At 38.1% G+C, this 139,840-nt stretch overlaps 15 protein-coding genes and 1 non-coding gene across 16 annotated transcripts; 8 read left to right on the top strand and 8 right to left on the bottom strand.

Moving 5' to 3' along the window:
* Nucleotides 1-83,450: 83,450 nt before the first annotated feature.
* Nucleotides 83,451-85,812, bottom strand: K441DRAFT_583766 (uncharacterized protein; the record flags this gene model as incomplete). The annotated part of the gene is made up of 4 exons (XM_067644511.1): nucleotides 83,451-84,713; nucleotides 84,759-85,238; nucleotides 85,287-85,314; nucleotides 85,361-85,812. The coding sequence occupies 4 exons, from the start codon at nucleotides 85,810-85,812 to the stop codon at nucleotides 83,451-83,453; spliced, it is 2,223 nt and encodes a 740-aa protein (XP_067498995.1).
* Nucleotides 85,813-86,104: 292 nt separating this feature from the next.
* On the top strand, nucleotides 86,105-88,271 carry K441DRAFT_699830 (azole resistance protein). The gene is made up of 3 exons (XM_067653198.1): nucleotides 86,105-86,247; nucleotides 86,344-86,914; nucleotides 86,962-88,271. The coding sequence occupies exons 2-3, from the start codon at nucleotides 86,469-86,471 to the stop codon at nucleotides 88,046-88,048; spliced, it is 1,533 nt and encodes a 510-aa protein (XP_067498994.1). The 5' UTR covers nucleotides 86,105-86,247; nucleotides 86,344-86,468; the 3' UTR covers nucleotides 88,049-88,271.
* On the bottom strand, nucleotides 88,266-89,661 carry K441DRAFT_278698 (uncharacterized protein). Its single transcript, XM_067640918.1, has 3 exons — nucleotides 89,069-89,661; nucleotides 88,707-88,998; nucleotides 88,266-88,640 (listed from the first exon to the last, which is right to left on the bottom strand). Exons 1-3 carry the CDS (start codon nucleotides 89,538-89,540, stop codon nucleotides 88,484-88,486), a joined length of 921 nt encoding a protein of 306 aa, XP_067498993.1. The 5' UTR covers nucleotides 89,541-89,661; the 3' UTR covers nucleotides 88,266-88,483.
* Nucleotides 89,662-89,764: 103 nt separating this feature from the next.
* On the bottom strand, nucleotides 89,765-91,107 carry K441DRAFT_644941 (uncharacterized protein). Its single transcript, XM_067646776.1, has 3 exons — nucleotides 90,764-91,107; nucleotides 90,399-90,712; nucleotides 89,765-90,338 (listed from the first exon to the last, which is right to left on the bottom strand). Exons 1-3 carry the CDS (start codon nucleotides 90,969-90,971, stop codon nucleotides 90,123-90,125), a joined length of 738 nt encoding a protein of 245 aa, XP_067498992.1. The 5' UTR covers nucleotides 90,972-91,107; the 3' UTR covers nucleotides 89,765-90,122.
* A 1,454-nt stretch (nucleotides 91,108-92,561) lies between these two features.
* K441DRAFT_699827 (uncharacterized protein) lies at nucleotides 92,562-95,637 on the bottom strand. The gene is made up of 3 exons (XM_067653197.1): nucleotides 95,257-95,637; nucleotides 94,180-95,202; nucleotides 92,562-94,126 (listed from the first exon to the last, which is right to left on the bottom strand). The coding sequence occupies exons 1-3, from the start codon at nucleotides 95,557-95,559 to the stop codon at nucleotides 92,834-92,836; spliced, it is 2,619 nt and encodes an 872-aa protein (XP_067498991.1). The 5' UTR covers nucleotides 95,560-95,637; the 3' UTR covers nucleotides 92,562-92,833.
* Nucleotides 95,638-95,747: 110 nt separating this feature from the next.
* K441DRAFT_699826 (nuclear cap-binding protein subunit 2) lies at nucleotides 95,748-96,532 on the top strand (the record flags this gene model as incomplete). Its single annotated transcript, XM_067653196.1, has 5 exons — nucleotides 95,748-95,838; nucleotides 95,911-96,023; nucleotides 96,078-96,122; nucleotides 96,171-96,362; nucleotides 96,415-96,532. The coding sequence occupies exons 1-5, from the start codon at nucleotides 95,773-95,775 to the stop codon at nucleotides 96,530-96,532; spliced, it is 534 nt and encodes a 177-aa protein (XP_067498990.1). The 5' UTR covers nucleotides 95,748-95,772.
* On the bottom strand, nucleotides 96,414-97,733 carry K441DRAFT_644937 (SNO glutamine amidotransferase). Its single transcript, XM_067646775.1, has 2 exons — nucleotides 97,427-97,733; nucleotides 96,414-97,373 (listed from the first exon to the last, which is right to left on the bottom strand). The coding sequence occupies exons 1-2, from the start codon at nucleotides 97,687-97,689 to the stop codon at nucleotides 96,782-96,784; spliced, it is 855 nt and encodes a 284-aa protein (XP_067498989.1). The 5' UTR covers nucleotides 97,690-97,733; the 3' UTR covers nucleotides 96,414-96,781.
* Nucleotides 97,734-97,865: 132 nt separating this feature from the next.
* Nucleotides 97,866-99,168, top strand: K441DRAFT_699824 (uncharacterized protein). The gene has a single exon (XM_067653195.1). It carries the CDS (start codon nucleotides 98,066-98,068, stop codon nucleotides 98,921-98,923), a length of 858 nt encoding a protein of 285 aa, XP_067498988.1. The 5' UTR covers nucleotides 97,866-98,065; the 3' UTR covers nucleotides 98,924-99,168.
* Nucleotides 99,169-100,104: 936 nt separating this feature from the next.
* K441DRAFT_699823 (glycoside hydrolase family 17 protein) lies at nucleotides 100,105-101,995 on the top strand. Its single transcript, XM_067653194.1, has 5 exons — nucleotides 100,105-100,149; nucleotides 100,212-101,035; nucleotides 101,259-101,277; nucleotides 101,327-101,620; nucleotides 101,671-101,995. The coding sequence occupies exons 2-5, from the start codon at nucleotides 100,558-100,560 to the stop codon at nucleotides 101,753-101,755; spliced, it is 876 nt and encodes a 291-aa protein (XP_067498987.1). The 5' UTR covers nucleotides 100,105-100,149; nucleotides 100,212-100,557; the 3' UTR covers nucleotides 101,756-101,995.
* A 2,168-nt stretch (nucleotides 101,996-104,163) lies between these two features.
* K441DRAFT_667598 (FAD dependent oxidoreductase-like protein) lies at nucleotides 104,164-105,894 on the top strand. The gene is made up of 2 exons (XM_067649869.1): nucleotides 104,164-104,460; nucleotides 104,627-105,894. The coding sequence occupies exons 1-2, from the start codon at nucleotides 104,191-104,193 to the stop codon at nucleotides 105,830-105,832; spliced, it is 1,476 nt and encodes a 491-aa protein (XP_067498986.1). The 5' UTR covers nucleotides 104,164-104,190; the 3' UTR covers nucleotides 105,833-105,894.
* A 278-nt stretch (nucleotides 105,895-106,172) lies between these two features.
* K441DRAFT_619540 (ThiJ/PfpI family protein) lies at nucleotides 106,173-107,112 on the top strand. Its single transcript, XM_067645878.1, has 2 exons — nucleotides 106,173-106,797; nucleotides 106,868-107,112. Exons 1-2 carry the CDS (start codon nucleotides 106,363-106,365, stop codon nucleotides 107,096-107,098), a joined length of 666 nt encoding a protein of 221 aa, XP_067498985.1. The 5' UTR covers nucleotides 106,173-106,362; the 3' UTR covers nucleotides 107,099-107,112.
* On the bottom strand, nucleotides 106,918-110,125 carry K441DRAFT_667597 (uncharacterized protein). The gene is made up of 4 exons (XM_067649868.1): nucleotides 109,497-110,125; nucleotides 108,966-109,445; nucleotides 107,917-108,906; nucleotides 106,918-107,788 (listed from the first exon to the last, which is right to left on the bottom strand). The coding sequence occupies exons 1-4, from the start codon at nucleotides 110,112-110,114 to the stop codon at nucleotides 107,204-107,206; spliced, it is 2,673 nt and encodes an 890-aa protein (XP_067498984.1). The 5' UTR covers nucleotides 110,115-110,125; the 3' UTR covers nucleotides 106,918-107,203.
* A 477-nt stretch (nucleotides 110,126-110,602) lies between these two features.
* On the top strand, nucleotides 110,603-113,163 carry K441DRAFT_583804 (uncharacterized protein; the record flags this gene model as incomplete). The annotated part of the gene is made up of 11 exons (XM_067644514.1): nucleotides 110,603-110,855; nucleotides 110,909-111,105; nucleotides 111,159-111,362; nucleotides 111,413-111,503; nucleotides 111,557-111,589; nucleotides 111,644-111,776; nucleotides 111,829-111,862; nucleotides 111,915-112,201; nucleotides 112,256-112,528; nucleotides 112,577-112,820; nucleotides 112,873-113,163. 11 exons carry the CDS (start codon nucleotides 110,603-110,605, stop codon nucleotides 113,161-113,163), a joined length of 2,040 nt encoding a protein of 679 aa, XP_067498983.1.
* Nucleotides 113,164-113,399: 236 nt separating this feature from the next.
* Nucleotides 113,400-114,969, bottom strand: K441DRAFT_708273 (uncharacterized protein). The gene is made up of 4 exons (XM_067653766.1): nucleotides 114,883-114,969; nucleotides 114,812-114,837; nucleotides 113,860-114,744; nucleotides 113,400-113,829 (listed from the first exon to the last, which is right to left on the bottom strand). The coding sequence occupies exons 1-4, from the start codon at nucleotides 114,888-114,890 to the stop codon at nucleotides 113,456-113,458; spliced, it is 1,293 nt and encodes a 430-aa protein (XP_067498982.1). The 5' UTR covers nucleotides 114,891-114,969; the 3' UTR covers nucleotides 113,400-113,455.
* A 547-nt stretch (nucleotides 114,970-115,516) lies between these two features.
* On the bottom strand, nucleotides 115,517-115,587 carry K441DRAFT_t30. Its single transcript has one exon. It is a non-coding gene; the product is annotated as a tRNA-Gly (tRNA).
* A 14,943-nt stretch (nucleotides 115,588-130,530) lies between these two features.
* Nucleotides 130,531-131,956, top strand: K441DRAFT_667591 (uncharacterized protein). The gene has a single exon (XM_067649867.1). It carries the CDS (start codon nucleotides 130,824-130,826, stop codon nucleotides 131,901-131,903), a length of 1,080 nt encoding a protein of 359 aa, XP_067498981.1. The 5' UTR covers nucleotides 130,531-130,823; the 3' UTR covers nucleotides 131,904-131,956.
* Nucleotides 131,957-139,840: the final 7,884 nt, after the last annotated feature.

Here is a 139,840-nt window from a genome sequence, read left to right as displayed (position 1 = left end):
ACTATCTATCTATAGGTGGAATGTAGTACTAAGTTTATATTAAATGCGGAGATAGTAGTATATGGTGCTTTAGTACTCGCTTATAAATACACTACCCTTATTAGAGATAATATTATCTAGAGGCCCTATTTNTNCAAAGACTCTAAATAAGAGTTCTGCGAGTTGTATAGTATTAATTATCTTATATACTAAATAGTAGCGTACTAGCTTTATAAAATAGTCTATAAGGATAAGGACGGAGTTATACTCTATACTATTAGGAGTCTTAGACTCTAGGAAATCCGTAATAAAGTTAAGTAAATAATGCCGCTAGGCTTAGGTGGGGGCCTAAAGAGGCTATAGCTTACTATAGGGTTTATAGCGGCGCGATTTAGAGCCTTAGTAGGTATTATAATTATCTAGGTATTTGCGGAGGTCCTAGGTAAGGCCATTCTAAGTATACTTTTGCGTAATTACCTTAAAAGTACGGTTAAAACCATAGTGGCCGCCTATAGGATTGTTATGATTCCGCTTAAGGATCTCCTATTATAGTAGTATACAATTTAGCACCTAGACTTTATTATTTTACCTTAGGAGTCCTTAATTATTAAGGGTATAGTTCTTATTACTAGTAGGAACTTATTCCTAGGTTAACTAATTATATATAGAGCGTATAAAGGCGTCCCTTTTTTATACTCTATAAATGAAATTAACTAGTAACTTAGGGGGTTATTCCGTAAACGCTATTTTAGCTAAAGTAGCTACTACTACTTTTTGCTATGGCATGAGACTCTGCGTAAAGTTAGTGCTAGTAAAGTAATATATAATACGTAGGTAACTTACTAGGTTATTATGGGGGACCGTAGCCTAGGCTAAGGGGTCTTCTCTAGGGTTAAGCGCTATTAAGTTAGTTGGAGTAGTTTTAAAGAGAATAGTAGGACGCTCTGGTCCGCTAGCGCTAAGTTTATAAGGGTCGCTCGCATACTATATATATGCTACTCGCTAGTTTAGTGTAGTAGCACTAGGGCCGCCCATAAGGCCTATAACCTATAACTTTTGCTATAATATAGGTAGTATAGTATTAAGGATTGTTTTCTTACTACTATCTTTAAAGCCTTTGGTATAATCTAGGCGCTAGGATAGTGTATTAGCGGGATTTACTTTACTTAGCTTATATTTAATTTTAAATTAAACTTAGCTAGTTCTTTAGTATACTAGGCCTAGCGAGTAGATAAGCTCTTAGTGGTTATAAAGTACCTAAGATTATTATAATTGTAGAGCACGCGCGTTATATGCGCGGCGTATTTAAGGTAATAGCGCCACGTCTTAAAGTATTGTACTATAGCGAGTAGTTCTTTATTATATGTATTATACTATACTTCTAGGCTAGTAAGCTTCTGACTATAATAAGCGATTAGGTGCTAGTAGAGTTAATCTCCCTGCCCTAAAGGCTGTAGAAGTATACCGCTATAGGTATAGTCGGAAGCGTTAGTAATCACTATTAGGGGTAGATTAGGGTTAAAGTGGCGAAGTAGAGGAGCCTATATAAACGCAGCGCGTAGCTTATAGAACGCCTACTGCGCGTTATTAGGCTAGGACTAGGGTTAATACTATTTAGTAGGCCCTTTTAACTTACGCTTCTTCTTCTTCTCCCTATTTAACATTGGGTCGCAATATGCCTATATAAGATATATATGTAGGGGGTATGCGGTATCTAAGTAGTTCCAGATAAATCGCCTATAGAAGTTAGCAAAGCTAAGGAAGACCTAGATATCTCTATAGGACTTAGGCTTAGGCTATTCCTTAATAGCTTTTACGCGGTTAGGGTCCATTATAATACCCCTAGGGGTAATAATAAAGCCTAGGAACTTAATGTTCTTAGTATAAAAGATATATTTTAATAGTTTGGCGTATAGGCCCTAAGTGCGGAGCTGTTGTAGTATCTGCTTAACGTGCTTAACGTGCTTGTCCTTATTATTTAAGTAAATAAGAATATTATCTAGGTAAACTACGTAGATAGTATTTACTAGGGTTTCTAGAGCTTTATAAATATAGCTCTAGAAAGTTATAGGGGCATTAGTAAGACTAAAGGGTATTACTAGGTACTTAAAGTGACCGTAGCGTATTTTAAATGCGGTCTTCTATTTATCTCCCTTTTTAATACAAATCCTATAGTACGCATTATAAAGATCTAGCTTTATAAATATCTTCGTATAGCTAAGCCTATTAAAGAGCTTGCCGACTAGCGGTAGGGGGTACCGATTTTTAATTGTAATTTTGTTTAGGCGTCTATAGTTAATATATAGCCGCATTATACTATCTGCTTTTGGCATAAAGAGAATAGGCGCTCTAGTAGGCGACTTACTAGGCCTAATTTAGCCCTTTTTAAGAGCACTGTCTAGGTACTCTTATAAGATCTATAACTCTTTTTATAAGAGGTTATAGAGGGGCATTTATAGTGGCGTCTTGCCTTCTTCTAAGTTGATTATATAGTTATACTTAGAGTTCTACGGTAGTATGCTTACTAGCTTATTAAAGAAGACATTAATTTCCTCCTTATATACCTCTAGTAGGCTAGGGGCTATAAAGGTTAAAGCGACTATTATATAGTAGTGTGCTTTTAGGAGCTAGTGGAGAGAAGGGTGCAGCCAATATGCGTTTTATAGGTATATTTATATAGAGAGTGTATATAGCTCTGCTGTAGTATACTTAATAGTTTTAGGGTTTTAATTACCTCCCCCTTGCGTATAGGTAATCTGTGCCAGCACTAGAGGGTCTCTATAGGTACTCGCTGCTAGTGACGGCAGGTCCTCTACTATATCTATAACTGGTGTTTTTATATCCGGAGGGTCTATATGGGTACTTACTGCTAGTAATAATAGGTCCTCTATTATATTTATAACTGGCGTAGAGAAGGAGTCTTCTGGATATAGCGAATAGACTATTTTACCAGCCTTAATGTCTGCTAGAAGAGCGTTAAGAGTGACTATTTAGAGGCGTTTAGGGTCTAAAGTACCCTAGATAAACTGTTTAGAACAGAAGCTAATTAATAGATCTGCTTCCGCGAGCTAATCCCATTTAAAAACTATATTATAACTATTAAATAAGCCGCCCTAAAAGGTCTGCGGGCTAATAGTGCGAGAGGTACCCTAAGAGTTGCTAGTGGTAACCGTTAGATTATAAGTATTCTAGATTGTTATCTAGTTACTATTAAGGAAACGTGTAATAAGTTTATATAAATATAACGCGTTATATATAGGTAGGTTAAACTTACGGATAATATCTTAATTAATAAGGTTAACTTAGTATTTATTGTCGTATAAAGTATATAGGCGGACTTCGCCCTAGGGCGTATCTATTGCGACATATACTATAATGCGTTTCTTCTCTCCCTTTATATTAGGCCCTAGTTATAGTTAAAAGAGATACGCTACTAGGGCTTTGGGTTTTCCGAAGCCTAAGCTAATTTCTCTTTATTGGCCTACTTTTAGTATTCCTTACGGTAGCTGCCTGCGGTCCTTTAACTTACCTATATAGCACTAGCATCTAGGGGGTCCCCTAAGCTATCTGGCTTTTAAGTAGTCTCCCTAAAAGCTTGCTTAGAAAAGCGTTACCCTTTTTAGGTTCTATTCCCTAAGCCTAACTCTATAGAGCTTATGCTGCGGCCGCGCTTTATATATAATAATTTGCCGCTACTACTTACGCGATCTTTTATAAGCTTTATAGTATTAAGCAATTACTCTATATAGCGGATTTTATTAAAGAGGTCTTTAGCGGTTTTTACCTATTAGGCAAAGTTCTAGCGAAAGAGCTCTACTTATAGGTGGGCTGGGAGATATAAGAACTAAAAGTCTACCTATTGTTTAGGATTAATAAAAGGGGTATATAAAAAGAGGTCCTTTAAGCTATATATACGGGCTAGGAAGACGTTAAACCTTTAGTTCTCCTTTATAAAAGCTATATAGTATATTATAGCGTTATTAAAGCGTTTTACTATAGGGTTCCTAATCTAGTCTTAGACTATAGTCTTAAATTCGTCCTATAGTAAAGGACCCTTATCTTTAGTGCCTAACCAGTAATAAACTAGTTAGGTAATTATCTTCTCTTTTATAAAACCTTTAATAGCTTAGCGCGTACGTCGCTTATAGTTATAGTTAGCGTTATTGACCTTGAATTAGTTCTTAACTGCGGCAATCTACCGGTTAAAATGCTGTTAAGTAGTACCGCTAATATTAGGTAGTAACTTCTTAACTAGGGCGTTAAGATTTATTTGGCGTATGCGTTCGCTCTATAACTTGTACTCTTTACTAAAGAGGTAACAAAAGGGCTTTGTTAAATTAATAATACTCTATAAGTTAGCTATTTTCTTAGCTAGCTTATCTAGCTCCTTTATATTAGCGGTATTAGGTAGAACACTAGTAACCTTACTAAGCTCCTATTAAGTTTAGGTATATAAGTTAAACTAGTCTCTAGCGTTTATAGATGTCTAATCGTTTTAAGATTTAGAAAATAGCTTAAATGCTACTGGTATACTTCTAGCGGTTTTATCTATACTAAATCCTAAGGTGTTCTGCGGTCGCATTACTAGCATATTACTATTAGGTGTAGGCGTTGGTTTTCTTTTTAGAGGCATTATAGAAAAATTAAACCGGCTATCCTCCTAAGGGAATTAGTAAGGATTTAAATATAAGGTAAAGATATGGATAGAGAGTCTAATAATAGAATAATAGGTATATTGTATAGACAGAGACAAATCCTTAAGGGAAAAGGAGGAGTCTGTATGCGAGGTAGGAAGGGGTTTCCCTAGGTATATATAGAGCACGTACCTTACGGGCGAGTCACCCCTAGGTTGCCCTAGGGTCGCCCATACCTTATAGCTATATAACTATCTACTTAGGTTTTACCTAATACTAGTAAAGAGAGCGTCTGCCTATTTATAGTACCCCCTTATATATAACTGGGTTCTCTATATACTAAGACCTACGCTATAACTAAGCCGTATATCCTACTAGGGGTAAAATAGTTTTAGCGTATTTATAAGCGTAAGGTGTTATCTAAAGCTCTTAAGTAATTTACTAGCGCTAGTAGGGAGGGCGGCTAACCCGCTTTGGCTATAGGGTTATTTAAGAGACGTTTAATTTTTAATATAAATAAAGAGAGAAGCTAGTGTTTAAACGCGCTTTTGCTATAGGATAGCATGTTAGAAGTAAAGGTTAGTAGGTAAATACTAAAAGTTTCTAATAGTAGGATCTCTATAAGAGGGAACTTAGTAAAAAAATCATTTCGTAGCTAATTTACTAATTAACCCTAATAACTAGTTAGCCTATTTACTAGTTAAATCTATTAACTAGTTAACCTAATTAACTAAGCCCTATTAACAGCCCTATTTACCAGTTAACCCTATTTAAATGATTAAACTTCACTTAACCTAATTGTAGAATTATAGATTAAAAATATCCTATATATAGTATTTGCTAGTTATTATAGTACTATAAATATAGAATTTTATTATAATTTTATGGGAAGAGGTTACTTTAATAATTTATAGTCTTATACTTAGCTCTATAGAACGCACGCCCTTTTAATATATAGGTAAATATATATTTAAAATTCAGCTACCCTTTCTCTTTTTTATATATATATTCTAATAAATTTGCGTTATATAGCTTTAGTATAATTTAAATATACGGCATACTTATATTATTAAGGGGTATATAGATATATATAAGCGACCTTAAATCCAAATATATACTAGGATATTGTCTTATCCGCTATAAATAATAGGGCATAGTGCTAAGCAGGCTATTCTACTATAGGTTTAGTTAGTAAGCATTTTAAGAAAATATTTCCCCTCTAAATTCCCTAGCCAAGAGCTTAAATGCTATTAAATATTTTACTAAAAATAATAGGGCTATATAAGAGGAAAGGCCACTAGAAATAAATTACTCTTAGGGTAATACTCTTAGGCTATAAGTTGCTCCCAGGCGCTACGGCTATATACTTTTTATAGGTAGCATATTTCTTTAGCCGCATAATTTTTATAGGCTGCTATTGCTAGTGCTTAGCTCTTAGTTATCTAGGTAAAGCTTTTAGGAGGGCTTAATATCTAAAAGATATTATAATTAGCTAGTAATATTTATTCTTTCTCTTAGTAAAGTTATGCCGTCCTATTCTTATTATGCGGAGAAAAAGCTAGTATATATTGTAATCGCAGCTCTATTTAGTCGCTAACCTTCTTTTTACGTTAAGTGTATGCAAGTAAATATATAATTGTTCTGTAATATTTAATCTATCTTTAATACTAAGTATACGCGTCTTATAATTTTATAAAGTTGTCTTATTCCATATTTAATCTATCTTAGGGTTTTATATATTAGTAGCGGCCGAAAGACTAGAGAGTAAGCTGGCTAAGGCCCTAGCTAATATTTAGCGTTGTTTTAATAAGGCGTCTTAGGCTCTAAAAGCTTAACTAAATACCTACGCTTAACTAAGCCGTCTTACAAAGGTTTATAAAAAGGTACGCTTAAAAGAGCTATATCTTATAGAGTAAGGTCTCTCTAAACTTAAAGCTAAGGAGGCTAAAAAGGATTCTAGTTAAGCTAAGGCGGAAACAACTAATACGCTAGTAGTAGACCCTCTAAATAATCCGGCTCGTTTATTACCTTTAACTAATCCCTTTATTTTTAGCTCCTTTTTAATATTACTTAACCCGTTTTTCTCTAATACTCCTATACCTTTTTTATAGCGTTTCTTAAGTTCTATAGTAGCTCCTAGGTAGTCTTATTATAGCCTATTTACTTAACCTTATACTATATTTTATTATTAACGTCCTTATAACTAACAATCTTTAAAATTTACTATATATCTTCCTTTTACCCTCTATACGTGTCTACTTCGTAAATTAATGGCTTAATATTCCCGTATACTAGCTCTAGTATTATAATATACTATATAGGGTATATCTTTATTTTGGCTAGTAGGTTTAACTTAAATATAACTAGTAAAATTCTCTATAATTTTAAAAGGTCCTAGTCTAATATAGTTTAACTTCTTACTTAGCCGTTAACTCTTAAAATTTTTATATAGTAGCTATACTTTATCCCCCTCCTTAAGATCTAGTCCCTTAGATCTCTTAGCGTTATAGTACCTTTTTATTCTTTTTTATACTATTTTTACTAATTCTATAAGGTTTATATAAAGATTTATTAGTATCTTTATTTATTCTTTAACTGTACTACTTATTTTCTTTACTTACTATAGTAATAACAATATTCTTAGCTTATATCCGTAATTTACCTTAAATAGTAATATACTTATTCCTTCTTATAGTGTTATATTATAAACTATATAACTAGTAATAATAGTACGTAATCATTCTATGCGTAATTAATATAATATCTTAAATACTATTCTAGCGTTTAATTTAATCTTTCTATTTATCCGTCTGTCTGTAGATAATATACTATTAATATTACTACACGAACTCCTTATTTGGCTAAAAATACCTTTTAAAATACTGCTACAAATCTTAGATCTCTATTTAATATAATCTTACTTAGTGCTTTATATCTCGCGAATACTTTTTTTAATATAGATTCTAGTAATATCCTTCGCTAAGATTTCTTCTGTACACGCTATAAAGTAGCCTTATTTAGTTAACTTATCCACTATTATAAGGATTATGTTATACTTCTATTCAGTAATAGGATCTCTTAACTTTAGTAACTTAATAATAAAGTCCCATAATATAACCTCCTATAGTCTTATTAGTATTTTAATAGGTTATAGTCCTTTATACAGCTTATACCTTATTAGTTTATTTTTTTTTAATAATTTAGACACTCTTTTATTACTTTTTAGTAATACCCTAGATTCTATTAATAATATACTCTTCCTAAAGTCTTAATACTAAGCCTATTGCTCTATTATGTTCTTAAGTTATTCCCTTATAGAAATCTTCCATAAAATACTCTGCAATACTTTTTAGGATATACTTTATTTCTTAGTTTTTATATATATCTATCTATAGGTCTTCTAGCTATACTTCTAAAATCCTTTATACCTAAAAGCTCTTTAGTATTTCGTAGACTCTTTTTAGTTTATTACTCTCTTAGGTTACTACTAGCTTAGAGTAATTATATCTAATTAATCTATCCTTATTTCTATGTAGTATTGCTCCTAATAGCTTCTTATTATTTTATAGTTTAGCCTTTCTACTTAATATATCTGCCTTTATATTCTTAGTTCCTTTAATATACTAAATTTTAAAATAGTATTCTATAAGTATCTCTGCATATCTAACCTATTTTTAATTAAGTTCTTTTGTTGTTAGGAACCCCGTTAAGTTTTTATAATCCATTTTAATTATAAATAGTTTCTCTATGCCTTATAAGAATACTCTCTATTTCTTTAGTGCTATAACTATACCTAATAACTCCTTATTATATATGTCATAGTTTAGTTCCAGTAGTGTTATCTTTTAACTATAGTATGCTACTAAATACTATATATTTTTATACTTTTATAGTAAATACGCTCCTAGTATAAAGTCTAATACGTTTATTTTTATAACTATATCTAGTCCTAGTTAATAGATTTTAAGGATTGGCTCCTAGGTAAACAACTCTTTAAGTTTCTTAAATAGTTTCCTCTGCTTATCTCCCTATACCTATAGTTCCTCTTTTTTATAAGCCTAGTAAACGGTTTAATATTCTTTAACTATTATACTATAAATCTTCTGTAGTAGTTGCAAACCCATAAAAATAACCTTAACTGCGTTATATTCTCTAATTCTTACTAATTTACTATAGCTTTAATCTTCTTTAGGTCCATATTAATATAACCTAGTTTAATAATAAATTTAATAAAATTGGTCTTCTTAGTAAAGAACTCGCATTTTTTAATTACTACTAGCATTTGTTTTTTAAATAGTTTCTTTAAAACCTATTTAACGTATTCTCCGTGTTCTTCCTTAGTTATTAAGTAGATAATAACGTCGTTAAGGTATATTGTGGTAGACTTATTAAGGTGTTCTCTTAATACACTATTAATTCGCTTCTAAAACGTTACTAGTGCGTTTATAAGTCTAAATTGTATAACTAATAGTTTATATAGTCCTTCCTTTAACCTAAAGGCTGCCTTTTATTTATTGCCTTCCTTAATTCTAATCTAGCAATATGCCTATCTTAGATCGATCTTAATAAAGATTTATATATTACCTATCCAATTCTAAATTTCGCCAATTAAGGGTAAAAGATACCTATTCTTCCTAGTAATGCTATTTAACTATCTATAGTTAATATATAGTCTAAGCCTTTTCTTTTTCTTTAGTACGAATAGTACTAAATAACCTGCTAATAACTGTAATAGTTTGATATATCCCTTTTATAAGTTCTTTTAGATAAATTCTTTAAGTGCTTTTAACCCCTCTTAAGTAAGCTTATAGATTAAAAAGAACCTTAGACTTATTCCTAGTTATAACTCTATCTTATAGTCCTATACTATATAATCTACTAGCTTTTTACTTTCTAGGCTTTATAGTTGCTTACTACACTTATAGTATTTCTTTAGTATATAACTTAAGCCTCGTTTAGTCTCCTTATATATTACTCTAACCTAGTACTATACTATCTTAGTTTGCTATTATATTTTACAGCGTTAAGTATTTTTAATTTTAACTTAACCTATAATATAATTACTCTTTAGATTGTATTTCTATAACTAAGGTATTTCTAATACTACTTTATCCCGTCCTAATAGTAGGATATTAAAAGATATCTTAATTCGTCCCCCTTTAATAGTTATTTAAATAGGTCTTATTTTAAGGTTAATAATCCCTCCTCTATAGGTTATTGGATATCCTAAAATTATAACTAATAGGTAAGATTACTCCTTTTATCTATAAGGTAGTCCTATTCTTTTAACTGCTGTTAGTAAAATATAGTTCTTTATTACTCTACTATCTATTAGCGCTTTAAGCTATTAATCTTACTAATTAACTTATAAATTTAGGTGTTGTCTTTAAATTCCCCTAAGGGTCTAAGGCTCTACTACTAGCTCCCTTTAGTCCTATAGGCCTCTACTTTTCCTAACTATTAGCTGCTTTATCCTATTATACTTAGCTTATTCCTTAGCTAATACCTAATTTACTTTTTGTCTTTAATATACTATAGACACATATTCTCTAAGTATTCCCACTACTATTATCTATTAAGGCATTCTTCTATAGGGAATCTTTTTAGTTAAAGTATTAAGTCTCCTAACTCCTAAACTTCCGTTAAATGCTATCTGTATATATACTTAGCATTCCTATACTATTGCTTATCTAGCGCCTAATATATCCTTATAGGGTACTTCTAATTCTTTTCTTTTAGGTTCTTATACATTTTATATATATTGTCTATATATATAATCTATACTAACGTATAATATGCCAGGTGCTTTAGGTTAACTCTTAACTTATCTTTATCCTTAAGTTTAAACCTTTATTACATTAACCTAAACGTTATAACCTTATTTATAGGTACTAAGATTTACCTTTCGCTTCTTTAGTCCTCTAATTGTTCCTTTAGATCCTTTAATATTATAATTAAGGCTCCTTTAATATAACTTATAGCCTTTTCTATAATTGGGTAGTCTTAGATAACTCGCTTATCTAACTATATATAAAAATCTTCTCACTTATTATTATATCGCTGCCTATACTACTTTTAATATAGCTATTAGAGTATATACGACTTGTCCGTAAGGAAGTATCTTCTTATTACTATATTATAATAGCTCTTTATATATTATTCTTTAAATCTAATAGGGATTTCTAGACCCTCCTCTTATTCTAGTTTAGTAAGCTATTTTACTCTTAGTGTGCCTGTCTTAGGCCTATTAGTTATTCTTTATATAGGTACTCTATCCCTTATACAACCTAGTATACTAAATTTTTAGTCTAGTTTCTGTTCTTACTATATAAGAATTCTATCTAAATTCCTTTATAGTTTTTTTTATTTTTCGCCTTATAAATAGATCCTTAAAGTCTTCTTACTTCTTAATTTTAATGTCGATTTTCTTAATGGTCCTTATTTATATGTTAAAATCTTAGTTCTATAGAATTCTTAATCCTAAGCTTGCTTCTTTCTTAAGCCTTACTCTAGCCTTAGTCTAACTAGGCTTTTATAGTATTCTTATCTCGTCCTAAAAGTCTTAAATCTTACTTATCTTATCTTAAGAATCTTATACCTTTAGGAAACTTCATCCTAAGCTTATTTGTATATTACTAAACTAAGCCGTTACTCTACTCTATCGGTTTTTGTCTATTATAGGTCCTTAAGCTTATCTTATCCCGTCTTAGAAATCTTAATTATCTCTTATCTCTTTATAAAAATCTTAAGCATATAGCTTTCTACCTTTATTAAGTAGTAAGCTAGCACTAGTAGTTATCTGCTTACTTAATCCTTTTTATTAAACATTTCTCCTTTTATCTTATAAAGTAATAGATACTATATTTAATAGTGTTATAATTTCCATTACTAACCCTTATTTTATAAAGGTTTTAGTTTTTACCTCTATTATAACTATTCTAAGGTCTATACGCTCCTAGTAAGCTGCCTTTATTGCCTTATTATTGTTAAATATTTTACCTATATTAAATTTATCGTCCTTAATATCCGATCTACGAGATAGTTTATTGGTTTCTCTAAACTTTAATAATTTATCGTTTATGGCTAATAGCTTATACTATACTTAGCGTCCTTATAAATTTGGTATACGTTATTATAATAAAACGCGAAACTCTTAATTAAATATTCTTTTATTCCTTATAGTATACTATTATCCCTCTATATATATATATATCTTCTACTAGTCTAATTCCCTTTACTATATAGTTATGTTAACTATCTTTACAGTTTCTAGTAAAATAATCCTATTTTCCGTAATTTATATAAGCTTCTTCTTTAAACTATTTTTCTTGCTATTAAGTCCGCCTAAACGTCTTCTACTACTAAGATCCCTAGTTCAACCTCTGCTCCTTAGTCCTATAATTACTTAATCCCTAACCTCTAGGTTTCTATAGTCTCTTATTCCACTTCCTAGATTTTTTAGTACTACTTAGGTCTATTAGCTCTACGCTATACTATAGTTTCTAACTTTAACTTTATTATTGCGTACTTTGCGCCTTATATAACTATGGAACTCTATTTTAACCCCCCCCCAGTCTATTCCCCCCAATAGATTTTATTATTAATTTTAATCGCTTAATTAATTAGATTTTATAGGGTTTTCGCATCTTCTATTAGAATAATTACGTCTTAGACTTTTGCTTTAAGTTTTTATTTATACTATACTATAAGCGCCTTATTATTCTATTCAACCTATATAGCTAATATTTAAAACTATATTATATACTTAATTACTAAGGTTTATTATACTAGGTTTTAAAGCTTTTGTTTTACTATAGTAGTTACTTCAAGGTCTTTAAATATTTATATTAATTATTCCGCGAACCCGCTCTAAGTAGTAAATATATATTAGACTTCCTAATTAGTAGTTGTTATGCTATATTCCTATATCTCTATAAAATAGGGTTTAAACTACTTAAGTGCCCTTCCTATTAGGAACAATCCTATATAGGCTACTTAGTCTACAGATATTGCTAGCCTTATTCCTTCCTGTGTAACCTTAAAGTATATTTATATAAGAAATCCTTTAAGTTTTAACTTCTTCCCTAAAAATCGCTAAATTAATAGTAACTTAACCTTAGCTGCTCTAATTCTATTAATTCTTTCTTTAAGTATCCTATTATTATCTATTAATTAATTAACTATTTCCTATAACTGTTTAACCGTAACTAGTTATAAGTTAGTATTTACTATACTAGTATTATTACCTAATCTTAAAGTAGTTGCTACTATTAACGGCGTCGTAGCTAGTGCTTTTAATAGTATATTATTCGACTTTATTAATACTATAATTATAGTAGTAAATATATAACAAAGCCTTATAGCAGGAACTACGGTAGACTTATTAATAGGCTAGGTATATAGGTAAATAAGAAGTTAACAATAAATAATAACTAGTAGAGTAGTTGCCTAATAGATTAACTCTAATTATATTCTAAAATTCACTACAAAAAAGAAAACTATCTAGGTAGGGACTGTAATCCTTTAAATATATAATACTACGCCTAAGAAATATACTAAGTACGTTGGTACGTTTCTACGTTCCAAACTTATAATGTAATTTACCACGTAACTTGGCTACCCCTTATCCTATAGTGCGACTAGTTCTAGTACCTCCCGTACTTCCACCACTAGTCCGTTTATATCTCTCCTTAATAGCTCTACTACTGCCGATGTAAGGTCCATAATACTTAGCGGGCTAGCAGCTGCTAATATTAATATTAAGATATTAACTGTAAGCTTTGCAGTGTGTGGAATTGAACGAGCAACTTAATTGTAAATCTATGGAAATCAAGTGGTATAAATACATGAAAGTAGACCCCGAACTCCGAAGCCTATGACTCATTTCCAACGTATCCGAGATATACGAGGGTAGTGCTGACGTAGGTGAAACAGGGTAATATGCAAGGTCCGGTAGTCGGTTACACACCCCCCTAGATTTGACGGTGTAGTTAAAGCTGTAGAAAGAAAAATGAAGGCAGGAACTATACTCCCTAGCTTTATATCTCTGGACATAGAGCTGTATTTAAAGAGATGTCCTCTATAGCCTCTTAGGAGACTATATTCGAAAAGGTGTCCAGCCTTTTAGGAGACTAGGTTTAAAGATATGTCCTCTCTAGCCTCTTAGGAGACTGTATTCAAAGAGGTGTACTGATTTGATCTGCATTCGAGGCAGTCAATTAATCTGTGCTCGCGGTAGATCTTTTTGATCCATAGTTGAGGTAGATGTTTGATCTGTGTTCGAGGTAGTTATTTGAGCTGTATTCGAGGTAGTTACCTAAGCTGTAGTCGCGGTAGAACTTGAGGTAGTCATTTGATCTGTAATCGAGGTAGATCTTGAGGTAGTCACTTGGTGACTCTGGTGACGTTAAGACGTCGTATTTAGTGACGTTGCGGTCGTCGCAACTGGTGCCGATGAGGCTGGTGCCGATGAGGCTGGTGTTTTGGAAGGGCGTCTATAGCGTGATAGCTGCGACTGGTTGTAACGGAATCAAAATTAATTGTTCCGGTGTAGTATTGGTGCCTCCCTAGGAGACCTTGATTTGATTTGGCGACAGGCCTATATCGAGGCTCTGGTTTGGTTTAATTCGATATTCGATCCAGTCGAATTGATCTGGTGTTCGCTAGCTGGTCGTTCGAACGGTTGTCTGGTTTTGGCGACGGTTCTCTACTGGCTGCTGTCGGTCTGGTGCCTTCCTTGTCTTCCTAATATCCTTGTCTCTCACCATTAGTATATCCAAGCTAGCTTCTGCTCTGGCTCCGTGCTCTGGCATCTCGCTCTGGCTCTGTGCTCTGGCATCTTGCTCTGGCTCTGTGCTCGGGCTATCGCGCTGGCTAGGCTCTCACTTGGACGCTATATGAGGTTGTTACGCTGTGGTGGATAGGTTGACTCTATTGAATGGTTGTGTATCTGGGTTAAAGGAGGTTGGGGTTCGTACGGTCGGGTTCGTACGGTTAGGTTCGGTTTGATCGATGTTCGATATTCGATGGTTCGATATTCGATCGTCTGTTTGGTAAATAAAGGTAATTATGAGTATAAGAGCGGTACCCGGAAGAAGCTCGAAACACTTGCAAAGGTAGAAGAAGTAGTGACTTCTTAAACGAGGTAGCAATTGATTGCTTAGTAAGCGCTGAACGTACAGATTAGATGCAGTACGGTAGGCAGGCCGGGCTCATAACTGTAAGCTTTGCAGTGTGTGGAATTGAACGAGCAACTTAATTGTAAATCTATGGAAATTAAGTGGTATAAATACATGAAAGTAGACCCCGAACTCCGAAGCCCATGACTCATTTCCAACGTATCTGAGACATACGAGGGTAGTGCTGACGCAGGTGAAACAGGGTAATATGCAAGGTCCGGTAGTCGGTTACATTAACCCTACTCCCTAATAAGAGAATAATAGGTAGGTGGATACTAGAAGATACTTTAAATATAGGCAGTTACGGAAGAGTATTTTTTACCTTAAATTAGTTAACCAATATAGCTACTATTAAAGTAGTAGAGCAGACTTCCTAAAATTGTTATAGTGTGGATAAAGAGATTAAAACACTTTAGGAAGTAACTAATCTCGCACAAAAGTTAGACGATAGTAAGTAAATTCTGCGTATAGTAGAGGTAATCTACTCTAATAGTAAGAAGTTCTCCTTTAAGACGGCCTTTAATAATATTGCTATTATCCTAAAGCTAATAACGCCCCAGACCTTTAGTAACTTAGTAGGGACTTAAAGTAAGGGGTAAGCCTCTTATATTCTTAAAATTATAGTTTAAGAGAATATAGCTAATATATAAGCTTAATAGAGGGTATAAGGATATAATAATAGAGGTGGCGACTACATTCCGTGCTGTACTACTAGGTATTAAAGTTATATATAACGGACGCTAGCTGCACTATAACCTAAAGCCGACTAATATTGGCCTTATTAGCAAGCCGCTCTATTCTATTTTACTAGATATTTGTAAGGGTACTTTTGGTCCCTTACTCGGCGGGAGCTCTTAGGGGCTGCCAAGGCTAGCCTTCGGCTAGGCCTTGGCCACCCCTTATAAGCTCCTCGGGCTTGCAGCCTCCTTCCTCCCCCATCGGTTCGTCTCAGTACGAGGCTATTGCCTACCCTCATTACCATATCGTCCTCTTCCATCGACTCCCTATGTGACTCATGCTCGGCTTGCCTGCTCCCTACCGTACACCCTGGCAATACTGCCTTACAATATTACCATATCTAGGTATATTTAGGTAAGTAGGTTATTACGGCCTAAGCTAGGCACAGTTAGTATAATTAGCTATTTCGCTCCTAAGCTTAAGCTAAAGGACTATAACCACTCTATTAATATTTACTCTATAGGTATTATCTTATTCGAGCTAATATATAACTACTACTTATAGAAGTTCTCTATTAACCTATAGCGCGATAGTAAGAATAATAAAAAGCTACGCCCTTCCTTCCGGAAGAGTTATTAGAATACTATTAATAAAATAGCTAGGGATTATAAAAGTATGTATACGTCGCCGACTAGAGGCTATATATATTATAAATATCCTACGTTATAGAGCTTTAATAGCTTCTAGTAGTAGACGGGCTAATCTAAACTTACAGTTAGTAGTTTCTTTATTAAGATAGTAAGATACTAGTAGGTAGCGAATAACTATATATAGCGCCCTAATATTAATAAGGTTCTCTAATACCTAGCTTAAGGCCTACTACTACCTAAATCTCTATAGGCGAAGAGATAACGGTTAGAGTATAGCCTTAAAAATAGAAAGGTATAAGTAAGCATTATTTAGAAGGCTGCCTAGCTAGCATATTATAGTTATATAAGAAAGAGACTGGTAGCACTAGTATATATACTATATCCAGTACTTATAGCAATTAAATTCCTATTTTTCTTAACGATAATACCGCTGCCCTATATTCTATTGCTTCTAACTATAATTAGGCCTAGGGTTTATACCACCCCCTTATTATGCCCTATATATTAAATTACGTAATAACGCCTCTTTACCGTGCCCGTGCTAACTTATAGGTTATTTAAAGCCTTACCTCCTTACCTTTCTAACCTCTACCTAAAACAGCCCAATTTATAACGTCCCTATATATAGCCATCACTAGCTATAATATCGCGGCTAAATAGCCGACCTACTACTATAGCTAGCTAAGATCTGCTTATCATAAGCCTATATCCTTTTAATTTAGTTTTGCATTACGGCTTATTAAACTAATAGTAGCGCGAACCTGCAGGACTGCCTTAATATTATTACTACTTAAAGTGCCTACCTTATTCCTTATATGGGTACACCGGTATCCTAAAAGGCCTATAATAACTAATTCGCTACCGCACTTAAATAGCACCTTAATATGGTTATTACCAAACAGATATATAGAAGTATTATATATTATAGCGCCGCTAATAAATAGCCTATAGGGTATACGCCACTAAAGGTTAAAGAGAAGCGTAAGGCCGAATTAAAGGCGTATCCGCCCCACGGACTATTCGCTTACGCTTATAGTCCTACGCAGCTTAACGGAACACCGAGCTTAACGGAACACGAGCCCCACCACATGATTTTAAAGCCGTAGATTTCTACGTAGGCTACATATATACAGAAATCCTTGGTGGAGCACCTTAAGCAATAGCCTAGCTATAATCCTGCCAAATATTGCGAGTCTAAGGCCTCTGCACGTTGTGTAGCGTCCTTTTTTACCTACTTCTTCACCGTATATGCAGCCACCCTACCTACCTTCTCTGCTTCCTTTTGAACTTATTATAATACTTTAAGCCATCCATCTACTGTAGATATTAAGCCTCCCTTTTAAATAACCCGTTAATTAGTCCTTTAACGCTTTACGTGGGCGCGTACCGCTACCTATATTAAATATAGGTCCTCCTCTACTAATAAGTAAAGCATGGTATTCTTCCTAGCGCTTTTATAAAGTATTAATAAAGGATTCCTTACCCTATTAGGCTGCTTAATAATAAAGCTGTAAACCCAGTTTATCGTTATCTGCAAGCTGCGCGGTGTATTAGGTTTATAGTACTGCAGGTTATAGCCGCGGTAGTTATAGTATTATCGGTAGTGGCGTAGATAGACGCACTATAGCTATTTAACGTCGCAATCTAGTTAGTATAACCTTAGGATTGCATGGAATAAGGCTAGTCTTTGCCTATCCTAATAGGATAGATAAGGATTTAAATATAGTTGTGTTTTGTTTAAGGAATCTCTTAGTCTAGTCGCGTCTAAGAGTAGGTGGTTTAGTATCGTTAGGCGTATGGAGCTTAAGGATACGCTGCGCGTAATTATGGACTTAGTGGAATAGCGCGCCGACTCTAAGGTGGTCTATTTAATCAATATAGGATAGGAGTATGGCCTCCTAGTGTTAATTAAGCATCTTATTACTACCAGGCCTCTACATCTTACTCTTAATACCGTTAACGCGGTTATAGACACGTTTAAACGGCGCATTATATAGGTAGGCTGCCGGTTAAATATTGGGTGTTTTTATGCGTAATAACTTACGAAGTGCATCTTACACGAGTATCCTAATAATTTCGGATTCTATAGGCATAGTTGTGGTGATTCAATTATATAAGGAAATAGGTAAGGCTTAATCTTAGGTACACGTTCCGTTAAGCTTAGTGTTCCGTTAAGCTGTATAGGACTATAAGCGTAAGCGAATAGTCCGTAGGGCGGATAGGAAAAGTTTAAGGGGGCTACCTTTAATAATAGTAGCGATAATAATAATAACAATAAAGGTAAAAACGGTAATAATATTAACGCTAGAGTTGGTTTAGGGAAACTAGTAGTAGTACTAGACTAGCCCTAAAGGCTGTAGAGGCTATACTAAGTAAACTAGCTCCTAATACTACCGCTATCCGCTAAAAGCCCTCCGGCTATACTATATAAGAGGAAACAGAGGAAAATATCTAGGGAAGATAAGGAGGAGAAAGAGCGCCCTACTAAAAAGCACGTTAAATTTGCTTAAGAAGTCTCTACTACTATAGAAGATACTATACCTAATATAGCACGGTAGAAGGGCTAGAAGCGGTAATAGACTTTTAGTATAGGTAATAAAGAGAAGGGGGATAAGAAGCGGCTAAGTAAGGTATAAGTTACTGCTACTTACCCTAGCAGTATATAGCTGTAGAGATTATAACTATAGCTAAGATAACCAGCTAGTTAATAAAAAGGCATTACTCCTACTATAAGGACTATTTACTTAACTTAAGGACTTAAAACTAAGACTTATTTAAACTCTTAGGGCTAAAACTAGAAGTATTTTAGAGTAGCTAGTACTAGTAAGGTTACGGAGTATCTTTATAAAAAAGTAAGGAGGGCTTTCCTTAAAGGATATTGTACTTAATATAGGTCTGGTTAAAGGATATAAAGGCCTTTTATATCCTACTCCTCTCTACTACTTAGCTAATAGGAGAGCTAATAGTAGGCTCCGCTTTAACTATGCCTTAATAGTCGAGCTAATTTACTATCTTAGGGATACTAGTATAGTATTATAAATATACTATAATACAGCCATAATAGGAGTATAATCCTTCCCTATCTATACCCTACTTTGCTATACCTCTATAAAAAGGGTTATATTAAACGGTAAGGGCTAATATTAACCCCTTTCTTCTAATTATTCTAAGACGGCGATATAAAGGCAACTAGTTAAGCGTTACTTTATATAGCAATGCCTATCTAGTTACATGGCTTTACTTAAGCCCTATTACACGCCTTAACGTAACTTCCTATTGCCTTAATAAATTAATAGCTAATGAGCCTGGCCTAGAGTTAAGATAAGGTAAATAGGTAACTTAGCTTTTAGACAGCCCTAATAGTATAGGGTTTAGAGGCGTTTATATAATGTTATAAACTAGAACCAGAAGCTAATAATAACCCCCTAATAACGTCTTACCTAGTAGGAATAGTATTATATAATCCACTCCTAATACCTACCCTTTACGGATATTACGGACGCTTTAAGTACGATGTTACGACTACTTGGAGAAGAGTCGGAAGAAGCTAGTTGGTTGATTTAGGCACGGTCCAGAATGGAGCCAATAGAACCATGTGACGAGGAATGGTAAGCAGAGTCACGTGACGTGATCTGTATGATCTATATAATCTATAAGATCTGTTATAGAGCGAGTAGAGCGAGCAGAGCAGATAGAGCAACAACTTTCTTAGGAGTACGGTTGTGTATTTAAGGACCCTTAGTCCCTACCTAGATAGTTCCTTCCTTATAGTAATTCTTAGAATATAATTAGAGTTAATCTATTAGGCAACCACTCCACTAGTTATTATTATGTTGTTGACTTTTATACTTATATTTCCTATACACCTAGCCTATTAACAAACCTATCGTAGTTCTTACTATAAGGTTCCGTTATATAATTACTACCTAGTTACGGTATTAATATAAGAAGTTAAACAACATGCCACTAAAAGCAGCCACTACGACGCCATCGACGGCAGCAACTACTTTAAGGACAGGAGGTAACACTAGTATAGCGGATACTAACTTATAGCAACCTGTGACGGTCGGACAGCTATAGGAAATAGTTAACTAGCTAATAGCTAATAATACAGTATTAGAAGAAAGACTTAACGGAATAGGAGCAGTAAAGATTAAGCTACTATTAATTAAGAGATTTATAGGAGAGAGGTTAAAGCTTAAAGGATTCCTTATATAAATATACTTTAAGGTCTTATAGGAGGGAGTAAAGTTACCTATACTTATGGATTGGATAGCCTACGCAGGACTATTCTTGTTAGGAAAAGCACTTAAGTAGTTTAAATTTTACCTTACGGAGATATAGGCAAATGGAATGACGACCACTAACTAAGACGTGCGATTTATGTTCTTAAGTTAGGAAGGATTTATAGAACGACTTACGCAGATATTTAGAAACCTAGAAGAAAAAACTATAGCGGAAAGAAAACTCCAGAACCTTATATAATAAACTTTAGTAATTAAGTATATAATATAGTTTTAGATACTAGTAATATAAGTAGAGTGGAATAATAGGGCGCTTATGGCATAGTATAAATAGGGACTTAAGGCTAAAGTCTAGGATGTGATTATCCTAATAGAAGATATGGAAACCCTAAGGGAACTAATAGATTAGGCGATTAAGATTAACAATTAGATCTACTAAAGGGAACAGGCTAAGAAAGGCTAGGATAGAGTTCTACAGTTATATAAGGCGCAAAGTACGCAATAACAAAAGCTAAGTTAGAAATTATGGTATGGTGTAGAGCTAATGGACCTAAGTGGTACTAAAGAAGCCTATAAGAGATGGAGCAAACTATAGAAACCTAGAGGATAAGGATTAAGTAATTAAAGGTCTAAGAAGCAGAGGCTAAATCAGAAATCTTAATAGCAGAAGATATTTAGGCGGACTCTATAGCAAGAGAAATAGTTTAAAGAAGGAGCTTATATAAATTGCGGAAAATAGGGTTATTATATTAGAGACTATAGAAGTAGGTAGAGTTACTATATAGTAAAAGGCACGAGACTAGCAGACGATATATATATATAAAGGGACGATAATATGCTATAAGGAACAAAAGAATGTTTAATTAGAAGTTTTGCGTTTTGTTATAATAACGTATACTAAATTTATAAGGACGCTAAGTATGGCGTAAGCTATTAGCTATAAGAGCTAGCACCTATAGGATATAGAGGAACTAATAAACCAGTTCGCAGATTAGATATTAAGGATAATAAATTTAACCTAGGTAAAACATTCTGTGACGATAAGGTAACAAGGGCCGCTTACTAGAAGTAAGTAGACCTTAAAAATGTTATACCAGAGGTAGAGGATAATTCTATTATAGAATAAGGAACATTAGTAGGGATTAAAACCCCACTAGATATAATGTCTATCGCTTTGCGAGACGTAAGAGAAGTAGGATAGTAAACTACTTCGGCACTTAATAAAGGCAAAAGGCTAAAGGCTTAAGATTCTTAAGATAAGATAAAAGATAACTAAGATTCTTAAGATAAGATAAGGTAAGCTTAAGGACCTATAATAGATAGAAACCGATAGAGCAGAGCAGTGGCTTAGTTTAAAGACATATAAATAAGCTTAGGATAAGAATTCCTAATGGTATAAGATTTTTAAGATAAGATAAGTGAGATCTAGGACTCTTAAGACAAGATAAGGACACTAGTTAAGCCTAGTTAAACTAAGGCAGAGGCTAAACTTAAGTTAGAAGCAAGCTTAGGATTAAAGAACCTAAGGGGTTAAGAATTTGGAGTATAAATTAAAACACCTATAAATAAGAGGTAAGGAGCTTCTCTATAGATCAGAGAATCTATAACATAAATAGCAATTAGACTGGGAGACAGATATATAGACCTAGAGGACTTACTAGGGGAGCATAGTATTTAGCCTAAAGATTAAAAAGTTAATACTAAGATTAAGAAGCAAGATGACTTTAAGGATCTACTTATAAGACGCGACGTAAAGGAAACCATAGAGGAATTTAGGTAAAGAATTACCTTATAGCAAGAATAGAAACTAGACAAAAGATCTAGTATATTAGGATGTATAAAGGATAGAGCACTAGTATAAAGAATTATTAATAGGCTAAGAGTAGGCACACTAAGAGCCAAGTAGCTTACTAAACTGGAATAAAAAGAGGATCTAGGGATTCCTACTAGGTTTAAGGAATAATATACTAAAGGCTGTTACAATATAGTAATAAAGAGATATTTTCTTACAAACAGACTATATATACTTTAGTAGCTATATTAAAAGTAGTATAGGCAATGACATAGTGATAAGTAGGAAGATTTCTATATGTGGTTGGATAAAAAAGTTATCTAAAACTACCCGATTATAGAGAAGGCTATAACGTATATTAAAGGAGCCTTAATTATAACGTTAAAGGATTTAGAGGAACGTTTAGAGGACTAGAGAAGTAAAAGACGTATCTTAGTACCTACGAATAAAGTTATAACATTTAGATTAGTATAATAAAGGTTTAAACTTAGGGATAAAGACAAGCCAAGAGTTAACCTAAAGCACCTAGCATACTATATAATATTATGGATTGCGTATATAGATGATATATACGAAATATATAAGAATCTAAAAGAAAAGAATTGGAAATACTCTATAAGGATATACTAGATAATAGACGAGTAATAGTATAGGAATGCTAAATATATATATAGATGGCATCTAATAGAAATCCAAGAGGAAGGAAGTTTAGTACTTTAACTAGGAAGATTTCTTATGGAAGAATACTTAGACGGACAATAGTGGTGGGAATGCTTAAAAAATATATGTCTATAGTATATTAAAGATAAAAAGCGAACTAGGTATTAGCTAAAGAGCGAGCTAAGTGTACTAGGATTAAGTAGCTAATAGTTAAGAAAAGTAAAGGCCCACAGGACTAAAGGGAGCTAGTGGTAGAGCCTTAAACCCTTAAAGGAATTTAAGGACAACACCTAAATTTATGAATTAATTGGTAAAATCAGCAGTTTAAAGCGCTAATAGATAGTAGAGTAACGCAAAACTATATTTTACTAGCAGTAGTTAAGAGAATAGGACTACCTTATAGACAAAAGGAGCAATTTTACCTATTAGTTACAATTTTAGGAGATCTAATAACCTATAGAGGAGGGATTATTAACCTTAAAATAGGACCTATTTAGATAACTATTAAAGGAAGATAAATTGAGATGTCTTTTAATATCCTACTATTAGGACGGGACAAGGCAGTATTAGGTATGCCTTAGTTATAGGAATACAATCTAAGGATTAATTAGATTATAGGTTAGGTTAATATTAAAGATACTTAACGTCGTAAGATGTAATAATAAGCTAAGTTAGTATGGTACTAAGTAGGAGCAACCTATAAAGAAATAGAAAAAGGATTAAGCTATATACTAAAGAGATACCATAAATACGGCAAGAAACTATGGTTACTGGAAAGTGAAAAGCTATTAGAATATATAGCATAGGACTATAAAATAGAGTTAGAACTAGGAATAAGTTTAAGGTTCTTTCTAATCTATAAGCTTACTAAAGAAGAAGGTAGAGCGTTAAAAGAGTTTATCTAGGAAAATCTACGAAAGGGATATATTAGACCATTGTAGTTATTAGCGGGTTATCCAGTACTATTTGTACTAAAGAAGAATGGTAAACTAAGGCTATATATCGACTATAGACAGTTAAATAGCATTACTAGGAAGGATAGGTATTCTTTACCCTTAATTAGCGAAATCTAAGACAGGATAGGCAATGCGCAAATCTTTACGAAGATAGATCTAAGATAGGCGTACCATTAGATTAGGATTAAGGAAGGCGACAAATAAAAGGCAGCCTTTAGGTTAAAGGAAGGACTATATAAGCTATTAGTTATACAATTCGGGCTTATAAACACACTAGCAACGTTCTAAAAGCGTATTAATAATATATTAGGAGAACACTTAGATAAATTTGTTATGGTATATCTTAACAATATTATTATCTATTTAATAACTAAGGAAGAATACGGGGAATATATTAAATAGGGTTTAAAGAGACTATAAGAAGAATAGATGCTAGTAGTAATTAAGAAATATAAGTTCTTTACTAGGAAGACTAATTTCATTAGATTTATTATTAAACTAGGCTAACTTAGTATAAATCTAAAGAAGATTAAGGCTATAGTAAATTGGTAGGAACTAGAGAACGTTATATAGTTAAGATCGTTTCTAGGGTTTTATAATTACTATAGAAGGGTTATAGCGTAGTAATTAAAGGACATTAAGCTATTTACGCGGTTAATAAAGAAAGAAGAACTATAGGCGTAGGGAGAGGAGTAAAGAGAACTCTTTAAGAAAGTTAAAGAGTTATTTACCTAGGAGCCAGTTCTTAAGATCTATTAACTAGGACTAAAGACGGTTATAGAAACAGATATATTAGACTATATACTAGGGGTATGCTTTATATAAAGGCATTAAAATAAATAGCACCTAGTAGCATACTATAGTTGGAAGATGATATTACTAGAGTTAAACTATAATATCTACAATAAGGAGTTGTTAGGTATAGTTATAGTATTAAAGAAATAAAAAGCATTCTTATAAGGCATAGAGAAACTATTTATAATTAAGACGGATTATAAAAACCTAATAGGATTCCTAATGACGAAGGAACTTAACTAAAGATAGGTTAGATAGGCAGAGATACTTACAGAATACTATTTTAAGATTTAGTATACTAAAGGTATAGATAATATGCGGGCAGATACTCTAAGCCGTAAAGCTAAACTATAAAATAAGGAAAAGCCATTAGGGGCTTTATTGCGAAAAGATATAGACGGATTAATTAGGTATAATTATCTAAAAATTATAGCAACTTAAGAAGATAATAAACTAAAGAAAGTCTATAAGATACCAGAAAGCTTTTAGGTATAAAGAATTCTAGAGGTATAGCTAGAAGATCTATAGACGGATATATATATAAAAATTAAGAAGTAAAGTATATCTTAAGAAGCATAGTAGAGCAGTTTATAGAAGACTTTTATAAGGGACTAACTTAAGGACATAATAAAGCTACAAGCTTAGTATTAAGACTTTAGGAGGAGTACATTATTAATGGAATCTAGAGGATAGCTAGAAGGGTTATAAAGGAATATCTAAATTATTAAAGGAATAAACTAACGAGGTATAAGCCATATAGAGGGCTACAACCTATTAAAATACTAGAGAGACTATAGGAGGTTATATTATAGGACTTTATTATTAAGTTGCTAAAATTAAAAGATCCTATTACCGGATAAGATTATAACGCGATCTTAGTAATAGTAGATAAGCTTACGAAGTAGGGATACTTTATAGCATATATAGAAGAAATCTTAGCGGAAGATGTCGCTAGAATCTATGTTAAAGAAGTGTTTATAAGATATAGAGCACTAAGTAAGATTATATTAGATAGAGATCTAAGATTTATAGCAGCATTCTAGGAAGTATTCTTAGCGGAGTAAGGAGTTTAAGTAGTAACTTCTATTATATATTATCCGCAGACAGACGGTTAAACAGAAAGGTTAAATTAGACGCTAGAGCAGTACCTAAGGTATTATATTAATTATACATAGAATAATTAGGTATTACTATTACTAGTTATATAGTTTATATATAATGTAATACCTTAAGAAGGAATAGGCATATTACTATTTAAGGCAAATTATAGATATGAGCTAAGAACATTATTATTACTATAGTAAGTAAAGAAAATAAGTAGTATAGCTAAAGAGAGAATAAAGACATTAATAAATCTTTATATAAACCTTATGAAATTAGTAAAGAAAGTATAAGAGAGAATAAAAAAGTACTATAATGTTAAGAGATCTAAGGGACCAGATCTTAAGGAGGGAGATAAAGTATGGCTACTATACAAAAATTTCAAGAGTCGATAACTAAGTAAGAAATTAGACTATGTTAGACTAGGACCTTTTAAAATTATATAAAGGATTTTACTGGTTATATTTAAGTTAAACCTACTAGCTAAAATAAAGATCTACCCTATATAGCATATCGCGATGCTAAAGCTAGCACACGGAGATATTAAGCCACTAGTCTATAAAGCAGATATATATAGAGGACAGGAAGAAGACAAATGGTAAGTATTAAAGATTATTAATTATAAGGACATCGACGACAAAATATAGTATAAGGTTAAGTAGATAGGCTACACTAAGACTACCTAGGAGCTATTAGAGAATTTAAAGAACGTTATAGGAAAGGTACAGGAGTATTAGAAGAGATTAGGTTAGGTAGTATTAATAAAGAAGGATTACTAAAGAATAAGTTACCTAAGGGGGACCTAAGAAGAGCAGTTGCCGAACTACTTAGATCTGTTTCCTTCTCTATTAGAGGAGAATCTGTTCTTTTATTACCTAGTTCCTGCAAACCTTATTTTATAAGTTTTTACTCCTTAAAATAAACCTTCTTATAAACATATTAGAGACGTTAAACTTTTATAAAGGTAGACTACTAAGCCTTAAGGGCATAAGCAGATTCTTTGGAACAACGATAGGCTTTCGCCAGCGCCGCGGCAAGATTACCCTTAAGTTTTTCTGCCTTAAATTAAATATAAAACCCTATAATAAATTACTTAGGGAACTTAAAGACTACTAAGGGTTATAGGACGCGTATACTTAGCGTCAGAAATAGAGCGTATATTATAAAACGATTAAATATTTGCTCTAGTGCACTCTAAGTAAGAGGAAGGTTACTAAGACAAAGGGCTTGCTAACGCAATATAAACTAACCCCTCTTTCGCATAACGAGAACACGGAGATAGCATTATTTTACTAAGAGATAATATTGTAGCAATAGTATAAGACCGGTGAGCTATAGAAGAAAGAGAGGATGCTTTAGGCATTATAAGTAATAATATTAACCAAATTAATTAGACGGATATTATACCTTTAGTAAACGACCTAAAGATACTAGGTATCTTTAAGGACGAAGATAAAGAGGAGGGAGATGGTGTTATGGACGCTTTAAGTACAATATTACGACTACTTAGAGAAGAGTTAAAAGAAGCTAGTTAGTTAATTTAGGTATAGTCTAAAATAAAGCCAATAGAACTATATGATAAGGAATAGTAAGCAGAGTCACGTAACGTAATCTGTATAATTTGTATAATCTATAAGATCTATTATAGAGTAAGCAGAGCAAGTAGAGCAGATAGAGTAATAACTTTCTTAGGAGTACGGTTGTGTATTTAAGGACCCTTAGTCCCTACCTAGATAGTTCCTTTCTTATAGTAATTTTTAGAATATAATTGGAGTTAATCTGTTAGGCAACCACTCCACTAGTTGTTATTACGTTGTTGACTTTTGTACTTGCATTTCCTACACACCTAGCCCATTGACGAACCCATTGTAGTTCTTGCTACAAGGTTCCGTTATAACGGAGCCGGATACTGCTTAAGTAGTAGACTTATTTTAACCAGTTAACCTTATATATTTACTCCCCATTTATAGTAAAGGTGCTATTAGTGCGTTATAGGGTAGTTTAATTAGTATTCTAGCTAAGCCCTTTATAAGCGCTCCGCCTTATATAGGCGGTATAATAACTCCTATTAATCTGCCTTACGTTAAGGGAAGACTCTACGCATTATATATAGCGGTTATTCGTCTATTTTAGTATAGTAGGGTAGAGTAGTTAGGTTACGTAAAGGGGCTTAAACTTATAGCTACGCTTATAAGGCTATTTACTAGATCTAGTTTTTAGGATTATAATTTAAGCTAGAACCCAGAATTAGGATATAGTCTTTAAAATTAAAATACGGTGCTTAAAATCGGATCTAGTTCTTAAAATAAGATCTTGTTTTTACTTAAAACTTAGGCTAATATTAAGGGGTAGATTCTATATTTATTTTTAACATTCCTACCCTATTAATATAAAATTTAGAGTTAACTTACACCCTAAAATAGGAGGACATTTAGATTTAAAAGGCGGTAAGCTAAGATAGTTAATTTCTTAGTAGTAAAGACTTTTAAAACGTACCTCTATACTATAAGCAAGTCGCTCTAACTTTAATTTAATATATAAAAACTTATTCCTTTATACGTAAATAATAATAAGATATTCTTAATATAGAAGCAACTAGATAGAAATAAAATACTAAGCTAAAGAAATCCTAATTAACGCCTTAATTCTTAATAAATGCTAAAAAATAAAATTATAATTATAAACATCTTTCCCTATAAAAAATCTCTTATACCTTAGACCTCTTAAGATCTCTATCTATAGTAGGATCTACCTTTTTCTTATATACCCTTCTCCTTAATATCTCCTCTAATAAATCCTTTAATGCCTTTCCTAGTTAATCTCCTTACTTACACAGTTTGCTCCTCTTAGCTATCTCTATTATAATATCTTTAAGTAGTTTATATATCTTAGTATAACGGCAAAAGAGATAGGGATTATTAGTATAGTATAATATAAGTCTCTTTAGTAGTATATCTACGGCTAAAACCTAGGTAAGATACTAGTATATTACTATAATAGGGCTAAATATAAATATAAATAATTTATAACTAGGGCTTTAAAGACATCTTAAGTCCTTTTTTATATAATAAAAAGGCAACCATAAGACGAGATACTTTAGTTATCTACGCGAAATCATAGTATTAGAAATCGTTAATACTTTAAATAGGGGAGATATAACTCTAAGAAATGTTATAAGATTAGCTAACGTAGTTTATAAGCGAGTGGTCCGTATCCCATGCGCCGTCAAGGTGCTCCTTTTATTGTGGCCCGTGCGCGAACACCAAAACATCAACACGCGTCTCTCTATAGCTTCTTATCGTGATTAAACCACCACAATGGGCTGCAAACGTTCTTCCAATGATGCAGACCTTGTTTAACCTAGAGTCGAATTATATATTAAATTTAAGTTTTATTACTATAATATTGGGTTATAATTAATTAATTAAATCTACAACTTTATTTTGCCAAGACTTAATTAAATCTAGAGCCTCTGGTTGGCTCAGGAAAAGGAGCACCTTTCGTGACGGCGCATGGGATAAGCAAGCGGCCCACCTTAAAACTTACCAAAAATTAGGAAATTTACACCTTAATATCTTAATATCTACTTAATAATAAATTCTAATAATTTGAATTTAGACTTTTATATATACTTTAGGGCTTCTATTAAAGCTGTATATTAAATAGTTTAATAGTTTTTAAAATATAGCGATTTAGAGGCTAAAATGGAGCCAAGTTACTATATCTTACTATATCTTAAAAACTATTAAACTATTTATTATATAGCTTTAATAAAAGCTATAAAGTATATATAAAAGTCTAAATCCAAATTTTTAGAATTTATTATTAAGTGGTTGTTAAGATATTAAGGTGTAAATTTCCTAATTTTTGGTAAGTTTTAAGGTGGGCCGCTTACTTATACGGACCACTAGGGGTGTGATCTTACACTTATACGTGTACATACATTCGTGTACATACACGGTGTACACGTGTATCCTAGAGGCTTATACCGTGTATTGCACGGGCCATATGCTTAGTAAACAGTGTAATGAAGAGTCTTTCGTTTGGATGGCTCGCCTACAGTATTTACAACGCCGTTTATCGCACTCTTTCTTTGAGCGGTATGCTCGTCTCTATCACGAGCCTTAGTATAGTGTTTTCAATCAAATCGTTCACTAAATGGCAGGCTCTACAGCTAATCTATGCTGGAAGGAGGTTGCTGCCTATAAACTCCGTTGTAAAACCCAGCTAAAGGTTGTCTGTATTCACTGCCAGAAAATATAGCACTTAAATAGTCGTCAGAAGGTCGTCGCCTACCTAAAAAAGTGCCAAGAACTAGATATATATAGATTTGGCGACGATAAGGACGACGACCGGGAGGACGTTAAGGATTATGATATATATTATATTATATAAGCTTACACTTACACTGTGTAATATTCCGACTTACACGGTGTATTCACACCCCTACGGACCACTCGCTTATAAACTACGTTAAGCTATTCTCTACTTACTTATTAGTATTGCTAAATAAATATAGGGGTCTTATAAATATACCTTAAGTTACCGGCAAAACGTATTTAGAAACTGCAACTATATCTACTAATTAAGGCAAGTCTATCTTGGCCTCGCTATAGTCCTCTATTAGCTTAAGTAAGTCTATTTTAGCTTTGCTATAGCCTTCTAAGTCCTTAAAGTAATTAAGGTATTTTTTTATACACTTCCCTAAACCGTGTCCTCTTATATATCACCTTTTATATTATTATTATTTTTGTAAGGATTAACTTTATTAGGTATTTAAGTAGGCGTATAAGGTATCTATTTCTATATAGGGTTAGAAAGCTATAATTATTTCTTTTTCCCGCTACTAGATACCGTGTCTTTATTATTAATATAATTCTAAAATAATTTAAGGTTTCTAATAGGTTAATAATTAGGTATATTACCCTTGGGGCAGTAGTATATAGTAATTTTTTATAAGTACTAATTAAGGACCTATAGGTTATATTAGCAACGTATTTAAGCTTAGTTAAGGTAATATATATAATATTTAGTATTCCTATAAAGATCATAAGGGGTTAGGTTTAAAGGTAAGTTAATTTAATAGTATATAAGAACTAGGAGTATAACATTTATATTCTATTTCTCTCCTAGGGCGGAGTTAGAATAGAAAGTAAAAGGGAAAGGCGGAGTATACTAGCCGCCCCTTTCCACCCTATATAGTGTCTATAGTATAATATTTAGTAGCTATAATTACTCTTAGGTTATATTATCTGCGCCTAAGACTATAGGCGCCTAAAGCAATCTATAAGTAAGGTATTATTAGTAGTAGCTATTAGCTAAGCTATTACTAAATTTAAATAGCTAATAATCCCTAACGGACGCTATATGCCTTAGTAGGGTTTAGGAGCGTTTATATAAAGTTATAAACTAGAACTAAAAGTTAATAATAACCCCTAATAATACCTCTCTTAGTAGGAATAGTATTATATAATCTACTTCTAACGCCTATCCTTCCTAGGGTAAGATACTGCCTAAGTAATAGCCTTATCCCAGCCAGTTAATCTTATATATTAACCCCCTATCTATAGTAAAGGAGCTATTAATGCCTATAGGGTGGTTTAATTAGTATTCTAGCTAAGCCCTTTATAAGCGCTCCGCCTTATATAGGCGGTAATTAACTTCTATTAATCTACCTTACGTTAAGGAAGATCTTTTACTTAAGGCGCTAAGCAGCTAGTACTTAAAGGTTTATAGGCTTTTCTATATCCTAATAATATTTTACTATTTCTACTAGAGTCTCTACCTGCTTAACTTATAGCGAGCTATAAAGCATTTGCAATAATCTATACTTCTACTTAAATTAATTTATTCACTACCTTAAAAGCGATAATAAAAGGTAAATCTATATTAATAACCTAGAATTTTTTAAATTTCTTATAGACCTAGGACGTATACTACCTTAGCAACTATTAGTCATATTTAAGACTATAGTATTTATAGATTTATATCTTAAGGATATAATTTTTTTATAGTATTTTCTTTTTATTTAAACTATTTCTCTACTTATAGTATATAGCGGTTGTTTATTTATTCTAGTATAGTAAGAAGGGGTAGTTAGGTTATATAAAGGGGCTTAGACTTATAGCTACGCTTATAGGGCTGTTTATATAGGAACTTCTCTAAGTATATATAAGGGGGCTTTAAATCGTTATAAGGTTTATAGGAGTTTTTATATAGAAACTTCTTTAATATTTCTAAATCTAGGACTTATATATTTCCTTTTTCTATAGTTCTAATATTTTTAATATTTGCTTCCTATTTATAAGCTAGGCGTTAATAGAGGGCGCTAAGTCAAATCACGCCGCCTACACAATTACCCTTACACGATCGCCCAGCTCGCGCAATTATCCAGCTCGCGCGATTACCCAGCTCGCACAATTACCCTACTCGCACAATCACCCCGCTCGCACGATCGCCCAGCTCGCACAATCGCCCAGCTCGCGCAATTGCCCGGCTCGCACAATCACCCCACTCACACAATCACCCCGCTCACAACAATTACCCGGCTCGGACAATCACCCCGCTCACATAATTGCCCAGCTCCCACAAGCACTAGGCTTGCACGATCACCTAGCTTATAGAATTAGCCAGCTCCCACGAGTATCTAGCTTATAGGATTACCTAGCTCGCATAATTACCTAGCTTATACAATTATTTAGCTTATACAATTACCTAGCTTATAAAATTGGCTAGCTCCTATAAGTATTTAGCTTATATAATTGCCTAGCTTATAGGATTAAAGCTATAAAGTTATTAAACTTATTAATACCCTATTTATACTCTAGGTATTAATTAGAGGGCGCTAAGTTAAACTACTTTACTTATATATTACTTAGCTTATAGAATCCCCTAGCTCTTATAAGCCCCTAGCTTTTATAACCTCTTAGCTTATAAAACTAAAGCTATAGCTACTAAATCCGTTAAGATCCTAGCTATATATTTAAAGGACGCTACGCCTAAATACCTAGCTCGCTCTTTTTATAAAATTCCTTAATTAATTAATAGTACCTATTTGAAAAATATCTTTTAATATCTTTCTATAATATAAATTTCTTATTACATAATTTTATAAGGAAATTCTTTTTTTTAGCTATTTATACCAGCTCTTTAGCACGAATAATTTTGCTATAATAGCGCTAATATATACCCACTATTCTCCCCAATAAGGCTTTTATAATATTATTTTATAATAAAACTATAAATAATACCTAGGAACCTAGCTCTATAAGGATTCGATCTTTATAGTTTATTTATATAGTTTAGGACTAGGGCTCCCATATAGCTTTATTTATAATAATAATCTTTAAAAATATTAGTAAAGCTATTAGAAGTTATATCTAAGAAAAGAAACTAACTAGTAATATACGCTAAAACTCTATATCTAGGTTATAGGGTTATAAGATATTTTATATATTATTTAACTTAGTAAATATAAGTAATATATAGCCTTAATAAAATAAGGTATAAAATATATAGAATTAGGTATATCTCTAAAATTTAAGCTAGTAAATACGGTATCGATTTAGTAATATTTATAAATAGAAACCTATCTGTATAATTATAGCACCTATCGTACTAACCGCGTGCTTACGCGTTCGGTGCACTAACTACCTACTTACGCGTCTAGTGCACTCCTAAAGCACTAACTAATTAGGGGGGAGGCGCATTAGTATATGGACTATGTAGTCTGCTTTATACAATTGATAGTTACTACCATCCTAAAGAGCATACGATACTATACGTATTTTGTGCCCCGGGATATAACTCACCTTATATTATTAAATTAATATAAACACTGATTAGTAAGCGCACACAGATTAGCAATTACTTAATACCTCCTACTAAGCGATATACGATAGCGACCACCTATTTAGACTCCTAGTACAACCTGCTAGAAGGTCGGAAGTTGGGGATTACGGACCTATTACTAACTCTATATACTTATTTAAGTCTTAGTACGGTTTACCAGAAGTTTATAAACGCGAATATAGACCTTTACAGAACCCCCTATCCTTAACCCCCTTAAACCTTAAAACTCTTCGGACCTTACAAAAACCCCTACCCTTCTATAAACCGTTATAGACCCGTTAATCGCCTTTACAGACCACTATAAGACCTCTTAAACTATTACGGACCCGCTAATCAATTTTACGGACCGTTATAAGACCTCTCCCACCCGCTATAAGCTACTACTACCCACTACAGCTTATATAGATATACTACGCTATATAATACGGCAGATATAACTAAGCAAATTAGTAAAGGTTAAAAGAAGTAGAGTTAGGGAGTCGACCTTACGTCTACGGACGGCGTTAACAACTATATTAATTTTAAAATCCTTAAATACGGACACTATAAGCTTCTAAACAATGACCTATAGGAGTAATATAAGGAAGATTTTGCGGACTTTACGGAAGCTATTCTTAAGGCTTATAACCCTACTACTATCCGTAACCTATAAACCCTTTTACGTCACTAAGGTATATAGGTTAAAAAGGATAAACGAGTTACTATTACACGGTCCTTATACAACATAATATAAAAGGAGGACCAAACGGAATAGACTAAAGAGGAAATCCTAGACTAGGTTAAAGCCACTAATAAACTCTTTACTTCTCCTAAACTTAACGGCACCGCTAGCCTTATACCTAACCTACTTAACTAAATTCGTCCTATAAACCTAAGTAATTTTGGAATTAATCTTACGGGCTAAAGTATACCTAGTACTTAAGTTATGGACCATAATACCCCCATAACCCAAACTACGGACTATAATACCCCCGTAAACCAAAATATAGAATAAAACCCTTTTATTACCTAAGCCACAGATCTATAACCTGCCTAAGTTATAAATCCGCAACCCACTTAAGTAAAGACCTACGGTAAGGAGCTAGCTAACTTAGCTAAGCTCTATACCAACGAATCTAAGTATAGCGGTAAAAACAATAACTTTAACTTTAAACTTACTATCTTTACGGACCTTTATTAGAAGGCTAATATTCCTAAATAGGAATTTAGCCAAGCCTATTCCACTATACTACGCGGCCTAGCCCTTAACCACTACTATACCAACCTTAAGAGTAACCCCCTTGGTGTTTCCTTTAATAAGCTATATAAAGCTATATATAACTACTTTAAAGGACTAGAATATAGGCGTAATATCCTTACCTAATGGAATGCGACTAAGTTATAGACCGTAATTAATAAGAATACCGAAAAATCGACTATAGAGTACCTGCAAATCCTTATTAAAGACCTTCGGCACCTATAACACGGCCTTAATATTAAGCTTTAAATAGACGACTTTCTATATAACAAACTTATTATAGCTTACTAGGAAGTAGAGCCCTGTAAATATACCTATTATAAGCCTATAGACACCTTAACTAGCCTTATTAACGATTTATAGTCCTCCATTATAACGTATAAAGTCTTAAACCCGCTAGGTAGTACTTAAGCCTTTATTACGGACCTGTAAAACCCGTAAACTAACTTAGACGCTTACTTTACGGACCGCCGCTACTACTAGCAGTACCTATACCAACTAAGTCCTACCTATAACCCCCGCAGTAACTCCTATACAAAAGTATACCCCTATAGACAAACCAGCTAGAAGTATTTTGTATACGGTAAGGAAGGATATTAGTCTATAAGGTATACCTAGGAAGAACGCAATAAGTCTAAGAAGAGATTTAACAATTAGATTAACTAGTTTATCTTAAACTATAAAGGAGAGGAGGTAGAGGAGTCTCTTAACGAGTTAATAGAAGCCCTTATAATTAACTTTAACTTAAATGCTTAGGAATAAGAGACCTTAAAGATATTCCTAACCACTTTTAGACCTTTTATAGACAGCCAAGCCTTTAATATTACAACCATATTAGCCAACCGTTCCTTTATATACTTAGTTACGCCCAAAAACTATTCTATAAGTACCCCTATTATAAACATTATAGATTATAAGCAGGACCTATTTGCATATATTATTACAGAACGCTATACCCCTAAGGAATTCTACGGTGTTATAATTGATATAGGTGCCTTTAAGAAGTCTACCGTAGGCTACGGACAATACCTTATATATAGAAATACTATAAATAATAATACGGACATTGACGTTACGTAAACTAGGGCCGTAAACGTCTAGTTCGGCATTGGCTTAACCGCATTAATTAGATTAGTAGCAGTTAAGACTCTAATTGGCCTAGTTAACTTCCACGTAGTAAAAGTAGACACTCCTTTCTTACTCTACCTTGCGGATATAAATAAGTTATAGGTATACTACAATAATATTACGGACACCCTAATTGGCCCTATAACTGCCCTAGGAAGTAAGTATATTACCTTACCAATTATATAACAATTTAGACACCCGTTCCTTATATAGGGAGAGACTTTACGGACCTACATTTAGGAATCTTTTAACTATAACCTGTGCTACCTTACTAGTACTAAGATCTACCACCTACACCGCTACTTCGGCTACCCATTAGCCGAAAAGCTATATAGAGTCCTTAAACGCTCTGGACATAATAATGTTAATAGGAAGGCAATCAACCACCTAACTAAATACTGCTCTTTTTGCTAGAAATACGGACGTTCCCTAGGCCGATTTAAGTTCACCCTTTATAAGGACCTTAACTTTAACCACTTAGTATACGTGGACATTATATATATTAACGGCAGTCCAGTATTATATATAATTGACGAGGCAACCCACTATTAAGCCGCCCGTTGGTTGTAAAATATATCCATAAAATATACTTAGGACATTTTATAGACCTACTGGATTAATATATACCTTAGACCTCCTAAGTATATTACCTACAACGCCAGTAGGAACTTCATTAGTAAGGAATTCCAATAGTATGCTATAGCTATAGCTATTTTAATAAAAGCCGTTCCAGTTAAGGCGCACTAGTTTATTAGGCTTATTAAGTAAGCTTACCTAGCTTTATAAAAAGCTTACCAGATTATTACGGACAAGTATAAGAATATCTAAAAAGAACTAGCTTTATAGATGGCCGTAAAAGCCGTTAATAACACCGCTGGCCCTAACGGACTAGTACCTACCCTCTTAGTCTATAGAGCCTACCTAAGGATAAGCAAACTGGACCTTCCTACCCCGTCCGTTACGGATTAAGCAGCTATAATACGAAAGGCAATAGCCGAAATAGTTAAATTACAGGCCAAATAAACTATTAATAATGCTCTGCACTACTGTAATGGACCTAATATAACCTTAGTACATAACCTCCCACTTAATTCTAAAGTTCTTATATGGCGTAAAAGCGGTAACTAAACTAAACCTTACTATTTACTAGCTGTAGAAGACGAGACCTACTATATACAACTCCCTAGCGGACCGACTAGCTTTAAAAGCACGTCTATAAAACCCTATTTTCGGCCCAAATATACCCATAACATTGAACTAGACGAACTAGAAGCACCCGCTAAACCAAACAAACTAAAAGCACCCTTGCCTACCCCAGAAGTCCCCTAGGAACTTACTAAACCTACTAAACCCACCGTAAAGCGCGGTTGAGGACGCCCCTAAAAGTACCCTATAACTAAGAACCCCGTAATAGAAAATTACCTAACCTCCATAGGAATATCCGCAAGGCAATCTCCACCTATAGATATATTAGTTCTAGTATAGGAAACCCCTTTTACGGACTTACGACGCAAAGAGATTAACGGACTACTTAAAAAGGGCGTCTTTGCGGTTATAACGGAGAGAGATATCCCGCAAGGCGTCCGTATATTTAACTCGCGCTTTATTAACAAAATTAAGTACCCTAGTACATCGGGAAAATATTCGCAGGATGAGATTCAAGTAGACTTTGGTTTTCGCGTTTCGCGTAATTGACATATAATTTAACTAACTCGATACGCAATTAACTAACTTAACACGCAGTTAACCTACTTAACATGCAATTTAACCAACTCGACACGCAGTTGACCTACTTAACATGTAATTTAACTAACTTAACACGCAGTTAACCTACTTAACATGCAATTTAACTAACTTAACACGCAGTTAACCTACTTAACCTACTTAATATGCAATTTAACTAACTTAACACGCAGTTGACCTACTTAATATGCAATTTAACTAACTTAACATGTAGTTGACCTACTTAACATACAATTTAACTAACTTAATATGCAGTTAACCTACTTAACAACTTTAAAAGCTAACTGTATATTTCTTGACGTGCGATTAAGGTAAAGTTATATACTATATATTTAACTATTATATATAATCTTATACAATCTTATACAATCTTATACAATCTTATACAATCTTATACAATCTTATACAATCTTATACAATCTTATAGTCTTATTACTTGGAGGCTCTGCATAAGGCTCTATATAAAGCTCTACACGAAGCTCTGCGTACAGAGGCTCTGCACGAAGCTNTGCGCATAGAGGCTCTGCACNAAGCTCTGCACGAAGCTTCGCATAAGGCTCTACACGAGGCTCTACACGAAGCTCTGCGTACAGAGGCTCTGCACGAAGCTCTGCACGAAGCTCTGCACGAGGGTCTGCGCGAGGGTCTGCGCGAGGGTCTGCGCGAAGCTCTGCGTATAGAGGCTCTGCACGAGGCTCTGCGAGAAGCTCTGCGAGAAGCTCTGCGTACAGAGGCTCTGCACGAGGCTCTGCGCGAAGCTCTGCGTACAGAGGCTCTACACGAAGCTCTGCATCGGGTCCCCGCTATATTCCCGATAGCCTCTACACGTGCCTCTACCCTATGTAGCCACCTTATTTTTTACCCTTCCTTCCTTCTTTATATCCTCCCTACCTAGGGAGGCACCAGAACGGCAGCCAGCAGAGGACCGTTGCTAGAACTAGACGACCATCGCCAGAACCAGATAACCGTTACCAGAACCAGACGACCATCGCTAGCCAGACGACCGTCGCCAGAACCAGACGACCGTTGCCAGAGCCAGACGATCGTCGCCAGAACCAGACGACCGTCGCCAGCCAGACGACCGTTACCAGAACCAGACGACCGTCGCCAGCCAGACGACCGTTACCAGAACCAGACGACTGTCGCCAGAACCAGACGACCGTCGCCAGCCAGACGACCGTTACCAGAACCAGACGACCGTTGCCAGAGCCAGACGACCGTCGCTAGAACCAGGACGACCGTTACCAGAACCTAGAGACGACCGTCGCCAGAACCAGACGCCGACCGTCGCCAGCCAGACGACCGTCGCCAGCCAGACGACCGTTACCAGAACCAGACAACCGTCGCCAGAACTAGACGACCGTTACCAGAACTAGACAACCGTTGCNAGAGCCAGACGACCGTCGCTAGAACCAGACGACCGTCGCCAGAACCAGACAACCGTCGCCAGAGCCAGACGACAACGACTAGCTAGCCAATACTATAAACGATTCGATTAATCGATCGAATTAAGGTAGTATAGACAGGTAGGTATAAACAGGTAGATGCTAATGGGTAGGTAGATGTAGATAGGTAGGTAGATGCAGACAGGTAAGCAGATATAGATAGGCAGGTAGATGTAGATAGGTAAGTAGATACAGATAGGCAAGCAGATGTAGATAGGTAGGTAGATACTAACGGGTAGGTAGATATAGATAGGTAGGTAGATATAGACGAGTAGATATAAATAGGTAGGTAGATGCAGACAGGTAAGTAGATGTAGATAGGTAGGTAGATGCTAATAGGTAGGTAAATATAGATAGGTAGGCAGATGTAGATAGGTAGGTAAATGTAGATAGGTAGATGTAGATAGGTAGGCGATGCAAATAGGTAGGCGATGTAGGTAGGTAGGTAAGTTAATAGGTAGATAGGTAAAAGAGAACCATCGCTATATTATATTAAATTATCTAAAATAATAATATTTATTTTGCTAGCCTTATAAATAGCTTTAAAATAGCTTTTATTTATTTAAAATATNTTATTAGTATAAAAGAGGTAAATATAATTATGGTTGCCAAATGCGTAGATTANTGGCAGGTTGCGCGCAGGTTGCGCGTAGGTTGCGCGTAGGCTGCGCGCAGGCTGCGTGTTAAAAAAAACACGATATAGGCTAGTCGGTCAAGTTGCTAAATGCCCTCAACTGTGCGCCAATTGCGTTAACCACCAACCATTGAGGCCATTGAAAGGGTACTATATTTTGCCAATGTACTAATAAAGCCTTTAAAAAGTTAAGGCTTATTATATAAGCTTATAACGACTAAAGAAAGGACTTAGTCCTTACGCAATCGCCTATAATTTAACGGGTTAGTTAATAGATTATACTTATACTTACGCCGGGACTATAGTAAACTAAACCCGTAGCCCTTTACTTACGGAATATCTTACAGGCCTATATGCAGTCTAATACCTACCTAAGTAGAGACATCTTTATACGGCTACCCCATAAGCTTAATCTATAACTAAAAACAATTTTATGGGTTATAAAACCACTTTACGAAGTGCCGGAAGCTAGAAACCACTAATTTAAAATATACCACCAGTACTACGTCCGTAAACTTAAGATAGAGTAGTTAACCTATAACCCCTACCTCCTATACACCTAATTAAACGGCCTTAGTATCGTTAGTCTCTAAATAGACAATACCCTATTCTTAGTAGACTAGACTTTTATAGACGCTAAAGAGACTAAACTATAAGAAGCTAAGTTCCTAGCAAAGCTGTAAGAGTAGTTAACTAAGTAGACTCTAATTAAGTTTAACGGAGGCTTAATTATATAAAAGGGCAACTTAATTTAGCTAACCTAGGAACGCCAAGCTTAAAACCTAAAGCTTATTATAGTAAAGCCTATAGACCTTACTAGTTCCTATAAAAAGACCCATAAGACTATAAATATAAAGGACTAATACGCTATATAGCGTGTAAGAGGTGCCTATATTACTATAGTCTGCTAACCCAAATCTACCTATAACTTATCCTTTGCTGCCCAGGTAGTAAATCCGCAAGAAGAAAATATTAAGTGGCTTAATAAGCGCATTTAATGGCAAATTAACAACGTAATAAGAGGACTTACTTTTATACCGCTAGACCTAAATTTTATTAGCATAATGGTATTTACGGACGCCTCCTTTGCTAATAATAGGGACCTATTATCACAAATTGGCTTTATAACTGTACTTATAGACCGTAATTAAGACGCAAATATACTATATTAGTCTTTAATTAAATACAAACAAGGAACCCGTAGCGTACTAGCTTCTAAACTATATATACTAGCCCATAGCTTTAATATAGCAGCCGTAATTAAATTAACGATCTAGAAGATCCTATAATTAGAGCAGCTACCCCTAGTTTTATATACTAATTTAAAGTCCCTCTACAACTGCCTAGTTAAAACTAGGCACGACATAGGAAAAGAGGCTTATGGTCGACCTAATGTGCTTACGTTAGGCCTATAAACAATATAAGATTACGGAGGTTAAATAGATCAGCAGTGGAGACAACTTAGTAGACGCCATGACTAAGGCAAAGCCGTGTTAAGCTCTTAAAACCCTAATTAACACAAATAAGCTCAACCTAAAGGTTATAAAATAGGTAGAGCGAGGCTAACGGAGCATTTACGGTTTAGTTACGGCCGGTCAAAAGGCCGTATAGTTTATTTTACAGACCGTAAGTAGGACTTACGGCCAGCTTAGAGCACCATTTAGAAGGTAACCCAGAAGGTACCTTAAGAGGGATTTCCTATGTATTTTCTTATATATTTTATAGTTCTATTAAGACAATTACAGAGGCTATATATAAGTGGTTTCATTTTCTAAGTACCGCTAGTGTATAATTACAGCACCTGTCGTACTAACCGCGTGCTTACGCGTTCGGTACGCCGAGTACGCGTTTACGCGTTCGGTGTACCAACCACCCGCTTACGCGTTTAGTGCACTCCTAAAGCACTAACTAATTAGGGGGGAGGCGCATTAGTATATAGACTACGTAGTCTGCTTTATACAATCGATAGTTACTACCATCCTAAAGAGCATACGATACTATACGTATTTCGTGCCCCGGGATATAACTCGCCTTATATCATTAAATTAATACAAATACTATCCTACCTTAAAAAGTATATAATAGCTTTTTCTTTATTTATCCATTTACCACTTACTCCAGTATTTAAAAAAAAGGCTATAATATTTCTGCTTATAACCTAATATTAATCTATTAAGCTTTAACAAAATACTATCTTAACTATTACTATCCTTAAAAGTCGTGTTTATTAACTTAGGGGTCGTTTGGTTGCAATCTGACGTTTTTGAATCTGAACTGAAAGTCCGGCAGAAAGAACGCGCTCCTTCCCGATTTGACACGCGTCTGTGGCTCTACGGGTTGCACGGACGTGTGCAATCTGAAGCCTTCAGATTTAATCTGGAGTTCAAATGAGGAGCTTCGAGCTCCTCATTTGAACTGACGCCAAGACCTTAGTTCAGATTCCATATATGGTAAAGTGCGCCTTATTTTAGCGTGTTTTTTAGGCGGTCAGAGGAACATCAAAAGTTTGTGGCTAAAGTCAAGTTGAACTGGAATTCAACCGAACGATCGCCTCAGAATCAGATTGGAGCTCCAGATTAGATCCATTCTGAAGTCCTCATTCTGATCTGGACTTGCAACCGAACGACCCCTTAAATTATTACTTAATTACCTAAGACTTATATATGGATACTAAGGGCTTATTATTTATATAAGGGCTAGTTAAGTTAGACTTTATAAAGTATTAGTAGAGTCTTATTAGGGAAAGGCTAATAATATAAACTAATAGTTTAGGTAGTTTTTAGAGAGCTAAATTAATTAATATTAAGTGGGTAATTAGTGCTAGTAGCTCTAGATTAACTATTATTAGTAAAACCCTTGCTAAATACTAGACTAGTCACTCTCCTTAACTTATTAGGAATATTTATAAAGTAAACTTTATTATCTAAATTAATAGATTTTATTAACCTTAAAAGTAATAATAATAGATTGTATTACTAAAGTAATTAATTAGAGTATATCTTATATTAAAGCTATAAAAGGTATAATAGAAACGTTAATAGTATTAGGAGAATATTTAGTAGAATATATCTATTTAATAGAGCACTAAGCGGCTAATAAATACAATAACGCCACTAGTATAATTCCCCCTTAATGCACAAGCGCTATAATTTTAAGGATTTTAGACGCATATATATAAATTTATATTATAGTATAAATAGATTTATTTAAAGACTAAAGAATTAATTTTAACTATATACCAAAATCTTAACTCTAAGCTAGCTCCGCACCACTTAGCCACACAAACCTATAAAAGGTAAACGAGTGACTGGCTTGACGCTAGGCATGGCTGTGCGGAACAATATATATAGGCGAGGTGACTTCGTCACCTGACAATACATCCCTCCCAATAGCGACTGTCTATAGGCGCAATTCCCTGTCCCGTAGGCTCAGGAGCGCGGCTTAGTGCCGAGCTTCGGTCGTGATGCCGGCTCGCGGATATGCATGTCGCGCTTAATATATACTAGACCTCCAGCAGCTACAGCACGGCGCCTAAAGAGGCCGCCTTGCGCTTTAGTCGTAGGACCGGCTAGGCTGTTTTTGAGTCAGCCTGGGGTTCGAACGAGGTTTAAACCTACAAGGCCTTGGGTATCAAGCCAGTCACTATATAAGGTGATAAGCTCCGCACCACTTAGCCACATAAACCCATAAAAGGTAAACGAGTGACTGGCTTAACGCTAGGCATGGCTGTGCGGAACAATATATATAGGCGAGGTAACTTCGTCACCTAACACTTAATATTATATTATTAAGTATTTGGGGGATTTATTAATATTATATATATATAGGATCTACCAGACCCCTAAATGCCCTTTACTAGTTATTTAGACCTATAGTAATTTAATTATATAATAGACTAATACTAGGACGCTTAAAATTGCCTAACTTAGAAGGTATTATTTCCTAGCTTTATAAGCTCTTTATAAGCTAACTAATCCTAGTAATAAAAGGCGCCTTTTTTAGATCTACCTTAACAGGTTATAGGGTATTTGCTTATTAATAAAGCTTAGTAATTAATGCACTGTATTTAGAACCTTAATCCTAACTATAAGCGGCTAGAGTACTAATAATTAATATAAGAGACAGCCAAATATAACGCATTAAAAAACTAATAGTTGGCGTAATTTAGTAAGTTATGGCTTTAATAAATAAGCTAATAGTTAAATAAGTATCTATATTAATGGGTAAAGAGCGGCCGTAAATAGTTAGCGGAAATAGGACAAACTAGGGAATAGTTTAAAAGAAGTGGTAAAAATAGTAAAGTAGGGTAGTAATAAATAAAAGATATAGAAGACGCGTTAAGGTAACTAGTAGAGCGGATAATAAAGATAATTATATATCCCCAATATAACGGGGCGGAAATTAGCTCTATATCTTAGGTATTTCCGTATCCTTTTCCTTTATATAGTATTCTTAGATCTATTAAGGCGTCTTACTCTTTAGCTCCTTAAGGAAAAAATTATTATAAATTATATATCCTACGCGTTAGTTAAAAAAGGAATCCTCTAATAGTATTAAGGCTTATGGTCTTCTGTAATAGAATAAGCTATATTACTAGATATTTTATATTATACGCCTAATTAAGTTTGCGACTTATATCGCCTCCTATCTTAGCTAGAAGAGAGACCCAATTTTTAATTATATATTATAAGCAAAAGTAATACAGTTTAGAGGTCAATAATCGCTATTATATTAGCGCAGCTTTAATAAAGGCCTTATACTAATTACATCGCTTTAATTAAATATTGCGCACTTAATTAAAGCAATGTATTAGCGTAAAACTCTTTTAAGTCTTATAGGTAGAGGTATGCTAGCAATCTATTAGGAAATTAAAAGCGGAGGACACCCTACTACTTTTTTATTTTAATATAAACTATATAATTTATAACCTACTATTATAGACTTTAGCATTATAATAGCTTTAGATGTTATCCGTAATACCTCTAATAAGTAGCTTTAACCTTATCTCCCTAATATTATATATACTATTTAAATGTTCTAGAAGCTTCCTATTAATACCTTTTAATATTTTTTACCTCTTTTAAAGAATAAACGCGGCCACTATAGTCCGCTCTATACCCCTTTAGGAAGTAAGGATATTTAGCCTTCTTTAAAGAGTAAGAACACCTAGCCTTTTCTAAAAAATAAAGGTAATATTATTTAACCTTCTCTAGGAAGTGTTTAGCCTTCTTTAGTAAATAAGGATATTATTTAGCCTTTTTTAGAGAGTAGGAATATCTAGCTTTCTCTAGGGAGTGTCTAACCTTCTTTAGGAAATAGGGTTGCTTCTTTACCTTTTCTTTTATCTAGATATATAAGCCTACTTAAAGCATTATTAATAAACCTCCCTAAGATTAAGGAATTTGTTAATATATCCGTAGAGAAAGATCTAAAGGTTGTTATTAATAAACCAAAGTAGTTAAACAAATATCCTCTTATTAAGGATCTTATTACTACTAATAGCAATTTATTAAATAACGCTATTTTTTAAAAACTTCTTAGCTAATAAACGCTTATAGATTCTTTTAAGAAATAGCAATTAAAGTCTATAGGTACATTAAGGATTAAATATTTAGTTAAAAGTTAAGCCGCTTCTATAAAGGGAGTTAGCTATATTAAATTATTTGTAAAAATTATAGGATATTATAATGTTACTAAAGCGGCTTTAGCTATTAGATATAAAATTAAGCTTTATATTATACAAAGACTTAGAGTAGTATAGCTATTAGTTTTCTTAGCCTTTACCTATAATACCTACCGGAGATTAAATTTACCTAATATTAACAACTTTCTTATAGCTTTACAGCACCTAAATTATTTTATAATATTTGAAATTATGTAAAAATGCTTAATTTAGATAGGAAAGTGTTAAAAGCTCTATTCCGGTTAAATACTTTCTTTAAAACTACTATATCTTAGCACTACTAACCTATCCTAACTAATCCCAAAAAGTAAATTTCCTTCCCTTATCTACTAATTAGCAAACGTCCCTATATAGAAGTTACTAAACCTAGAGATTTTATATTAGCGTATAATTACTAATACGCAGATCTAATAATATCGCACCCTCCTTAACTACTAATAATAGCCTTAATAAATAAAACAGCTGTATTATAGTCTGTTATAAACGTGGAGAGTACAATTATTAAGATATTTAGTAGTAATTCTAATTAGTATTAAGACCCTTTATAAATTCCTATAGAGCTCTATAGGGCCTATCCTAATATATATTAGGGTCCTTCACAAATTCCTTAAAAGCACTTTTATAGCAATTCTAATATACACTAGGGCCCTCTATTAATACCCTTTAAGCTATTTAACAGCTATTCTAATATTTATTAGGGGCCTTTACTAATTGCCACGCTAAATAAGGGCAAGTTTTCTAGTTTCTGTATTACTCCGGCCGGTACTATAATAAAAAATAACGGACTTAATTACTATACTACGGCTCCTTATATATAGTGTACCAGTTATTATAGCCTATAAAACCTATTATACTCTAACGTTCTTAATATAGTATCTCTTATATACTAATTTAACGCTATTATAGCTACTACAAGGTAGTAGCTTTTTTAGCCTATATAGATATATAAGCAAGTCTACTTCTACGCCCTTTATAGATTTAAGGTATATTATATAGGGTGCCTAGTATCTCTTTACTTAGAGTTTAAAGGATTTATAGTCCTTTAATACTTTAAACTTTAGTAATCTATTACCTAAACCTAATAATCCAATAGCTAATATTACTATAGCCCTTTTTAAACCTTATGCGGGCATATATAAAATGGGGCTTTCTAGGTTATTATATAGTATTAAATATAACTATTTAAAAGATACTCCGTTAGGGGTTATATTTCAAATTATAGTAGCAATAGCTTTGGCTTTCTACTTATAATTATTAGTAAAGCGTTATATATATTTTAGTATTTAGCACTCACTTCTAAGTATAGAGTAATGTATTTCTCTATTATAGTGGTATTAGGTAAAGTAAAAAAGGGCGTATTAAAAGTCTACAAAGAATACCGTTGGCTCTATATTACTAGATAGGCTTTTAGATTATCTATATCTTTACTATTAATACTAGAAGCTATCTATAGTATAGTCATAATTAAGTTTAAGAAAGAAGTTATAATTAAGGGACTTTATTAGTAAAAGATAAAGGGGTATTAGGGCTAGATTTTTAGTAGGGCTAATTTTCAGTCGGGTAGGACCTATATAACGTATTAACGCTAAAGCCTAAAGGGAAATAAATATCTAATATGCCTTAGTCTAAGAGATTTAGGCGATATATAAGAGTTAACTATTACTTGCCTTAATATTTGTCTGATTACAGCACCCGTTATGCCAACCGCGTGCCTACGCGTTCGGTACAGCAGCCACGCGTTTACGCGTTCGGTGTATCAACCACTCGCTTACGCGTCTGGTGCACTTATAAAGCACTAACTAATTAGGGGGGAGGTGCATCAGTATATAGACCACGTAGTCTGCTTTATACAATTAACAGTTACCATTATCCAAACGAGTATACAATACTATACGTATTTCGTGCCCCTGGATCTAACTCACTCGTGTTATTAAATTAGTACGAACACTAATCAGTGAGCGCGCACAGATCAGCAATTACTCGATACCTCCCCCGAGCGATACTCGACAGCGACCACCCGTTTAAACTCCTAGTACGACCTGCTGGAAGGTCGGAAGTTGGGGATTACGGACTATCACTAACTCTGTATACTTATTCAAGTCTTAATACGGTTTACCGGAAGTTATAAATGTGAATACAGACCTTTACGGAACCCCCTACCCTCCCGCGAATCACTATGGACCTGCTAATTACCTTTACGGACCGTTACAAGACCTTACGGAAACCCCCTACTCTCCTATAAACCGTTACGGACCTATTAACCACCTTTACGGCCTACTATAAGACCTCTTCCACCTGCTATGTACTACACTATATATATAGTATGGCAGACCTAAGTAAGTAAATTAGTGAAGGTTAAAAGAAGTGGAGCTAAGGAGTCGACCTTACGTCTACGGACAATGTTAACGACTATATTAATTTTAAAATCCTTAAATACGGATACTATAAGCTTCTAAATAACGACCTATAGGAGTAATATAAGGAAGACTTTGTGGACTTTACGGAAGCTATTCTTAAGGCTTATAACCCTACTACTATCTATAACCTACGAACCCTTTTACGTTACTAAGGTGTATAGGTTAAAAAGGATAAACGAGTTACTGTTATATAGTCCTTATATAACATAATATAGGAGGAGGACCAAACGGAATGGACTAAAGAGAAAATCCTAGACTAGGTTAAAGCCACTAATAATCTCTCTGCTTCTCCCAAACTTAATAGCATTGCTAGCCTTATACCTAACCTACTTAACCAAATTTATCCTATAAACCTAAGCGATTTTAGAATTAATTTTATAGGCTAAAGCATACCTAGTACCCAAGTTACGGACCGTAATATCCCTGTAAATCAAAATACGGACTAAAACCCTTTTGTTAATAAAGCTATAGATCTATAACCTGCCTAAGTTATAGATCCGTAAGCTATATACCCGCAAACTATATATCCGTAAGCTATATATCCGTAAGCTATAAATCCGTAAGTTATAGATCTGTAATATATCTAAGCGAAGACCTATAGCAAGGAACTAGCTAATCTGGCTAAGCTCTATACCGACGAATCTAAGTATAGCGGTAAAAACGATAATTTTGACTTTAAACTGACCATCTTTATGGACCTTTGCTAAAAGGCTGATATTTCTAAATAAGAGTTTAGCCAAGCCTACTCTACTATACTGCGCGGCCTAGCACTTAACTACTACTACACTAACCTTAAGAGCAACCCCCTTGGTGTTCCCTTTAATAAGCTATGCGAAGCTACCCACAACTACTTTAAAGGACCGGAATATAAGCGTAATATTCTTACCTAATGGAATGCAACCAAGCTACGGACCGTAATTAATAAGAATACTGAAAAATCGACTATAGAGTGCCTACAAATTCTTATTAAAGACCTCCGGCACCTATAGCACGGCCTTAACGCTAAGCTTTAAATAGACGACTTCCTGTATAATAAACTTATTACGGCCTACTAGGAAGTAGAGCCCTATAAGTACGCCTACTATAAGCCTGCAGATACCTTAGCTGGCCTTATTAATAACCTACACTCCTCTATTATAATGTATAAAGTCTTAAACCCACTAGGTAGCACTTAAGCCTTTACTACGGATATTTAATATCTATAAATAGACTTAGACGTCTACTTTACGGACCGCTGCTACCGCTAGCAGTACCTGTACCGACTAAGCCCTACCTATAACCCCCGTAGCAACCCCTGTACGAAAATATACCCCTACAGATAAACTAGCCAGAAGTGCTTCGTGTGCGGTAAGAAAGGATGTTGGTCTATAAGGTATACTTAGGAAGAACATAACAAGTCCAGGAAGAGACTTAATAGCTATATTAGCCAGTTTATTTTAGAATACGAAGGAAAGGAAGTAGAAGAGCCCCCTAATAAGTTAATAGAAGCCCTTATAATTAACTTTAACTTAGATACTTAGGAATAAGAGACCTTAGAGACATTCCTAATTACTTTTAGACCTTTTACGGATAGCTAAGCCTTTAATATTACAACCGCATTAGCCGACCGTTTCTTTATACACTTAGTTGCGCCCAAAAACTATTCTATAAGCACCCCCGTTATAGACGTTATAGATTATAAGCAGGACCTATTTGCATATATCACCACAGAGCGCTATACCCCTAAGGAATTCTACGGTGTTATAATTAACATAGGTGCCTCTAAGAAGTCTACTATAGGCTATGGATAATACCTTATATATAGGACCACCACAAATAATAATATGGACATTAATATTACGCAAACTAGGGCCGTAAACGTCTAATTCGGCATCAGCTTAACCGCATTAATTGGATTAGTTAAAGTTAAGACTCTAATTAGCCTAGTTAATTTCCACGTGGTAAAAGCGGATACCCCCTTCCTACTCTGTCTTATAGATATGGATAGGTTATAGGTATACTATAATAATGTTACGGACACCCTAATTGGCCCCATAACTACCCTAGGAAGTAAGCATATTACCTTACCAATTACACGACGATTTAGACACCCGTTCCTTATATAGGGAGAGACTTTACGGACCTACATTTAGGAATCTTTNNACTATAACCCGTNCTACCTTACNAGTACGGANATCNACNNCCTATACNGCNGTTTCGGCNANNTNTTAGCNGAAAAGCTNTATAGAGTCCTTAAACGCTCTGGATATAACAATATTAATAGGAAGGCAGTTAACCACCTAACTAAATACTGCTCCTTCTGCTAGAAATACGGACATTCCCTAGGCCAATTTAAGTTCACTCTTTATAAAGACCTTAATTTTAACCACTTAGTATACGTAGACATTATGTATATTAACGGCAGCCTAGTATTATATATAATTAATGAGGCAACCCGCTATTAAGCCACCCGTTAGCTGCAAAATATATCTATAAAATATACTTAGGATATTTTACGGACCTGCTGGATTAACACATACGTTAGACCCCCTAAGTATATTACCTACGATACTAGTAGGAACTTTATTAGCAAGGAATTTTAATAGTATACTACGGCCATGGCTATATTAACAAAAGCTGTCCTAATTAAGGCATATTAGTTTATTAGGCTTGTTAAACAAGCTTACCTAGCCTTATAGAGAGCTTACTAGATTATTACGGACGAATGTAAGGACATCTAAAAGGAACTGGCTCTATAGATGGCCGTAAAAGCTATTAATAACACCGCTAGCCCTAACGGACTAGTACCTACCCTCTTAGTTTATGGAGCCTACCTAAGAATAAGCAACCTAGGCCCTCCTACCCCGTTTATTACGGAACGAGTAGCTGTAATACGGAAGGTAATAGCTGAGATAGTTAAGCTACGGGCCAAATAAACTGTTAATAACGCCCTATACTACCGTAACGGACCTAATACAACCTTAGTATACAACCTCCCGCTTAACTCTGAAGTCCTTATATGGCGTAAAAGTGGTAGCTGGAATGGACCCTATTGCCTACTAGCCGTAGAAAATAAGACGTGCTGTATATAGCTTTTTAGCGGGCCAACTAGCTTTAGAAGCACGTCTGTAAAACCCTACTTTCGGCCTAAAACCACCTATAACGTTAAGCTAGACGAACTAGAAGTAACCGCCGAACCGGATAAACTAGAAGCGACTACCAAATTAGACGAACTAGAAGCACCCTTGCCTACCCTAAAAGTCCCCTAAAAACCCACTAAACCTACTAAACCTACCGTAAAGCGTGGTTGAGGACGCCCCTAAAAGCACCCTGTAACTAAAAACCCCGTAATAAAGAATTACCTAACCTCTGTAGGAATATCCGTAAGGCAACCTCTATTTGCGGATATATTAGTTCTAGTATAGGAAACCCCGTTTATAGACTTATGACGTAAAGAGATTAACGGACTACTTAAAAAGGGTGTCTTTGCGGTTATAATGGAGAGAGACGTTCTGTAAGGCGTCTGTATATTTAACTTATACTTTATTAATAAAATTAAGCACCCTAGTACTAATAAAGCTTTTAAAAAATTAAGGCTTATTATATAAGCCTATAACGACTAAGGAAAGGACTTAGTCCTTANANAATCGCCTATAATTTAANNAGTTAGTTAACGGATTATACTTGCACTTATGCCCGGACTATAGTAAAGTAAACCTATAGCTCTTTACCTATGGGATATCTTGTAAGCCTATATGCAGTCTAATACCTACCTAAGTAGAAACATCTTTATACGGCTACCCCCTAAGCTTAACCTATAACTAGGAACAATTTTATAGGTTATAAACCCTCTATACGGAGTACCGGAAGCTAGAAACCATTGGTTTAAAATATACTACTAGCACTATATCAGTAAACTTAAAATGGAATAGTCGACCTATAACCCCTGCCTCCTATACAGCCCATTAAACGGCCTTAGTATTATTAGACTTTAAACAGACGATACCCTATTCCTAGTAGACTAGACCTTTATAGACGCTAAAGAAACTAAACTATAAAAGGCCAAGTTCTTAGTAAAGCTATAAGAGTAGTTAACTAAATAGAATCCAATTAAGTTTAATAAAGGCCTAATTATATAAAAGGGCAACCTAATTAAGCTAACTTAGGAACGCCAAGCTTAAAACCTAAAGCCTATTATAGTAAAGCCTATAGACCTCACTAGCTCCCGCGGAGAGACCCGTAAGACCGTAAATATAAAGGACTAATACGTTGTATAGCGTGCAAGAGGCGCCTATATTGCCATAGTCTGCTAACCCAAATCTGCCTATAATTTGTCCTTTACGGCCTAGGCAGTAGATCTGTAAGAAGAAAATATTAAGCAGCTTAATAAGCGCATTTAGTGGCAAATTAATAATGTAGTAAGGGGACTTACTTTGGTACCACTAGACCTAAGTTCCCTTAGCTTACTGGCATTTACAGATGCCTCCTTTGCCAATAATAGAGACCTATTATTATAAATCGGCTTTATAATTGTACTTATGGACCGTAATTAGGACGTAAATATACTATACTAGTCCTTAATTAAATGTAAATAAGTAACCTGTAGTGTACTAGCTTCCGAACTATATATACTAGCTTATAGCTTTAATATAGTAGCCGTAATTAAATTAACAATCTAGAAGATCCTATAATTGGAGCAGTTACGCCTAGTTTTATACACTAACTTAAAGTCCCTCTACGACTGCCTAGTTAAACTAGGTACGATATAAGAAAAGAGGCTTATAGTCAACCTAATGTGCTTACGTTAAGCCTATAAACGACGTGAAATTACGGAGGTTAAATGGATCAGCGGCGGAAATAACCTAGTAGACGCTATAACTAAGGTAAAGCCGTGTTAAGCCCTTAAAACCTTAATTAATACGAATAAGCTTAATCTAGAAGTTATAGAATAGGTAGAACGGGACTAATGGAGTACCTACGGTACGCCTACGGCCCGTTAGAAGGCCGTATGGCTTATTATACGGCCTATTCTACGGACTATAAGCTATTAGGTGGAAAATAGTGGAAAGCTGCGGTGGAACTTGGTAGATTACATGACCTGCTAAATTCTGCTATATTCTGCCACGGTGGTTAAATTGACCAATTATAATTTTCTATACCGGGTACAGAAAATTGCTATTGGCTCGCTTAGCACTAGCGCCTTAGTGGCCCTTAAGATCTAACTTATAGCTTGTCTACTGCCCGTTAAAAGACTGTACGGTTTATTTTACGGACTGTAAGTAGAACTTACGGCTAGCTTAGGGCACCGTTTGGAAGGCAGCCTAGACGGCACCTTAGGGGAGATTTCCTATATATTTTTCTTTGTGTTTTATAGTTTTATTAAAGCAATTACGGAGGCTGTACACAGGTGGTTTTATTTTTTAAGTACCGCCAGTGTCTAATTATAGCACTTGTTGTGCCAACCGTGTGCCTACGCGTTCAGTACAGCAGCCACGCGTTTACGCGTTTGGTGCACTAACCACTCGCTTACGCGTCTAGTGCACTTATAAAGCACTAACTAATTAGGGGGGAGGTGCATTAGTATATAGACCACGTAGTCTGCTTTATATAATTGATAGTTACCATTATCTAAACGAGCATATAATACTATATGTATTTCGTGCCCCTAGATCTAACTTACTCGTGCTATTAAATTAGTACGAACAATATTTATTAGTAAGGGGGTTATACTATAGGCTATAGATAAAGACATCTTTTTTATTTCTATATAAAGGCTTACTTCTATCCTTTTATTAACCTAAACTTTTCTTACTATTATCTACCTATAATTATCTTTATATCTAAGTAACCTTATAAGGATAACTAGTCTTAGTATTGCTATAGAGATAGTTTAAAAGGACCCGTAGTTTTAGAGAGATAGATATACTTATATCTGCACTTAGGATATAGACTAGGCTCTATTTACCTACTATAATAGTTATAAACTTAGGCAAATTAAGGTAAAAGCTAGGGGAATTTTTTTATATAACCTAATAGCTTTATAAATTCTTAACATAATAGCTATTTGCTATACTTTTACCCATTACCAATACTACGGCTAAAAAACCGTCTTTAGGGAATTTATTTACTATAAGAATTATTACAAAGTTCTTACATTCTTAGGTGCAGCTAAGAAGATAAATAATAAAAAAGAAATCCTATAATTGTCGGAACGTTAATCATGTGACGTGGTCACGGGACTATGTAGCGAGGTTAGCTAACCTGACCTTGGAGTAACCCCTTACCTCTAGTAAAACAATTAACTACCAACTTCAACACCGCATACGTACCACTATAAGTGATATTCGTGCACGTTAATAAAGCGAGTATACTGACACTAATTAGTAGACGTACAGATTAGGAAATACGTAATAGCAAAGCTCGAAACTACGTATTAGCTTAACTGCTAACGCGTCAAATTACAGAGCTATCGCCCTATTTTAGTTAAAGGAGAAAGCTACGTTACCCTCAAAGCTTAAGACCACGTATTAGCTTACTAACGCGTAAGATCGCCTAGAGAATTGTATCTTTACTTAGAGAGAGCTACGTTACCCCTTAAAGCTTAAGACTACGCATTAACTTAACTGTTAACGCGTTAGATCGCCTAGAGGACCTTAAAGCTTAAGACCACGTATTAACTTAACTGCTAACGCGTAAGATCGCCTAGAGGACCATATCTTTGCTAAGAATCGTCTTTAGTCTTTAGTCTTTAAAAACTATAGATTTATTAAGGGGACACGCACACACCCTTATACCCTTACCTTTACACCCCCGACCTTAACCTTAACCTTAACCTTAACCTTAACCTTAACCTTAACTTCTAAACGACGACTACCCTTATACACAAAGACACAATAATATAGAAATTAACTAGAAGGAAAGAATTGCTAAATACAGCTACGGAATTAACTTGGAGACGGCTATAGATAACGATCTAGTGGAGTATATAGAGACTAAGATGTACTTATATACACGGCATAACCTTATAGACTTTTTACTGTGGATAGTATATTAGGAAAACTTTAAAGACTTTATACCAGAGCTCTTTAAACGAGTATAATCTAAAACTAGAGCGGGAATCCGTAACTACTTAGTTAAGAAAGGAGTATACGTTATTAAGTAAGATAAGAGGCACACCCTTAGCAAGGTGCTAACGGATATCGCCTATAAAAAAGAGTTTTATAAATAGACGGACGAGGAGCTTATCGCGGCCCTTGCAGAGGTAAAGCCAATAATTACAACAACTCTGTAAGACTAACTTAATTCGACCTTAGACAAGCTTACTACACCTCTAGCCCTACTACTAGGTACTCCACTAACTCCACTAGCTATTCCAGCCGCTGTACCACTAGCTACTCCGGTTGCTGCACCGCTAGCTACCCCAATCGCAGCACCGCCAGCTACCCCGGTCGCTGCCCCCGCTACCCCTACTACCCCCCCTAGATCTACTCCGATTACTGCACCGCCAGCTACTCTAATTACTACCCTTATTAACCTTACTACTCCTCCTAGTCCTTAATTCTCTAATTATAACCAAATCTATGCTCTTATTAACCAACTACTATAGCTAAGAAAGCAGTAACTGTAGTAGCTATAGTAACCGTAGCAGCCATATATATATATACTACCCAAACCAGCTGTGCCTAGCGTAGAGTAAGAACTTAAGTAAGGATCTAGATATAATAAGGAGGTGGCTATAATTATAAAGATCTATATAGACGACTAAAAGTACGATAGAGTTAATAACAGCTTTAACTTTAAGCTAACTATCTTTTATAATATCTATAAGAGATCTAGCTTACTACCAGAAGGCTACATAGTGGCATTCCCTAGTATACTAAAAGGGCTTACTTAGGACTACTACTATAACAGTAACCTTAAGTCGAGACCTTTTATTAAAGCCTGTAACTATATACGACAGTTTTTTAAAGGACTAAAATACTACCGCAAGAATTTTACGGAGTGGAACAGTATAACCCTTTAAGGAGTTATAGATGAGAACCCTAATAAGTCAATCTATTAGAACTTCCAACTACTTATAAATAAGCTGCTAAAGTAACGCCATGGACTATACCTAGACTTCTATACGAACCGTATTTTTATAAATAAGCTAGTTACTGCTTGCTAGGGAGTACCAGTATGCCGTATTGCTATCTCTAACCCTTTAGAAGACCTCTCTTAGTTAATTAGTAAGCTATAATCCTCCATTATTACGTAGGAAAAAGAACACCCCCTATAGGCCTTAATAAGATCGTCTTATTAAGCCTTCTTTACGGATTAACGCTATTACTAAAATGACCAGAATTAAGACCGAAACACCAATCGCTACAGCAGTAATCGCCCCTATAGAACCAACGGTAGACTAAAGGCTAAGTGCTATGTCTATAAGAAGGAGGACTGCCGTTTATAGAAACATATAGAGGAGGAGCGTAATCGGTCTAGAGACGACTATAAAAGACGTTTTATTAATATTAAGGGCCGCAATAAGGGCAACTTTGACAACCACTTTAAATAATACGTCGCCGTCTGTAAAAGAGATAAAGAGGATAACTTAGACTTTAAAGCCTATATATATAACGCTAATAACTTTAGAAGCAATGCCGGAGAACCTAACGATAGTTCTACCTATATTACTACCTTTAGAATACTTACTATAGAGGAAGTAACCTCTATAAGCGTAGAATTAGCCAATAAGGCTTATATATACCTGCTTATAGCTTTAGAACTTACCACGGAGTCTACTACGGAACCTTATACGGAGACCGACCTATTTGCCTATAGTACGGCTACAGCCATAGCGTCACGATACACCTTAACGGTCTTTATAGGAATTATGATCGATACGGGTGCTTCGCGCAAGTCTATAGCTAGCTATAGTTAATTCTAAGCTCTATAGGCCGTAGATAAGTCCGTAAGTCTTAATATGTTAACTAAGGGCTAAGTAACTATCCAATTTGGGATCGGAGCCTCTATATTTATCGGAACTATAGACATTAACAGCCCTATAGGCAAGGTATAATTCTATATTATTAAAGCAGATACTCCCTTTCTACTTTTCTTAGCAGATATAGATAGACTCTATATTAAATACAATAACCTAAAGGACGTCATTATCACTCGCACTAAAAGGGTGCTAGTAGTTAGATAATTTGGCCACCCATTTCTCTTATAGAGCTTCTCCTTATAGTCTTATTTGGTTAAGTCTTTTAATATAAACCCTTGCTATTTAACTAATATAAAACTACAACGTCTACACTATTAATTTGGTTACCTATTAGTTAATAGACTGCAAAAGCTTCTTAATAAGGCTGGCCATGGCTATAACACTAATAGATCCGCTATTAAAGAGCTAACTAGACTCTACTACTATTGCTAGAAGTATAGCAGATCTCTAGGTAGATTTCGCTTCACCCTATAAGACAACGTTAATTTTAATTATAATATTATCGTTGACATTATATATATTAGCAGCTCCCCCCTACTATACGTAGTTAACGAAGTAACTTGATTTTAAGCTAGTAGATGGCTATAAGATATCAGCGCTAAGTATACTTAGGACATTCTACAGATATGCTAGATTAATAGCTATTTAGGACTACTAGACCTAATCATTATAGACGCCGGGAAGAACTTTATTAGTAAGGAGTTTAAGCACTACGCTGCTACTATAGGAGTAACCATAAAGTTAGTTCTAGTCGAATCACACAATTCCATTAAAATGGTAGAGCGCTACTATAGTCCGTTACGACGAGCCTACTAAATTATTACAACTAAAATCCCTAAAATTAGCAAGGAGATGGCCCTATAAATGGCCTTTAAAGCTATTAATAACACGGCTAGCCTAAAAGGCCTAGTCCCTACACTCCTAGTCTTCGGAGCCTACCCCCAAATGGTTAAATCGGACGCGCTATTACCTTTAGTTACATAGCGAGCTGCGGCCATTAAGAAAGCAATGGTGGAAATCCAGAAGCTATAAGCTAAATAATAGATCGCTAATGCTTTTAATATGCGAAACGGACCACAAACTAACGCCATTCACAGCCTCCCACCTAGTTCGCCTATCTTAGTCTGGAGAGAAGGCAATACTAGCCAGAGTAGTTATTGGAATAGGCCATATACGCTACTTACCGTTAACGGTAAGACCTATACTATAAAGCTACCGAATAGGCCTACAACCTTCCGCTCTACGGTTATAAAATCTTACCTACTAAACCTATAAGACCTAGTTAAACCACGAGAGCCTATTAAATTAGCTAAACTAGTACCTTTACTAGCTGAACCTTAATCGTTACCTAAAGCCGAACCACAGCTACCGCCAAAGTGAGGTAGAGGTCGCCCCCGTAAATACCTATTGCTTACGGCTATTATAGACACGGCTACTATAGACGCTATAATAGATATAGGTGCTTTTACGGGTGATATTATAGATATTACTGATATTGCTATCTACTTATAGAACGATAATAATACCTAATTCAGCGCTTTACGATAAAAGGAGGTCACAGGCCTACTTAAGAAAGGCGTCTTTAAGATTATTAAGCTACGCGATATGCTAAAGGGGGTTAGACTCTTTAACTTACAGTTTATTAATAAGATTAAGAATAAGGGAACTAATAGAGCCTTTAAGAAATTACGACTTATTATATAGGCCTATAATAATTTAGAGAAAGAGCTAGTCCTTACTTAGTCACTAATAATTTAATAGGTTAGCCAGCGGCTAATTCTCTGTATCGCTGCTATACTACCGTAGATATAACTCTACCTCCGAGATATCTTACAAGCTTACGTCCAGTCCACTACGAACCTAAACCGCGAGTTCTACGTACGACTACCACATAAGTTAAATAAACAATTGGGAATTAATACGAACTCCGTTCTAAAGGTTATAAAGCTACTTTACGAAGTACCTAAAGCTAAAAACCACTAGTTTAAGACCTACCATTTACACTACGTTAATTAGCTGCGAATAGACCAGTCCATGTACGACCCTTACTTACTCTATAGCGACAAGCCTTTTAAAATCGTTGGCCTATAGACTAACGATATACTATTCCTTACAGATAATACCTTTATAGAGGCTGAATAAAGCGAACTATATAAGGCTAAATTTATGGCTAAGGAGCGAGAGTAATTAACCGCTAATATACCAATTAAGTTTAATAGAGGACTTATTTAATTAATATAAGATAGGAGTATTACGCTAACGCAAAAGCGCCAGTATGAGAACCTTAGTGTGGTTAATACTACGCTAGTAGACAGCACTAGCTCCAGAGGAGTTACGCATGGCCTGCTTACGCTAAAGAACTAGTATATTACTTAACGCGCCAGAGGAGCCTATATCGCCTTAGTCTGTTAGCCAAAGGCCTTATTTAACCTATCCTTTACTACCTAGGTAATTAACCCAGTTAAAGATAATATAAAGAGTCTTAATAAGCGATTAAGCTAGTAGATTAAGAACATAAATAGAGGCCTAAAGTTTATTAAGCTAGACATTAATACCTTATAACTCCTAGTATTTATAAACACTTCCTTCGCCAATAATAAGGACTTATTTTCGCAAATTGGCTACGTACTTATACTAGTAGACGCCTTAAATAAGGCAAATATTATCTACTAGTCCTTAGTTAAGTGTAAAAGAGTTACTAGGAGTGTATTAGCCTTAGAGTTATACAGTATAGCGTATAGTTTTAATATAGGCGCTATAATTAAATCTACGCTAGATAAGGTCTTATAGGTTAACTTGCCACTTATTCTCTATACTAATTTAAAGTCTTTATATAACTGTCTTATCCGACTAGAAACTACGTAAGAGAAACGCTTAATAATTAATGTAATATGCCTTCGCTAAGCTTATAAACAAAAACAGATTACTAAAGTTAAGTGGATTAATGGAGATACTAACCCTATGGACGCTATAATAAAGGGTAAGCCCTATACGGCACTATTATAGCTTATTAATACGAATTAAGTTAAATTACGGGCTATAGGGTGGGTTAAGCGAACGGATTCAACTTTAGTTTAGCGTTGGCGCTAGTACTAAGCGAGCTAATAGTAATTTTCCATCCCGGGGATGGAAAATCCTAATTAGTTGGCAGAAGTTAGGTTTGGCAGAATTTAGCAGAATTTGGCAGAAAGTCGCTATTGCGTATATACTACGAATAGCCTAGAAGTAGACTTAACTTTAAAGTATAGATTAGTCTTCTTTTTAGAGTTGCTCTAGTGTTAGAATGTTAATTATATGACGTGGTTACGGGACCACGTAGCGAGGTTAGCTAACCTAACCTTGGAGCAACCCCTTACCTCTAGTAAAATAATTAACTACTAACTTTAACACCGCATACGTACCACTACAAGTGATATTCGTGTACGTTAATAAAGCGAGTATACCGATAATAATAGATAGAGCGTAAAATATAAAAAATATAAAAAATATAATATAAGGTATAGTATAGAAGAGGATAGTAATAATAATAGGGATATATATAATAAGGACGTAGATAGAAAGGATATAGTTAACGTATCTTACTACTTATCCGCCTATACCAGTTACCCACCTCCCTAAAAACCCACTAAAAATTGGAAAAACTGCACCTTAATATCTTAACAACGGCTTAATAATAAATTCAGAAATTTTATAATTAGCCTTTTATACCTATATTAAGACTCTTAATAAAGTTCTAGCGTAATAAGCCTGGCCATTATTAANATATTAGGTTTTAGCCCCTAATCTTAAGCTAAATTATAATATCTCTAGAGCTACTTAATAGATTCCTTTTTAAATCTAATAAGAGGTTTAAAATATATATAAAAGGCTAATTATAAAATTTCTGAATTTATTATTAAGCCGTTGTTAAGATATTAAGGTGCAGTTTTTCCGATTTTTAGTGGGTTTTTAGGGTGGGCGGGTGACTGGTGTAGGCGGATGAGTGGTAAGATACGTTACTAGGATTAAGGCTTTAGCGATTAGTTTAAAGAAGAATATATCTCTCTGCTAGTAAGAGCTGTTCCTTCCGTAAATAGTATAGTAAAGGCTATTATATAACGTTTTCGCTTTTTTACGTATAATTATAGCATGCTAATTTATATCTCCCCCTATACTATATAATTACACTTATAAACGGCCAAGCTAGGCTTCTCTACTTATAATAGGTTAACCTCCTATATTCTATAAGTACACTTAGTCTTACCCTTTACTAATCTTTTACTATTTATAGCAAGGCTAAAACAGGCGTCTTTTTATATTTATGCCGTCTAGTAAGTTATATTTAGGCCTGCCTTTATATATTCTATAACGTATTCCACCATCGAGCCAGCAGAACCATCGAGCCGGCAAGTCCATTTCCCCACCAAAAATTATAAAAATCACAATATAATATCTTAACAACCACTTAATAATAAATTCTAATAATTTAGATTTAGACTTTTATATACACTCTACAGCTTCTATTAAAGTTGCATAGTAAATAGTTTAGTAGTTTTTAAGATATAGTAATTTGGCTATATTTTGGCCCCCAAATTTTAATACCTTAAAAACTACTAAACTATTTACTATGCAACTTTAATAGAAGCTGTAGAGTGTATATAAAAGTCTAAATCTAAATTATTAGAATTTATTATTAAGTGGTTGTTAAGATATTATATTGTGATTTTTATAATTTTTAGTGGGGAAATGGACTTGCCGGCTCGATGGTTCTGCTGGCTCGATGGTGGAATACGTTACCGTTTATAACCTAACTTAAATCTATATACTTCCTTATTGCTCTAGTAAAAACTACTACATACTTTAACCTTACTAATACGTATATACTACCTCTACTAGGGTTTTACTAATTAATATATAAATAAACCTCTAAAACCTTTAAAGACCTCTAAAGACCGATAATAACTTACCCGCTAAAGCAGGTAGTATATAACCCGCCCTTTTTATATCTTTAGTAATCTAATTACTACTTTTAGATACCTATTATTATAATAGATATATCTAATATAGGCCTAGGGTCGGCCTATTAGGTTCCAAAGTTAGGAGAAAAGATTTTTAAGGAGAATAAAAAACAAGATATTACATTTATTAGATAAAAAGAAGGCAAATTACGTAAAGTAAAGGTAAGTAATTACCTATATTATAAGCGAGCAGGTCCCTAAAATCTTAAAGATTTATAAGATTATTAGCATTCTATATATTTTACCTAATATTCGCTAGACTACGGTTCCTATATATAATATAATTATTAAAATATCTTTAGCCGTACCGGGCTACCGTGGTAGCACATTAGCTATAATGGCACTTAATTATAATGGAGAAGCGATAACGTCTAATTACCTTTCCGGTGATATACGGTTTATAAAAGGTAGAAAGAAAGCTTTCAAGTAATTAGATAAAGAGGTTTAGGAACTTAATAAAGCTAACTAGGCTACTAGGCCCCCCCTTATAGTTAAATTAGTATTCTAGGCTTTGCTAATACTTGCGGTAGCTACATTACTTCTATATAGAAAATAATTTAAGTTTATATAGAGGAACTACGCTGCTTAAATTACTTAATTTCGTTTAGAGAATATAAGATCTTATACGGCTTATATAATAGTCTAACAATTTACTATTATTCTATAACTAAGCCTAAAGCCCTTCCTACGTTATACTTTTACGTTCGCCTATACTTATAACCCCTACTAAAATTAAACCCCCCTCTCTACGCTCTTTTTTCCTAGCCTTGCTAAAATACCTAGTATAAATATACTTTTTTTATTTAAATGACGTTATAGACCAAAACTATAGAAAGGCAATAATAGATCTAATATATTAAAAAGTAGATAGGTAATAAGCTATAATATACACAAGCCCCTAGATAGGGGGGAAATGGATATAAAATAGGTGCGAAATACTTACTAAATAGGGCGCCTAAATAATAACGTTTAATATCTTTTATAATAAAGATAGAAAGGCTATATAGAATTAGTCTTTTAAAACCTAATACTTAATTTTATAAACTATATAAGTATAGCTAATCTTATAAGCTAGGTAATAGTAATAAGTTCTAGGGGATAGTTAAATAAGCGATTAGCAGTATAACCTATATACAGCTATTAGAGTAAGTACTTATAACATTATTAGGTTAGTATAGGGGTATATATAAAAGATAGGCCGGTATATAGGATATATTAGTATATAGTTAAGGAAAGAGTAAAATAGTGTAATTAGTGGGCCGGTATGCAGGAATATAATACTATTTAACTTTACTCAATATGGCTTAGAGGAGTGCAAAGCCTTAACCTAAGCTATAGGAACACGTCCTTTAACTAAGCCTCTATTATATAACTACTAGCTATTCTAGGCACTGCGGCTATATACTCTACTACTTACCCTTTTTAAAACCTTAGAAGTTATACTAGTCCTTAGTTAAGCGACTAACGTTTAAAGCTCTAATTAATTAGCTAAATCCGTTACAGATTAAATAAAGCTAATAACGACTTCTTAATATATATATAGAGGCTCTAGGGCCACGTTTAATAAAGTAGAGTTCTTATTCTTAACCGTCCTATTTAACACTAAATTACTCCCTTAAATATTGCTTAAGATATAGTCGAAACTGTTACGGACCTTATATCGGCAGTAGTACAACTACTAAAAAGGGATATAAACGGGTTGGTTAAAATAGCACGGAAGGCGCTGGAACCGATTAAGCTATAGGATAAGAGGTAGCCGAGTTACGTAATAAGTTACGTTATAAGTTTAAAACGTAGGAACGTGGGAATATGGAAATGTGACGTACTAACGTACTAAACCCTTTTTTTTTTTTTTTTAATATCCATTGTATTATACTACGTACAATACTGCGCATGCAGCCTCTAGGCTATGGCGCTATAGTCCTATATACATGAATCCCTTAGGGCAGCTTAATATGTACTAGTAACTATGTCCTAGTAGTTTATAAGCCCCTAAACTAGGGGTTTACAGTTCCTTAGTAAAATACTAAGTTATAAGCAACTACTAGGGAATGAGAAAACGGTAGAAAACTATAAGGAATAAGAAATCCTAACGCCTTTCCCTGTCCTTTTGTAATTTATTTCTGTCCTTTTACTTACTAATATCTCTTTTCTAGGAGCTTAGTAGGAGTTACCTCCTATAGATCCTGCTACTAAACCCTTTACTATGGGGAGGAGTTATATATTTAAAGACACATAGTCTCTATAGATAGTTTCTCTTCTTTATAGTAAATCTTAGAATATAATTGGAGTTAATCTGTTAAGCAACTACTCTACTAGTTATTATTACGTTGTTAACTTCTTGTTTACCTATATACCTAGCCTATTAACAAGTCTACTATAGAATTTCCTATAAGGCTTCGTTACAGAAACTAGAATTAGGAAAGAAAGCTAATAAAATATACTACTTTAAAGTATTTGGTTTAACTTAGCGCAGCTTATAGACAATAAGAAATATAGCAACTTAAAACTTATATACTAGGGGCTAAAGCTTAAAGTTTATAAAGCGATTATATACACTTAATCTCCTATACTTGCATCTGCCTATAATAAAGGCTTTTAAGTAAAGTTAACTAAATATCTAGTGGAATTGACCCTAACTAACTAACTAATAGGTAGGAGGTAGTAACTAATATTATAAATATTAATAAGTTTAATTCTGGCACTATTAAGAAAATAATCTAATTTATATACAAGAGGGACTATAATAATGGCAAGGAGGAGTAAGGATCTAATAATAAGTCTAGCCTTTTCACCTTTAGCAAATACTTAAATAACAAATACTGCTAATACAATTTTCTAGCATATGCTATAAGAATATACACAACAGCCTAGGTACTAAATCCTTAGCCGCGAGATCTTTAATATAAGGTAGTGGTAAAGAGTTACACTTCTAAAGTATACTTTAAAAATATTCCGTGGTAATTAGCCAATCTAAAACCTAGATTTATTATTAACCTATATATATTCTACCATTATCCAGCTAAAGCATTTTAGGGAATATATAGTCAAACTATTTTCGCAAAATAGCTAATAACTTTGCCTTTTAAATAGAACTATTCCTACTAGTTGGTTAGAGGGGCCAACTAATATTTAACTTTAGTAGCGGCAAATATAAGATAAGGTATAGCCTTTTAAGTTTAAGGGTAATCACGAGAGGACCGATTTAATAGCTGCGACTTATAAATACTTAAGACGTTTTAGGAGCTTAGTAGGCTTAGGTATTACGGACCTTATTAATATTTTAAGAGAAGTAGACTATAATACGCATTATAGTAAAAAGCATCCCAATTTTTATCGCGTGTTGCTATGAGCTTTGCCTTCTTAATGTGGTTGTAACGACTGTATATAAAGCTTATTGGTAAAGTAAGCTAATATAGCGTCTATAATCCTTATAGGGGATATTCCTTTACTACCTTAAGATTATAAGGCTCCTGTAAGGGGTTAGAGACTTTATTATCTTAAGATAAGTTAGAAGTCATTTTATATATCTAATTAAAGGTAATATTTAGCATATAAGGAAGAATAAGCCTATAAATTTTTATTTAGGGTTAAAACGAATTAACAATACTAATTAGATTATAATATACTATATAACGCAATCTAAAATTATAGGGTTAATTGCTAATCCACCTATTATTCATCACAGCCTGCTAAACTTAATAGGTTAGTGCGGCCTTTTAGGCTAAGATAGTATATACTTCCTACCAATTTGCGTACTAGACGTAAATAGTATTAGGCTAAACTACGCAGCTTTTAACCTAGCTTGTATAACTACTTAGCTTATATAACTAAGGCTACAATATTAATTACGCACTAGTATCCCTTAATTAAGACTAGTAGAATACCTAATATATACTACTTACATAGTTCTAAAGATCCTACTACTTTATTTAAAGATAGGAAACTAAAGAAGCGTTAGGGTCTTATGTACGTTATAGGCATAACGCAGAATATATAAGTTATTCTTAAGGGCTGCCTTATAGTTTGGATAGCTATACCTAATTAATTATCCCTTTTTAAGTTAATTAAGGTACTTATAGTAGAGATATCTCTTTAGAATAGCCCGGCTGTAGAACTAGTATATACGTTCTTCTATTAGCTTCGCTTTATCTTTAAAATACTTAAAGCCTAATATCCCCTTAGAGAAATATAAACGCGTTTAACCTCTATTATTACTATTAAAGTTTCTTAGCGTTTATATAAAATAGCCTATCTTATAAAATATAAATGAAATTCTTTAAGACTACTTACCGTAATTAATCCTTAGTATTAAAACTAAAATTACACTATTTATAGAGTAAATTTATATTCTAAATAGTTATAGCGCTCTATAAGACTATACTATATATATTATTAGCATATTTATAATAAAGCCTTATAGTAGGAACTATGGTGGACTTACTAATAGGCTAGGTATATAGGTAAATAAAATGTTAATAATGTAATAATAACTAGTAGAGTAGTTACCTAATAGATTAACTCTAATTATATTCTAAGATTTACTATAAAAAAGAACCATTTAGGTAGGGACTGTAGTCCTTTAAATATATAATACTGCGCCTAAGAAATGTACTAAGTACTTTAGTACGTTAGTATATTAGTATATTACGTTCCTATATTCCTATATTTCTATATTCTAAACTTATAATATAACTAGCTATATAACTTAGCTACCCCTTATCCTATAGTTTAACTAGTTTTAGCACCTTCTATACTTCCACTACTAGTCCATTTATATCTCTCCTTAATAGTGCTACTACTGCTAATATAAGATCCGTAACACTATCCCCCTCCTCTTTATTTTTATCCTTAAAGATATCCCTTATCTTTAAGTTATTTATTAGAGGTATAGTATTTCTATTCTTAATTTAATAACCTTTATTATTTTTAATACCTCCTATTAAATCCTCTGCGTTTAATTATTATAACTAGCTAGTAATATTTATTCTTTTACTTAGTAAAGTTATACTATCCTATTTTTATTATATGGAGAAAAAGTTAGTATATATTACGATCGCGGCTCTATCTAGTCACTAACCTTCTTCCTATACTAAGTATACGCGAGCAAACATGCGATCATCCTGTAATATTTAATCCGTTTTTAATATTAAGTATATACGTCTTATAATTCTATATAATCGTCTCGTTTCTTATTTAATCTATTTTAGGGTCTTATATATTAGTAGCGGCTAAAAGACTAAAGAGTAAGCTAGCTAAGGCTCTTATTAAGGTCTAACGTTATTTTAATAAGGCGTCTTAGGCTCTAAAGGCTTAGCTTAATACTTATACTTAATTATCTTATTTAATAAAAGTATATAAAAAGGTATACTTAAAAGAGCTACACCTTATAGAGTAAGGTCTCTCTAAGCTTAAGGTTAAGGAGGCTAAAAAGGATTCTAATTAAGCTAAGGCGGAAACAACTAATATACTAGTAGTAGATCCCCTAGATAATCCAGCTCGCCTATTACCTTTAACTAATTCCTTTATCTTTAGCTCCTTCTTAATATTACCTAGCCCGTTTTTTTAAATACTTCTATACCTTTTTTTATAGAATTCTTTAGGTTCTCTAGTAACTTCTAGGTAATCTTATTATAGCCTATCTACTTTACTTTATACTATATTTTATTATTAATGTCCTTATAACTAATAATCTTTAAAACTTACTATTTATCTTTTTTTTGTCCTTTATATATATCTACTTTATAAACTAATAGCTCTATATCTCCGTACACTAGCTTTAGCATCGCGATATACTATATAGGGTAGATTTTTATTTTCGCTAGTAAGTTAAGTCTATATATAACTTCTAAAATCTTAGCTATAATTTTAAATAATCCTAATCTAACGTAGTTTAACTTCTTACTTAGTTGTTAGCTTATGAAAATTTTATATAATAGCTATACTTTATCCTCCTCCTTAAGATCTAGTTCCTTAGATTTCTTAGTATTATAATACCTTTTTTTTAATATTAATCTTGCTATAAAATAAAGGTCCTTATAAAGATTTATTAGAGTCTCTATTCTCTACTTTATTATACCGCTTATTTTCTTTACTTATTATAATAACAACAATATTTTAGGCTTATATCAATAATTTGCCTAAAATAGTAATATCTCTATACCTTCTTATAGTGTTATATTATATATAAACTATATTATTAGTAATAATAATACCTAATTATTCTATGCGTAATTAATATAATAACTTAGATACTATTCTAGTATCTAGTTTAATCTTTCTACTTACCTATCTATCTATAGATAATATATAGTAAAAATTACTACTCTAACTCCCTATTCCGCTAAAAAAAATACCTCTTAAAATACTACTATAAATCTTAAATCCCTATCTAATATAATTTTACTTAGTGCTTTATATCTTATAAACACTTCTTTAATATAAATTCTGGGAGCTCTTGCTGCACCCGGCCCAAAAAGACTAAAACCAACTAAAAGAACCCTGAAAAACACCTAGAGAATCCCCCTAAGATGCATGCATTGCAGGGGAGGCATACGTTAAACGACGGTAGTTCGCACTCGCGCGCGTCTACCAAAACCACGCCTAGCAATGGCCCTCCATAATAAGAACGGGCGAATACTATACTATAGAGTGGAAAGACCTCTATTAAGAAGGCATCTAATAAAATACAAAGCCTATTAGACGCGTTTAGTATTTGTAGTTATAGGGGAGTAACCGTTAGCTATAACGAACTAATGCAGCTAGTAGAATAGCTCCGCTAGTCCAGTAAACCATAGGCACCCCTCTAGCAAACCCTTAATTAAATCCTTTAACGGCTAAGTAAAATTAAAAATAAATATAATTCCTTTTTACCGGCGAACCGTACCTAGGCCGCTATAGCTACGCGTCTATAGTATAGGGAACCTACCCCCCTAAAGACAATATCTGGGTATATAATTATAATATAACCAAGTATAGAAAAAGTAGAGGGGCTTAGGGGATAATTAGAAACAAAAGTCCTTATAAAGATTTATAAAAAGGTCTATAACGTTGTTATAATCCAATACCTTAGGAGTAGAGATATTAGAGTTACCCTAAGGGACTAATAGGCAAAGAAACGAGCTATTAGGGTAGGGGATAGGCTAGGAGAACGTATTGGTATTAAAGTGCTCTATAAAGATTACCTAGTTAAAGTCCTAGCGGTTCCCCTAAACCTTAAGGTAGAAAAGGAATACTAGGTAGATAATACAGCAACTATATATAAAATAGTAAAATAAACGGAATACCTTATACTAAGACTTAAAATTACCCAAATCTAATAGCTTTAATAAGAAAATATAAACTAAGTATATAACGTAGTCGGCAAGCCAACGGGCCATGCAAGCCTCCGGGCCACCCCATCAAAATCGCCAAAGACGCGACGCGTTACTCAACTATTACTTCAATGGCTACACCACAATAAGAAAACCCCTTTTTCAAGAGGGTAGACTTATTCTAGCTCTTAATGCCTATAAGCAAGGCCAAATCTTAAGTTTCCGATCTGCCGTAAAGACATATAATGTACCCCGAACAACAGCCCAGTAACGCAATAAAGGCATTAAACTAAGACGCGGTTCTACTGCCCCAAATCGCCGTCTTATACCAGTGCAAGAAGAGAGCCTTAAGCAGTGGATTCTATTAATGGATTAACGCGGTATGCCACCTAGGGTTGCTACCGTACGGCAGATAGCTAGCCTTTTGGCTACTTAGCACACTAAATCACAACTAGTTGGCGAGCAATGGGTACACAACTTTATTAAGCGCCATAATAACCTATAATCTAAATGGAATCGCAAGTACGACTACCAGCGTGCTAAATGCGAGGATCCTATACTTATTCGAGCCTGGTTTAAACGCGTCTAAAATATAAAAATTTAATATGGGATTCTTAACGAGGATACTTAGAATTTTAATAAAACTGGCTACTAGATAGGTGTTATTGCAACTATAAAAGTTATTACTAGAACTAATAGGGCTGGCCGGCCTAGAATAGTATAGCCAGGCAATTGAGAATGGGTTACAATTATTGAATATATTAATGCCCTAGGGGTCGCAATTCCGCCACTTATTATTTTTAAGGCAGTAATGCACCAAGCTGCTTGGTATAAGAATAATATTATCCCACACAACTAGTTAATTAGTGTTAGCAATAATGGCTAGACGACAAATGAGATTAGCCTAACCTAGTTAACGGAGGTTTTTAATAAGCATACAAAGGATCACACGGTTGGCACGTATCGGCTGCTAGTACTAGATGGCCACAACAGTCACGTATCGCCTGAATTTGATCGGTACTGCCTGGATCATCAGATAGTCGTCCTCTGTATGCCAGCGCATTCGTTGCATCTACTACAGCCGCTGGATGTAGGCTGCTTCTCGGTCCTTAAGCAATCGTACGGACGCCTCGTTAAACAGCTTATGGGCCGCGGCATTAACCATATTAATAAACACGAATTCCTACCACTATATAGGCAGGCTAGGCCTATAGCACTACATCGGAACAATATACTGGCAGGATTCGCAGCTACTGGCCTAGTTCCATATAGCCCTGACCGCGTGCTAGTATAGCTGCACACTGAATATTAGACGCCATTACCCCAACGCCGTCCGCAGTTAAATGCATCTTAGGCAGCTGAAACACCCTATAATATTGCTAAGCTATAACAGCAGACGGCTCTACTAAGGCGCTATCTTAGGCGGCGTACGCATAGCCTACTAAGTCTAACAGAATAAGCCCTTAGCCAGCTTATCAAGGGGTGCGAAATGGCAATATTAAGCGCTGTCCTACTTGCAAGTGAAAATGAGAAGCTATATATAGAAAACCAGCGCCAGAAATGGAAGAGAGCATAGCGGCGCACGTATATAGCTAAGGGGGGTGTTCTATCAGGAGCAGAAGGCCTATCTCGTGCACAAGCTGTCTAGGAAAGGGCAGTAGAGGGGGCAGTAGAGGCAGCGGCTGAGCGACCGCAACGGGCAGTGCGCAAGTATAGCATGTGCAAATCAATAGAACACAATGCACGTACGTGCCCTAGACGTTAAATAAGTAGCTAGTAAATAGCTACACCAAATACAATCGTTCGTAGTTGAGTAATTTGCTATATTTATCCTTGGTGGTTTGGTGGGGTGGCCCAAAGGCTTGCATGGCCCGTTGGCTTGCCGACTACGTTAATAAGAATAATAAAAGAATATAAGGGTTGCTAGAGACTTGCTAGGGAAACGCTAGTTAAACGCATAGCTCCCTTATTGTTAGCATATATATACTAGGAATATAAAAACTTCTTATTTAAAAAGGTATTATTATAAATGGCCTTATATATAACGCAAGGCTCTATAACTATAGACTCCACCTAGAATAATGTTATCGCTATATATAATAGGGGCATACCTAATCCACATGTGTAGTATAGGTATGCTACGGCCACTATATAGGCCCCTACAATATAAGACACTGCTTAAATTAAGACTAAATAAAATATATAAACTGCCACTAAAGTATATATAAGGCGTAGAAGAGAGAAGACTGCATTAAATATAGGAGATAAAAGGTAAGGGCTTAACAGCTACGGGAATAACTGTATGCTAGGTTATATAAATGGAAATAATAGGTAATAAGCTAGGGGGGCGCAGGTGCCTTTCTAGCATTTCCTACCTTTAATACTAGGGGGCTAGGCTAGCTATCCTAAGCCTTAACGGGCTAGAAGTAACGCTATGTAATATTACTAGACCGTATAGGGATATAAGGGTCACAGGGGATATAAGGGAGAGAACGCCCTGTAGGAAGACCCTTATAGACAGCTATAGTAAGCTTAAAACCGGGACAGTTAAGAATTAAACTTAACGCGGTAAATATAAAATTTGTAGCCAACTCTTAAAGGGTATATAGCTAACCAGTAAGAATAGGGGAAGAACTAGAGATAATAACAAATTTAGATATAGAAGCGCTAGTAGAAACATAAGACACGGGAATAAAAAGCTCTATATATAAGTAGTAACTAGGGTGCAGATATAAGAGATAGAAGTTTTAAATATCCTAGAGAAAGTGGAAATAGAAAAAGCAAGAAATAATAGAAAGGCGAAGAACCCTTACTAGGGGTCCGCTACCTATCCATTATATAGTATAACTATAGCAACACAAACCACCGTCTTATAAGGCCCTTACTAGACAGTCTAGACCTAAAGATATACTATATCCTTGCTATATAAGAGCCATACTATAATACCTATATATAATCGATATACTACCCTTAAGGATTCCAGCTCCTATACAAACTAAAAGCAGCTATACGCGTATGCTTTATAATTAGTAAGACTATTAGCCTATCCTTATAGTTATAGTAGGCAGTTAATCTAGATATTATAGTTATAATAATCTAGACATATAGAGGACCGGTATAAATTATTAATGTATATAACCCTAGGGTTAAAGGGTTCCCATAAATAGAGAATATTATATTAGTAATAAGCTTACTTAAAACCAAAGGTATAGAGTCTATCCTATTAGGAGACATAAACCTCTACCACCCGCGGTAGGGGGGTATTTACGTCGCTGCTAAACAATAGGTAAAGTGCTTACTAAAAGCTATAGATACCTGGGGCCTTAAGCTAGCCACCCCCCTTAGAGTAATTATATGGCAATAAGGACCTACTAAAAGTATAATTAACCTTATATTTATAGACGAAGGCCTATACTAGAGACTTAAAAGGTATAACCCTAAGGAAGAATAGGCACTTACCTTAGACTATATCCCCATCCAGATACAGCTAGATTTAGATATTAAGGCGTAACTAAATAGCAAAAGATACGTAATAAGGATGCTTAAGGCAGACAGTTTCCTTAATATAGTTAAATAATAACTTTAAGACCTAGAAGAAATCCACCTAATACTAAATAAGCAAGGCTTATTAACCACCCCTAAGGAAATTAACCGAAGACTAGAAAGGATCTAGGTAGCAATTAAAAATAGGCTAAAAGAGCACTACCTGGTCTTAAACTGGGCCTTTATATGTAATACGCATAGTCCGTATAATACGCGGTTCTTATAGCTAGCCAATAACAAGTAAAAAGGAAATACTTAAGCAGCTACAACCTTAAAGATAAGAGACGATATAAAGACACAAAAAACTAATTAAAGAATACCCTAAAAAAGGAAGCAAGAAATAACTGGAGACGATTTATAAATAAGCATACTTTTAACCTAAGCCTCCCCTATAATAAAGGCCTGTGGGCTATAGCAAAATAGGCAAAGAAAAAGGCAGGGTAACTAGCAAAAGACTTATACCTACTACCCCTATAAAGAGTAGGGGAATTATAGGCCACTAATAATAATAATAAGAAGGTAAGGATCCTTATAGAAAGGTTCTTCCCCTAACCGGCTTTAGTAGACCTTAGTAATATTATAGGTAAAGTACTGGTAACTTACCTATGGGTTAACAGAGATATAATAATAGAGGAAATAGCTAGAACTATTAGCCGCCTTTTAAATAATATAGTACTAGGTCTAGATAGGATTCTAAATAAGGCCTTAAAGACCTATAGACCACTTATAGCACCCTAGCTTATAAATATAGCTAGAGTATGCTTTACTATAGGCTACTACCCACAACTTAGAAGATCCATAACGACGGTTATCCTATAAAAAGAAGGTAAAGCAAATTACTTAATCCTAGGAAGCTACCGCCCTATTACCTTAAAAAATACCCTTAGTAAGATCCTAAAAAAGGTAATAGCGGACCGCATAGCAGATATGGCTAAGGAACACGCCCTACTACTATAGAGCTAAATAGGGGTAAGAAAGAACCGCTTAACACTATTAGCACTTACACTACTCGCTACTACTATTAAATCTACATAGGCGATGCGAAGGGACTTTATAGTATTAATGCTTAGCCTAGATATTAGTAGCGCCTATAATAACGTACCCTATAAGCGTCTCCTATATATCTTTAGGGCAAAAGGCTTTCTAAAGTGGATTATATAATTTATCTAAGGGTTTATAGGTTAGAAAGAAACATTACTAGTCTTTAGTAGATACTAGAGCCCCCCTATTACAGTTACAACAGAAATACCATAAGGATTACCCCTCTTGCCTATACTCTTCCTTTTCTTTATAAGCAACCTACTTAACTCCTTTAAGGAAGGGGCAACCTAGGGGATAGGCTTTATTAATAATATAAACCTAATTATATATAGGCCATTAGCTGTAGAGAATTGCAAAATACTAGAGAAAGCTTATAATACCTATATAAAATAAGCAAGACAATATAGAGTCTAATTCTTACTAGAGAAATACCAGCTAATCCATTTTATAAGAAAACGTAATTAATTTGTAGATCTCTAGCATATAATCCGCATTTAAGGCTTTAGGGGTTAACTAGTTTAGGGCCTACGGGTATTAGGAGTATAGGTAGATAGTAAGCTCCGGTGGAGCGTATATGCGGCGTAAGCGGCCTATAAGGGCTAAGTATAGTATATCGCATTATCTAGGATTGTTAATTCTATATAGGGCCTATGCTTTTAGAGGTTACGCCTACTATATATAGTAGTTATCTAGCCAACCATAACGTATAAGTCCAGTATTTGGGCCATTAGAGAATCTAAGAAAGGCCCCCTTAAGTCACTCCTTAAACCACTCTAAAAGGTCTAAATAGCCTACCTTTAGAGTATGGTAGGCGGATATAAGCAAACGGCTACAGCACTACTTAAGAAGGAAGCCAATATTCCCCCCCTATAACTATATATTAAAGCCGCTATAATATAAAGGGCCTAAAATAAACGCAACTCTAATATTATAAAGTATATTAAGATACGCCTAAATAAACTATAGAGGGACTCTAAGGCGCCCTATAGGAGAATAAACTAATAACCCTAAAGTAGGGAAGATATATTAAAGAAATAGGTAAAGAAAACAGAAGAAAAATAGTGCTGCTTTAGGGCCTAGGCCCATATAGAGGAGGAAGGGAAAGGCGTAAAAGGCTAGTAAAGATAATAATAAGTAAGAGAAAGGAGCTAAAGTAGAGTATAAAAGAATGCTAGGAAACTTATCTACCGTAATATAATATTGGTTAGACTAACACTAAAGAGGTATATAGGAGTTAAAGGTATAGAGGCTAACTAAGGTAAGAGGAACCTAAGCCGTAGCATAGTTAACGCTATAGGGGGTAAACACTTTAGGGCTCTAAGAAGGCCTAATAAAGGCAGAAAATATAATAGCGACACTTTTAAGAACAGGAATAATAGGACTAAAAGACTGGCTTTACCGGGTAGGTATCCTAGTAGGTAGCCTAAGATATAAATATAGCTAGCTAAAACAGACACTAAAATATATAATACTATTATGCCCCTTACGTACTAACTAAGAAGTAATACTTTTAGTAGCTAGCACAGAGAACTATAATACACTACTCTTAATATAAAAAGGTCTTAAGGCGGTTACCTAGTAGCTTATTAGCTAAAATATACTAAACCAGTTCCGGGTTATAAGGGAAATAGTAATAAAGGGTAGGAGGGTAAGTAACGGGCGCCCCCTAATAACTCTATAGTAGTAGAGTAAAGTTTATAATACTAGCGCGTCCGTAGGCTTATTACGGCAGCAGTGGTTCCTAAAAAGGCTAAAAAGTAAGGTAGTAAAAGCACTATAGGTAACTTATAGGCGCCTTATAGGCGAGTCCTAAAAGGCAGGAAGATAGATTACGGGGTTTTCTTAAATAGAGTTTTCTCCCTATATATATATAAGGAGTAGTCCGCGTGGGCCTAATAGGGATCTGAATTAGACGTTAAGTAATAAATTATTATTATTAATATAAATTCTAGCAACATCTTCCGCTAAGATTTTTTCTATATATACTATAAAGTAGCCCTATTTAGTTAACTTGTTTACTATTATAAAGATTATATTATACTCCTATCTAATAATAGAATCTCTTAACTTTAGTAACTTTATAATAAAGTTCTATAATATAACTTCCTATAGTCTTTCTAGTATCTTAATAGGCTATAGTCCTCTATGTAGCTTATACCTTATTAGCTTATTTCTTTAGCAATCTAGATACTTCTTTATAACTTTTCTTACTAAGCCTTAGATTCTATAAATAATATACTCCTCTTAGAGTCTTAATACTAAGCCTATTATTCTATTATGTCCTTATATTATTCCCCTATAAAAATCTTTAATAAACTCCTCTACTATTCCCCTTAGGATATATATATTTATTCTCTACTTATACTAGTCTATTTCTAAATTCTTAAATTACGCCTCTTAAATTCTCCTTATCTAATTACTTTCCGGTAACTTATATTTCTAGGTTACTATAATCTTAGAATAATTATACTTAATTAATCTATTACTATCTTTGCGTAGTATTACCCCTAATAGCTTCTTATTATTTTATAGTTTAGCTTTTCTACTTAATACGTCTACCTTATAAGGGCGCGAAGAGACTTTAGGGAATATTTAAAGGAACGATATAAATTCTATCTAAATCTAAGGGTATATAGCTCTCGCTAAGAAGAGGACGTTGCGTAAAGAAGAGAAGGGAATAATAAGGGAATTATATAATTAAATAGTTAGGGGCTTAGTGGTCAATACGTGCGCATATACGCACGCGGTCTTTAACGGACTTTAGTAAAATTTAATTAATCTGGCAGAATTCGGTTAAAGCGTTAGAATTTATCTATCGAGTGTTTCACTAAGACATTCCTATTGTAACTGGGCTAGTCCCGTTATATACCTTTATATTCTTAGTACCTTTAGTATACTAAATCTTAAAATGGTATTCTATAAGTATCTCTACCTATCTAACCTATCTCTAGTTAAGTTCTTTTGTTATTAAAAACCCTATTAGGTTTTTATATTCTATCCTAATTATAAATAGTTTATCTATACCTTATAAGAATACTCTCTATTATTTAAGTATTATAACTATATCTAATAGCTCCTTATTATAGATATTATAGTTTAACTCTAATAGTATTATCTTCTAACAATAGTATGCTACTAAATACTATGCATTTTTATACTTCTATAGTAAATATACTCCTAGTATAAAGTCTAATATATTAATTTTTATAACTATCCCTAATCCTGGTTAATAGGTTTTAAAAATTAGTTCCTAGGTAAATAACTCCTTAAGTTCCTTAAATAATTTTTTCTATTTATTTCCCTAAACTTATAGTTCCTTCTTCTTTATAAGCCTTATAAAGGGTTTAATATTCTTTAACTATTATACTATAAACCTCCTATAGTATTTATAAACCCCTAAAAATAACCTTAACTACGTTACGTTTTCTAGTTCTTGCTAACTTACTATACCTTCTACTTTCTTTAGGTCTATACTAATATAACCTAGCCTAATAATAAATTTAATAAAATTGGTCTTCCTAGTAAAGAACTTGCATTTTTTAATTACTACTAGCATCTATTTTTCTTATAGTCTCTTTAAACCCGATTTAACGTATTCTTCATATTCTTCCTTAGTTATTAAGTAGATAATAATGTTATTAAGGTGTTCTTCTAATACGCTATTAATCCTCTTTTAGAATATTACTAATGCGTTTATAAGTTTAAATTATATAACTAATAGTTTATATAGTCCTTCCTTTCACCTAAAGGCTATCTTTTATTTATTACCTTCCTTAATTTTAATCTAATAGTACGCCTATCTTAGATCTATCTTTATGAAAATTTACGCATTACCTATCTAATTCTAGATTTTACTAATTAAGGGTAAAGAATACCTATCCTTCCTAATAATACTATTTAACTATCTATAGTTAATATATAGCTTAAGTTTTCTATTCTTCTTTAGTACGAATAGTACTAGATATCCTACTAATAACTACAATAGTCTAATATATCCCTTTTATAAGTTTTCTTAGATAAACTCTTTAAGTGCTCTTAACTCTTCTTTAGTAAGCTTATAGATTGGAAAGAACTTTAGGCTTATTTCTAGTTCTAATTCTATCTTATAGTTCTATACTATATACTTTAACAGCTTTTTAGGCTCTATAGCTTTTACTATATTTATAGTATCTCCTTAGTATATAGAATAACCCTTTCTTAGTTTCCTTATATATCGCTCTAACTTAATACTATACTAACTTAGTTACTATACGCCTCTTATATTGTTATATATCTCTAATATTAACCTAACCTATAACCTAATTAACCTTTAGATTATATTACTATAACTAAGGTATTTTTTATACTGCCTTATCCTGTCCTAATAGTAGGATATTAAAAGATATCTTAATTTATCTCCCTTTAATAGTTATCTAAATAGGTCCTGTTTTAAGGTTAATAATGCCTCCTCTATAGGCTATTATATCTTCTAAAATTGTAACTAATAGATATAGATACTCCTTTATCTATAAGGTAGTCCTATTTATTTTACTACTACTAGTAAGATATAGTTTCTTATTACTTTACTATTTATTAGTGCTTTAAACTGCTAATCTTGCTAATTAACTTATAAATTTAGGTATTGTCCTTAAATTCTTTTAAGGGTTTAAGGCTTTACTACTAGCTTTCTTTAGTTTTATAGGCCTTTACTTTTCCCAACTATTAGCTACTTAATCCTATTATACTTAGCTTCTTTTTTAGCCAATACCTAGTTCGCTTTTTATCCTTAATATACTATAGATATATATTCTTTAGGTATTCCTACTACTATTATCTATTTAAGCATTCTTCGTAAGGAATTTTTTTAGTTAAAATATTAAACCTCCTAACTCCTAGACCTCTGTTAAATGCTATTTATATATATACTTAGCATTCTAGTATTACTACTCTTTTAGCGCCTAATATATTCTTATAGGGTATTTCCAATTCTTTTCTTTTGGATTTTTATATATACTATATATATAATCTACGCCAATATATAATACACTAGGTGCTTTAGGTTAACTCTAAGCTTATCTTTATCCTTAAGTCTAAACCTCTATCTATCTAATCTAAACGTTATAACTTTATTCGCAGGTACTAAGATATATCTTTTACTTCATTAGTCCTCTAATTATTCCTTTAGATCTTTTAATATTATAATTAAGGCTCCCTTAATATAAGTTATAGCCTTCTCTATAATTAGGTGGTTCTAAATAACCTATTTATCTAGCTATATATAGAAATCTTCCTACTTATTATTATATTGCTGCCTATACTACCTTTAGTATAGCTCCCTAAGTATATACAATCTATCTATAAGGAAGTATCTTCTTATTACTATATTATAACAGCCCTTTATATATTATTCTTTAAATCTAATTAAAATTCCTAAGTCTTCTTCCTATTCTAGTTCGTCTAGCTATTTTGCTTTTAGCGTTTCTACCTTTAGCCTATTAGTAATTCTTTATATAGGTGCTCTATTCCTTATACAACCTAGTATACTAGATTTCTTATCTAGTTTCTATTCTTACTATATAATAATTCTCTATCTAAATTCTTCTATAGTTTCTTTATTTACTTACCTTATAAGTAGATCCTTAAAGTCTTCTTACTTTCTAACTATAGTATTAACTTTTTAATCCTATTACTAAGCCTTACTTACAATTTCTTTAATAGTCCTTATTCTATTGCTAAAATCTTAGTCCTAAGCTTACTTCTTTCTTAAGCTGTACTCTAGCCTTAGTCTAACTAGGCTTCTATAGTATTTTTATCTTATTTTAAAAGTCTTAAATCTTACTTATCTTACTTTAAGAATCTTATACCTTTAGGAAACTCTACCCTAAGCTTATTTATATATCTTTAAACTAAGCTACTACTCTGCTCTATTGGTTGTTGTCTATTATAGGTCCTTAAGCTAGTCTTATTTTATTTTAAGAGTCTTAATCCTATAGCCTTTTGCCTCTATTAAGTGGTAAGCTAGCACTAGTAGTTGTTTACTTACTTAATCCTTTCTATTAGATATTTCTCCTTCCGTCTTATAAAGCGATAAATACCGTATCTAATAGTGTTATAATTTCTATTACTAATCCTTATTCTATAAAGGTTTTAGTCTTTACTTCTAATATAACTATTCTAAGGTCTATACATTTTTAGTAAGCTGCCTTTATTGCCTTATTATCGCTAAATACTTTACCTATATTAAAATTTATTATCCTTAATATCTAATCTATAAGATAGTTTATTAGTTCCTTTAAACTTTAATAATTTTAGCTCCTATAGCTAATAGCTTACGTCATACTTAGTATCTTTATAAATTTAGTATATGTTATTATTATAAAACGTAATACCCTTAATTAAATACTCTTTTATTCCTTATAGTATACTATTATCCCTTTATATATATATATATATCTCTTTTACTAGTCTAGTTTCCTTTACCATATAATTACTTTAACTATCTTTATAATTTCTAGTAAAATAACCCTATTTCCTATAATTTAAATAAGCTTCATTTTTAAACTATTTTTCTTATTATAAAGTCCGCCTAAATATCTTCTACTACTAAAATCCCTTATTTAGCCTCTGCTCCTTAGACCTTTAATTACTTAATTTTTATCCTCTAGATTTTTATAGTTGCTTAGTCCATCTCTTATAGCCCTTTTTAGTACCGCTTAGGTCTATTAGCTTTATACTATACTATAGTTTCTAACTTAGTTAATACGTGCTTTACGCCTTATATAACTATAAAACTTTATTCTAACCCTTCTTAGTCTATTCCCTCTAGTAGATCCTATTATTAATCTTAATTACTTAGTTAATTAACTCTTTAAGGGTATCCGTATCCTCTATTAGGATAATTATATTTTAAACTTTTGCCTTAAGTCCCTATTTATACCATACTATAAGCGCCTTATTATTCTATTTAACTTATATTACTAATATTTAAAACTATATTATATACTTAATTACTAAAGTTCTTTATACTAGGTTTTAAAGCTTTCTTTTTACTATAGTAGTTACCTCTAAGTCTTTATATATTTATATTAAGTATTCCGCAAACCCGTTCTAACTAGTAAATATATACTATACCTCCTAATTAATAGTTACTATACCGTTTTCCTATACCTCTGTTAAATAAGGCTTAAACTACTTAAGTGCCCTTTTTATTAGAAACAATTCTATATATACGACTTAATCTATAGGCGTTACTAGCTTTACTCCTTCTTACGTAACCTTAAAGTGCATTTATGTAAGAAATCCCTTAAGCTTTAACTTCTTCCCTAAGAATTGCTTAATAGATAGTAGCTTAACCTTTACTACTCTAATTCTATTAATTCTTTCTTTAAGTATCCTATTATTATTTATTAATTAATTAACTATTTCCTATAGTTGTCCAACCGTAACTAGCTAAGAGTTAGTATTTGCTATACTAGTATTATTACTTAATCCTAATAGTTGCTGCCGTTAACGCTATTATAACTACTACTTTTAGTAGCATATTATTTAACTTTATTAATACTATAACTATAGTAGTAAATATATAATAAAGCCTTATAGTAGAAACTACGGTAGATTTATTAATAGGCTAGGTATATAGGTAAATAAGAAGTTAATAATATAATAATAACTTATGGAGTGGTTACCTAATAGATTAACTCTAATTATATTCTAAGATTTACTATAAAGAAGAGAACTATTTAAGTAGGGACTGTAGTCCTTTAAATATACAATACTACGCCTAAGAAATGTATTAAGTACGTTGGTACGTTAGTATGTTAGTATATTACGTTTCTACGTTCCTACGTTTTTACGTTCCGAACTTATAACGTAACTAGCTATATAACTTGGCTACCCCTCGTCCTATAGTTTAACTGGTTCCAGCACCTCCCATACTTCTACTACTAGTCCATTTATATCTCTCCTTAGTAGTTCTACTACTGCCAATACAAGGTCCGTAACAATATTATTATAAGTGCATTTTATGCGCCAAAATAACCTAATAGAGGTTGTATTAGATCTTTTCCCCTTCCCTAATATTCGCAAGGTACTTCTACTTAAAGTATTTACTAAAATTACCTAGGGTATAAAACAAATATATACGCTATTTAATTAATAGGTTTTCGTTACCTAGATAAAGAAAATATATCTTTAGCCTCTTCTTACTATATACTAACACTTTAACTACTTCTAAGGCTTTAACTTAAGAGTTAATCTTAGCCTTATCTATTGTCTTAACTAGTATTATATAACCACTAGATTATTTATAAAGTTTAAAAGCGGTAGGGTATATTCTACCTTCCTTAACCTTATAGTATTGCATAACCATATAATTAGCCCTATCGCGTTAATAAATCTCCTCTTTAAATATAGTACCTAGTAGGCTAACAACCGCATTAACTAATTCCTTCTATTTTAATAACATGCCTTTATAGAGATCTATTATTACCCCAGCCTCTATATTAACTTAATCGCCAGTAAGCTGCAGTTTAATATTACGTATTAGTTGCTCCTATTCCCAAGTCTTCTTAATATCTTTAAGAAGTGTATATCACTAACGTTACCTTTCGCTATTAATTTCGCCATTAAGCGCCTTATACTTTAGATATTTTATAGCTTTACCTTTAAAACGGTATTTAAGTTACTTTCTTTACTTAAGTAGAGAACGGATAGTAGAATAATTGTTAACTAATAAAGATTGTTCTGTTATAAGCCGCCGCGGTTATTAAGGATTAATTAAACAGCTTATAGTATAAGCGGCCCGCATTAATATATCTTAGGGCTAAAGGCCTTAGATAATCGCCTATGTGTCTGCTATAATACGCCGCGATAGGTAGTACCTTAAGAACGTTCGTATATCGGCATGCTGCATTATTAGGTTTTATATAGCCTTGCTAATATTGCCTATATTTCTCTTTAGTTCTTTTAATAAAAAGGCCGGTCGCAACGGAGCTTACTATTCTTATTAAATGCCTTTCCGGCACCATATCTAAGCAAATATAGGCAAGAGACCTAAGCAAAGCCAATAATCTCCCTAAGCCCTTTGGTCTAGGGTACAAGGGTAGAATATAAAAGAGGTTCGTTACGAGAAATGGTCCAGCTATTTAGAGTCTTTACTAACCGGCGGAACACGGGAATATCGTCTAGTTTCCAATTCAGCCATAACGGTAGCTTATTATAGCCTAGCTTAATATAGAGCTTACTTAGCTCCTTAGGAGATATAAGGTTATATACTATAAACGCCCAATTAGTAAAAAGGAGACTAAGAAGGAAAACATAGGGGCTAAAGGTAAGGGACGGGTTGTAGATAATTTCAGGGATAGGGAAGGTATTTCTAGTTAGCAGGTAAGCATTAGTACTTATTTTATAACGTTATAAATAGGAGAAACTAAAAGGAAAGGATGGAACTTTAAGAACCCACATATCTTTCACACTAAGGCACTCCTTCGTAAATTCAAATATAAATTCCAGTAAACGATTAGACGGCAAGTGCGCATTATGATTCAGATTAAGCTGTGTAGTCATCTCGCTTGTTGGTTACGAGTACGAGTAAAAAATACGGAGTTAGAACATCATCTTGCCTTCGCATCTTCATGAATATTCACCACATGATCACCATAATTTGATTATTCTTGTCTTATTTATTTAGCATAGACATCATATAGCCCCCACGACGAGAATAACTTTCACGACCTCGATGACCTGATGTGGAATGAAAGGCCAACAAGGTTCAACCAAATGGATCCTTTCCTTTCCCCTCAGTATCTAACGTCAAAGCTCCGCATCCCAGACCCCCGGATCCACACCCCCAAAACCCCAGTCCATCGCAGCCCAGTCCAAATGATTCACATCAACGTCTAACGGAGCCTGTCCGGGCATGTTAGGGTATACTCCCGGCCCAATTACTCCGTGCTCGCCTTGCCCTCCCATGTTATACAGCAGGCCGTGGCTACCAGAGCCCATCGGCATCGACATCGGAAAGTTGTCAATGCCCATGCCCATAACACCGTTGGGTTGTTGTGTGTCAGCAATTTGTGCATTTTGGGCTATTTGAGCCACTCTGTGTCTGATGGATGACACAATCCTTGGTGGCATCAACGACTCTCCTAATTGACTGTAAGCTGCCTCGCGAGCCTCCCAAGCCTGGAGGACAATTTTGGTGAAAATTTTGAAGAAAGGATTTTCGCCTCTGTAGTATAGAAAAACGAACCGAACCTCGTAGTTGTCACTCATAACCTCCCAAGCCTGCTCAGCTTGCTCGCTGCCAGGTCGCATTTTCAGGTCTTGAACGATTTGAATGTATGCGGGAAATGGGAAGTGGATGTGAGCCAGCCAAAGGAATCGCTTGGTAAGGGGTGAGGTCATGAACTTAGTATCGCACTCAAGCATGCGAAGCGCATGGGAAATGGCAGCGTCGCGCTGCGCGTCCGTCTGATGCACGGATGAGCTAGAATATCTCGAATGGTGTTCCAGGAGGCGGCATTTAGCAAGGCATGCTCGCGTCCACCAGATCGTCATGAAGTGGAGTGGATTCTCTGGGTCACAGAATTTGAGATATTTGTCCTCAATCATCTTCTCTAGGATGGCTAGCTCAGCAATTTCTGGAACGAGACCGTGCTGAACAGTCTTGAAAATGGGCTTCAGAGCCGGACTGGTAAAGTCAAGGTGGAACATCGTGTGGCGGACCAACTCCCCAAGCTCGCTGCGCACAACAGCAAACAGTGCATCGGTGGATTTCCCCTGAACCGCTGGTGGCTCCTTCATCTCTGGTCGGAGGTCAGAATCATTCACGTTGAGAGGAATCCTGCAGTCCCAGGTGGGAGCTAACGTTGCGGTCTGGTGGTCGGCTATCTCGCTGATGCGAGTGTCGAAGAGTACGAGTGACCACCAAAGTCTTCGGCGTAGTTCGGCCTCGAGAGTGGTGCATTTAGCTAGGGCCGACTCGCTATGAATACCCATACGTTGCGCAATGCGAATCGCAACGCCAAGCATGGCGGACAGAGATTGAGGAACTGTACTGGGTCTAACCGAGACCTAAAATCATTAGAAAGCATAAACACAACCACCCGACAGACTTACTAGATAGAGATATAATGCGGTTAAGCAGTCGCGATCGCTGGACCGTAAAAACCCACAGTTCAATAGAGCTTGCTGACAGCCGAACTGAAACCTCGTCAAAAGATCTTCCTTTGGCGAGCCAAAAATGGCCTGGCAGTCGTCCACGACAAGACTAAGAATGGCCATGCAATATATGCTAAACATGAGCGCCTCTAGGGTGGGGCTAATATTTGTCACGTTGCTGGCAGCTTCTATGATGCGTCCTTGCAGGCTGGGAGTATGTGTGACCTTGAGCAGCGGGTTGACGTTGTCCAGGTAAATCTGCCAAAGCCTGAAAATCTGGACTGGTTCAGGGTGTAGAGTAGAGAGGTCGACGTTTGTGTTAGGGGAGCCAAATAGAAGGTGGTCGTTATCTCCAAATAACTGGACCCACCCCTTCCTGACCACCACCTCAGGCACATCATCGTGCGAAGAATCACTGTCATTGCCGGGGTCTCGGAACTATTTCAATTGTCAGTAGAGCTTGAATCGCACGCGCCGTAGTCCTACTCCTGAGTTCAGGGCGTGCCAGAAGTTCCTGAGGGAATTAGTCATCTTGAGATGGCTTCTTGGAGAGCACGTACTTGGCCTCATATACTCTTTCAGACTTGACAGTTGCTGAAGGAGACGACCGATCCGCCCCCACAGCTTCTGGCTGCTCGTCGTCCGATTCATCGCCGCCCCGCGTGTTGGGAGATTCCTTCTCTACAGTCGGATCCTTGTGGAGTGGTTCGAACTTGATATTATTTTGACGGAGCAGGTCCTCGTACTTGCGGAGACGTTCCAGCAGCTCTCGCTCGGGAAACCTGCGTCTTCGCCGGCTGCGTGGGGTCAGCGTCGCCGGCACACATTGCGCGCGGGACGTGTTGCAATTTGCGCAAGGAAACCTGCGATCACACTTGACCTTGCGCTGCTGACAGCGTACACACGCCAGCACCCGCTGTGGCTTCGAAGGTTGAGAGGACGGAGAAGGCGCCGACGGAGACACGTCTGGGGTACTCGTACTTTGCTCTGACGTGGGCAGCACCGTCGACATGGTTGCAGCACTGGCGGGGTCGCGGCGACACCCTTTGACGCCAAAATATGCGTACCTAGGCAATTCTGGAAGCTCAATGGTTAAGGACAGTAAAGAAGGAACAGGGAACTGAACGTCACTCATTAGACGATAGCCGCGCGGGAATTAGGGTCGATACATACAGTACGCGCTTGGGAGAGCGGGGACGACGCTAGCAGCTGGGTAGACCACTGGCGATGTCACGTGACAAACATCTGCCTTCGGGCTTTTACTAAGAGTCCGAAAAGCTACTCCATTCTTCCACTCATCCACACGGGTTCTTGGCCCTCCCCGTTATTATCATCGCGCGTTCATTTGGCGGACTCGACCTTCAAACTCTGTCCGCATCAAAATATGAGAGAAATGTATATAAAACAAAGTTCGCCGCTGCACAGCAGCAGCATCATCACGCACCTGGTCAGACAAAACAAACATCACTCAACCTCCATTGAAACTGCATTCATATATCTACTCATTCTACCTGCACTGAACTGACCATGAATTCTTCCACAGCTTCTTTTGGCCAATCGTCCGCCGACCAGGCACCCACAGCAGACAAGCCGGCTCAGTTAGTCGACGACCAATATGAAGATGCCGAAAGGAACTACCAACCAAAATCCCTGAAGTTCTGGACAATCATGATTGGCATGTATCTGTCTATTTTCCTCGTCGCATTGGATCGGACCATTATTGCGACCGCCATTCCAAAAATCACTGACGAATTCAACTCCATCGAGGATATCGGCTGGTATGGCAGTGCCTACATGTTGACTGCCGCCTGTTTATTTCCCATTTCCGGCCGCATCTACCAGCTCTACTCGACAAAATGGGTTTTCCTTATTTCCCTTGTCATCTTCGAGGCCGGCTCGGCCCTCTGCGGCGCCGCTCCCAGCTCTGTCGCCTTCATTATTGGACGTGCTATTGCTGGTCTGGGGTCGGCTGGCATCTTCACTGGCGGCATGATGATCATACTTCCACTCATTCCCCTTCGCAAACGCCCTACTTACACCTCCTTTTTCGGTATGGTTTTTGGTGTTGCATCGGTGCTTGGCCCTGTCATGGGCGGTGCCTTTACCGACAAAGTGTAAGTCGACGCGGCGCCTAGCAAGCTCTTTTGCTGACTCCTCTTAGGACATGGAGATGGTGTTTCTACATCAACTTGCCGATTGGTGGCTTTACAGTCCTTGCGATACTCCTCTTCCTCCACATCCCATCACCCAAGCACGAGAAGCTCACTGCTATTGCCCAAATCAAAAATCTTGACCCCATCGGAATTTTTTTCTTCGTTCCATCCATGGTATGCCTCATCCTCGCTCTTCAGTGGGGAGGCTCCACCTACTCCTGGTTGGCACCGAAGATCATCGGCCTCTTTGTCACCTTTGCCGTCTTACTCGTCATTTTCGTCGTCGTTGAGGTCCTAATGCCAGAGACTGCGATGACCCCAACCCGAGTCGTTTTGAACCGTTCCGTTGCTGGGAGCATCACTTTCATGTTCCTACTCTCCGGGGGGTTGATGTCCATCGTCTATTATCTGACGATTTGGTTCCAAGTCGTCAAGGGCGACTCAGCCATACACTCTGGCGTCAGCACGATCCCATTGGTCTTGTCCATGGTCATCCTAAGCATCCCGACTGCCATTTTTACAGAGAGGATTGGGTACTATGTTCCGGCCCTACTGCTTTCCCCAGTTCTCTGCGCCACTGGCGTTGGTTTGCTTTCAACCCTCACGCCGAGCTCAGACCACAGCAAATGGATCGGCTACCGAGTCCTTTATGGGTTTGGCATTGGCTGTGGCTTCCAGACTTCCAACCTGGCCCCGCAGAACGTTTTGCCACGCGCTGACGTCCCTCTCGGCATGGCCATGCTGTTCTTTATGCAGCAGCTTGGTGGCTCCATCTTCCTTTCTGTCAGTCAAAACATCCTCTCGAACAAACTCGTGGACCGCCTCTCTGGGGTTGCGGGCCTCGACGCCGAAGCTATTGTCAACACGGGTGCAACCGATCTGCGCAGCGTTGTGCCGGCGAGCGAGCTCAGCACTGTTGTAGAAGCATACAATTACTCACTGACCCGAGTCTTCATCATGGCTACCGCCCTGAGCCTCTGTATGATTCTGGGATCCCTGGCCGTGGAGTGGAAGAGCATCAAGGGGAAAATGGGCTCTGAAGGTTCTCCGAAGACTGGGGAGGCCAAGCTGAAAGAGGGCAAGAGCGAAGCCTAGAGTTAGAGTGCCTTTGGACGGATACAGTGGCTCAAATGAGGGGATGCTTTCCAGCGAGACTAAGGAGAAGCAGGTGTAATAATAGAAAGCATGGTTGGTAAAGGCGTTTAAAAGATAGAGAGTTTGGTCAAGCATCCGGCAAGATACTAATTTTGTTTATCGAGTATTGGCACGCCGCACTTTTCCTTCGGAAAGGTGACCAGTCCCATAACAACTAGAGTCTCTTATGCACTGAATGTTTGAACTTTTAATAAGTGCTATCTTTTGTAGTTTGTGAAAACGTACCGGCGTAGATGGCGCGGGGTAGCCAGTGAATCAAGAGAAATCGTGCTCGGCAAAGCGGGCAGACGCGGGATTTTCTAGAGTATAAAGACAAGAGACGCTGACTAATCTCTATGTTTATAGCGGTGAAGATAGCACGGCCTTTGAATAGGTTCAAGTAAATTGATCCCTAGAAGAATCTTTCCAGTAGATCATCAAGCCCTCCAAACTGTGCTGGAGTAACTCGAAGCTTGGAATAGCCGTTGTGAATCGTCCCAGCCGAAACTTCTCTGCAATAGCAAGCCATTCCTCGATATTACTCAAAGCTAACCTGGAAATGCTCGTTATTATAACTATAGCAAAGATTGGATTTACCAATTTTGAACAGTCAACCTACGAGGTATCGGCTAGATGACGCTGAAGCTGATGAATGGTGTGGGAAATGTCATTCCCTATGTAGAGAGCTGGGTCTTTGTCCTTCAGTACGTAGGGGAGGAGGACGTTCCATTGCAGGAAGGGGGCATAGACAAAGGAACGACGCGTGATATAGGTATTGACATCTCCGGGGACCACTCTGGATGTTTCTCCTTGCAGTACGGTGATTTTCAGTGCATGCAGGAAGCTCTTATCGAGGTCGTTAAATATAGGTTCTTGCGCAAATAGCGAAATGGTTTCACCGTCCCTAGAGACTGGGGGGAAGTGGGACTCTGTATTAGCTATGGCCCGAGTGCATAAGATCAGCAGAAATTCGTATCTTACCCTTCTGGACGACATCCATAAACAGCACGAGCTGCCAAAGCGCTCTCGTCCTATTTTCCCAGTCGAAGGAGAAGCTGCTTGTTGCGAGGCAGAAAGCCTCCTTCACATTCCACTTTCTACTTCCCAACATTGCCTCAAGCTGTTTAGCACACAGTGTTTCATCCCAACGCTTTTTCAATTGATGGTATTCCTCAAGAAGCTTTTCCACCGTGAGACCATTTACTATGCACCTCGGGTACAAGCGCTCGTGCTCCTGCTTAGCTTGCTTCGAAGCCTCCTCAGTAATACTTGCTCTTGTCAAATCGTCCGTTTGCTCGGTAGTGCCGCAAAGCGCTCCATGACTTATTAGCATGTTCGAGCGCCCACGGGGGGATGAATGCGTAACCATGCTCCAGCCGTCCTCGAGAGGGACCGTAACGCGTTTTACGTGGCTTGCGCGGGCGACATTGCGGTTGGTCGTAGAGTGAGTCATTGACGGATATATAGTTGGGGGTATCTGCTACTCTTTGTAATTTCCATGGGCTCTGAAAAATACCTTGAAGGTTACTGAGGAGTGAGGTAGTTGGTGAGAGGTATGGAAGGCAGGGTTGACGTTGAGCGGGACGATGAAACGTTTCGGTGCATGCGGCAGCGAAACTTGACGCCGCCACAACCGTCGCTTTCGTCATAATGGAACACTTTTTCATACAGAGACATAGGCTAATTTGCAATATAGTTCTTTTCTTAGATTGTCAAAGAACAAAGGCAGGAGCTGAGCTCACTTAACGAATTACAAGTGCTATACTCGTCTTCGAATTGGAAAGAAAGGATTGTCATCCCGTTCCAAAATTAGAGAAGGACCCCAGCGCCGAGCTATATACAATGGAGCTGTGCATGCAGAACCTTCACGTACTCCCCCAAGTATCCAGGCTCCACCGACCCCAATGTCGCCGTAACCAAAACCATTTTGCCAAATGCTGTACAGAAGAATGTACCGGATATACTGACCATAGCGCCGTCAAAGGGAATAAAAAGTACTCTTAGGTAGTTTAAAAAGGTCTCTTAGACATGCGCTTCATAACCATAGTAGAGTAGCCACGAAGAGAGCCAAAGGACAGAGGATGGAGATATAGCCGTTTATTTCTAAAGTTGGATATGCTGCTGACTGTAAACTTGTCGATGTAAATACAAGTTGAAAGCCGATCTTTTGGCCCGGAGCGGTAGAATTGAAACAATTGGAAGAATTGACTTCTGCGACTTCCGAAGGGTCGGCAAAAGTTATATCAACGCACTGCCAAACGCTCAGTTAGCAAACCTGAGCTGATTTATCAAAGCGAACAAGAAGACTAACATTGTACAAAGCTGCTCCATGCTGGGCTATCTCAACGATCTGGATTGTGGCGTTGTCTCCAATATTCGGGGTAAAATTTGCCGGAAGGGGGACTTGAGGTAGACAAAAAGTTCCAGGATATTGTAAGTTTGAAGGACCCACAATCTGGAACACCGGAACCATGTTGTGGGACATGTTCAACGGTTCGGTTCCATATCCCAAGTTGATGTAGAACAGGGCAAAAGAGTGCCCGGGAAACCAGCCGGGCTGGATTGCGATGGCACCACCCCCGACGGGCCACTTTGTTCGGTTGCTGGACGTTGGCATCCCGCCACCTGCGCGACAGTCAGCAATAGCACTCTTTCGCTTCCGGCAAAGATACTGACATGGATACATCCACTGCATTCCGTATGGAAAACTCGCGGTACCATTATCGTAGTTAATTCCAAGCGAACCCGGTACGATGCTGCCATCCGGATACGTTCCGTTGGCGTGGAGATTGTTTCCTCTCCATCCGGGATATGATATGATGGTGTGAGCAGAGACCAGAGCCAAACTCGTCGCGAAGACGATAAGCGACAGTAGTTTCGGCATGGCGAAAGCTTCCAAGTAGAAGAGAACTGCGTTCCAAGCTCTTTCAACACAGTATGCCGGGTGGGTAGGCGTGGAGAACTAACATGTAGCGCACTCGACAACGGCCGGAATCGCGGCGGGGGCTTCAGCACTTATGGGTGCGATCCATTTGTCGTGCGCCTTTTCCGTGTTCTGCAGAGAACGAATGGCCCGCTGGAATGGGGCCATGGCTGGTCTGCGTGTGCATGTCAGCTCTGGGGAGCATACGGCAGCGAATGAGAGACCTGCTCTCATATTGACATGACAGGGATGGCATGGGGAGCAGCAACCACTGAATGGTGCCGGCACGAACTTCTGTGATTGACGTGCGGGAGGGCTAGCTAAGTTCGGAGGCCTTCTCAAAGGCATCCTGCGGCCAAGGCCGGAACCTTTGATGGCAGTGATTTGACTTGGGTCCGGCGATGTGATGACCTCTGCAGTCTCCGGTAAGGGGCCATCAGGGTCGGCCCACCACCGCCACTTCTAAGCGCCCGGGCATATCGCACATCCACGCCTTGCCTGCAACTGCATAAGAACGTGGAGAGAACGAATGTTAAAGATGCTATCCGTTACCACGACCGCTTTATCTCGCGCGCGATTCGAATTGTGATGTGATGAACGAGTGACATAAAGCTAGCCCTGCCACATCTGGAACCTGAAAGCTTTTTCGTTCGATGACCGCTTTGGCGGCCCCTTGGATTGCCCCTCTCACGGTCGCTTTGGTGAGGATGCCATTTCAACCATTCGGGAGCCTTTGATCTTGTACCAGACGCGCGCAATTGAAGGCTGGTGTGACAGGTTGGTGATACAAAGTGACAGGAAACTGTCAGACTGCAGAGTTTAGTTCAAACCTCAACCCATGTTGATAGTGGTTGCACTAGCAGGAAGAGGAGAGATCGACAACCCGATTTCATTGGGACCAGCGTACCTGGATAAAAGCACGGTTACCACACCAAGCCAACCGAACCTACCACGGTGTGTTGGGTGAACCGAAGCATTCTCGAGTTCTAGATGCTGCTCTGAATAATGCTGAGCCCAAGCATCAGGGGCATCCATCTAATTCAATCATGCCCAGATGCAGTAATTGGAAATAGCCAGTGGGCGAGGACTTCTCATCCACCGCAGGATCGATATCAGCCATGCCTTATATCTGGTTTGGTGATGGCATCGATTTAGAGACTCGTTATTATCGCAGCCGAGCGTTGCAGCCGCTATTGAATGAACTCAATATGTGGGATTTCTCAGGAACTTCTTAGCCGATGCATTTTGGTAACCCTTTCGGTATTGTTTGGGCAACAAATGATAGTCACCACACACATCTTGCATGATAGTAAGCTTAACTCGCCCGTCTTTTTACGTACTGCCTTCGCTCATTTTCTGTGCCATCCTACTTTGCCAATCTAGTGGAGAATGTATGGCATCATCGAACGGGACTGGTGGTGAGGCCTTCTTCAGTAGGCGCACATACTTATGTAGTCTGCCAGTATCGATTCCTTTACCCAAATGTATGAGAATAGTAAAGGAGCCGCAAGGATTTATATCCTTAGGTTAATATCAATATCAAGACTCAATCGGCCCTTAGTATGCTCAAAGTCTCACTAGCTTCTCATTTGATAGTTTAATATTCTCAACAGGTCACTCACTCTTAGCATATTTATGAAAGCATAACCCTGCTCATTAACTGCTTCTTGCCATGAGGCTCACCACTTCCCAACTCCTCAAATTCATGATTGATATATCGGAGTCCACATCCGTTCTACAGGAAACTCAGAAGTTGTTGTCGACTATAGGACATATGCTGAAAGTCCCTCATTGAAAACCACAAAGGTCGGTGCTACGAGATATCACAGGGCTTGGACATTTAGTCGATTCAACCGTTGTGCAGCTGCATCAACCAAAGCCGTTTCCCGTTCTAGGAGCTCCATGACTCTCCCAACCCGCTGCTTTCGAAACTCTGAAGGCACTTTGACGGTGCCGTTAGCACCTTCGTCCTCAGTATCAGTCCCTGCCTCCTTTGCCAGCATCATCAAGTCATCCTTTAAACGCTTGACTTCGTCAAAACGTTGCCAAGTCGGAACCCCTCCGTTCTCCTGATTCACGTTGTTGGCTTGACTGTCATAATCAATTGACTGATCCATTATATCAAGCTCTACCACCCAGGCTTCTTCTTTCTCGGTGAGCTCGCGCCCGCCGATCTTAGCTAGCTTCTTCCTTATTCGCTCATGCTGTGTGACCAGGTAGTGTTGTTTCAGCTTAACTTCCTCGAGACGCTTCTCGATTTTTGCGCTCCCAACAATCCTTTCCTCATCAGCATTAAAATCTTCTTCATCATCGCCGGTAACTCCATCAATCCTCGTCGCCAATTGGCTCGCTCTGAATATCTGATCTCTGAACTCGTCCTTGAGTCGCTCACATCGCCGAAATAAGTCCGCCGCAGCAAGGCTTAGTTGATGCGTCTCCTGGCTGAGAATTTGGTGTGATTTTATCAAAAGATTAAGAGTTGCTTCTGAAAGCTTAACCTCTTCCTTGAGTGAGCCTCTCCTCCGGGCCGGTACCTTTTGCTCGATGAAGCTTGCGAGTTCTGATCTCATCCAAAAGGTCCGCGGTGGTTGATATGATTGACGAAGTTCTAATCTTTGGGGCAAGTCGTCCATATCCAGAGCCATATGACGCTCCACGGCAGGATCAAGGAAAACATCATCTGCGGATATATCGAGGTTCGCGGCGTATGGTTCTCCATGCACAGCCGTTAGCAAGAAGTACCCAATGTCAGAATCGTCAATGATAACACAAGATGCTATATTGGTAGAGGTATTTTCATATCGTTCCTTTGGTATGCGAATCGTGTGTTCTACCACCGACCGTGCATCTTCCAGGAATATATTTAATCGAAACTCGGCACCCTCGTTTTGGGCAGTACTGAGCTCCCGCTCTAACTTTTGTATCCACGATGACATCGAGAGATAGAAGACGCCTCTTTCATGGGTTACAAAAAATGAATAATCCGAATGAATATCAGCTGTCATAGTCGGATGCGATGATTCCGGCTTGCCTTCGGCTGCGCTAGGAAGAATATGGATAGTCTCAAAGACTATCAAGTTATGCTCAGGATCATCTGTGGGTAGAAAGTGTTGACTCTGTATAATGTTAGCAATTATATCAATATCTATAATCCAGGATGAAAACATGCCTTGCCTGAAGGTAACCACTGGCCTTCTATTCCCTCGAGGTCTAGGCATATATGGACATCGCAGTTACTTGTAAGCAAGCAAACAACCGATGCCGGTATACCGTCTTTTCTGCCATCTCCCTTACCCTCATCCAATATCTTAAGCCCTGAAATTATGATATCTGTAAGTTCGAAGTCTTCCCCGAAGTCCGGAGCCAGTGTAAAAGGCCCTTGTAGTTTAGGAATTGGAGGTGTACTGGCTGGTCGGGAATACACCTCCATGGTTTCTTCGAAAAATTCGCCCTCAATCAAAGGTTCTTGAGAAGTGATATCTAAGAGCCATGAGAGCTGTTGCCGAGATGCTCGCCGGTCGTCTGCAGATGTAGTAGGGTTTTCCTGGGTCGATGCATATTTGGAGTGAATGGATGCCATTAAAGATTGCATGAATGTGGACGCCGATGATGTCTTCTTCAATTGCCACCTGCTGGGCAAGAGAGGACACAAAGCATATACATCCCCCTCTTTCATAGCTACCCATAGGGTCATCGGAGCCCAGCCGTGTATACCCTCCTGGTTGAGGGAACCACCAAAGCTTGCTGCAGCAACCTCTAGCTCGAAAGAGTCTGGGGAGAATCCTTTGCTAGCACCATATTTTGATGCACTAAGGTTTTCATCAGCGCTGGTGGCGTTTGCTAATTTTTTCAAGTCTACAGCTAATGTTGGTTCACTGAACGTCGATCGGTCTGCGCGATTCAGCTCCCACAAGCGAACCACAGCGTCTTTTGTCACAGTAACCAAGCATCGGCCTCGGTATCCTAGCGGATGCCAAATAACAGATGCAATTGATGATTGCTCTAAAACGTGGGCAGTGGGACCAAGCTGGAAGGTTTTCAGCTTTAGAGGGCTTGTATCTTCTGTATTGAGATGCGACGGATCTGGAAGCACGGCGATGTAGATTGTATGTGCTGTGACAATGGCCATATATTCCCCTTGTGGTGATATCACCAACTGCCTGATTGGTCCATGAATTGTAACTTTTAAGAGCTTAAAACTTATAATTAGACTTGACTGGTACTTCATGGTATTATTGGCACTCACACGGTACGGCCTGGTCTCATCTCGGCTAGTTGTTTGTCCAGCTTGTGAATGCGACTGGCTGAACTTCTGGGCACTGCAAGTCTCTTGAAGCAGGACTAAGTCTGACCACCGTATTTCGTTCCCAGTGGCTACAAATATTTCGCTGCCTCTACAAGCGATTGTTCTGTGAGGGCCGGAGTATTCGCTTGCGTTACTAGGGCCATTGGTGGCTCTAGTAGATGCTTTGGATTTTGATGTGAACAGATCGAAACCGGGGGATGGCCTGGAGAGCCACGAAGGCGTGTAGCTGATGACTCGGGGCATCTTCGCAGGAAAGCGAAGAAATATGTGGAAGCAGTGCGTCAGTAAATCAGAGGAGGACGTGAGACTGGGAAGACAAAGTACGGGTTGAAGGTCGGTTGTGATGTCGAACGAATAATGAATGTAAATGCGTAGCCGGGTAAACTTCGGCAAGCATTCGCGAAGAGCTTCACGATATGCACACGCTCACCAATACACTTGCTCATTGTGAATGCCATGNCTCCTACTACACGCAATACAGTGGACCGACTAGATAAGCCAAGCTCATATGCTGCTAGTAAGGTGAACTACATGGCCCTTTCTTCTTCTTCAACGGATGTATAGCAACTTTCGCGGGTGCTAACAGCTATGCAGAACAGGAGGCGCAAGTACAATAGGGACGGCGATGATGCAGATAGGGGTCGTGACAAGACCCCGGACTTTGAGGACAAGTTAAAAGAAGCCACTACGCTTTACGTTGGGAATCTGTATATGCTCCACACCATACATGCTCTAGGATCTAACAACTGAACAACTTACAGTTCCTTCTACACAACCGAGGAGCAGATCCACGAGCTTTTTGCAAAGTAAGTCTTCCACTCAATAAAGTTCGATTTCTTTCTGACCTGGTTAAGGTGTGGTGAAATCAAACGCCTCGTTATGGGTCTTGACAGATATCAGAAAACACCTTGCGGCTTCTGCTTTGTAGAATACTATACCCACCAAGACGCATTGGATTGCATGNAATATATAGGAGGCACCAAATTGGATGAGCGTATAATTCGGACAGATTTAGATGAAGGCTTCACCGAGGGGAGACAATATGGGTATGTTAAGTTCATCTATCCTCAAAGGTGCGGTTTTGTTGACTCATCTTAGGCGCGGCAAATCCGGTGGCCAAGTGCGGGACGAGTACCGTGATGAATACGATCCTGGCCGTGGCGGATACGGCAGAGCTATCGGTGAAGATTTGGGAGACGACCGAGACTTGAGGTAGATTGGGGATCTTTCAAGCGGGACTAGGATTCTCGTTCTTCAAACTACCTTGGGCCGGGCGTTCGGAGGAGTCATAATATTTTCAGCATATCAAGGTGGGAATCGGGTGTTGCCTGCCACATCTAAGATACTCTGTACGCAAATCTGATACCCCAAAAGACAACTGTTTCCTCTTAAATATTAAATGATTGTGCACCCAGCGCAGGGGCCAAGCCCCTTATACATGCGGTCCTAAATGTACATCTAATTCTTAAGAGCCTTGCAGCGTCCTTCTCCCTAGTGCGGTCAAGACCTGTTCTAGCCACCAAACATGGATCCTCGGATCCCCAGTCAGTTCTGGATGAAAACTTGTGCCGAAGACGTTGCCTTGCTGGACGGCTATTATATCTCCTTCATTTCTCGGAACTGGGTTAGCATCATCCTGCTTTGGTTGAGGCGTCGCTGGGTTAGGGAGTCTTGCGAGAACTTCAACCTCAGCCTCGAATTCCTTTGCTATTTCGTCTGCTGGGACCTTAGAAGGCGCAACAATAGTAGCTTCTCTTGAAGCTTCTTCAGTTTGTATGCCTTTCATACGTGGCAATATTTTCTCCACTACTGGAGCTCGGATGAAAACACTCCTGAATAGTCGATTGGCCTCGTCGTTCGTCAAGGTTCGTGAATTTCTGAGAAAAGGCAGGTCAATGTTTGCCTGGAAGCTCTCAACTTGTCTGCCAAAATGATTCCTGTTTACTCTAACGTCAAGACCTCCAATCAGCTCTTGTCCACCTTTCTTAGTTCGATTAGCAGACTCCGCGAGTAAGATGAGTCCTGCACAAGTGCCCCATGTAGGCTTGCGAAGAACCCTATAAACTCTTTAGTTGTTGAAACCAGAACATCTGCAACCAGGGAAACAGACTTTACATATTCACGGAGCGGCCCAAGCATCCCTGAACGTGCCGCAACGAGAGACATCGTTGTACTTTCTCCACCAGGTATGATCAACGCATCGCATTTGCCTAGCCCCTCCGTTGTCCTGACTTCGATAAACCGCCACTCTGAGTCATTTGCACCATTCTCTTTTAGATAGAATGCAGCTTGGCTGAGAAGCTGAATGTGCTCACTGAAAGCACCCTGGAGCGCAAGAACGCCAACAGTGACTTGTTGAATGCTATGCGTCATGACACGGCTTGCAATATACGTGCTAATGATTTGGTATGCGAAAGAAAGTCTGCCCTGGAATTTTTTGAGCAAGGATGGTTATCGGTTATCGATAACCCTAAATTGCGGGCTTATGTTCTCACCTCCGTAGCCCCTCGGCTTCACAACTCTCTCATGACGCTATGGATCAGCTTGAAATCCCCGCTATAACCTGTTGGCTTTTAGATACTAGGTCCCTCTGGCCTGGCGATAATATAGACCATTCTGTCTGTCTTTTTTTTTTATCTCTGCAGACTGTACCAGAACTAACTCTCCATAGGCATCAGAAGCCCTTGAATTAGTTAGCCCGGAGGAGAGAGAGAATGCTAAACGCAAATATCATATTGCAGATGCCAAAATGGCCCTTGGCTCTGCGCTCCTGAAGCGCTTGTTTGTCTCTAAGTCACTTGGATTACCATGGCTAGACATACGGTTCGGCCGCAAAGGTGATCCTAAACACGGAAAGCCATGCTGCCTTTTGCCTGATGGTAGTACCGCCCCTATCGAATTCAATGTTTCTCATCAGGCCGGCTTAGTAGCATTGGTGGGCTGCCAAATTGCCGATATGGAACTTGGCGCGGATATCGTCTGTGTGAACGAACGTAACGACTACCGGGTAATTGACCAGGATGGTTTTGATGGTTGGGTGGATGTCTACCAAGAAATATTCTCTGCGGAAGAAAGTTGGGATATGAAGTACAACACCGATCCTTTTAAACTACTGGATGGCACCGAGCTTTCTCCAGCTGATGTTGGCCGGAACGATCGTTGCTGCACGAGGGACAAGGAGCTCACCGTAGTGCTGAAATCAGGAGAAGAGAGAAGATTTAGTTCGGATCTACTCATTGATGCGAAACTACGCCGCTTCTACACATTCTGGTGCTACAAGGAAGCATTCATTAAGCTCACAGGCGAAGCACTGCTGGCTAAATGGATCAAAAATTTGGAATTCCGCAATGTACGAGCACCAGTAGCTGGCACCATTGCAAGATGTTCTACGCTTGGCTCCTGGGGCGAGCGTGTTGACGACGTAGAAGTTTGGCTCCATCGAAAGAAATTGGAGGACGTCAAGATGGAAATCCAAGCATTTGAGGAAAACTTTATGATCGCTATTGCCGCGAAGCCATCATCAAAGCTACCGTTTAATGATTTCCCGAAGTTTGCAAGTTTGAATCTCGAGCAGGACATCATTGCAGTGGCAGAGACATCTAGCTAGACATCAAAGGGGAACCAGAGACCCCACTCATGTTAGAAAGTCGGCCAATAGCCAGACTGAACTCGAACAAAAGCCGTCGAGATCGCAGAAGAGCCACAAAATCCCTCACAATTCTAGACGACTACCTTCATATGAATTAAAATTTCCTCTCTGCTTGTCCGAATGCCATGCATTATCCCTTAACTCGTCAAAATTGGTCCTTACGATATCGATAAGAGCCCACCAATCAAACCAGTCGAATCAAGCCGCCGTTCTCAGAAATACGAAGCCTTTGACTTCGTTGAGAACAATGTTCCGCACAGACCACTTACGCTAAGGACCTTAACGGGTTAAGGATACACTCGGATCTACTCGTGTATCATGATATTCACTCGAAAGATCCGACAGAACTGGGCAAGCCATTTTCGAGAACCCGTGGGGTGGTCTAACAAGTTAGCGGTTAGCCATATCCGAAGGGTTCCGAGACACATAATGAACACTATGCACTCGGTCAGGGACGTTATTCTATGAGACCATGAGAATTTCCGTTGCTCTGAAAGGCACTTGAAGCATGAACTTTTCCATAACACATGATTATTTGATCTGGATGCTGAAGATGTTCGAAAGCTCTCAGCTCTGCCCAGATGCTCATTGCTTCCAAACTCCGTTCTTTCTAGTAAAGATACACAACCGTTTGTACCTTGATCATAATCCAAAGCACGGCCACTTCACATGCTTTGCATTGAACGACAGAGATTGTTGGGAAAAAGGGTCCGTTCCGATCTACGATACTAAGTATGCGCATCACATACTATCCGGAGGGCAATTATAGTAAAGGCCTTCTTTTCCAATGGTTCATAATTGTTATCGGCTTGTGTTGTGCAGCGAGTCTTGCAGTAGACTGCATTTCAAGCAGCTGAAGAAAATGCAATGAGCGCCCTTGCACCATACAACGTTACGTTCCTGAATTGCTATAAATAGTTTCCGAGATCCTTGCAAACTGTACGTCATCAATATTCGACCAGCCCACAAATTCCGGGCTGGTGAGCAATCTCTTTTTGGCCAATTTCAATACGAGTCGGACATTATTCGCTTTTATCTAGCGGCGCGATCGGCAGAGCTATGCGAACGTTCACAGGCAGAGTCTTCAAGCTGTTACATATGCTGACAGTTATGTTGCGTAAAAACTATTGCCGTGAATACAAGGGGGTACCACAAACGGGTCTGACGCCCCCTCTGCTAGTAAGGTAAGCAAAATAACTTAGCCCCTATATACTCTTTGGGGCTCGCTTATTCTGACACATACTAGCAGGGGAGTCTGACCCGTTTTGTGGTCCCTTGTACAAGTATTATCCTTAAGCGGGTCTGTACAAGTGTTATTCTGCCAGCTCGCACGACCTAAGCCCAGGCAAAAGAATGTCACACACGCCACCCGCTTATATAGGGGTGACGTTCTACCAATGACCGGCTGGCTATGGGATAGCCACGCTTCACTGCAGAACATCTGGAAACTTGAAAACCCTGCGTCGAGCGAGATTTTTAAAGAATTCACCTTCTCTCTTTATACCCTCTTCAATTCAACTTCCATTCGCTATTTAATATAATTTCACTTTGTTTCTGCAGCCTCTGTTCCGTTAAACCACTCGTTCATCGAAATGAAATTCCTTTCGCTCGCTACCTTCATCACTACTGCCCTCTCAGGGATATCTGGTGCTGAAGCCTACTGGAAAGGCTTCAATGTTGGCGCAAACAATCCAGATGGTTCATGCAAAAGCCAGGCAGATTGGAAAACTACCTTCAACACGCTGAAAGGCCTACCGGGCTACTTCACTTCGGTTCGACTCTATGCCTCTTCCGACTGCAACACTCTGGAGAATGCCGTCCCAGCCGCTTTGGCTACGGGAATGCAGATCTTGGTGGGTGTCTGGACTGAGGACGACACTCATTTTAACAATGAAAAACAAGCGCTTCTGGCCGCCATCCAACAATATGGTTCCGATTGGATTATTGCTGTCTCCGTAGGTAGCGAAGATCTCTACCGCGGAGACACTAATCCAGCCAAGCTTGCATCACAGATAAACGATGTCAGGGGCATGATCCGATCTGTAGGCGCAAACCAAGAAGTCGGCCATGGTGAGTTAACTATTTCTGATTTGCACACTTGCAATTCCGCGAGCGCCTTTTGCTCGGGTGTAGTATGTTCTTTGCCTCCGTTGTGACCTTGATTACGACATTCAAGGGCAGGTCACATATCCTCCGCTACAAGTCTATTTTGTCTAGAAGGACTTCATGTATATATCTTCTTTTCTACGTTACTGACTGGGTTTTATCTGCTAATCACATCCCGTACATACAGTCGATACCTGGACAGCTTGGTAAGTAATATTAGTTTAAGGTGAACGAGCAGGACTAATACCGCAGTAGGGTCAACTCGACAAACAATGCCGTCATCATGGCCAGTGACTTCGTTGGATTGGATGGGTATCCGTACTTTCAAGGTGCAGCAATTCAAGATGGTGCAAATGTCTTTTGGCAGTCCGTTCAGGCTACTCGAGATGCTGTGAATTCCGTCAAGCCAGGAACCTGGGTTTGGATTACTGAAACGGGATGGCCAGTCAGCGGAGCTAACGATGGTTCGGCGGTTCCCTCAATCTCGAATGCTCAGGCCTATTGGACCAATGTGGCCTGCGCAGCGTTTGAACAGGCCAACACTTTTTGGTAAGATGCTTTTATATACTTTGAGAGGTCGTTAGCTCATGCCTGAATAGGTACGCGTATCAGGACTATTCTGATTCACCTTCGTTTGGGGTTGTAGATGCAAACCGTAAACCAATATACAACCTTGCTTGTTAAACCATGTAGCATACAGGAGGACGTGCTAAAGGTTGTTGTAGTCGTAGTGCTGTACGACTAACTTCAAATTGGTCAATGGCATTGGGGCCGGCACAAGTGAATACTATGAGGATGGGCTTCGAAACCACAAGGTAGATGTAATTTACAGAAGATAGATTGGAGCAGTAATCAAAATTCCTGTGCCTTTTTAAGTGCCTAGACTATCTTACATATGAACTGGTCACACAAATCATGCCTGCCACGCTGCGTTATTGCAAACCGAGTCGTGTCGTTAACGCCATCCAATAGGTACTCATTACTGGCGGGCTTGCGATTCCCATTTCCTCTTTGCGAAGTTGGTAGCTGAGCGAGTTCTGGCGAAGAATGCTGACGCAGCAGTTGTCCTCCAATCGCCAATTCTCCACATTTCCACCAACCTACAATCATCACTCTCGTGCCTCTTTTTCTCTCTTCGCCAGCTCCCTTGGTTCCTCCTATGTTGGCACAACGTTTACAAGAGAGCAGATCAAAGAACGATTGGAGCTGCAGAGCCGCGACTTGGCTATCAGTCACTCAGTCTGGAAGACAAGGTGTCGGCTCAGAGCGTCTTACTGAGCAACGGAAGCCATGCCTGATGCGTGGCCAGCTGCACACAAGCATAGACGGCGATTGGATGACGGGCAGGGTTATCGGACAGAATGTGTTGTTCTTGCATGTTCTTGCATCGCTGAAGGACAAAGCTGCATTAGCACTCTACACGGGCACTGTCCCCCCGCCTCGCCCACAGTCAGAAGAGTCGAGAGTCGGTGAACCCGCAGCCCAGTCGTCCTCCAGGCAGGCTCGGCTTGCGCGACTTGTCATTAACACGGCCAACGATTGGCTCTTGGCCTCAACCCTCACCGATACGACACAATCCACCTGTGAGATGCGCCAAGATATTGCAGCGTGATCAGGGCATGTGTGTCCTTCACAATCCCAACTTTTTTAAGGCCAGGCGCCGCATCCTGCTATGAGCCGCAAATCTGTCCAGAACAATTCTCACAACTATTTGAACAATTCTTCCCAATTCTAACGCCTAATACCTGGAAGACTGTCGCAATCATTTTACTCCTCGCAAGAATTCCCTTAGGGCCATCGTTCCTCAGTCGTGTGCCCCGCACCTCCACCGTCCAACTTTAGGACCAGATGACTCCAATGTCGACTACTGATTCACAACCACCCCCACCAATTCGAACTTCAACAAACTCCTCGATTTCACAGACATCCTCCATACCAATGTCGCCTGGGTACTCCGCTCAAGCTTCTCCTAAATCGTACATCTCCCGTGGCAGCACCCAGGGTTCGCTGTCGCCCACCGATTCAAGCTTCTTCGAGGCGCTTGCTTCGAAAGTAAGGAGAGGCCGCTCCCGAAGTAGGTCCCGTAAAGGTGTCCCGCGTCATCGCTCAAAATCACCACTCCCTCCAGAACAACTCCCAGTATCTTCTTCGGAGTTCTCGCAAATGTCACCACCTTCATCTCCGAGAGCTCAACAGCAGTCGCGACACTTTTCAGACGCAAGTCGTTCTTCAACAAATTCGAGCAATGATCACCCAAAGCAACCGGTCCCGGGTCCTGTTCGGAGGAACACCGCAAGCAGCGATCCGTGGCGTGGAAGGCATTCGAATTCCTGGCTTTTCAACGATTTCAGTGTGACGGACCACGTCAAGGAATTCTGCCACATTGGAAAGAATTCCCGACCGTAATGCAGCAGAGCACTGGTGCTCTCTACGTTTGATTAAAATTGTTTAAATGGTATATATGTTAGGATGCTGCTGGGCGGTTCAGTGCTTCTAGATGAAGCATATAATGGCGTACAAATTGGCATCATATCCAGCATATAGACAGAGAGGTTCCATGTGACGTGGTAGAGGATCTCGCTGGCTCGAGTCAATTGCTCTCAGAAAAAGCATGGTTTTATTTCTTTTGTTTTACAACTTTAAGCAATCGGGTTCTTGTGATGAATGTTTGCTGTCCCATATGCTTTGGTATGATTGAATCGAACGGCCTGGAGGATTTTATTCACTATGGATTGTATATTAGCCTGATACCCCTACTGAGAAAAAAAATCGCTATTTACGAGGATATTTTCTTACTGGAGGCCCAATTATTGCGCATTTGTAGTTAGATGTCTGGGTCCTGTTAGTTAATTCGTGTCTGCTCTGGAAAATAATGTTTCTTAATGCATGGCTTTATAAAGCAGCGTGACCTTCATATGATCGTAGCGCGCCTTTACATATGTATCATGGCAGGCCCAAGCTCTTCTTGGGTTTTAATCTCACGCCGACACTGAAAATTACACTTGTCGTGACAAGCATACCAATGTCGCACAGCTATTATCAACCTAATTCCCAACAGTGATGAGCCCCGCACCTGTCAATGGAGCTCCCACCTCCAATTCCAAACACATCAATTCGCCATGACGACGGGAGCGCTATCCCCCACGGATGGCCGCTCCAATTTACCGAGTCCAAACTCCACAGCTTCATTCTGGCACAGCGAGCCATCCGAATTCCTTCTAGGGCATCGAACAACATACGACCTTCCATCGATTGCCGATATAGTGATAATAGGAAGCGGCATTACAGGTTCCTCCATCGCGCGCTTTCTTGCCGAAGATGAACGGGCAAATGGCAAGACCATCGTGATGCTTGAGGCTAGGGAGGCATGCTGGGGCGCGACCGGCAGGGTGAGTCTTCAATCCATGGTCCGGCAAATCTTCAGGGAATCTTGCCGGCCGCGAGTAGCAATCTAAGAAGTCGGCCATGGTCCGGCAAATCTTCAGGGAATCTTCGAGGCTCCATTTGATGGTTTAATACATATGTTCTACTGCTGATTGGGCCTGCGGATTGTAGAACGGAGGTCATTGCCAGCCGCTTCTCTTCGACCGCGGACCCGACGTAGCAGCGTTCGAGCTTTGCAATGTCCGCGCTGTGAAGTCCTATATCGAGGCGCATAACATTCCCTGCGAGTGGCGTAGCGTATCTGGATGCAGGACTTTCTGGAGCAAAGAGCTGGTTGCCCAGGCGGAACAAAAAGTTATGTCGTTAAAACAACAAGCCCCAGAGATTGGAAAGTTGGTCACAGTTATCAAAGATAGCGCCGAATTGAGTAAATATCGTGTCAAAACTTCCTGCGCTGGGGCTACAATAACAGAAGGCGCTGGCAGCCTGTGGCCGTACAAATATGTGGCTTTTATCCTGGAAAAACTCATCAAAGATGGCCGGTTGAACCTTCAAACCACCACCCCTGTCACCAAAATTTCTTCCATGCTCACATCTACGGGCTATGGAAGCCAGTCTTCCAGCGGCAGACACACAGTATACACTCCTCGTGGCGCTATTACCACTCCGACCCTCATTCTCGCTACAAATGCTTATACATCCGCCATCCTCCCTTCCTTCGCCGATCTCATTGTCCCAGTACGTGGTGAAATGTCCGCGCTTCTCCCACCCAAAAACTCGACTCTGCTGCCCAATTCGTACGGCATGNTTGGCGCGCTCAACCAACCAGCAAATAACGACGACTATCTGATCCAGCGCCCATTCTCCTCGGTCCCTAATCCCGCCGGGCATCTTATGTTTGGGGGTGGGCGTGGCTCTTGCGCCTTACCGTGCATAGGTATTTCGGATGACAGTGTGAACGATGAGGGAGCGGCCGCTTACCTTCGACAGGCGCTCCTACGCGTTCTGGATCTCGGGGGGGAGGCTGAAGAGCTGGAGGAGTTGGAGGCAGTACAGCAATGGACAGGCATAATGGGCCACAGTCGGGATAATCATCCCTGGGTCGGTGGCGTGCCGGATCAGGTTGGGCTGTGGCTTTGCGGAGGGTATACGGGGCACGGGATGCCCAATGGGACTTTATGCGGGAAGGCAATTGTAGATATGGCTTTGGCAGAACTCAACTCTGAAGATGTGAAGCTAGTAGAAGAAAGGTTGGTTAAAGATGGGAAGATACCAAAGAGCTATCTGATTAGTCGTGAAAGGATGGAAAGGGCGAGATGTCTGCCAACGGTCGAGGTAGCAGATAGGGAAGGAACTTTAGGGATTAATTACCTCTAAGTAGCTGTAGATTTAGATATATGTTGGAGATATGAAGTTAGGTATTCGATGCAGAATTGGATTGATTATCTTGAAACATGCAATCAAGGTTTGACACAAGAAAAGTTGCTGACATTTAGATAATCACCAACTTAAAATGAATATGCTCACTTTACAAGCTTCAAGAACTTCGTTTCCTTAGAAATGTTCGGCGTCCACCATCTTCGTATAAGTAGTGCCAAGACATGCAGGCAAATACGCTCTTCGAAGAACAAGTGGCGGGGTTCTACAATCACTATAATGTGACTCATTCAACCAAGTCGGACCTTAGTCTTTTCCTGACAGCATCTGTATTGCTTTGGCGTAGTTCAAAAAAAAAGGTATATTACATCCTAATTGCGCGTTTGAGGACCCAAACCATATTCCTCCAGACGTTCAAAATCCGTTTCGTGGAGCCCTTCGCCCATAAACCCATCCTACAATTATTCTAAAACTCAACCAAACAATATCACCAGTTCCAAGAACTTATTCTCTCTTTCCAGAATTCAGCCATGCAGCCCACACCCCCGGTTAACTACGGCGTAATTCTCTTCCCCGGTTTCCAAGCTCTTGATGTCTTTGGCACCCTAGATGTCCTCAACATCCTCTCCACTTCCCGCCACCTCAACTTATACATCCTTGCCGCTTCCCTTGATCCCATATCAACAAAGCATAACATGTCCGGCTGTCCCTCGTCCGATTTTGGAGAATCCGTAGTGCCGACACATACGTTTACGGATCCACCCGTGGATCTAGAAGTGTTGCTCATTCCAGGAGGGCGAGGTACAAGAGACGAGGAGGCTATGAAGCCCGTGGTTTATTTTGTGAGGGATACGTATTCAAAGCTAAGTTATCTATTGACCGTTTGCACGGGATCGGCGGTCCTGGCAAGGACTGGAATTTTGGATAGAAGAAGGGCCACAAGTAATAAAAAGTCGTGGGCTTGGGTAAGCGGCCTTCTCTCTTCCTGTTTTATTTTTCAATCATGCTGATTCAGGTTCGTTGTAATACAAATAGGTGACAGCGCAAGGCCCGAAAGTTGAGTGGGTCCCAAAAGCACGGTGGGTTGTGGATGGTAATATTTGGACAAGCTCGGGGATCACAGTCGGAATGGATTTGATCTATGCCTTTGTAGAGCATGTTTATAGCGGGAAAATTGCGGAGGATATTGCGAATGCTAGTGAGTATGAGAGGCATGTGGACCCAAATGACGACCCATTTGCGGGGATCTGGAAAGCCGGCGCGTAGATCCGGGAACATACGGAAAGTAACCTTATCTAGCGATTGAATCTCAGATGGCTACCGGTTTTGCTCCGTTGAAGGGGTTTATATGACAATTTTGCAATGATGCTGTTATGCAAGTTCCCATATTTCTGAAGTTGGTAGCTCTGGTGTTGAAGAAACGATCTCGATGGACGGTAGTTCAACAGGCAGGCCAGGGATGTCTGGCAGCACACTCTTCACAGGAGATCCTGACCATTTGTGCCTGACTAACTTGCCATTTGTATCAACAGCGACGATAAACAATCCTTGATCAGTCTCCTCAAAGCGTAGCGAGGTTGGAGATGCTTTTTCCCCTGAAGAGCACAGCTGGACGCCATACACTTCATTAACTTCTCTTTCACAACAAATACCACAGGATAAACCCTCGGTAAGACCGAGAATCTTTATTTTACCTGATTTTTCGACAACTGCAACAAGACCCCCGTTTGTAGTAACCGTCCCGACCAGGATTTTCTTTCGGAGTTCAGTGATATTGTGTACCATTGCTTCTGGCACTTCAGTCGAGCATGGAGCCACAGGCGATATATAAGACCATTCTCCATACGAACCACTGGCAGCTCGTTGGAAAGAGGGTGAAGTTGTAGTGAGAATGTAGAGTCGCGTTGAAGGGGCGAAGAATATTGTAGCAGATGTTACACCATCCGCGGCAGTTTCCTATATATGTGTTAGAAGGTCCTGGAAATAAGCGCTTAGACAGACGGGCGGCAGGCGTTAGAAAAAACCTGAAAATTCGCGTATCATCTCGTGAGACTAAACTGTTCACAGACAGACCAAGAACATACCGGATGATAGAACTTCTCAATTTTGAACGGATTTCCACGAGGCTTTGAATTGTTCGAAAGCGTCCATACAAGGATGTGATTGTTGTTCGTAATACAGACTAGTTTTCGTTTGTCAGGGCTAAAACTGAGCCCTTTGATAGGACCGCCCGCAAGTGGATCGGGGTGTGACCTGCGAAACCTGGCTACCTGAGGCAGAAGTGTCTTATTACTAGTGAGTTTATCGATATGGAAAACTTTAATGTCGCCGTAGATATCTTCACCACAGTCAATACCGCCACCAACCGCTACCCACGCGCGATCTGAATCCTCATGAATTGCGATGCAGCTTGGATCCCACTGATGGCCCGCCTCCCGTTCGAATACATGCTCCTTTCCTACCTTTTGAGTCCGAAGTGGGAATACATATTCATGAACATGAAGGCTGGAGTCAAAGATGAAGGCAATAAATGTATCGGAAAGTATTGCTTCCTTCATGTGTCCATGCGGGCTAGGTATCTCTGCCCCGTGTCGGACAACAGCTCTGCTAGTTAGGCTACGAACGTCATACAGCATTAGGCGACTTCTATGCAACAGGAATGCAGCCTCGCAGTTCGGGGAAAGGCCAGCGGAAATACATTCCATACGGGGTTTAATGAATCGTGGCATCTTTGAGGATTTTAGTGGTCTTTCAAGCTCAGCTAATATAGTCTGGCGTTCGGATGATCGCTCCATAGGTTGGATGCCATCCTCAATCCAAGAATCAAGCTTCAAACGATATTTTGGTCCATCATTTGGGGTAAGACTGCTTGAAATTGAAAACGCTCTCGACTGTCGTCGTTGCTGAACGTAATGACCTTGTTCTAGTAAGATAAATTGGCAAATTTTCGTGATTTCTTTCTGTAGTTGCGGTAATGGCTGTTTCATCTCGAGCGAATAGCTCTCAGAAACACTCGAAATGATGCTCTTTGAGCAAGACTCTCGATCACTGGCATTCGAAATACGTATTTCAATCTAAAATAAAGTTAGATTGGATCACTCAAGGGTGAGGTATCCCCTCTTAAGAAACTCACCGCTTTCCAGCGGAATCTGGGTTCTTTAGCCCTGGCGATTATTCCGGTCATCAAAGCCGGGAACGCTAGAGGAAGACTATCTTGTTCGATAACTTTGCTGAGCTGTCGAGCGCAGTCAAGAATTCCGTAAAAGTACGTAGAAATATCCAATGATGGCAATGCTGCACTCATTGACTTCAGCGGAGATAGTGGTTGAATAGGAAGGTCAACCTGCTCGTCTTGTATTATTACATGAGAAAGTCTTTCCAAGATCATTTTTGCAAAGTCTTGGGCATGACGTATCATCATACAGGAGTTTGGCCGACGGGCCTGATTTGACACTGTTGCAATAAGATGTAACGCAACAGCGACCCGGCTGAGTTCCTGAAAAGCGAGTAAGGTTTGAGTTTTTTCATTTAGTTGCCACCAGAATTCACGAAGCTCTTTCTCTAGTGATTGAAAAGAGATGGCTGCTTGTCCCTGTATATCTGGATTGGTATCCTGCTTTTTATTAGTTGTAGTTAGAAGTTGTGTCTAGAGAAGACTGCTTACAGGATGTGCTACACTGAAGGCACGAGCAATCCACTGTCCCAATAAATGAGTAATAAGCTCCGGCAGCGGTGAAACAAGTATTTGGGCATAATCTAGAGCAATACGAAGCAAGAAGGAGCACTGGACAATGCGAAAATAATCCGAGGTAAATTTTGGAGGGTTTTTACGCTCTTGAGGCTGTAAATTTCTGAGCTCATATTCGAAGTGCGAATAGAGTTGCCTGCGATACGCATCTAGGTTTTGGATTGCTCCTTGAGCTCGAATGAGGTTTAGGGTGGAGAGCAGCGCTCGAAACAGAATCTCTTTCTCCAGCGGTGACGGCCCGCTGACGGGTTGGACAATACACTGGGGGATTTGGTCAAGAAGTTCCGCTGTCCAACTCTCCATGATGTATCGATCGGGAACTCCATTGCGCAGTAAGACTTGAGGTCGTCCATACTGGATGCTGAGGTATTCATGATCGAGAAGTTGCTGAAGTTCCGCCGTGGTCTGATCGTCGAAGTTCCGACTCGTGATGGCTTGGCGAAGCTGCTCTAAAACCTTGCGGCGAAAGCCCACGTCTTCAAACATCCATTTCGAATACCACGCTGGGTCGCGCTGAAGATGTTCGAGGCTCATGCTTGCTGTTGTTTAGGGAGGGCTGAAGGAATGCTGAGGTATCCTTCTATCAATTATTGCAATGTTGCTGAACTTTTCCTAAAACAGTTGCGGCTGAGCAAAGCGCCCCTCCAGCCTTTTGCACGAGGCTAACAGCGTTCCCAATATTTGGCGTCAAGTAGCTCGACCTCCGGGGCTGAGTTCTGTGATTTGTGACAGAGGCTATCCCTTGCACAGATAAGGTGCTATATTTTGTGGCCCGTGCGCGGAGAACATCAAGAGTTTTGGTTTGGTGATGCGGCAGAACGACTTACCGCCTATACATGCACCTCTTTAATTGGTGCGCACGGGCCGCATTTTATAGAGCGTTGTTATCTGTGCAAGGGATAGGCCAGCCTGTCTTCGTCCGCCATCGAAGCCCGCAAGGCATACTCCAGGACGACACGAGAACGCACAGCCCATTCCGCTTCACTTGCCTTTTTGCTCCATCTGTAGGTCTCAGCTAGAAAATGGCCACCAATAAAAGAGAATTTGATCATGACTATGATTCGGTCGAACCCGCTATCCCGGCCAAAACGGTGGCCAATGTTCAGTCTACCACCATTTACAACACCAGCAACAATCAGAGCGATCACTCCATCCAAACCGACGGATCAGAAGCCCATGGCAATGAGCATAGCAATTGGTTTTTCGACCATGTTGCTCAATGGATCTTCCACCGCGATTACCTAGACAGAGCCCTGGAACGACATCACATCACGAGTAAGCCAAAGATTTAGTTGTGAATCTGAACAAAGGATCTAACAGCGACATAGGTATTGCCATATCTGGAACGATTGGCATTGGGCTATTCGTCACTTCGGGAGAACTTATAGCTATAGCAGGCTCTGGCGGTTGTGTCTTAGGATTCATACTCGCAAGCTTCGTAGTCGTTGGAGTTATGCGTTCGCTGGCTGAGCTAGTTTCAGTGCGCCCGCTCTCAGGGGCTCTCATTGACTATCCTCACACTTTCGTAAGTATAAAACAGTGTTGCTTGATAGTTTTACTCTTACTGACACGTTGGAGGTTGATCCTGCCCTGGGGTTTGCAGTAGCGGTTACGTACTGGCTTGCCCAATGTCTGAGTATGGCTGCTCTAACATCAGGTGCTGCAAGAATTGCGAACGACTTTGCGCCATCAGGAAGCCCACCACTTGATAAAGGCAAGAGAGCCGGTATTGTCGTAGGGCTGCTCACATTAACATTACTTTCGAATATTTGCGGGGTAAAGGTGAGACGATTAATTAAAATATTAGTTAATGCAATGGTTAATATTTATAGACATACGGAAGATTGGAGCGCGTCATTAAATGGTTTAAGCTTTTACTAATCACTGGTTTGTGCATATTGATGGTCGCAATCAACCTTGGAGGTAAACATTCTGTGTTATACGGGATAAGCAGGAGCTAAACATTCTTTGAGCAGTTGGCGGGGCAAGAACTGGCTCTGCTGTAGGCAGTAAGTATTCCTGAATCTAGTTTAGAGCTATCAAACGCTAACTGTTGGGTATAGACTACAGCGAAAACGCCCTACCTCCTTACTTCAACCCAGCTGGATTCAACGAAACCAAAAGTACACTGGAACTGTCAGACGACAATGAGTCACTAGGCATTTCTGGATCTCCCGGGCGATTTTTAGCTGTTTGGTACGTATTTAGTGCCATGTAAGGACCCTCCAAACTTACGAGATACCCGCAGGACTTCCGCTACTCTGGCTATGTTTGCCTGCATGGTAAGGGGACCTTTTCCCGGGCTATCTCAAATACGTACTAATCTTGTGTTAGGGTGGAGATATTGTCGTCGTAACTGCGGGTGAGGCTAAAAGACCACGCAAGGACCTCCCACCTGCTACACGCTTCATGTATTGGGTTCCACTGAGTCTTTACTTCTTTGCGTCCCTTTGTGTAGGCTTCAACATCAACTTCGCAGATCCGGATCTTTTCCGAGCCTACTCTCTAAGCAATACGAATACCTCGCACTCGCCATTTATTATAGTTGTCAAGTCAACTGCAATTAAAGTCCTGCCCAATTTCTTGAACGCGTGCTTTCTAATATCAGGTTATTCTGCAGCGTATGTATACACAATACCCTTAAGGCTTAATATCATATTAATGATAATTTTTAGTAATACTGGCCTTTTCGTCTCGAGTAGAACTCTCTTTGCACTTGCGCAGCAGTACGGCAACAAATTCCTGAGGTCCACGCTCGGGAAAACAAACAATGGCCACACACCAATCGCAGCTATTCTTTGCTGTTCATCCTTCGGCCTCCTAGCATTGCTTGGTCTTGCAGATGTATCCTTCAACCAACCAATCTTATCTCTTTCTGCTTTCTTCACGGGATCGGTTGCCTGTGTGTATGCTAGCGAGTGTATAGCATTCCTACGTTTCAAAGCCGGGTGAGTTTCCTAGGCTACCTAATTGCAACCAATAACTAATGTAAAAAGTCTGGACTACCTACACAAACGTCAAGTTTACTCACGAGACCAACGTCGCTACATGAGTAAGCATTACCGGGCACATTGGCAACCAATGTGGGCCTATATAGGACTTATTGGATGCGTAATGATCGTCGTTTTCTCGGGGTGGCCGACCATTTATATTCTGCATTCCAGACACCATTTAGCAGCTGATAAAGATCTTAAAACCAATACGCAGCTTGCCGCTGACTTGATTGGAGCCTATGCTGGGGTACGCCTCTAAATTCGATATACTTGGAACCGTACACTGACTGGCATCTTAGCCTCTTCTCTTCTGCATTTTCTACTCGGGATGGAAACTGTGGCATAAGACGCACATCCGCCCAGTCTCGTCTCTCGGCCTTAATGTCTACATACTACAAGACAAATTTCCTGGTGATGAGGAGAAAACAGAAGCGACGGTCAGTGCAGGAGACTCTGAAAGTCAAGTACAAATTAGTGGGAACCGAGCCTCGACAGCCCTGTCAAATTTTGCTGGCCCTGGTGGTCCGCCGGAGCCTTTTGCGCAGAAAATGAAACGCTGGGGTTGGGAGGCATGGAGCCTAATGAAATAGATTTGCAATTCAGAATTTTGTCCTGTATAGAACGTATAATGGAGATAAATATCAACGGTGTACATCTGTCTCTCTGGCTCTGCAAAGAATTTTGCCTTCATTTGGCAATCAATAAGTGGGATTGACTAAGAGCACTCTTCTTAATAAAAATAACAACCAAATCCTAAGCAACACTTTTACATGCTATAATCATGTATCAACCATCGTACAAAGAGTGTGTTGAAAACTTATTAACTAGGCCAGCGTATATTAATGGTGTATGCACTAGGGTTTGGGATATCCCGGCTAGTGATCAATTATGGTGTTCAAGATTCATAACGGAAGGATTCGTAGGCGGCCTTATCTGATCCTTAAAGGTTTGCTCGAGTTTACTTGCAGTGGCCTCAGGAAGATAAAGGTCGGCTATCCTCTTCAGTTGCCACCCGCCGTGTCCTTTGGAACCCGTTAAAGCGCCGCACGGATATAGTTTCGCTTTATCGGAACCGGGATACTGGCCGAACTTGCGACTTTCAATTGAGCAATGGATGGTCTCATTCGTATCCGGCTGGCTAAGCGGCGCACGGTAAGAACTAAGAAGCGGTAACGTCCTAGACGCCTTGTCAATTATCCAAGATATACCCTGCTTGTCGCTCGTGGTTTGGCCCTTCGCGGTGCCCCAAGGCTTGTCTGTTGCGGGAGTAGAAGGCAGGGGGAGACTGAGTAGATAATCCTCATCGAATCCGAGCAGGTTATTTTGCGAACATTGTGCCACCATCCATGCAAGAGTGATGTCAGAAAGCCAGCGCTGGGAATATCCGCCGCCAACATCTGAATGTTTACCAGAGAACCAGACTTGTTTCAGCTCCTTCAATCTGAAGTTCGACCCATCTGACGTGGCACCGTTTGGAGCTTTGGGCATCTGCCAGAGCGTTGGTTTGAATGGATTTCTCGTCTCGTCCAGCGCAAGGGCGTGAAACCCATACTTGACTTTCGGGGACAGCTCCTTATCACGGAATTCAATCGTTTCCTGCTGTATTCCTAGCATTTTCGCTATCCATGTCGTTGAAATCCAAGTCTGATGGAATTCAACCGTATCCCAAACGGCGATAGCCTCCACTGCAAGTGCTGCGGCCGGTTCTAACAGCCTATCTTCATGCAATCTGCGCAAAAATGTCGTCTCCTTCTCCGCATATCCCTTCTTCTTGTAGTCCTTGTAATATAGGTTGTATAGAATAGGAAAACTATCCATGCCCTTTTTAGTGAGCAACCCGCATGAAGTAACAAGCCCCGCAATCGAACGTGCAGTGTAGGCTCCACGAGAGAAGCCAACGAAGAAAATTTCATCGCCAGGATCGTAGTTGTTAGCCAAGAAGCCATATGCAGCACGAACATTGGCGGAGACACCTAGGCCAGAAACACCACCGATAAGTCGATCCAGAGTCCCGGTACCAACTCCCTGTTGGTAATATACAATTTGCTCGACGTCTTCATCTGTGCCGTCTTCCTTCTTGATTCGGACCCATTTGCTGAGAGCACGAGCAAACCGAGTTACATTTGATGGATTGGCCTTTTCGTTGTCGGAAGTGGAGTCTCGCCATGTTCCTGAAAGCTGCAGTCAGTTTTATCTGAAATCCTTGTTGCAAAAACGACTCGGGCTTTAGATGAGTACCATCGCAGAGGACTATGAGACGCTTTCTATTTCGATCCTTTGGGGGCTCGCTGTGCGGCAGGGGTTCTTGCGAGGCCATAATTGTAGCAAAGAGACTCCGTGGTTGGACAAAACGTAGGGATATAGTGATTTTGTAGGCTGGAATTGAGAAAGAGGCAGCCACAAGACCGCCAAGTCAAGAAAGGACGAACGCGAGTATGAGCTGAAGACTAGAACGGCAGAAACGCGTAAAGAAATATATAGAGGGCGTGAGGCAGACTTCATTCGCCCTTCTAATCTTACATCATCGCGAGCCATTATTGAGCCACCTGATAGCAAAACTCTCCACTTGAGACGGCCTTAGGAGCGCGTGGAGGCTTGGCCTTCTAGGCACACCCATCTATTGGAAGAGTTTTGGAGGTCTAGACTTAACTCTGCCCATCAGAATGCTTCCCGTAATCAGGCAAGGCAGCTGAACCTGTCTCCAAGGTTGTGCGGTGAGGGCGTAGCTTGGTAGGAGGAATGAGTGTAGAGGCGGTTAGTGGTATTGTGAAGCCCCTCGTGCGGCCTTGACGGTGGGCTCGGGATCTTCCAGCGGCTACGGTTGCGCAAGAGAAGATCGCAAATCGCAAATATAACTCCTTAACCCTCAATAAAAAGAGCCCATATACTGAACGAAAAGTGGCAAAAATGGTCTTCAAACGATATAGTTTCTTCACCTAATAATGCATTGACCGGGAGTCAAACCCGAGCCTCTTGCTTGGAAGGCAAGAATCCTACCGCCGGACCATCAATGCGAACAGTTTAAATGGTAAAATTTTTAAGTCTATAACGTAATCCACAAGCGAGTGGCCAGCACAAGCATGTGGCCGCCCCACCAAAACGCGACGCGTTCCTTAACTACTATCTATAATAGCCACACCACAACAGCAGAATACTCTTTTTCAAAAAGGTAGACTTGTTCTAGCTATCAAAGCCCACAAGCAAGGCCAATTTACAAGCTTTCAATCTGCCACAACAGCGCGGTAGCGTGGTAGCGTGGCCANATGCTTGTGCTGGCCACTTGCTTGTGGATTACGTTATGCTACAATTACGAATGGACCTACGCCCAACCAGCAAGTGTGAAAATGTCTCAAAGGCAGTTCCGTGGCATGCTTGCCTGTTACGTCGATACGTATTAATATAACGTGGTTAACGGGGTTTTGACTGCTCCCCTAGTTATGACCGATTTGAACTTTTGTTAAGTTAGTTGTTTACCACCAAATTAGCATTTCGGCTAATTTTGATTTTCTAACCAGGGGTCAAAACACCGTCCACGTTAATGTCTTTGTAACTCTTTCAGTCTTGTGCACGACCAGCTTCCCCCCCTTTAGGGAGCGCTCCAAAATTTTAAATTCGGTACGCGCATCAAATTTCGCTCAATCGCCACCAACTCTACGTGGTAATTGTAGCGAACGGCTGTGGCTGCACGCAAGGGCCTTTTTGGTTGTCCTGGAGAATCGCCTTGGTTGGCCAGGAGAATCGAATTAAAGCAAGAAAGAAGTTGCCTGACGTCCGCTTCCTCTTCTCCTCTTTTCTACCTACCTCCGTTGTGGCCGCCAAAACTCGAATACAACGCTGTTTCTACAGAGAGGTCGATGAAATTTGGTAATATCGTACAGGGTAAAAACCCTCACGATATTTGACAAAGATCGCGACACTGCGGATTGCTGTGGTAATCTAGCGAAATTAAATGCTTGTAGCGAACCTGTTTTTTGCTAAAGGGGAAGACTGTAAATTTGTCTCTGTCTATTTAAATATCGCTAAATAATATATTTCCGGCAGTAATAAAAAGGGTTTACTTTTAAAAAATAGATAAAAGATATTTGTGACGACGTTAGGGCCGTTGTCAGGTGACGAAGTCACCTCGCCTATATGTATTGACTCAGCATGCTCAGACCAAGAAACCGATGAATATCCGCTGCGCGGATAATCGAATATCCGCAAGCTAACCTATTCGATCGATCCATCTGTTTCTTGGTCTGAGCCACTTTAGCAAGCTTTTAGAAGCTAAGCTGGTCTGTTTATATAAGGCAAACCATTAACTTTAACGAAATTAATGTAAGCAACCGCCATGTCTATTATCCTGTTAATACCTACATTAGAATTGCCTTAATCAGCTCTCTAATTAATGGATTTTCCAGAACCAACTGCCAGCCATGGGCGTATCTAAAAGGCGTTAAAGAAACCCCTCTATTTCGTCTAGTAGGAGCTAGTCTTCTTAAGCTTTTAATAATAAACTACCCTCTCTATTAACTAATACCGCTAGAGGATTAAGAGATACAGCGGATATAGTGCCCGAGGGCATTAGCCGTCTTGTCCCACCCCTATCGTCTCCCCTATTATCTCCCCTATTATCTTCCCTATTGCTATCCGCAGCTTAATGGCGGTCCTTAATAGCCTATTTACTACTACCAAACTATATAGATCCCTAAGAGGATAAAGAAGTAAGAGTTAATAAAATACCTATAATATCCGCAATATCCGCCAAGAAGATATCCGCTATAGAGAAGGTCTAGGTAATTATTAACCGTTTTAGGCTATAGCGGATGTCTATAGGAGACCTAGCGCTTAAATAGATTATAATGGCTGAAGGTTTACGCAAGGTACTAAAGAAAAAAAAAGTAAGGGAGCTCCTTAATAAACTTCTAGAGGATGCTGATATTTTAAATATTTATACTAAAGAGATAGAGAAGCGCGGTATAGTGGGTGCTAGTATTACTCTTACTATTTAGGGAGAGCTTAAAGAGCTAAGGGAGAAAGAGTTACTATTTGGTAGCTTTAACTAATATGCGGATATTAAGTAGCTTAACCTTAGGCAGTACTATCAAGCCGTAAAGACTTACGCACCTATACTAAAGCATATAATTACAGTATATTAAGAGGGTTAATATAAATATTCTTTATATAAAGGCCGTGCGGTTCTAATAGCTTCTACGCTTATATTTAGCCTTTTATAAAACTTTATAAACTATATCCTATAGCTGCTAGGGATATATCTTTAAGCTAACGGCGTTAAGCGCCGCGTGCTTTCTATGCTCTATAGGCTTAGATTAATTAATAGTTATACTATTTTAAACTAGCAGAAGGAGCGGATAGCCTAGGAATTAAGGTTTAGCCTATAATCTCCGCGGTGCAGGTATATACTAACCTATATATAGGTAAAAATCCGCTTAATAGGTGCAGCTTCTAATACTATTATTGTCTATAATAACTTTAACTACCTCTAACGAGTTTAGTATTAAATACTTAAGGATACTAGGACGTTCTATTCGCGCATAACTAGTAAGCTTATCTTTAGTATAAGTATACCTAATAGTAGGCTTTAATAGAGCATGCTTTGTGTGGATATTTTAATTAAGTTTTTGGATATTGTAGAGGCTTTAGGTAATTTATAAAACGAGATATAAAAGTAGATCTTAATAGCTTTAATTTATAAAGCCATTATAGAGGTGTACCTAGGCCTTAATATATTACTTAGCAAAAACCTACGGTTTAAACATTACGTATACCTTCTATTAATGTAATACCCGCTATATAAACGTCTAGGTTTAACCTAGAACCTATTATAACTAAAGAGGCTTTTATATCTAAAACCTATAAGGTACTAGACGATATTTTTCTTTATTAAATAAATCTATAACATACCAATAAAGTATTTAAGGAGCGACTGTTTCTAATCTATGGTAATTAAAAGACCGTAAAGCTTATTTGGTTATATTAGGGAGAACGTACTAAGTTAATATCCGCCTATAATAGCCTGCGTTAGGCTTTACTTATTTTAGCTCTTTAGCACCTAAAGCTAAACTACCTATATATAGTTATACGGTATTACTATAGTAGCAAGCAATTAGCCTAAGAGTACTCTATGCTGTATACCTATATAAACCACCTAGGTTAAAGAAATATCCTAGCCAAGCGCGCGCTATTTTATTATATAGAGGAGCTAATTCTCTATAGCTTTAACGCTTGTATTATAGCGTTACTCTATACTTAGATTAAGGAGTCTTATAATACTAAATCGCCTATAGATATTAAGCGGTACCTTAAAAGCCTATCTCCGCAACGTCTATTAGTAGTAGTTAAGAATATCTGCATAGCGGTTTTTGGTTAGGAAGTCTCTTAGGCGGCTAACTATACTAGCTAGCTTACGGAACTATAGTAAAAGGGTTACCTTAAGTAGGCTGGTAGTACTATATCCTTATAAACACTTTTTAAGCCTACTAATACAGAGTTTTTAACGCATGTCCGCTTTTTATAACTAGTAGAGATATATAAGGTCCTTAAGCACGCCATTAAGCTTGCGGATATTAGTCTGCTTAGCTATATACTCCCCTACATTTATACCTATTTTATAGGTAGTTAAAATAAGAACTATCTACTAGAAATATTACGTTTTTTCTAGTTAACTTTAATAGATGCTTGTTCCCCTAAGCTCTAGTAAGCTATCCTAGTAAATAGTCTAGTAAATATCCGCGGTAAATAGGATAGTTATTACCCAATAGATCTTGACAATAAGCTACTTAATAGGGAGCTAAAGCAGCTTATATACACTTATGGCAATTTAACATTTAACCTAGACTTACTCTTCCGCTAGAGTATTTATATAACTAATTATATAGGGCTACTACGTGTAAAGTTTAAGATTATATTCGGCGAACGGATGTCTACTTAATATACTGTTAAATCTCCTGTAGCAAATATTTAATTGCTTACTAATACAATTGCCAAAGGTTTTATTATCTATTATTAGGTACGGCAAGTAAAGATAGAAGCGCCGCCTCTACTATAACTAGGTATTAAACGACTTAATTAATCTGCCCTTAATGAGTTTAATTTACGGCTAGGCGGTAATCTTTCCGCTATATTTAATAAGCTTAATCTCTATAACAATAATAATAAGCTAGATAGCTTTATACTCCCTACCAACTTTACTTAAACCTAGCTTTAACCTGCGTATAAGTTACTTAATAAGTAATATAAGATATTAGCTATAAGCTATTACTATAACTATTTAATATCCGCTATAGTTAGTAGCACTAGTATATATTCCCAAGTAATTAATATTATTAATTAATTAATCTATTTAGTTCCTAGGCCGCGCTTGCTAGGGGTATAGGGTATAAGGGGAAGGGGGGGCGTTATCCTAATAGATATTAGCTACTATAGTTATAATATCCGCTTAGCGGATATAAGGTAAACTTACCTAGTATTAGCTAACCCCGCCTAATATTAACTAACCTCGCCTAATATTAGCCCGCTATATACTAATTAGCGTTGCCGTTAATTTCCTATAGTGCTCTTTATATACGTTTACTTCTATTTAATCGCGCTAACTACCTTTATAGTACTAATAAAGACGTATCTAACTAGCGGGTTATTAGCGGTATAGATATATCTAACGGCTAGTATAAGGGTAATAATAGAGGAGTAGGAGCTAGAGACCTAAGAGTTAGTAAAGGCATAGGTACATCCTCTTTCTAAGTTATTGGTAAGAGGTCTATAGCTAATTATTAACTAGCCTATAATATATTAGCGCTATAGTAAGGCGCTAATATTTTAAATCTTCTATCTAAAACCTGCAAAGCCTATATAAGAGCCTATAATAAGCGCTTATCTATAGTAGCGTACTGCTCTAACGCTTAGGAAAACCGCTCTAATATCTATATAATTAACCTAGAAGAACCTAAGAGTTGCCCTATTTTTTTCTATTTCTGCTTTTATTCCTTATCTGCTAAAAGCTTAATAAGGAATGGAAGCTCCTTACTAAGGATATTAGGATCCTACTTAGGCATTACTTGCCTTAATAATGCCGTATTTAGAACCTATCTTATATTATAGAGGCAATAAAGCTGCTTATCCGGTATAATATAATTAACTATAGGCGTTTATAATATATCCTAATACCTAGCCTCCGCCTATTATATAAACTACTTCTATATATTACTTAATATAGGCTCCTAGCGGGTTTTCGTAATATCCGTACTATGGCTAGTGCGGATATTATACTTATAATCTATAAATATTGCTAGGTTGCAGTTACTGTAATATAAGTCTTTACTAATAGTGTTAGCGACTCAGTCAATCGAGACATAAGTACGGCAAAAGGGTCGCGCAAGCCTGTACGATTGGATTGTTCATAAACGAGAATCTAAAGCTAGAGAAAAGGAAAGGAAAGGATAAGCAGCAACGCGAGGAGTTATATACAATCCCTAGTCACGTAAGAGTTACGTAAGCCCTGCGTCTACTATAACGTCTACCATAGCTGCCGCTTTCTGCCAGTGCCGTAACATTACCCCCCCCTCCGTAAAAGCCTGCCCTTAGGCTTTATATATCCGTATTATGCCCATAGGGTATTCTTATCTTTATGCTCTTCCGGTAGCTTATTATCTTTATTATGCTAGCATTCCATCTATTTGTCTAGGTACTTTGGCGGTCCCGGTTTGTTAGGGTAACAGCTATAAAATTCTTAAAGCTTATAGGGACTGCCAATAAAGTTCCATGTAGGGTACTAGGTAGGATCTAGGTTATAGCCTTTCTAACTAACGCGGTACTTTAGCGTTTTCCTTACTAGCTTACAGGCTAGTATCTCTTTAATTTCCCATTTGTTGTCGCCATTGACTTAAATCGGCAGGGGGGGTTCGTTCTTTTGTCTAGGTAATAGGTCGTTCGCTACCTTCCGTAGCTTATCCAGCGAGAAGATAGGGTGAACCTTAATTGAATCTGGGAGCTCTACTTTATACGAGTTGCCTATTTTCTTAAGGACCTTATATAGTCCTGCTATCTAATAATCGAGCTTATGACTTAGCCGTTCCGTCTTCTAGTTCTTTGTTGTAACCTAGACTATATTACCTACGGTAAAGTCGGGCTCGCGCCTATGCTTGTTTGCCTACTGTTTTATTAATTTTTGGGCCTTTTCTAGATTTATACGGGCTACCGTCTAGGCTTTCTTTAAGCGCTTGGCGTACTGCTAGGCTTCCTTATAAGATAGTTTCTCGCGTATGGTCCGTGGTCCTTCTGGTCTATCCCAGTTAAAGCTTATTTGTGGTAGATACCCCATTTTTAGTTGGATAGGTGCGAATCCCGTAGAGTTGTGGGGTAGGGTCGCCTAGGTGTAGTCTATTAGAGGTAGCAGTTTGCCCTAGTTATCTTAGAAGTAGTTAATAAAGGGCCGGAGTCTCTGGTCTAAGTATTGATTTATAATCTCCGTCTAACCGTCTGTCTGGGGGTAGTATGCCGTAAAAAGCTTTAGCCTAATTCCTAGGATCTAAGTAAACTTATTCTAGAAAGCTAATATAAACTATGGTCTGTGGTCCGATATAATAGTATCTAATGGTCCGTAAATTTGGTAGATGTAATAGATATATAGTTGGGCCGCTTCTTTAGCATCGATATTCTTGTAATAGGGGATTAAGAAAGGGCGTTTGCTAAAATAGTTAACTAAGATTATAACCATATCGTACCCGTCACGGTCTACTGGTAGTTTATGGAAATCCATAAAGATATGCTGCTAGGGGCGCTCTGGTATTAGGAGTGGCTTTAATAGTCCTGGGGTCTTATCTCGTGGAATTGTAGACCTATGGCAGTTGTTGCAGTTCCGTATATAACGGTTAATATCTGTAACTATTCCGGGCCAGTAGTAATGGTTACTAATAATCTTACGGGTTTTATTTTTTCTAGGGTAGGCCGTAGAGACCTGGGTATGTGCTTTGGTAATAAGCCGGGTTTGTAAGTTCTGTTCTTTTACTACTACTAGCCGTTCCTAGTGCTTAAGTAGTCCATTTTTAAGGGACCATAGGCTAGTAACATCCTTTGCCTTTTCGCGGTACTCCTGTAGAGAAGGGTCCGTACGGTTTACTTGTAGTAGTTTATTAATAAGGTCAAATTCTATAGGGTCGATAAAATATATCTTGGCGCTTAAAGATTTAGTACTTAGTTCTTCCCGTATTTAAGGGTTAAGGTGCTCTGGTTATAGTAGCGTCTAGGTCTGTAATAAGATCTTTGCGGCTATCTGGTTATTTAGGTCCTATTTACGTCTTATAAGAGTATCCGCATAGTTAGTAGCGCCTAGCCTATATATAATTAGGAAGTTAAACTAAGATAGGATATCCGCCTAGCGCGCCTGCCGGGCTATAAGGGCTTTTATTATTATAAAATATTCTAAGGCCTTATAATTTAAAACCACTTGGATAGGTTTGGGGGTCCCTTTTAGCTATACTCGCCAGTGCTGAAAGCTATAAATAATAGCCAATATTTCTTTATTATGAATCGGGTAGTTTAGCTTAGCATTTACTATAGTCTTTAAATAGTAAGCAATAGGGTGCTATTCTCCGTTTATCTGCTTTTGGGAGTAAACGCTAGCTATAATACTATTTAAGGCATTGGTTTCTAGCATTAAGGGCCGTTTTGGGTTAAAGTAGGCGAGTAAGGGAGCAGAGACCAGTTGTTTCTTAAGCTCGTTAAAGGCCTGCCTATATACGGTGTTAAAGTAAAAGGGCTGGTCCTTATGGGTAAGTAGGCTTAGTGGCTGGGTAATTCTGCTGTAGTTCTTAATAAAGCGTCGGTAGAAGTTACAGAACCCTAAAAATGACTGCACCCCCTTTACGGTCCTTGGGGGTACCTATTAGTTAATTACGGCCGTCTTTTTTAGGTCTGCCTTAATCCCGTTTATACTAATAATAAACCCTAAGTACTTTATATGCTTAACACTAAATTCTAACTTCTTAATATTGGCTTAGAGGCTAGCTTCCTAAAGCCGTTATAGGACTTTATAGATATACTCTTTATATTCCAGTTCGTTTTTAGAGTAGATTATAATATTATCTAGGTATGCTGTATAGAAGTCGTTAAGGTAGTTAAATAGTACGTTATTTATATATCGTTGGTATATAGCCGGTCCGTTAGTTAGCCTAAAAGGTAGTACTTTATATTTATATATTCCGTAACAGGTTTGAAATATAGTAAGGTCTTCTAATTTAGGGTCCATTCTAATTCGGTAAAAAGCCTGGCGGATATTAAGCTTTGTAAAGATCTTAGCTCTATTTATTTGGGCCAAAGTCTTATTAAGTAAAGGCAGTAGGTAGCGGTCTTTAAGGGTTAAATTATTAAGCTTATGGTAGTTAATATAGAAACGAAGTCCTCTATTTAGCTTTTTGGTAAAGAGAATAGGTAAGTTAAAAGGGGCTTAACTAGGCTTAATAAAGCCCTTATCTAGGTTATTAATAAGATACTACTTTATAGCCTGCAATTTGGCAGTAGATTACTGTTGGAGGGGGCTATAGCTAAGGGTAATTACCTTGTCCGGCTTAATTTTAATCTTATAGTTATACGGTCGGTAAGGCGGGAGTATATTAGACGCTGCTTTAGAGAAAGTATTTTTAAATTTCTGGTATTAATAGGGCAGTTTCTATTCTACTAGCTCCTTGTCTATAAGCTTACCTTTCTCTTAGGCTAGGGCTTCTTTCTCTTTAATTATTTAATTAATTTTATATAAGCTAGTTGTAAAGGTAACGGTATTAGGCTAAACCAGGTTTTAGTAAAATCCTATAGCGCTAATATAGCAGATATTAACTGGCGGGAGGTCTGTAGGTTTCTTTACGGATATTTATTAGGCTGTATTTTACGGTATAGGGTTTATAGTCTTCCTTAGCTTACATTCTATTTTCCGTAAGTTATCCTTCCGGTCTATTAGTTTGGTATATTGTCTAAAGTCCCTAGCCTTTCTTTATGGCTACGTAGGGCCTAAGTTCTCTATTAGGGACTTAGTTAGGCCACTATTAACTTCCTAAGTCTTTAGTACGGGTGGTATAATATAGGTAGTTTAGGGGCGGCGTAGTATATAGATCTGTTATGGATTAAGCTGTATATCCTTCTTAAAAGCCTAGTCCCTACGCGTTGTATTAGCCTAGTAAACGGTGTTTATCTGCGGCCGTATAAGGTTTTTTATTATAATACTAATCTCTTTTATAAAGGAAGGCGTTAGGGGCATAGTTTTAGGCTAGATAAGCTGCCTATTCTATATATTAAGCTATAAGCCTAAATAGGCTAGCCATTTTCTTCCTAAGATTATATTATAGCTTCTAAGGTCCGTAATAAGGAAGGGGATATTATACTACCTTCGTCCGTTAACGCGGAGGTAGATCCGCAAGATAGTTATAATAGGTAGTTCTATCTATCCGTTATAACCGCGAATAGGGACTAGTTTAGGTAGTTCTTTAAGGGGTGTATTTAAAAAGTTAGCCAGTTTTATAGCGCACTTTATATTAATTAAGGTAAAGGCATTTACTCCTAAGTTAGCTAAAGCAGAGGTTAAAACTTAATATTTATTACGAAATAAAGTATAAGGGATAGTGCAGTTTCTTCTACTAACTAGCTAACCCAGATTAATATATAACATATTAATCCCTTTTAACCCTAAAGAGGAGTCTTCCTCTAGGGTTCCTCTTTTTCCGGCTCTATACTATCCTCCTAAATTAATAAAACCTTATTTATCTTTACCTTTATTAAGTAGTTCCTTATAGGGTAGCCTATTTAACCGCACAAGAAGCAAGCTCCTTAATCACTAAGGGCCTATATATAGGGGTCGCTGTATATAAGCCGGGTGTATACCGGGCCCGTAGTAGGGGTAGCTACGTAGCTAGCTGCTAGGTTAACTATAGAAGTTGCTAATTATACCGGGGCACTACGGGCCGTACTTATAGTACTTGCGGCCTGGTTTGCAAGATTTCTAGTTTTTAGCCAGTTGGCGCGTGCCTTAATTTAATAAAGGCCTTAGTTAATAGCCAGGCAATAGTCCGTAAGTTCCTTTAACGTCTATGCCGTAGTATAAGCTAGTAATACGGCCCGCTATAGGTCTAGGGTAAGCTTATTGAAGAGGTCTAGTAGTAGGTCTTTCTGGGGGATCTAGGCCTATCTGGCCAGGTGTAGAAAGCGGGTTTAGAAGGCCAAAAAGGTCTCCATTATTTTTATATTTAGGCTTTTATAGCTAAGGCGGGCGTTTTATACTTTAAAAGGGTCTTTATAAATAGAAGACAAGTGTTTAATTATTTCTTCTTTAAAGATAAAGGGGTTTACTAAGTCTTTAGTGTATTATAGGCGTAAATATATCTAGGCGTCTCCGCCAGTACGGCCGAAAACATAGGCTATTCTGGCTTGGGCGTTAGGGAAGTAGTCTATATTAACTTTAAGCTTATCCCGCAATTAAAGCTTCTAATTGTTAAATGTAGGGTTAGTTCCATTTATAAGTAGCGGGGGATCCGCAACCTTTACTAACCGCCTCGGTGCTATATAGGCCTTAGTAGGTTTACTAAGGCGCTAAAATAGGGCCTAAAGGACTATAGCAAGTCTTTAGTTGTCTAATGATGACTTATTATTAGATATAGGGGTATCTCTAGCTTTGAGCAGCTCTTGTAGTTGTTTAATTTCGGCATTAGCAGCCGTAAGCTCCGCCTAGGGGGTTAAAACGTTAATTATTTCTTTGTCTGAAGTATTTAAGGGTCCTATAGCTGCTTTACCTGCTACTATGGTTTGTGGCATGGTGGTAGGGGTATTAGGTAATTCCGGGTAATTTCTTTAGGGGTTCTAGTCTGTGCGTATTTTGTAGGTTCTTTTTTTGGGGTTCTGTCCTTTTCTTTTAGGTCCTGTCCTTGTGGTCCTATTAATGTCCTTAGGGTCCTGTTCTGTGTTCTTATAGATATATTTAAGTTCCTTCTTAGGAAAAAAGAGTAGAGTGAGCTTTAGATAATATTAGCGACTTAGTCAATCGAGACATAAGCACGGCAAAAGGGTCGCGTAAGCCTGTACGATTGGATTGTCTATAAACGAGAATCTAAAGCTAGAGAAAAGGAAAGGAAAGGATAAGTAGCAACGCGAGGAGTTATATACAATCCCTAGTCACGTAAGAGTCACGTAAGCCCTGCGTCTACTATAACGTCTACCATAGCTGCCGCTTTCTGCCAGTGCCGTAACAAATAGTAGACTGTGGGTCTCTATAGTGTATAAGTTATATTGCTTATAAGTATACCTAATCCTTATTAACTAGCTGCTATAGGGTGAATGGTAGTTTACTATATAACTGCGCATTAGTTAACCGCTTTTTTAGGCGTAGGGTTAGTATAATAAGCTCTTTAGGTAGGCGTGCTATAGAACTACTAGGGCTTAACCTACGCCCGCTTCTTATATCTACCAACTGCTTAGTACTAACTAACGCTATAGATAAAGTATCGCCCGTAATATCCGCAGTCTCTACGTTTTATCGCCCGCAGATATTATTACGCAGCGCGCTTACGCGAAGATCGCCTTTACACTAAGGTTGTGTATACTTAAAACTACCTAATTTATCGCAAGGACCCTATTAGCGGCTCTTAACTATAAAGATTGCTTCGCCTAAGAGGCCTTCTCCTTGGCCTGCCTAGCTAAACCGCTATATCAGCATATTATAGGATTTATGGCGAGGTATTCTATATTAGATTAAACGGTAGATATCTGGGATATCTATACCGTATGTTACTGCATCTAATATAATAAAAATTCGAATTTAAGACGTTGGGCGCGCGTATTTGGCGTATAAGCGGTCTTTATTAATATCCGTAAGCGTTATATAGTAGCTCTACACCGCTTCTTTAGTAATAGCAGCATTATAGCCGCGATAGATTAACTAGCTGCGAATAGTATTACAATAGGCAGCTATCCACTCTTTAGAATTAAAGAAGATGATTATCTTTAGAATTAGCTGAAGTTAATTAAACTATTAGCGGTATATCTACTATACGGATATTAAGTGGCTTCTTAATTACTTACCTTCTCCTTAATTATTATTACTAGCAGTATATAAATATACTAGAGCAGCAGCAATAGTAAAGTAAAGAGTTTAAAAGTCCTTTTTCTCTAGCGCGGTTATAACCCTCTATATAATCTTTAGCTCCGGCCAATTAATTAGGGTTTTAATAACTTATATATTAGGTTTAAACCTAGCTAGCTTATATATAGTCTAAAACGTAGATAGGTCTAGTGTTGCGGTATATATAAACTAAGGCTTATTAACTAAGACTAAACATACTTTAAAGAGTTATATATACGCTATACGGAAGGTCTCTCCCTAATTAGTAAGTAGGTATACTTTATTAACTACTATAAGGGTAATATAGGAACGAAATATTGGGTCTATTAGAACCTTATATAGCTTATTACTAACTAAAAGCTCTAGGGAGATAAGGATATATATATAGCTGCCTGTGCGGATATCCTTAATTAGCTTAGCGGATATTATTTTCTCCTATATATAAATAGGTCGAACATAAGGTAGCTTTATAATCTTTTTTACTTGCTCTAACCTAATCGCGTTAAGTAAAAGAATAATAATAATAACTGTATTAGGTATAAGACATAGTAGTACTTATATTATTATACTCTTACTAAAAGACGTCTTTGCTATAAGTATAAGATCTCGCCGCTTAAATATTAGCACCCTTAGGGCCTTAAGCTGCTCCGTATAACCGTAGTATAGATATATCTCCGTAATAGCTTTATCTAGCTTACTTATTTAAAGTTTATAAAAGCTGCTTATAAGCTAAGGTAGCTCCCTTTATAGGCTATATAGCTATAGAGATAGCTAGAGATCTATTTTAATATAATCCCTAGCCTATTACATACTACTAGCTTATTAATCTGCTTAACTGGCTTATAGTTTATAACCTCTTTACCTTATTTACTTTAATAGAGGTATTAGTAAATAGCGTTTAAAAGTAGTAAAGGGAGAATAGAGGGTTAGATAAAGGTAAGGAGGACTTAAATACGTTATAATAGATAGATCTTAATAGGTTTTAATTATTAGATTATGGATATAATAGATAGAGAGTGGGTAGTTAAGATTAACGCATTATTGGTGCGGATATTGCTAATTATTTACTTTAGTAAACCGCGTTACAGCTATTTTAAAATTAATGTTAGGAATGGGAAGGCGGGGAGACTTTTTATATAGACTATTTAATTTGCCGGAGCCTAGTATATAATTAATAGATTTTTTAAGCTGCCTAAACTTATCGTAAGAATAAGAAGTAAATATCCGTAATATCAGCCATATAGATATCGCGGCGTGCTTTATAAACGTCTGCTAAAGTGTCTTAGACTACACAGGGACAGATAGCCTAAACTGGTTTAGTGCCATCGGGCCGGATTTATCCGGCCTCCTATATAGTCTAAGCATGCTAAGACAACTATATATATTGTTCCGCATAGCCGCCGTGCCTGGCATCTTGCCAGTCACTCGCTTACCTTTTGGGGTTTATACCGTGGCTGGGTGGTGCGGAGCCTGTCACCTTATAAAAGCTGTATATATATTATTAAGAAAGGAACGAGTAATTATAAAGCTGCTCTTTTTAAAAAGCTATAAGGCGGCTAGAACCTTAATCTATTTTATATAGACCTCTTATTAAGAAACTAGTACTATACTATAAGATTCTACATATTCGACTGTTAGGTGGAGCTCTATCCCTTGCATAGATGGATGTGTGCTCAAGATAGTGGCCCGTGCTTAGCCAATTAATATTGCGAAAATCCGATTAAGCGAGCCTCACCTATTAAATTTAGGTGAGGCTCGCTTAATCGGATTTTCGCAATATTAATTGGCTAAGCACGGGCCACTATCTTGAGCACGCATCTATTTACAAGGGAGACCACGAACGGGGCAGACGCCCTCCCTACTAGTATGTTTTCAAATAAGTGAGCCCTTGCAAAATGGTTGGGCTGTATTATTCTGCTAGCATACTAACAGGGAGGGCGTCTGCCCCGTACGTGTTACCCCCTTGTATGTAAGGGATAGCTTTAAAATCACTGTCTTGGCAAATTTGGCGTTGAGCTGGCCGGCACTTACCGGAGGTAAGTGCGATCGCGATCGATCAGCGGCCCGAGTATCCCATGCGCTGGTGACGTCCCTTTTTAGCGTGTGGCCTGTGCGTGAACATCAAAATACTAACAATCGTCTTCACCAACTGGAAGGAAGGACCTTGCTGGCAGGAACACCTCGATCGAATTAAGTCTCTATAGTATCAATATATATTAAATTTGGGCTTCATTGCAGCTCCATCAAGCTTCAATTAATCGATTAAACCTACGGCTTCAATTCGACGATGAGGATATAAAATCTAAGCGATCTGGTCCACTAAAAATGGACGTGTCTCACCAGCGCATAGCATAGAAATGCAGGCGCATTAATGTGTACAGCTGACCTGTATAGTGGCGTGTTACCTATAATTCTTAACGGGATACTCCGCAAAATGGCTAGCTGAATTTTGTTTCGCTGCTTCCTAAATTAATGCTGCAATTTGGTTATTAGGCAGTTTAATGTGTTACGTGGCGCTTATATTCGAAATTGATATGGGAAGTGAGTCTCTATTAGGGCACAAATCTCTAAATTTCTATAAAATATCACTCCTTCGTAGTAAGCTGCTAATTTGGTGAAGTAGTAGATATCGAAAACCGAATATTAGAACCACAGAACCCCTCTAATCTGCTTAATTGTGATGGCGTTTCTTGGGACTTAGAAAAGTGGACCACGTCATAGGATAGTGGAGTGTGGCTGGCTGAGTACGAATCGTGACGAGTTCATAACACCCGTTTCCTGTTTCACCTACTACGAGATGTAAAGAGGCGGTGTACTGTGGAGAGGTTTCGTCTCGTGTGGCTGACTGAGTACTCAACATGGCGTGCTCACGGCATCTGTTTCCTATCTGGCGTGAGAAGTAATGCGTATACACTGGTTCTAGGGGAGTCCTCTGCTCTGTATACTCGGCTGAAAGCCAACTATGTCTAGCCGTCGGCGTCTAATTCCATCCTAAGCACAATGCGCTTCTCGAACTTGAGCAGAGAGATTTTATATATATGCCTCTCTCCCCCCCCGAAGGTATGTTTACTTCCATAGTACCTACTTCCACAACACCTCTTGCATAAGCCTCCTCTACTGCAATCCAAATCAATAGCGCAGACCATTACGAACCCAATGGCGCAACCAAGATATATTTCCCTATACAGCCAGGGCGACCCTGGTTCCGGTATCGGCGGTTATGATCTGAAGTCGACTGCGGATAAGGCATTCGCATTCGACTACAACTCCATTGGTAGGCTCGACCATTTGGTGTTGTACCGCCCTGGAACCGGCACAATCTGGATCCTGCAGGACACTGGGGATACGAACTACAAGCCGGTCTATCAACAGGGAGACCCCGGTAGCGGAATTGGAGGTTACGACCTCAAATCTCCCAACGACCGTGTGTTTGCGTTCGACTACGATTCCTCTGGAAAACTGGACCACCTCGCACTGTATAGGCCTGGGACAGGAACATTTTGGATTCTCAAGAACGACAAAGGAGCTTTCTCTCCGGTTTATCAGCAGGGAGACCCAGGCACTGGGATTGGAGGATATGACCTCAAATCTCCTGCTGACCGAGCTTTTGCGTTCGACTATAATTCCTCCGGAAAACAGGACCACATTGCTCTTTACCGACCAGGCACTGGCACAATCTGGATTCTTAGAAAGGTGAAGGGTGCATGGTTCCCGATCTACCACCAAGGAGACCCAGGGTCTGGAATTGGCGGATACGATCTCAGATCCCCTCAGGATCTCGCTTTTGCCTTCGACTACAACAGCTCCGGGAAGCAGGACCATATAGCCCTGTACCGCCCAGGAACAGGAACATTCTGGATCCTCAACAACGACCAGGGATTGTTCACCCCGGTATATCATGAGGGAGACCCTGGGTCCGGAATCGGTGGATATGACTTGAAATCGCCCCTCGACCGTGCTTTCGCCTACGACCTTTCCGGCTCCGGCAAGCTCGATCACCTAGTTTTGTACAGACCGGGCAAAGGGGCCATCTTCATTATCAAAAGGCAGGGCGACAAATTTGTTGCTGTGTATGCGCAAGGGGACCCTGGTGCGGGAATTGGTGGGTATGATTTGAGGTCTCCTGCTGATACAGCATTTGCTTTGGCCGGGGTGAGCGGGAAACCTACTCGCATCGTTCTGTATCGTCCTGGACGGGGTGCAATCTTTATCATCGCAAGAGTGCTTGATATTTAATGGCTGCGATTATGTGATTGCCTTTGGGGTTGGAACAGGTTGATTGATGACTGAGGTTGGAGTAATTAGCATTGAATCGAAGAATAGTTGGTGTTCACGGCTCGGCTGAGCGCCCGATCAGTCGCTGAGCCGCACGTGACACATACAACCCCCGTCGACATTCGCGGATGTCCACGGCCGAGCCTGCAGCCAAGCCGTGGACATCTTCGAATGTCTTTACCCCTACTAATCGAGTTGCTGATGCGCGCGTACTATTGGCCTATTGGCCTAGCCGTGCGCCCGTTTATTTACCCTATGCGGTAAGGTTACTTATCCAGTAGGTATGCTTTCTCTACCTCTCCTCCCCGGTTTATGTCTGCGTATATAGGAAAATAAAAACCCCCCCTTAGGGCGCAGCTTCTCTAGCAGCGTCCTACATATCTTAAAAATGCCGTTAATTAGTCGCGTAAAGATTAACGTTATAAATAATGCCGAACTACGCGCTAACGCGTAGAGTATCCTTACCTTTATGTATTCTAAGAGACCTAAAAATACGTCTCTAAATTATAAGCTAAAGTAGAAAGAGTTTAAGGTAAGTAGGTAGGTGCTTTACGGAGTAATATACTTATAACTAACGCGCGTCTTCCTAGGCCTTTTATAAGCGGAAGTAGTACTATAATAGTAATACTATTACGGAAGAGAAGCTACTTCTTTTCCTTATTAAGGAGGTTATAGGCTAGCTACTAAAAGTAAAAAGCTGTAAGGCTAGTAATAATATACCCTAGGATAAGACGCGGCTCTCCTAGCGCTTAGTTTATAATTATATTACTGCCCTAATAGACCTCTACTAGACGTAGAAGGGTATACATCAGGAAATTTTTTTTCGGGCTCGTTGTTGCAGTTTACGGCAATTTGCGGCAAACTGTACGGTCGCGGCAGTCGTATATGGTCTTGTGCGGTTTGCGCATTTTGCGGCAAACTACACAGAGCCTGCGTATTTTGCAGCAACTTGCAGTAAATTGCATAGAGCCTACGCATTTTATAGCAACTCGCAGCAAACGCGCAGAGCCTGTGTATTTTACACGTTTTGTATATTTTATATATTTTATATATTTTGCACATTTTGCATATTTTATACATTTTATATTTTGCATATTTTATATTCCTATATAACTATATAAAATGTAGAGCTATTTATTAAGCAATTAAGATAAGGGGGATACCCTTTATAAAGGCTCCAAATTATTAATTAGCGGTATTCCTAACGATCTGCTGGCTGTGTATTGATTTCCTAACTAGGCCTAGTGCCTGCCTGCCTGCCTGCCTGCCTACCTGTCTGTCTGTCTATCTGTACCTGCCTATGCCTACCTGCCTATACCTACTGTCTATGCCTACTATCTGTGCCTACCTGTCTGTGCCTACTGTCTGTGCCTACCTGTCTGTACCTACCTATCTGTGCTACCTATCTATGCCTACCTGTCTATACCTACCGTCTATGCCTACCGTCTGTGCCTCCTATCTGTGCTACTGTCTATGCCTACCTGTCTGTAATTTGGGGGAAAGGTTGGCCCGATCGAAGGCTCCGCCTGATTTAATTAATCGATTAATTATATTAATTCGAATCGTTCTCTACGGCCGTTCGCTAGCTATATATTCGAACAGTGGTCGTCTGGCTCTGGCGACGGTCAACAGTTGTCTGGTTTTGGCGACGGTTGACGGTTGTCTGGTTCTGGCGACGGTCGACAGTCGTCTAGTTCTGGCGACGGTCGACGGTCGTCTGGTTCTGGCGACGGTTGACGGTCGTCTGGTTCTGGCGACGGTCGACGGTCGTCTGGTTCTGGCGACGGTCCTTAGCTGGCTGCCGTTCTGGTGCCTCCCTAGGTAGGGAGGATGTAAGGAAGGAAGGGTAAAAAATAAGGTGGCTACCTAGGTATATAGATAAGGGGTACACTTGGTAGAGGCATGTGTAGAGGCTATTGGGAATATAGCGGGGACCCGATGTAGAGCTTTGTGTAGAGCCTCTGTATGTCGCGTAAAGCCTCGTGCAGAGCCTCTGTACGTAGAGCTTCGTGTAGAGCTTTGTGCAGAGCTTTGTGTAGAGCCTCCGTATATAGAGCTTTGCGCAAAGCCTCGTATAGAGCCTCTATACGTAGAGCTTTGTGTAGAGCCTTATGTAGAGCTTCGTGTAGAGCTTCGTGTAGAGCCTTATATAGAGCCTTGTGCAAAGCTTCGTGTAGAGCTTTGTGTAGAGCCTCGCGCAAAGCTTCGTGTAGAGCTTTATGTAGAGCTTCGTGTAGAGCTTCGTGCAGAGCTTCGTGTAGAGCTTTGTGTAGAGCCTTGTGTAGAGCTTCGTGCAGAGCCTTGTACAGAGCCTTTGTACGCAGAGCTTCGTATAGAGCCTCGTGTAGAGCCTCGTGCAAAGCTTTGTGCAGAGCTTCGTGTAGAGCTTCGTGCAGAGCTTCGTGTAGAGCTTCGTGCAGAGCTTCGTGTAGAGCTTCGTGTAGAGCTTTGTGTAGAGCTTCGTGCAGAGCCTTGTGTAGAGCTTCGTGCAGAGCCTCGTACAGAGCCTCTATACGCAGAGCTTCGTATAGAGCTTCGTGCAGAGCTTCGTGCAGAGCTTCGTGTAGAGCCTCGTGCAGAGCTTGTGCAAAGCTTCGTGTAGAGCTTCGTGTAGAGCCTCGTGTAAAGCTTCGTGCAGAGCTTTGTGTAGAGCTTCGTGCAGAGCTTCGTGTAGAGCTTCGTGTAGAGCCTCGTGCAGAGCTTCGTGCAGAGCTTCGTGTAGAGCTTCGTGCAGAGCCTCGTGCAGAGCTTCGTGTAGAGCTTTATGCAGAGCTTCGTGTAGAGCTTCGTGTAGAGCTTCGTGTAGAGCTTCGTGCAGAGCTCGTGTAGAGCTTCGTGTAGAGCTTCGTGTAGAGCTTTCGTGTAGAGCTTCGTGTAGAGCTTCGTGCAAAGCTTCGTGTAGAGCTTCGTGTAGAGCTTCGTGTAGAGCTTCGTGTGCAGAGCTTCGTGTAGAGCTTCGTGCAAAGCTTCGTGTAGAGCTTCGTGGCAAGCTTCGTGTAGAGCTTCGTGCAGAGCTCGTGTACGAGCTTCGTGCAAAGCTTCGTGTAGAGCTTCGTGCAGAGCCTCGTGTAGAGCTCGTGCAGAGCCTCGTACAGAGCCTCTATACGCAGAGCTTCGTGATAGAGCTTCGTGCAGAGCTTCGTGTAGAGCTTCTGTGCAGAGCTCTCGTGCAGAGCTCGTGCAGAGCTTCGTGTAGAGGCTTGTGCAGAGCTTCGTGCAGAGCTTGTGTAAGAGCTTCGTGTAGAGCTTTTATAGTATTTTTGTTGCGTTTTATGCCAGCCCAAAAAATTAGGGTCTACTTAAGTCGCAATTGCGGCGTTTATATGGGTAGGCCTATGTATTTTGTAGCAAATCGCCGCAAGTTGCCGCAAATCGCTAAAATTCGCGGACTTACGCAGTTTGCAACCCGATTTTCGCTTGCGACAACTCGTGCCCAAAAAAAAAATTTCCTGGATGTAGATCTATAGCTATGGTTGTATAGTCTATAGTAATCCTTTTATATAAGTTAGTATAGCCTTTTATTTAGCTATTGCTATTAATTCTAATCTCTATATATTTTATAGTCTACTAGTAAATCTTGCTAGCTTAAGGGAATATGTACTTATACTTCTAAATTAGTAGTTTCTAACCTATTAGCTTATATCTCTATAAGCTAGGGTTTAGACTTCTTTAGTGCTAAAGTGTTAAGAATAGTTCCTATAGGCTTCTATAATCTAATAAGTTTGCTAGCTTAGTTCCTTTTATATTAAATCTTTGGCTTTATTTATATAAGAATCCCTTTAGCTTATTCTTTCTTCTATAAAGCTCTTAATAATAGATCTTTATTACGGACTTATATTATAGCTAGTATAACCTACTAAAGAAGAGATACCTAAATAGGTTGGTTAATATAGTATATAGGGCGCTAGAGACGATATTCTTAGGATAAAAGGTAGCTAGGTTATATAACAAGTTATAATGAACTTAGTATGTAGCATATAAGAGTTAAGTATGCGTAATATACTATTATTACTAACGTATTAATGTACCTAACGAATCTTTAGAGTTAGATTGTGTATTTAAAAGGTCTATAGTCTCCTACATTAGATAGTTCTCTACGTTTATAGTAATTTTAAAATATTTAGGTTAACTAATTAGGCCAGCTTATTCCACTTAGTTATAGGTATTAATTATTCTATTCTATCTATACTAACTAAGTATTAATAAGCGCTTATTATAATATTAAGCTTAGCGTTAGGAGATAACTAGGTATCATAGGCTAGTCAAGCGTTATTAAATAGTTATAATCGCTATAATTAAGAGCTTTATAGGCATAAAGATTAATAACTAAGTGTCTTAGGCAATATATGGTACCTCGGCTTGTCTAATGGCCTTTAATGGTTGGTAGTTTACGCAATCTAGCGCGTATTGAGGTCATTTTGGCTACTTTACAACTATGCTATGCGTCTTTATTTTTGACACGCAGCCTGCAGCGTAGCTCCCGTGTAACCTATACGTAACTTATAAGTGCAACCTACAGCAATCTGCGCATTTACTATAACCAAGTAACTTATATTTACCTTCTTTATTATATAATAGCATATTTTAGAATAAGTATAAGTATTTTAGCTTATCTTATAAGCTAGCATAATAAATATTATTATTTTAGATAATTTAAGTATAATTATAGGTGATGGGTTCTCTTCTAGCTATTTATTATACTAGTTAGCTAAGGTATCTAGTAATATGCTACCTATACTGTATCGGTACCCATACCTATTTACTTATTGTCTACCTATCTACATCTACCTATCTTATTGATAAGATAGTTATGGGCTTAGGTGGTGTAGTCTACACGTATATGTTACCTGTACTGGCATGTAATATCTACGTTCCGTTATTCTATATCTGCTTTACGTGTCATATATCTACTTACGTATCTATATCTATCTAGCTATATAATTTACTAGCTGATTATATCTAGGAGTACGTTTATCTCTATATGTACCTACTTTCGCGATCTACCTACTCTATTACTTTACTATCTGCTAGGCTTATCATATATTTATTACCCTGCTACTTTATCTAGGTACGTATCTATTATTTACCTTACCTGTCTATATTCTACCTACCATACTTCCTAGGTATCTAGCCTAACCGCCTATTAGCATTTTACTTATTTATGGCTACTATACCCTCATACTCCGATTATATTTGATTTATATTGGATTAACTAGCACTTTATAAGTGTTCGCTGGCTTGTCGTTATCGTTTAGGACTGTAGCAGGCGTCGTCTAGTTACTAGGTAACGTTTGTAATATAGATACTATATAACGGTTAATCAGAATAGTAACTGACGTCGTCCGTATAGTAACTAGAATAGACGATCGTCTGAACGTTCTAGCGACGGTTGTTAGTTCCTATAGACACGGTCTTTAGTCTTTCGACGGGTCTTCTAGACTTTAAGAATAGTTATGCTTAGTTCATATGGTAAGGCACAGGCACTTGCATCGCATTACGCTTAACGTCGGCGTTTAGCCTCCGGTCCTAAGATTCGATTAAGGTACTACTAGGGTTCTTTAGTTTCCTGCTTATACGGGATGGGTGAGGGAATGGTTTAGTTACTGTTAGCGCGCTAGCAATTGGCTTATATGCTATACTAGTTCTGGCGTAACGGGGCTCGTTTCGTAGGCTTAACGTTCTTCTTTATAGTGGTTTGGTCTTACTGGTCTTGCGCGTTAAATTCGAACCGTACTTTTGGTTTCTCGCTGTACGTATACTTGACTAGCTATCATCATAAAGGGTTTTTATCGTCCTAGCATATTCCTCCCAGTAACGGTCTGTCTAGTCTGAGACGAGCTATTGTTCGTATCTATGTTTTCTATGCGCCATACGCTATAGTTTCTAGTACCAGGACGGTCTCTTCTAGTCTTTAGTTCTAGGCAGAGCTAATTGTCGAGTATGACAACGTGGATCGCTTTACGTCTTCTTATCTTTACTACGGCGTACGTCTTAGCTGCTGTACTCTCTAGTGCCTTGTGTAATGTTGGTGTAATTCGCGTCTCCTTGTGTGGACAATGGGTCAGCTCTTGCAAACTCTTTGCGCGCAATTGTTAGGTGTTGAGAGGCGACATCTTATAAGGTTGGTGCTGGCTCTAGGTGAACGCATATCTTAGACGCGTATCACTCGTATTAGCTAACTGTGTGTAGGCCATTCTGTCTAGCTTAGTCGATCGTAGTTTGCTTGTTAGCTGGTTCTAGCACGTACGGTACGTCTTATCTAGGCCTAAGCAACGGTATAAGCCTCGTACGTCACGTTCTGCGACCGGATCGTCTACGCTCTATTAATAACAGAGTCGTCTTAGTTATGCCTAGTAACATGCTGTCTAGTATGTCCGAGATATATATCATAGCGAAACTCTGGGAGTCAGTACTTGGTTTGTAGTATCCCCAGTCGTGTCGTAAAAGGGTCCTGGTGCCATTTAGCTACTGTCTTTAATAGAGTCTCTGGACAGTTAAAATAGCTTATTCGTTCTTACGGGTGCCTTTTCATTTGTCTTTTTGAGCAGACTGATTGTAGTTGGGGTCATTCTATGTGTCTAGGATTCTTTGATTTTTGTGCTGACTGTGTAGTCTTACGTATCTGCTAGCGTACTGAGTCGTGATGTTTACATTAGTTTAAATGAGGACCTCGTAACTATCTTGGCCGTCTTGGCTGCTGGGAGTTAACCTAGTTCCTCTTAGGGAAGCTAGGTAGGGTAAAGGAGGTAATATATAAAGAGAATGAAGGTAAGTGGCTTTCCTTTATTGTGTACAAAATAAGGTTGGTCTATATAGGGTAGTTTTGTGTTAAATATACACTATAGTCCTACTTTAATATGTTAAATGGAACTCATTATATAGTTAACAAGGGTAGTAAGCTTGGCTTAGGCTTAAAGTTTAATGTATTAGTAGAAGCAGCGGTAATTATCTACGCGATTAGGGTATTCTCTATAAAATAAGGTCTACAAAACGTTCTCGGGTTTATTTTTAGCATTGGGCGTTATTTAGTGTCGCCATAATTCTAGGCGCTATAGAGGGCACGGGTGATAACCGTAGAGAGCGAATTGAGAACTGTAGTCATGCAGGGGAGACTGGTCAGAGCTGCGTTTTAGTAGAGGCGGCGTGTACGGTTTCGCGATTGCTCTGGGGCGGAGGTTATTAGCTTAGGTACGGGAATTTACGTATATCTGAAGGGCGCAAATTAACAGAACTATAAACTGTCACATGCTAATAAAGTAGACTTAATAACTACGTTGTGGATATTGAAGAGGGGAAATAAAGGACAAGGGGGTATTGTATACAATAGATAGGGCCGAGGCCGCCAAGTCGTTAGTGGTGGGCCAAGCCAACGTAGGAAACTGTACACAGTATGAAATAGTATGCGTCCAGGTCAGTGTCCGTGGACTTTTATATACTAGTATAATCTATTAGACCTTCCTTAAAGGATTAGACCTAAGATTTTATATTATATAATATAAAATATTAAAACAATTTTAAAAACTATAATAGTTAGACTTTAAGACTTCCGCTAGTTATAAACTTTTATAGAAACTGTGATACTTAATAGATAGACCTAAAGCCCTTTAAAAATTAAAAAAAGTAGCGTTTATAAAAGAAAAAGATTGTATGATTCTAGGCTAGAATTAAAGTTAGTAATTTATAAAAAATAATACGCGTAAAAGCCCTACTATGATTACCTATATACGGATTTTAAATAAGTAGTTTTAAATAACTAAGGAACTATAATAAGAACCTTAAACCTCATTTTTAGTAGATAGCTAGGGTTTACTAAAATATAGACACTTTTATATAATATAGCAGACCTAACCTTTAAAGAGCCGTTTTTAAAAAGAATTTAAAAGGGATTAGGGGCCTTA

The sequence above is a fragment of the Cenococcum geophilum genome (genome assembly GCF_001692895.1).
Source record: "Cenococcum geophilum 1.58 unplaced genomic scaffold K441scaffold_56, whole genome shotgun sequence".
NCBI lineage: Eukaryota > Fungi > Ascomycota > Dothideomycetes > Gloniales > Gloniaceae > Cenococcum > Cenococcum geophilum.
Note: the sequence above shows the minus strand (reverse complement) of the source record. Positions and strands in the feature narration are given on the sequence as shown.

What these genes read in the sequence shown, in the direction of transcription:
- K441DRAFT_708273 (XM_067653766.1), bottom strand. An exon ending in TCTCATAGTCCTCTGCGATG is followed by an intron (nt 114,745 to 114,811) that starts GTACTCATCTAA and finishes TGCAGCTTTCAG; the next exon opens with GAACATGGCGAGACTCCACT. An exon ending in CGATGAGGATTATCTACTCA is followed by an intron (nt 113,830 to 113,859) that starts GTCTCCCCCTGC and finishes CTCCCGCAACAG; the next exon opens with ACAAGCCTTGGGGCACCGCG.
- K441DRAFT_699823 (XM_067653194.1), top strand. Translation starts at nt 100,558, where the DNA reads ATGAAATTCCTTTCGCTCGCTACCTTCATCACTACTGCCCTCTCAGGG. An exon ending in GAACAGGCCAACACTTTTTG is followed by an intron (nt 101,621 to 101,670) that starts GTAAGATGCTTT and finishes ATGCCTGAATAG; the next exon opens with GTACGCGTATCAGGACTATT.
- K441DRAFT_667591 (XM_067649867.1), top strand. Translation starts at nt 130,824, where the DNA reads ATGGCGCAACCAAGATATATTTCCCTATACAGCCAGGGCGACCCTGGT.
- K441DRAFT_619540 (XM_067645878.1), top strand. Translation starts at nt 106,363, where the DNA reads ATGCAGCCCACACCCCCGGTTAACTACGGCGTAATTCTCTTCCCCGGT. An exon ending in ATAAAAAGTCGTGGGCTTGG is followed by an intron (nt 106,798 to 106,867) that starts GTAAGCGGCCTT and finishes TAATACAAATAG; the next exon opens with GTGACAGCGCAAGGCCCGAA.
- K441DRAFT_667597 (XM_067649868.1), bottom strand. Translation starts at nt 110,114, where the DNA reads ATGAGCCTCGAACATCTTCAGCGCGACCCAGCGTGGTATTCGAAATGG. An exon ending in CCAGATTCCGCTGGAAAGCG is followed by an intron (nt 108,907 to 108,965) that starts GTGAGTTTCTTA and finishes ACTTTATTTTAG; the next exon opens with ATTGAAATACGTATTTCGAA. An exon ending in TTGAGAAGTTCTATCATCCG is followed by an intron (nt 107,789 to 107,916) that starts GTATGTTCTTGG and finishes ACACATATATAG; the next exon opens with GAAACTGCCGCGGATGGTGT.
- K441DRAFT_699824 (XM_067653195.1), top strand. Translation starts at nt 98,066, where the DNA reads ATGGCCCTTGGCTCTGCGCTCCTGAAGCGCTTGTTTGTCTCTAAGTCA.
- K441DRAFT_699830 (XM_067653198.1), top strand. Translation starts at nt 86,469, where the DNA reads ATGATTGGCATGTATCTGTCTATTTTCCTCGTCGCATTGGATCGGACC. An exon ending in GGTGCCTTTACCGACAAAGT is followed by an intron (nt 86,915 to 86,961) that starts GTAAGTCGACGC and finishes GACTCCTCTTAG; the next exon opens with GACATGGAGATGGTGTTTCT.
- K441DRAFT_644941 (XM_067646776.1), bottom strand. Translation starts at nt 90,971, where the DNA reads ATGCCGAAACTACTGTCGCTTATCGTCTTCGCGACGAGTTTGGCTCTG. An exon ending in AATGCAGTGGATGTATCCAT is followed by an intron (nt 90,713 to 90,763) that starts GTCAGTATCTTT and finishes ACTGTCGCGCAG; the next exon opens with GTGGCGGGATGCCAACGTCC. An exon ending in ATGGAGCAGCTTTGTACAAT is followed by an intron (nt 90,339 to 90,398) that starts GTTAGTCTTCTT and finishes AGCGTTTGGCAG; the next exon opens with TGCGTTGATATAACTTTTGC.
- K441DRAFT_644937 (XM_067646775.1), bottom strand. Translation starts at nt 97,689, where the DNA reads ATGACGCATAGCATTCAACAAGTCACTGTTGGCGTTCTTGCGCTCCAG. An exon ending in CCGCTCCGTGAATATGTAAA is followed by an intron (nt 97,374 to 97,426) that starts GTCTGTTTCCCT and finishes AAGAGTTTATAG; the next exon opens with GGTTCTTCGCAAGCCTACAT.
- K441DRAFT_278698 (XM_067640918.1), bottom strand. Translation starts at nt 89,540, where the DNA reads ATGACTCACTCTACGACCAACCGCAATGTCGCCCGCGCAAGCCACGTA. An exon ending in TATGGATGTCGTCCAGAAGG is followed by an intron (nt 88,999 to 89,068) that starts GTAAGATACGAA and finishes ACTTCCCCCCAG; the next exon opens with TCTCTAGGGACGGTGAAACC. An exon ending in CGTCATCTAGCCGATACCTC is followed by an intron (nt 88,641 to 88,706) that starts GTAGGTTGACTG and finishes GAGCATTTCCAG; the next exon opens with GTTAGCTTTGAGTAATATCG.
- K441DRAFT_699827 (XM_067653197.1), bottom strand. Translation starts at nt 95,559, where the DNA reads ATGCCCCGAGTCATCAGCTACACGCCTTCGTGGCTCTCCAGGCCATCC. An exon ending in ATGAGACCAGGCCGTACCGT is followed by an intron (nt 95,203 to 95,256) that starts GTGAGTGCCAAT and finishes ATAAGTTTTAAG; the next exon opens with CTCTTAAAAGTTACAATTCA. An exon ending in AGTGGTTACCTTCAGGCAAG is followed by an intron (nt 94,127 to 94,179) that starts GCATGTTTTCAT and finishes AACATTATACAG; the next exon opens with AGTCAACACTTTCTACCCAC.